Source organism: Canis lupus, chromosome 33 (assembly GCF_048164855.1).
Source record: "Canis lupus baileyi chromosome 33, mCanLup2.hap1, whole genome shotgun sequence".
Classification (NCBI taxonomy): Eukaryota; Metazoa; Chordata; class Mammalia; order Carnivora; family Canidae; genus Canis; species Canis lupus.
Genome location: NC_132870.1, coordinates 32,425,164 through 32,569,342, shown reverse-complemented (window position 1 = coordinate 32,569,342; position 144,179 = coordinate 32,425,164). Strand labels below are relative to the sequence as shown.

Sequence of the window (144,179 nt, the reverse complement as noted above, 5' to 3'; positions counted from 1 at the left end):
CTTTTTCTTAAAAGAAGAAAAAAATTACATATCAAGTATCTTAGGAGCCTAAGACAGAGTATATTGATCAATTATCTCTCCCCAAACATGACAGAATGAAGCTGAAGGTCATTTTCCCCTGACCTTCTCATTTTTGGAATCTAGGTTTTAATTTTAACTATACTACATAAAGACACTGGACTACTTTAGCTATTTCATGCTGCATCAGTATTTCCCAAAAACTTAAAAAAAAAAAAAAAAAAAAACTTTGTCCAGAAGATCAAGTTGTAAAATAATATATATAGTATCTGATATGTAATTCTTATATTAAATAATTGAGAGAACAGAAATATATCAAGTAAATGCAAACATGCATTCAGCTGTACAGTGACTTTTTAGATATATGCAAACTTAGGTATTATTTAGGCTCGTTATTAGAAGAATGATCAAAACAAAATCTAAGAAATAAACATTTTTTAAAATAATGTGGAAAGGACCCTATAAGCAGTTAAAATTTCAAACATTTTGTTAGTCTTTATTAAAAATACGTAGGTACACCTCTTAATGGTAAGATTTTTTTTTGTCCACTTCCCTCCTTTATCTTTAGGGCATGAAATATTACTTTATGCTGAATAGATGTTTGTTGAATAAATTAATCTTCACATAGCATATTTGCATGGAGATTAGAAGTTAAATACACTAATTTAACAATTATATTTATACTCACCAAAAGCCCTTTTTTAAAGTATTTTTCTTTCTAAATGTTCATTATATAATTAAAATTCACCCCTTTGGACTTCTATGCTTTCTCAAGTATACTTTTTCTCTTAATCATGGTTTAAGAAGGAAGAAAAATTAGATTTTAATTCATTCTGATTCAATCCAGAATTGAGTTGAATTATTAAAAAACAAGGAGAAAGATGTCTGAGAAACAGTGACACAGTTAAAATATACTGGGACTGGGGCCTAACATATTTCACCACTTGCAGGAAAACACTGTTATCCCTTTTGTCTTTTATTTCTAATTTGTTCAAAATCACTTGCAGGCAAATGGTGATACTGCAGTCAGAGGCTGTCAGTATTTTTTTTTCCCACTTGCCTGGATGAATCAGGTAGAATGGAATGACCAATAATTTCAGCAACCTATTTCTACATCCTATGCAAATTAATGCACCAATAGCTAAAAGAGTGCTTCCATAAGGTCAAATAAATGAAAACCTAAACAGAGGACACCAGTCCATTACTTGAATGTTGCAGCATTATGTCATTTATACAGCTTCTAACTGTGAGTCCTCTAAGTAGAGTATCTACTCTGCAAAATAACAATGACCTTTCTTGCAAATTTTTTCTAGTAATTCTTTTCATACATACTATGTCTTAGGTCAACAGGAGTATTCTAAATATAGAATCAGATTTCATAGGGAATTTATGAGTACATATATCCTATATAATTAATATGTTTGTCCTTAATGCTTATATAAATATACATACATGCATATTTGGCCAAATAGATACAAAAATGATTTTTTGCATAGGATGTGCTCTCTCTTACGTTGCAAGTACCAATAATTTCCCCTTCGTTTTTAGATGCATAAATATCACAAAAGACAAATTTAATGATGACTGCCACTACAATTCAGGGGGAAAAAATAGCTCAAGTGCAATTAAAAATGCATTGTCATAAAATTAAAGTCCTGTAACCCATAAGAATTTAAAGCCCTAACAATTTGTTTGCAACACAAAGTGCCATAAAAAAGTATACATTAATTTTTAGTTATGGCATTAAAAATGTACATAAGCAAAGGTTGCCCCTAAAATAACATTTCCTATACATAATAAAATTCAAATGTGGCAAAGACCTTGCTAAGTGTCAACCAATTTCACCGTCAGACTTTCAGAAATTCTGCAGCCCCTGGTATTCGAAATTTCTACATCACCCTGAAGAAAGACCATTCTGTTGGGTATCCTCTTCCCACCCAGTTTCGACCAACCACTTTCACTCTATTTCTAAACAGGCATCCAATTCTCTTTGGTAAAGAGGTTGCCTACTTGGAATCAGTGGATCATATTTTCACGCCCATGCACTACTCTGACCAGGCAGGGCAAGCGGACACTTGCATTTCTACCACGATAACCTAAAGCGGTAATGCTGTAGTTCAGGCAATGACAGCAGGAAACCAAAAAAAAAAAAAAAAAAAAGTCTTAGATACCAAATCACAGATCACAACCAGATGGAGTACTCCCTTGTTTTAATATTACCATACAAACAGAAAACAGGACTCACTCTAACAGTCAAAGCAATGTGCATCCCCCCCCTTGCAGTGTTGGGGAAAAAAACTGTCTTTGCACACGAGAGAGCAGGAACACATGTTTTCTCGTGCTGCACGTCTGATACAGGGTTGCAGTTGTCTGGTGTAGCTCTGTTTGAAAGTGAAGAGCTGGAGAGTAACATCCAGACACGGTTCCCTCCCTCCCAAGGGTGGGGAGTGGACGCCTGCGGCAGTCCCTGAGTCCCCCGCGGATCTGGATCTGGGGAGCATTTCCACCCTGAAGGCACGGCGGAGCCCTTCTAGTGTGTAGCTCCGCAGCAGATCATGTGACATTTGGGTGTGTGCCCCTGTGCGCGGTGGGGGGAGAGGATGAGTTTGCAGGGGTGTGTGTGTGTGTGTGTGTGTGTGTGTGTGCGCGCGCAGAAGTTACACGGCTGGTTTGGGACGACGTGTTTTTCTAGGAGTGTGTGTGTGTGTGTGTGTGTGTGTGTGTGTGTGTGTGTGCATGAAGTGGAACTAAGCAAAAAGAGATTCGGAGAACGGTCCTGGGCCGGGCGATGCGGCCAAGTGCGCCTATGTCAGCCCCGCCTCTCGGCGGCCTCCGCGCCGCGGCGAGGTCCCCGTCCCGGGGGGAGGCGAGGACAATGGGGGGCGCCCCTCCCGCACCTTGTGCACCCACCTGGCGAATCCGCGGCGGGTTCGGCGGGGTGCAGGCCCCGCCTTCCGGGGCCGGGGAGGTGGGAGAAGCCATCTTCCCGGCGCTGCGGGCTCCTTGCTCCTGTCACGCCCGGGTCCTGCGCGCCGCGCCCGCCGCGCCCGCCGCGCCCGCCGCCCCGCGGGGCCCGGGAGGCTCCGCAGCGCCGCGCCGCGCCGACGGGCTGCTCCGCCGCAGGGGGCCGGGCGCCGCCGCCCCCCGAGCTCGCCGGCCGAGTCCTGGCCGCAGCGCCTCGCGCCTTCCCGCGCCCACCTACCTCCCGGCGGGGGCACTCGGGGCCATGGCGGGCCGGGGGCGGCGCGACCCTGGCGGCGAGGCTGGGCGGACGGCGGCCGCTCCCGGAGCTCGGTGTGCGGGCGGCGGGGCTTATTCTAGCGGCGCGCGGAGAAAGGAGGCGGCTGCCCTCGCCGCGGCCGCGAGCGCCGGGAGAGCGATGAGCTCATGGACAGCTCCCAGAAATATGTCTATATGCACCACTGACTGCCGAGCTCGGGAGGTGGGTGGGGACAGGGAGGCTCCTGCGCGGCCCGGCCTCCCCCGGGAGGCCCCGGCCTGGAGGGCACGGCCAGCCCAGCCCTCCTCCGCCGCTCTCCGGCCCACCCGGCCCCTTCCATGCGCGCTCCTTCTCCCCCTCTCGTCGGGGTGGGCACGCGCTCACAGCTGGCCCCCGCCGCACGCATTCTTTGTTCTGCCAACCTTATCTCCACCTAGAAGCAGGAATTAATGCATGGATTTTTTAAAAGATTATTTATTATTTATTTATTTATTTATTATGAGAGACACAGGCAGAGGGAGAAGCAGGCTCCATGCAGGGAGCCCGACGTGGGACTCGATCCTGGGTGTCCAGGGTCACGCCCTGGGCTGAAGGCAGGCGCCAAACCGCTGAGCCACCCGGGGATTCCCCTAATTTATGGATTGAACGCGGGTGTGACATGCACTTCAATGTCAAATGTGGGCTGATGGAGTGCCTTAGGCAGTGTGTCATTTCCTATTTGGGCTTCTCCCCTCGCATCTTCATTCACTGTGAGAAAACCTCGTCCAGCTACCAGATGGGTAGTGAGGGCCCCATCCTCACTAAAGTGAAGACCACATCCTCAAGTGAAGCCCTGTGAATAACTTTTTTTTTTTTTAAGATTTTATTTATTTATTCATGAGAGACACACACACAGAGAAAGAGGCAGAGACACAGGCAGAGGCAGAAGGAGGCCCCATGCAGGGAGCCCGATGTGGGACTCCATCCCAGGACCTGGGATCACTCAAGGGCTGAGCCACCCAGGCGTCCCCCCTGTGAAGAGCTTAAAAGACAGGCCCAGGTTTTGCAGATCTCAGTATGTGCACAAACTTGTGGCAGGAGGAATGAATCCCACACAGGGCCCAGCTTTGTTTGCATTATTGTTTCTCAGGGATACAGCTGGAGCTATCATTGACTAAGCGCAAACCACTTTCCAAGACCTGATCGTTTTTTTTCCAATTATTGGCTCAGCTGCCCCATTGAAGTGAGCAATTATGAGCAATTATTTCCATTGAGGTGGAAATTACGGCTTTTTACAGATAAGGTGACCCTCAAGAGAATAATTGTTCCCTGTCTCATGCAGCAATTTCCTCTTTCTTATGGATCTAGATATAAACATACTCCTACCTTTAAAAAAACAAACATTAGGGAGTGCCTGGGTGGCTCAGTTGGTTGAGGATCCAGACTCTTGATTTCCGCTCAGGTCATGATCTCAGGGTGCTGGCCTTAAGCAGTGATAGGGACCAGCGCTCAGTGCAATTGGCTTGTCCCTCTCCCTCTGCTCCCCTCTCCCCCAACCATGCTCTCTAGCTCTCTCTAAAATAAATCAATAAAATCTTTAAAAAAGAAAATGTTACCACAGATACCCTTCCTTGCCCGCCCTCCCCAGCTAGTGTTGCAGTTCTCTACACCTGTATCAGCAAGATCTTCTACAAAGTTTCAATATCTCCTATCCTTCTCCTTATATTCTCCACTGAACTCAATCTGTCTCAATCCATCCAAGTATTCCTCCATTTATTCCACCAAACTTTATACTGACAAGGTTCCAATGATGTTCATGTTACCAAATCATTTCTCAAGCTTCATTTGGCTTGATCTCAAAACAACATATATATTTTAGAATTTATTTACTTATTCCTGAGAGACACAAAGACGTAGGCAGAGGGAGAAGCAAGCTTCCGAAGCAGGATTCGATCCCAGGACCCTGAGATCACACCCTGAGCTGAAGGCAGATGCTCAACCACTGAGCCACCCAGGTGCCCCTAGAATCTGTATTCTGATTCATATTTCCAAATGTTTATCTCTATCCTCAATTTCCCCTTTAAGTTCAAACTCCTATTGCCAACAGCCTCCTCCTCTACTGAGGTATCTAGGAGTTTCAAACTTACCATGGGCAAACTGAGCTCCTTGTTCTCTTCCCCTGCCAAATCAACTGCTCTGCTATAGCTTTACCCACCGTTCAGATGCTCAGGGCAAAAACCTTAGAGATAGTCTTAATTAAGTCCTTGCTTGCTCTCATGACCCACTTTTGATCTAACAGTAAATCCTGTTGGTTCTACATCCATACAGAATCCAACCACTTGGTTATTTCTACCACAGTCTTACTAGTTCAAGTCCCCATCATCTTTCACTTGCCTGATAGCAAAAATCTCTAATCAGTCTGAATTCTTCCACTCTTGCGCCTCACAGTTGGCTTGCAACAGAGCAGATAGCCCATTCTCAAAGACCTCCTATGTCTATTCATCTTACTCAGAGGAAAAGCAAAGACCTTTTGATATAAAATGAAGTCTGTGTAATCCAACCTCCCTTCCTGCCCACTACCTTTTTTCTACTTCCTGAGCATTCCTGGCATAGTCGGTTTCGGTCCTTTTGTACTTCAACCACTCCTCTCAGAAGATACCGGCAGACATCATTCCTGCACTTCCTTTAGGCCTCTGAGCCAATATCAGTTTATCCATGAGGAGGAGGTCTCCTTGGTGAATAGTGTCTCCCAAAATTTATCTAATGAGTCCGAGTCCCTGGTACCACAGATTGTAACCTTATTGGGAAATGGAGTGGTTACGGATATAATTTGTTAAGATAGGGTCATAGTGGGGGGATCCCCAATCCAATATGACTGGTGTGCTCATAAAAGGGGTAAGCTTGGATGCAGATACACACACAGGGAGAATGCCATGTGAACATGAAGGCAGAGATTAGAATGATGCATCTACAGATCAAGAAATGCCAAAGTGTGCCAGCAAACTACCAGAAGCTTGGAAAGTGGCATGAAATAGATTTTCCCTCATAGCCCTCAGAAGAACCTCCTCTGCTAACACTGACCTCAGACTTCCAGCCCCCAGAACTGGGAGAGGATAGATTTCCATTGTTTAAGCCACCCAGTTTGTGGTACTTTGTTACAGCATACAGCATCCCTAGAAAACTAATATGTCCTGTAAAATAATAACACTTTCATCTTTCTTCCTCTTCTCCTCAGTATATCCTTCCTGTACACGTGTCCCTAATACAGTTTATATATTTACTTGTTTATTGATGCTTATCTATTACTGGAAGGTAAGTTCCACGAATATAGGAATGTGGCCTTATTCACTATGTTGCTTTTTTTTTTAAGATTTTATTTATTTAGTCATGAAAGACAGAGAGAGAAGCAGAGAGAGAAGCAGGCTCCATGCAGGGAGCCTGATGCCGGACTCAATCCAGGGGCTCCAGGATCATGCCCTGGGCCCAAGGCAGATGCTCAACTGCTGAGCCACCCAGGCATCACCATTATTTTTTTTTAAGATTATGTTTATTTATTCATGAGGGACACAGAGAGAGAGGCAGAGACACAGGCAGAGGGAGAAGCAGATTCCATGCAGGGAGCCTGATGTGGGACTCGATCCTGGGACTCCAGGATCATGCCCTGGGCAGAAGGCAGGCACTAAACCGCCAAGCCACCCAGGGATCCCCTTCACCCATTTATTTAACAGAGAGAGCACAAGCACAAGGAGCAGCAGGCAGAGGAAGAGGGAGAAGCAGGTTCCCCCCTGAACAGGGAGCCTGATATGGGGCTTGATCCTGGAACGCCAGGATCATGACCCAAGCCAAAAGCAGATGCCCAATAGACCGAGCCACCCAGGTGCCCTTGTTCACTATTTTTTTTAAGATTTTATTTATTTATTAGAGAGAGAGAGAAAACAAGTGAGCACAAGAGAGGATGGGGGAAGGGTAGAGAGAAAGGTAGAAGCTTTGAATAGGGAACCTGATGCGGGACTCAATCCCAGGACCCCAAGATTATGACCTGAGCTGAAGGCAGTCGCTTAACAAAATGAGCCACCCAGGGGCCACTCACTACTTTTTAAAAAGATTTTATTTATTTATTTGAGAGACAGAGAGTGCTCAAGCCTGAGTAGGGGGAAGGATAGAGGGAGAGGGAACCAGACTCCCCACGGAGCAAGGAGCCAGATGTGGGGCTCTATCCCAGGACTTGATCCCAAGACCCTGATATCATGACCTGAGTCAAAGGCAGACATTTAACCGACTGAGCCACCCAGATGCCTCTCTTGTTCACTATTTTATTTTATTAAAGATTTTATTTATTTATTCATGAGAGACACACAGAGGCAGAGACATAGGCAGAGGGAGAAGCAGGCTTCCCATGGGGAGCCTGATGCAACACTTGACCCTGAGACCCCAGGATCAAGACCTGAGCCAAAGGCAGATGCTCAACTACTGAACCACCTGGGTGTCCCTAAGTTAACATTTCTATTCTAAGTTTTCTTATATGTGAAATGGAAGTAATAGTACTTAAATTACAGGGTCATTGTGATTATTAAATAGATATACAGAAACATTATAAACACACAATGAATGCACTCAATAAGATAGTTATTACTATTAACTTATGTAATGATATCTACCTAGAAAATAGGAGGCTGAGAATAAAAGTAATTAAAAAGGAAACCCTATATTTCAGAGAATAAAGGAAAATTTAGCAAGGCAAGTAAGTGTTATGTAATGCTGCTAAGACTCCCTGCTGTCCTATGTCATGACTGAGCACATCATAATCCAAAGCAGGGTTTTCGATATCTAGTGATTTGAAGTACCTATTTTATTTTTTTTATTCTTTTTTTAAGTACCTATTTTAAATTAACAAAAAAATGAACATATCAATAAATAACATTAAAGGTTTAAGTAGACAATAGATATGGATATATAGATAATATAATCTTATAAGTAGGATACTACTCCATTTTTCACTTTCATAAACCTTGGTGTCATTTGTCACTTGCTATAACAGTTAATAGTGTTTCAGGGAAGGGGTAAGTTGGGTGGTGTGGTCCATTAAGTGTCTCACTCTTGGTTTTGACTCAGGTCGTGATTTCAGGGTCATGAGATCGAGCCCTAAGACAGGTTCTGTACTCAGTGTTGGGTCTGCTTGGGATTCTCTCTCCTTTTCCCTCTGCCCCTCCTGCTAGCTCATGCTTGCTCTCTCAAATAAATAAATGAATCTTTTTAAAAAAGAAGAGTGCCTCAGGTAAGTGTTACCTAGCTTCAATGGGTTAAGAAAAGACATCATTCAGCCCTTAGAATATAAAGCATTCAAAATACAACACATGGGATCCCTGGGTGGCGCAGCGGTTTAGCGCCTGCCTTTGGCCCAGGGCGCGATCCTGGAGACCCGGGATCGAATCCCACATCGGGCTCCCGGTGCATGGAGCCTGCTTCTCCCTCTGCCTGTGTCTCTGCCTCTCTCTCTCTCTCTGTATGACTATCATAAATAAATAAAAATTTTAAAAAAAATACAACACATGCCTTTTCCCTTACCCATCCCATCTATCCATCCATATACTTTTTAAATAGTCAGAACCAGCTCCAACCTCTTCATTCCTAATCTACATAAAGTGTCTGACTGTCAGGGCACATGGGTGGCTCAGTTGGTTAAGCATCTGCCTTGGGCTCAGGTCATGATCCCGGAGTCGTGGGATCCAGCCCTGCGATTGGAGTTCCCATATGGAACTTCCACATATGGGAATGTATAATGGAGCTCTGCATTAGGCTCTCCGCTTAGCGAGCAATCTTCTCCTGATCCTCTCACCTCTTGTTCTGTCTCTCACTCTATCAAATAAATAAATATTTTTTTTTAAAGAGTCTCACTGTTAACTGAGTCACTCAAACTAGGAACTTTAGTGTCATGTCTCACATTCTGTAATCTTCACCAAACCCTGTGAATTCTAATATGGTAAAGTCCTGCTTCCTTTTCTCCATGTTCATGGCTTTAGTCCAGGTTAGTTCAGCTACACTTAGTGTATTGTTATCGTTTCTTAATAATGGCCCTTCAGAGCTTTTTCTATTCTGGAACATCCTGCATAATTCACTCAGAGTATCTTCCTTAAAAAAAAAAAAAACCTCCCATTTCAAAAGCCCTGATGGCTTTCCATTGCCCTCAGGATAAAATCTACAACCCTTTGCTTGGAAGTAAAAGCTCTTCTTAATATTAATATACGTTTCATGTATTCAGGAAGATGTTTCTAAAAATGATAGCTAGAAAAAAACATTTTTAAAGGAGAAGTGATATATTTTTCTATATAAAATTGTAAAACTTCATTATATTAAAACTCATTTTGTTATAGGTTATGAAGATACTTGAGTATATATTTGCATGTGAACAGAAAATAATTAAAAGCTAAGTGAAAAGGAAAAATATTTACACAATTTTTGTGGACAGAGGGAATTAATAACCTTGATATATAGACAAGACCAGTACCTTATCAAAGGGGAGGAGGACTTTTAGGAGAACTCACAAAAGAATAGTAATTTCCAATGAGCAGATGGAAAAAATGTTTAGTCTGATTAGAAAGAAAAGAAATGCAAATTCAAATGACAAATACTATTTTCACTTATAAATTGGCAGAGAAGAGAATTTTAAGCAATGAAAATCCTTCCAGAGCTTCAGAAAAAATACTCAGGCATTACTGATAGAAATGTAAATTGGTATGAATGTTCTGAAGGGTATCTTGTCAGTCTGTACAAAAAAAAAGCCATATGGGAGCCTGGGCAGCTCAGTCCATTAAGTGTTCAACTCTTGATTTCAGTTCAGTTCAGGTCATGGTCTCAGGGCCTTGGGATTAAGCCCCACGTCAGATTCTGTTCTTAGTGCAGAGTCTGCCTGTATCTCTCCCTCTGCTCCTCTCCCAGTGCTCTCTCTTTCTCTCTCAAATAAATAAGTAAATAAAATCTTTTTTAGAAGCCATAACAATATATATATAATTTTTGAGTTTGAAAATAATCAACATGAGCAAAACATGAGCAAAGATCTTTTTTATTGCAGCAGTCTTTATAATAGTGAAAACATAAAATAAATAATACCAACGACCTGGAAATCACCTAAATATTCTAAATGAGGGAATGGAGTATATACATTATGGAACTTCCACGTGTGGGAATGTATAATGGAATGCCATTCAGCCATTCAAATAATACTTTAGGCAAATGTTTCAGGTATAGTAGTTATCACAATAAAATCTCTTCAAGATATTAGTTGTTTTTCTTTAATGCCCTTCGTGATCTTTTCTGCAACTGGCCTTTTGAGCTTGTTTCCTTCTGCTCCTGACTCACTCTTTGTTCCTGCCACTTTCTTGTCCTTGGAAGCCAGCGTTGACTGTGCCTATGGCCCTCCACATGCTGGGCTCCATCTGTCCAGAATCTCCTCACCTTTATTCTTCACCTAACATCTGTGCACCTTGCAAGACCTAGATCAAGAGAAAGTCTTTCCTTACTCCCTTAGATAGAGTTTTGTTCTCAGTGCCCCCAGAGCAATTTTAGCTGGTTCTATTTTAATATTTTCCCATCTGTAATGTTTCTGTCTGCACAATTATCTCCCCAACCAGATTATGGGATCTCAAAAGTCAAGACTAGGCTGTATTTTTTTTTCTGAGTTTTCAGTGTCTAGCATAGTATTTCACATTTAGTAAGTGCTCTATAAAGGTTGTGATTTCAAGAAGCACAACTTGAAACAATATTGAATCATAATTTATAACTACAGCTAGCTGTTTGCTTTGAGTTTCCATCAAGCTGTGTGTGTGTGTGTGTGTGTGTGTGTGTGTGTGAGAAAGAGAGACAGAGAGAGAATGTGTGTATGTATAGGTAGGTTTGTGTGTTTGTGTAAATAATTGGGAGAGCATTTTATCAAACATGAAGCAAAGAAACATAACTAGATAGTTCTTAACTTACAATTCTCAGGGGTGCCTTGGTGGCAGTAGGTTAAGCAACCAACTCTTGATTTCAGCTCAGGTTATGATCTCGGGGTTGTGGGATCTAGCTGCTCATTGGGCTCTGCACTCGGTTGGGAGTCTGCTTGAGAGTTTCTCTCTCCCCCTCCCTCTGCCTTCCCCCCATGCTTGCTCTGTCTCAAGTAAATATTTGAGAGAGAGAGAGACAGAGCAGAGTGAGAGAGAGCATGAATGGGGGCAGGTGCGAGTGCAGGTGAGGAGGGGCGGAGGGAGAAGGAGTAGCACATTTCCAGATGAGCAGGGAGCCTGATTAGGATCATGACCTGAGTAGAAGGCAGACAGTTAACTGACTGAACCACCCAGGTGCCCCTAAGTAAATAAATCTTTAAAAAAAAATTTTTTTTCTAAGATTTTTTTATTTTTTTTATTTTTTTTTTATTTTTTTTTTAAATTTTTTATTTATGATAGTCACAGAGAGAGAGAGAGAGAGAGGTAGAGACACAGGCAGAGGGAGAAGCAGGCTCCATGCACCGGGAGCCTGACGTGGGATTCGATCCCGGGTCTCCAGGATCGCGCCCTGGGCCAAAGGCAGGCACTAAACCGCTGCGCCACCCAGGGATCCCTCTAAGATTTTTTTAAAAAATTATTTATTCATGAGAGACACAGAGAGAGAGAGGCAGCGGGAGAAGCAGGCTCTCTGCAAGAAGCCCAATGTGGGACTCGATCCCAGGACTCCAGGATCACACCCTGGGCCAAAGGCAGACACTTAACGGCTGAGCCACCTGGGCATCCCTAAAACAAACAAACAAAGAAACAAAAACCTTATAATTCTCAGAAAACAGTCGTCAACATTTCTCAAAGGTGTAGGCTTTGTCTTCTCAAAGACTTATCTCCTTTTATGGAGATACAGAAATTTAAGCATAAATTTGTAAAGTCTCATATTTTCTTAGATACATAAAACTACCCAAATAGTATTATATACATTATAAATATATTTAAAATCTGCATTAATTACTATTTCAATCAAGCTTCAGAAAACATAAGGCCTACAACTTCTCAAATGTCTAAATATCTACTGATCTCTATTCCAGAACAGAGACTCTTACCATCACTGGGAGAATATATAGATATTTGTACAGGTCCAAAAACTAAAGGTATGTATTTTAGTGTAACAAACTTAGCTTTAAGTATGGATTCTGTAACTTATAATCTGTAACATTAGATAAATCACCCCTTTAAACCTCATAAACTGTGTGTATGTGGTGGGAGTTGGGGATTTGGTTGGGATATAAATCATTTATTGTGTCTGGAAACTCAATGACTGCAAATGTTAGGTACTATTTTCTTCCTTAATCTGACATTCTCATATTTAGAATTACTCTTTTTTTTTTAAAGATTTTATTTATTCATGAGAGACAGAGACAGAGAGAAAGAGAGAGAGAGAGAGGCAGATACAATAGCAGTCTCCATGCAGGGAGCCCGACGTGGGACTTGATCCTGGGACTCCAGGATTATGCCCTGGGCTGAAGGCAGGTGCTAAACCGCTGAGCCAACCAGGGATCCCCCTAGAATTACTCTCCTAAAATTTTTGTTTTCATTTATTCATGAGAGACACAGAGACAGAGGCAGAGACATAGGCAGAGAGAGAGAGAGAAGAGGCTCCCTTTGGGGAGCCTGATATGGGACTCAATCTCAGGACCACAGGATCACGACCAGAGCTGAAGGCAGATGTTCAACCATGGAGCCACCCAGGAACCCCTAGAATTACTCATGTATTTGTAGGCTTTTACATGTGTCATATATTTTCTCTTCACAACTATTACGTGGAGTAGTAGGACAGTGTTATCCTTATATTACAAATAAGGAAAATGACATCCAGAGTTTAGATCTATGACCCAAGTGGCATCCTTACTACCGCTATTTTCAGAGCCCTTGTTGGACACTTGCTGCTGAATTATAGTACATTGGAGCTTTATTAAAATTCGCAGGTATTTTGGAGGAGAGAGGAGGAAATCCACGGGTTTTTTTCTGGTTCTGACTAAAAGCATTTTCTTTTCTTTTAACTCTGAGGCTTTATTTCCCTCTACCTGCTTTTCCCTATTTGCTAAAATAAACTGAAGACCACAAAGGACATGAAATGCATGCTTCAATTTGTAACCAGATTACATCACCTAAAATGCTGAATCAACTTCCTTGGAAGTTATGGGTCTCCACTAATGTGCCACTACTCGACCCCTTCTGATGTTTATCGAAGGCTCAATTCCAGAGGATCAAATTTATGTGATGGTACCATGTGAATGATAAGTAGCCAGAGCTTACAAATGTCAAGTATCAATGCCCTCAGCATATCACCTGGTCACAGTGTTTTAATTCATTTATAGGTGTTTTCTTCTCTAATTCCATGTGTAACTGGGATAAAAGGCTAAGGACTCATCTTATTCATATGAGAGGATAGTTTTAATATGGCATAATTGGTATTTTAGGCAGGATTGATAGTCTAAAGGCCTTAAACCTTACTCTCCACACTAAACTCTGAGATTAAAAAATGGCTATGTGTGTCAACTTTACTCAAAAAAGAAGAAAGAAAGAAAGAAAAAAAGAAAGAAAGAAAGAAAGAAAGAAAGAAAGAAAGAAAGAAAGAAAGAAAAGAAAAGAAAAGAAAAGAAAAGAAGAAAAGAAGAGAAAAGAAAAGAAGAGAAAAGAAAAGAAGAGAAAAGAAAGGAAAGAAAGAAAAGCAGAGTTGCTGAAGGGGAGGGGAGGGGAATGGGTTAAATGGGTGATGGGCATTAAGGAGAACACTTGTGATGAGCACTGGATGTTGTATGTAAGTGATGAATCACTAAATCCTACATATGAGGGGATCCCTGGGTGGCTCAGCAGTTTGGCACCTGCCTTCGGTTCAGGGCGTGATCTTGGAGTCCCGGGATGGAGTCCCGCATTGGGCTTCCTGCTTCTCCTCTACCTGTGTCTCTGTCTCTATCTGTGTCTCTCATGAATGAATAAATAAAATCTTTTAAACATGAATAAATAAATCCTACATATGGAACTAATATTACACTGTATGTTAACTAGCTGGAATTAAAAAAAAAAAAAAAAGCTTGTGGGGGTGCCTAGGTGGCTCCTTTGGTTAAGTGTCCCAACTATTGATTTCAGCTCAGGTCATGATCTCAGAGTGGTAAGATTGAGACCCTGGTAGGGCTCCGTGCTGAGCAGGTGCACTTGCTCTCTCTCTCAGAAAAAAAAAAATAAAAAGAAAAAATTTTTTAAATCTTTCTACAGCTTCCTGACAAAACTGAGAAGGGTAACAAATCTCTAAAGAAAATTGGGCCTATTCCCAAATAAACACATTAAATCAATATGTATAAGGTCCAGAGCAATCTTAAAAGTAATCAACTAAAAGAACAGGAGCTTCACCTACACAAAACAAATCAATAGATTGAAATTCAGATATACCAACCTACATAGACCTTGATCCAAATTCTATTTCATATTCAATATAGGCTGAATGTTAGGAAGCTGACATTGAAGACTTCACATTAGGACTCCTTTGTTTCTTTCCAATTTTATTTCCTATCTTTTCTTTACATAAACATTTTTTCAGCTGAATTGGTCTAATTCTTAACCCCTACAGAGGCACAGGGCTTGCTCAGTCAGTAGTAGAGCATGCAACTCTTGATCTCAGGGTCTTGAGTTAAAGCCCTGCATTGGGCATGGGGCCTGCCTAAAAAACAAACAAAACAAAACAAAAACTCCACATTTATTTCTGCCTACTAGCTAGAGTATTACTGGATTTCCCTGTATTTTGTAGTGACTTCATCCTTTGCTTATTTATTAGCACTTATTGTCTGTAGCAATCATGTAATTCTATGTGTATATAATACCTATAGTATAATACTTATAGTTATCTGTATTTTATGTATGTAGTCTATTTCCCAGTTGCTATGTCATTAACATCTTTAAGTCAGGGGTTATGTCATATACTCGCCTTTATTTCCAGAACTCAGCACACATTCTACACAGAATAGGCATGAAATAAATGATTGATACTGATATTTTGAAAAAGTCACCAGAAATGGAAAAATCCCTAGAAATGGGTATTTTTTTACACAAGAACTCTAAAAAAAAGGATTATTTTCTCATTTTTCAGTCATTCTCAGTTTCTTCAAAATAATAATATAGAGAGACAAGTTTTGAAGAACACATTGGTCTTCAGTTGACAACTTATACTGTATATATATTATTCATTATATTGCATTACATTCATATATTAAATAACAATATACCTTATTACTTGAAGTTATTCCAGATGTTTTGGACCCTTTACTTATTTATTTATCTTTCTTAAGATTTCATTTTTTTTCAGTTGAGCAGATGTTTATTGAGCACCTATTAAGTGCAAGGCACTGTGCTAGGTGCCATAGGAAATACAGAGTGAACACAGACGGTCCCTGCCCGTGAGGAGGGACCTCACAGTCTAGAAAAGATTTCATTTTTATTCATGAGAGACACAGAGGAAGCAAGAGGCTCCCTGCGAGAAGCCCGATACAGGATTTGATCCCAGGATTCTGGGACCATGACTTGAGCCAAAGGCAAACAGATGCTCAACCACTGAGCGACCCAGGCATTCCGGACCTTTATATTTATAAGCATATCCCAGTATTTTACAAAATTTTATTAAGATTCTAAATAATTATTAAGCAAGAATTTTTTTTTGTAAAATATTAGTTATAGAGGCAATGCGTGTTTGTAGTAAACAACATACAAACATGCAAAGTATATAAAGTGAAAAATAAGAGTCCTTTACTTCCCATTACTTTAGTCCCATGCCCCCCCCTCCCCCCCCCGCCGAAGTCAACTACCATAAATTGTTTCTTATTTTTCCTTCCTGGACTCTTAGCATACATGTCTGCAAAGATCTATTAAGTACATTTCAGGAAATATGCTATGCTACTTTACATGGTGGGGTTTTTTTCCCCTTTTTTCCCCCCACAAAGTGCTTTTTTTTCCTCTTTGCAATATAACACGTTTGCATATCAGTATATATAAATCTACTTAGTTTTTAAAATTTTAATATACTTGATACCCACAAACAACTTATGTAACAGATATATAATAATTAAAATAAAACATGATGAGATGAGCCTATATTGATATAATGAAACCATGAATTCTTGCCATTACTTTTCATTAAATTAAACTTTTTGAGATAATCACATGCAATCATAAATAATACAGCAAAACCCCTTGTCCAATTTGCCCAGTCACCTCCACAGTAACACTTAGCAAAGCTATAGATAGCACATCACAACCAGTATGGTGCATTGATGCAATCTGCCAATCTTATTCAGATTTCCTCAGTGTTGGTTTGTACCCATTTGTGTGTACGTGTATGTGGGCATGCATATGTTTATAGTAAGTTCTATACAATTAAAAAAAATTTTTTTAAAGATTTTATTTATTCATGAGAGACAGACAGAGAGAGAGAGATTGAGAGAGAGAGAGAGAGGCAGAGAGAGAGGGGAGCCCTACTGGGGGCTGAATCCTGGGACCACTGGATCCCAACCCGAGCCAAAGGCAGATGCTCAACCTCTGAGCCACCCAGGGGTCCCAAATTCTGTACAATTTTATCACCTATTAATTCAGATATCTGCCTATGCAGGCAAGATATTAAACTGTTCCCACACATAAGGATCCTTCATGCTAACCCATTTTATAAACAGTCCCTCCTTAACCCTTGCAACTACCAATCCATCCTCTATATCTACAATGTTGTCATTTAAAAAATGGTCTATAGGGGTGCTTGGGTGGCTCAGAGGGTTAAGCATCTGCCTTAGGCTCAGGTCCTGATCTCAGGGTCCTGGGATTGAGCACCACGTGGTGCTCCCTGCTCAGTGGGGAGCCTGCTACTCTCGCTCCCCCTGCTTGTGCTCTCTCTCTCTCACTCGCACTCTCTCTCAAATAAATAAAATCTTTAAAAATATATATATTGGGATCCCTGGGTGGCACAGCGGTTTAGCCCCTGCCCTTGGCCCAGGGCGTGATCCTGGAGACCCGGGATCGAATCCCACTTCGGGCTCCCGGTGCATGGAGCCTGCTTCTCCCTCTGCCTGTGTCTCTGTCTCTCTCTCTCTCTCTCTTTCTGTGTGACTATCATAAGTAAATAAAAATTAAAAAAAAATAAAAAAATATATATTATATAAATGGAATCATACAAAGTGTTGTCTTTTGAGATTGACTTAAAAATTTTTTTTTAAATTTATTTAGTAGGCTCCACACCCAGCATGAAGCCCAACGTGGGGCTTAAACTCACACCCTGAGATGAAGACCAGAGCTGAGAGCAAGAGTCAGATGCTTAACCTACTGAACCACTCAGGTGCCCCAGGATTGATTTTTCTTTTAATTTTAACTTTTATTTTAAAAAGATTTTATTTATTTATTCATGAAAGACACCGAAAGCGGCAGAGACACAGACAGAGGGAGAAGCAGGCTCCATGCCAGGAGCCCGACGTGGGACTGTATCCTGGACCCTGGGATCACGCTCCGAGCCAAAGGTAAACGTGCAACCACTGAGCCACCCAGGCATCCCTGACTTTTTTTTTTTTTTTAACTAGAACATTTACTGTGTGAATCTTTGTCATTGAAATGCTTAAGATGAACTGGATGTTCCAACAGCTGCCCTCTTGGTTTAGGTTTTGTTCCTTCACAAAATCCAGGCCTGAATCTGCAGAATACAATTTTTAGGTGCCTTATTCAACCTGTCCCAGTGCTATTTTGTCTTTTAGTCTTGGTACTCCTCCTCCTCCTGGCAGGATAGCCACATTTGCCAAAGGTCAACTTCTGAAGGTGGTAGGTCTTTGACCAGAGCAGCAGTACAACATGTGTATCTTACTGCAACACTTTCCAGATGATAACATCTTCATCATCTCGTTTCTGTAACTGAGATCAAGCTGTTGAGATACATTTATTGCTTAGAGAAATTCTCTGGAGATTCAATCAGGTTATTGCATGCATCAATAGTTCATTTCTTTTGATTGCAGTGTAGTAGTAAGTCTTAATACCATAAACAATGTGGTATTATCAAACACCACAGCATCTTCTATCACAACACATTTTAATAAATCAAATAAAAGCAACTCTAAAAGTCAAAGACCGTATTATAAAATTTACATAGGCCCACTGTGACTGCATGCTTTTTTTTTTTTTAAGATTTTATTTATTTATTCATGAGAAACACACACAGCAAGGCAGAGACATAGGCAGAGGCAGAAGCAGGCTCCCCATGAGGAGCCCAATGTAGGACTTGATCCCAGGACCCTGGGATCCTGGCCTGAGCCAAAGGAGACACTCAATCACTGAACTAGCCAGGGGTCCCTGTGACTGCATGTTTTATCATTTGGTCGACATGATACACTTTGACCTTAAGGGACAAAAACAGTAATCTTAGATTGAAAGAAATCTCCAGAAGGCTTCTGACCTTCTTCTCCACTGGAATATTTCTAGTTCATCCAGGGCAATATGCCTGGTACATGAAGAGCCCACGTGAAAATCAGCTGAGGAGGTCAAACAGGTGAAGTACTCTTTTATGGACTTGCTCTAGGGTTTGAAACAACTTCTGTTGAAAGACAGGAAGTATCACAGTGTATTAAGATACTATTACTCCTCACCCACTAAACAGATAATACTCACCATTCAGAGCAATTAGAAAACCGTAAAGTAAAAAAAAAAAAAAAAAAAGAGGAAAACTGTGAAGTAAAAGATACCTGAGGAAAACTGCAAATTGAGGATACATTTCACCTCACAATTGCTGAAACAGCTATAGAAAGTGTTTCTGAAAATGTGAAATAGTGGGTGACAAAACATGAGAGACTCCAAACTCTGGAAAATGAACAAGGGCAGTGGAAAGGGAGGCAGGGGGGGGATGGGGTAACTGAGTGACAGGCACTGAGGGGGGCACTCGACAGGATGAGCACTGGGTGTTATACTATATGTTGTTAAATCAAACTTCAATTAAAAAATACGTATTTTTAAAAATATTTTTATTTATTTATTTATTCATGAGAGACACACAGAGAGAGAGGCAGAGACACAGGTAGAGGGAGAAGCAGGCTCCATGCAGGGAGCCTGACATGGGACTCGATCCCCGATCTCCAGGATCACACCCTGGGCCGAAGGCAGGTGCTAAACCGGTGAGCCACCTGGGCTGCCCAAAAAATATGTATATTTTTAAAAAAATAAAATGAAAACCCCTTATTTCAAACCCTGCCAGTCCAATTCTAAATGCAAATAAGCCCAAAGCCGTTATGACCCACAAGGAGAAAAGTCCATGAGAAGTGAGCTCAGTGCCCTGGAGAAGCCAGAACCGGATGTGCATGCTGTAATTATAATGTTTATGGTGCCGGCCAGCTGTGGGACACCACTCTCGGCTGTTTCCCATGTGCTGGCAGCCAGTACTCATTGGTTTGTTTGTAAATAAACTTGATAGGAACTTAAAAAAAAAAAAAGAAAATGTGAAATAGTACTCTTTCAAAAAGCAGTTTTGTAGGGGCACCTGGGCGGCATAGTCAGTTAAGCATCAAACTCTTGGTTTTGGCTCAGGTCCTGATCTCAGGTTTGTGAGATTGAGCCCCATGCCCAGCCCTGCATGAGGTTCCATGATGGATGGGCAGGAGTCTGCGTAAGTTTCTTTCCTTTTCCCTGCCCTCCCCCCCCCCCACCTTTTTTGTTCTCTGTCTCGTTTATTTGAGAGAGAGGAGAGAGCACAAGCAGGGAGTAGAGAGAGGCAGAGGGAGAGGGAGAAGCGGACTCCTCGCTGAGCAGAGAACCTAATGCAAAGCTGGATCCCAGGACTCCAGGTCCATGACCCAAGCCCAAGGCAGATGCCTAACCAACTGAGCCACCCAGGCCCCCCACACCCTTTTGTTTAAGTGCTTTAAAAAAGACTTTTCTAAAAGAAGAAAGTAGATCAAAAACAATATTATAAAATATATAAGAATTTTTAAAAAAAAAAAAAAAAAAAGAATTTTTGCCATGTGATAGATTTTTCTTTCCTAATAGATATTGGTTCTTGTTGAGGTGATTAAGAAAATAAAAACAGAGGAAATCAAGTCAGATATAATTTTATATATGAGAGAATGTGGATTTGACACTTTATGTTTTTTTTTTATCAATTAAAACGTGATCTAAGAATCTGTAAATTGGAGCAGAATATTCACAGGCAACTAGGAAAATTTGAATAGCAAATTTCATAGTTTTGCAGATGGCACATAAATGTAACTGTCTAAAAATAGATCAGAGAGACAGGAAAGAAATAAAGACTAATTTACTTCAGTGCCAAAGCAATGTCTAGATCTGCAAACTAAACAATTATTTTCCTGTTTATGTTAAAAGTGCTTTATATGTTACTTAGCTTTTAAGATAAGTATCTCTATTTTTTTTTCAATTTGACATGCAAGCATAGTTTCAGTTGGTGTCCTTGAAATAATTTCTTCACTTCCATGCCTCTTTTTTTTTTTTTTTTTAAGTACAAAAGGGGATAAGGAGAAAAATAATACTGAAAGACCAGGATGAGGATAAAACATCCTTTATATAGGTCAACTATTCAGACCCAGCAAGCACCCCACACAGCAGGACCCAAACCAACTTCAGCTGCTTCTCTCAGTACAAACCACAGTGAAACCCAGAAATTCAGGGATTATCCTAATCTCCTTCTTCTCTTCTACCAATCTTCCCCACATCAGTTATTAAATTCTCTTCATACCAACTTCTTTTGTGACAGTCCCTTTCTCTTTCTTCCCAGTAGCCTCGATTTTAGTTTATTGCCTCTTTTTTTCCATTTTACTGCAGGGATTCTTGACTGCTCTCTCCCGCTCTGATCCTGTGAGTTCCTGTGATTTATCCTACAACGATCTTTCTGAAACAGAAGTCTAATCAGGTGGCACTTCTGCCTACACTCCTTCAAAGGCACTGCATAGGATTCAGGATAAAATCCAAGCCCATTAGTTTAATTGCACAAAGCTCCTCATGGCCTGGTCCCTGCCCGTGGCTATTGCAACATTGGCTACCATTTTCATAAGGTGCACACTGCACACAGCACCCCGAATATGTATCGCTCCTTTCCTGCATCTTGCCTTCAAACACCCTGCTCCCTAGGACTCAAATGCTCTTTCCCTATTTCTATAAAACAATGCTTCCTCAAGGTCCTTCTTCTGGATTTTGATATCCCCACCCACATTAATCTAATTTTAAATCCTGTTTTAGGGATCCCTGGGTGGCTCAGCGGTTTAGCTCCTGCCTTTGGCCCGGGGTATGATCCTGGAGACCCGGGATCGAGTCCCACGTCGGGCTCCCTGCGTGGAGCCTGCTTCTCCCTCTGCCTGTGTCTCTGCCTCTTTCTCTCTCTCTGTGTCTCTCATGAATAAATAAGTAAAATTGAAAAAATAAAATAAAATCCTGTTTTATGTTCTTATTTTACCCATGTTACTCTTCGATTCGTTTAACAGATACTTGTGTGCCTACTACATGCCAGGAATTACACAATACTGTCACTATGCCCTGATGATTTATGTGTCTCTCCTCCCTGCTCCAATGTAAATTCCCTGCATAGTGGATTCAATTTGAATGGTGTCTAGTGGATGGATGGAAGGATGGTTGGATGAACAGAGATTTTAAAGAATAGCTGACAGTGCTCTTTATAAGCACCAAAAGTCTTTTCGTATTAATCATTTTATGTAGAAAATGTTCTAGGGAAAAAAAAAGAAAAGAAAAATGTTCTAGGCTGTATTAATTTTATTCATTATTTATTTATTTATTTATTTATTTATTTATTTATTTGAGACACAGAAAGAGAGAGAGAGAGAGGCAGAGACATAGGCAGAGGGAGAAGCAGGGTCCTTGCAGGGAGCCGGATGTGGGACTCAATCGCCGATCCCAGGATCATGACCTGAGCCGAAGGCAGGTGCCCAACCGCTGAGCCACCCAGGTGTCCCAATGAAATCTTTAAAAAAAAAAAAAAAAAAAAACAATAGTCATGAACTCTAGAGTACTGGACTTTATGACAACTATTTTTATGCCTACTCAGAATACTTTCCTTACTTCAAGATTTTTTTGGTTCTGGATAGCAGTGGTCTTAATGTATCAAATTTTAGTACCATTTTAAAAACTAAGATCCACCAAAATAGAAATTAGTGTGTGAACATATACCTGTTTAAAAAATAGTAGTAAGATATAGTATTGTGGGCATGCCTGACTGGCTGCATGGGTAGAGCATACAAGAGGGTTGTGAGTTCAAGCCCCATGTTGGATGTGGAGTCTATTTTTTAAAAAAAGAAAATATAAATAAATAAAAGATATGATATTGTGAAAAGACAAATTGTAAAATTGATTTGATTTAAATATCTGGCACTGTCTATGATATTCCTCAGTATATGGTGAAATGAAAAGAGCATGAGCTTAAGAAAAGATGATCCAGGCCTAAATCCTTGGTCCCTTTGGGTAACCAGCTATTCTCCCTTTATTTCATTTTTTTTTTTAAGATTTTATTTATTTATTTATTCATGAGAAAGAGAGAGAGAGAGAGAGAAGCAGAGACACAGGCAGAGGGAGAAGCAGGCTCCATGCTGGGGGCCCGAGGAGGGACTCCATCCGGGGACTCCAGGATCAGGCCCTGGACCAAAAGCAGGCACTAAACCACTAAGCCACCCAGGGATCCCTCTTTATTCCCTAACCTGAAAAATGAAAACAAAAACACTCTTCTTACTGTGTTATGAATAGACTAAGATAATTTAAATAGTCAACAATGTATTTTTTTAAAGATTTTATTTATTCATTCATGAGAGACACACAGAGAGAGATTGAGAGAAAGAGACAGAGAGAGGCAGAGACACAGGCAGAGGGAGAAGCAGGCTCCACGCAGGGAGCCCGATGTGGGACTCCATCCTGGGTCTCCAGGATCAACACCTTGGGCCGAAGGCGGTGCCAAACCGCTGAGCCACCCGGGCTGCCCCAACAATAATGTATTGTACACTTAAAAATTTTTTAAGAGAGTAGCCATCATGTTAGGTGGACTCACCACAAGAAAATGAAAAAAATTTTTAAAGATGATAGTTTGAGGGACGCCTGGGTGGCTCAGCGGTTTAGCGCCTGCCTTCAGCCCAGGGAGTGGTCCTGGAGTCCTGGGATCGAGTCCCACGTCGGGCTCCCTGCATGGAGCCTGCTTCTCTCTCTCTGCCTGTGTCTCTGCCTCTCCGTGTGTCTCTCATGAATAAATAAAATCTTTAAAAAAAATAAATAAAGATAATAGTTTGAGAGCAACTGCTTATTGGGCATTTTCTCTTGCAGAAATGAACTCCTCCAAAATAAGATAGGCGTATATATATCAGTAATTACAGAAAGAAAACTAAAGCCTCACCAAAATGGTAAATCATCAATGTTTTATCAGGTAAATCTTGTAATCCCTTTTAAATTTATGCTATCAGTGCCTCTTTCAAACAATCTTGTAACCTCCACTAAGCTGATTACAGGTTACAGGTTACAGGCTTGCTCAGCCTACTGTCATGAGATCTCCCCTCCTTTACTCTATTTGATTGTCAACCAACTTTGTAGATCTTCCTCTAAGGGCTACCAGGCCATTTTTTGGAGAAGGTGTGTTTTTGTTTTGTTTTAACTCTGAGTTTGTGCTAAGCACTTTATATCCGTTAACTCATTAAATCTCATGAGACAAGTTTTTGGGTTTTTTTAATGTTATCCTTTTATTTTATTTTATTTTATTTGAGCTGTAACTGACAAATAACATTGTATTAATTTCAGGTGTACAACATAATGATTCAATACTTATATATATTGAAAATGATCACCACAATAGGTCCAGTCACCACACATAGTTACAAATTCTTTTCCTTGTAGTGAAAACTTTTTATGATTTACTCTCTTAGAAACTTTCAAATATACTAATACAGTATTATGAATTATATTTGCCATGCTGTACATTACATCCCCATGACTTACTTTTTAACTAGGAGTTTGTAGTTTTTGTTTTTTAAGATTTTACATATACATTTTGAAGGTTTTTTTTTTTTAAAGATTTTATTTATTTATTTGAGAGAGAGAGAGAGCACAGAGTAAGAGGGAGAAGCAGACTGCTGAGCAGAGAGCCTAAAGCGGGGCTTAATCCTAGGATCCTGAGAATATGACCTGAGCAGAAGGCAGATGCTTAACCAAATAAGCCACCCAGGTGCTCCCATTTTGAAGCTTAAAATATATAATACAAATTTGGAAGATTTTACAAGGTTGGACTCCCATGAGTGATAAGTATATAGTGATCTTTTCACCATATAAACAGTGTGCATTCATTTTTAAAATATTGCCAATTTGATAGGTGAAATATGACATATATTTTTAAAAGATTTTATTTATTTATTTCAGACAGAGAGCGAGCAAGCATGAGTGGTAGGAGGGTGAGAGGGAGAAGCCGACTCCTTAACAGAGAGCTTGTTGCAGGGCTCAATCCCAGGACCCTGGGATCATGACTTGAGCCGAAGGTAGATGCTTAACCAACTGAACCACCCAGGTGCCCTGTGAAATACTGCATATTGTTTTAATTTATTTTTTTGATAACTAATGAGGTTGAATTTATTCTTTCTTTTTTTTTTTTTTTTAATGATAGTCACACAGAGAGAGAGAGAGGCAGAGACACAGGCAGAGGGAGAAGCAGGCTCCATGCACCAGGAGCCCGATGTGGGATTCGATCCTGAGTCTCCAGGATCGCGCCCTGGGCCAAAGGCAGGCGCCAAACCACTGCGCCACCCAGGGATCCCTATTCTTTCATATCTTAATGGGCGCCTTTGCTTGGAAGAATACCCTAGAGATTGTTTTCCTCACCTCATATATACATATATGTCTTTGTGATAATAACGAAAGCTAGTATTTGCTGGACACATACTGTGTTTCAGGTATTATGCTAAGTAGTTTATAGACATTATTTGATTATTTTTCTTTTCAAATTTGTATTTAAAGTCTAGTTAGTTAACATATAGTGTATTATCGGTTTCAGGAGAATTTAGTGGCTCATATATAACATTCAATGCTTATCTTAACAAGTGCCCTCCTTTTTTTTTTTTTTTAAAGACTTTATTTATTCATGAGAGACACAGAGAGAGAGGCAGAGACACAGGTAGAGGCAAAGGGAGAAGCAGGCTCCATGCAGGGAGTCCGATGCAGGACTTGATCCTGGGACTCCAGAATCACGCCCTGGGGTGAAGGCAGATGCTTAAATGCTGAGCCACCCAAGTGTCCCTACAAGTGCCCTCCTTAATACCCATCACCAATTTAGCCCATTCCCCAACTTACCTCCCTCTATCAACCCTTAGTTTGTTCTCTATCGTTAAGAGTCTCTTATGGTTTGTTTCCCAATATTTCTCTTTCTCTTTTCCCCCTCTTTTAATATGTTCACCTGCTTTGTTTCTTAAATTCCACATATGAATGAAATCATATGGTATTTGTCTTTCTCTGAATTACTTATTTCATTTAGCATTATACTCTCTAGCTCTCTCCATGTCTTTGTAAATGGCAAGATTTCTTTCTTTTTTATGGATGAGTAATATACCTGTGTGTTTGTGTGTGTGTATACGACATCTTCTTTATTCATTCATCAATGGACACTTGGTTTCTTTCCATAGTTTGGCTATGGTTGATAATGCTGCTATAAACATCGGGGTGCATGTACCACTTTGAATCTATATTTTTGTATCTTTTGGATAAATACCTAGGTAGTACAATTGCTAAGTCATAGAATAGTTCTACTTTTGGTAGATACTATCTGATTTAATTTCTACCACGAAAAAAAAAAATAATTTCTACCACGAGCCTACTAGTTACCTGCTATGATTAGTCCCATTTTACAGACAAGAATACTGAAGTTTGGAAAAGTTAACTCCATTGGCCAAGATCACAAAGTCAGTGAAGAGTTGAATAATCTTTTCATTATTACAGTAATTCATATATGAATAAGGCTTATAATATTCAGTCCACCTAAATTGTCTGAAACAAATATATGGAGCATGCTCTGTGGAACCAGTGTTTCTAGGTAATTAAGACTGCAGCAAGGAGATTGAAATAAAATTTTAGGTCCCCAGGAGTCATATTTATAGAGACACAACCTCAGAAAAATATCAAGCAATGGCTACTACCATATTTCTTCTGTCATAATTTATATATAATTTTCAACATAGATTAATGTTTCTCTCTCTCTCTCTCTCTCTTTTTAAAGTAAGCTCTAGACCCAATTTTGGGCTTGAATTCATGACCCTGAGATCAAGAGTCACATACTCTACTGACTGAGCCAGCCAGGAACTACTCAAAATATTTTTAAAAATTCAATGAATCAAAATATTCCTAATTTGGTACACAGGTACATTATAGTATCTTATATACCAGATGTCTAGTAACTCTCATTGTACAGCTCTGCTTACCACATTATCTTATAGCACTAAGACATTTTGGAACTTTTCAGCTTTAAAAACTAAAAGAAGTAACGAACTTAAGGTATCCTTATTACAAATCTTTGAGATAATTCAGAGGGAAGAACTTATCATTAATCTTTTGACCATTAGTAATTTTGTGTTGTAGTTTTCAAAAAATTAATTTTGTATATAGCAGGGAAAAACTCAAGAACATCCCTTGCTTTAATGGAGCTTATATCTAGGAAGATGGAAGGGGAGACAGGTGTGGCAAATAAATATATACAATTTCAGATAGTTAAAGGGCCTGTGAAGAAAAAAAGGACAAAGTCACAGAAAATGACAGGAGAGAAATAGATGTGAATAGTGCTACTTTTAATAGAAAGATCTGGGAAGTCCCCTCTGACATGCTGACATTTGTGCAGGGACCTAAATGAAGTGATGGAGCAAGGCTTGTAGTTATTTTGGGAAAGAGCATTTCAGGCAGAGAGCGAAGCAGGTGCAAAGGACCTAGGGCAGGAGCAAAAAGCTAATGTAGCCAGAACGGACTGAAGAGAGGCAGCAGAGGAGGTTAGAGGGAAGTAGGGCAGGGCCAGGTGCTTGCAAAGGGCCTGACTAGCCACTTTTGATCATTTAGATTGTCATTGAAAATCATTGGAGGCTCAGAGCACAGGAGTTCTGCATTCTGAGTTACACTCTTACTGCTTGTTTGTAGACAGCAAGAATGAAGGTAGGCAGGCCAGCTAAGAAGTTACCGCATTTGCCCAGTTTTACAAGTTTGGTAGTTTAGACTAGAATGGTATCAGTGTCGGTTACAAAAAAGGTCAGCTTTGGGTTGTGTATAAAGAGAAGGCTGACAAAAGCTGAGAATGATCTGGATGTGAAATGTGGAAACAAGTTAGCAGTTAAAGTGGCCTAAATACACAGGGCTTCATCTTATTTCATTTATTCATTTGTTGATTCTTTTAAAGATTTATTTATCTCATATTTCTGCAAGCTGACAGAAAGCCAATAAATGTGCTGGATGCTGGAAAGGTGAGGAAAGAAAGCCTTTCTGTCTAACAGATTTTAAATTTTTTATTTATTTATTTATGATAGGCACACAGTGAGAGAGAGAGAGAGAGAGAGAGAGGCAGAGACAGAAGCAGGCTCCATGCACCGGGAGCCCGACGTGGGACTCGATCCCGGGTCTCCAGGATCGCGCCCTGGGCCAAAGGCAGGCGCCAAACCGCTGCGCCACCCAGGGATTCCCCCTAACAGATTTTATAAGCATATTTTTCAATACTTTTTTTCTTGATGATAAAACTAATATTTACTAAAGATATATCGTGAGGGAGAAGTAGCATGTATAATACTTGTCTAATACAAAGCATCTACATCCCAATTCCAATAACTATTCCCCTTACATCCTCTTCCAATTCTTCCTTATTATAAATAGCACTGAAGGGGATCCCTGGATGGCTCAGCAGTTTAGCGCCTGCCTTGGGCCCAGGGCGTGATCCTGGAGTCCCGGGATCGAGTCCCACATCAGGGTCCCTGCATGGAGCCTGCTTCTGCCTCTGCCTGTGTCTCTGCCTCTCTCTCTCTGTGTGTCTCTCATGAATAAATAAATAAAATAAATAGCCCTGAAGAATACATAACTAAGTAAATAATATAAATAATAGCATTTAAGTAGTGCTCCTTTTTTTTTTTTTGGATTGAAGTATTGGATCATAATTTAATTAATTAATTAATTAATTTAAGATTTTATTTTATTTTTTTATTTTTTTAAAGATGATATTTATTTATTCATGAGAGACACACACAGAGAGAGGCAGAGACACAGGCAGAAAGAGAAGCAGGCTCCATGCAGGGAGCCCGATGCGGGACTCGATCCAGGGACCCCAGGACCATGCTCCAAACCAAAGGGAGACGCTCAACCACTGAGCCACCAGGGCGTCCCTAAGATTTTATTTTTAAGTAATCTCTACACCCTATGTGGGACTCAAACTTAGAGCCCCAAGATTAAGAGTTGCATGTTCTGCTGACTGAGTCAGCCAGGTGCTCTCAAACGTTCATTATTTTGATCCAACTTTCCAAATTAAAATTATGATCTAAAGGGCATCTGGCTGGCTCAGTCAGTAAAGCATGTGACTCTTGATCTCAGGGGTCATTGAGTTCTAGCCCCATGTTGAGGGTAGAGATTACTAACAAAAAAATGAATGTTTTTTTCTAATACCTTGAAATTTATTTTAATTATGCCTCTCTATTCAATATCTGTATGATAAGACAAAAATGCAACTGAACTTGAGCATTGGGTGTTATATGCAACTGGTAAATTGTTGAACAGTATGCCTAAAACTAATAATGTACTATAAATTGGCAAATTGAATTTATTTTTTCTTAATTTAAAAGAATATTTTATTTATTTATTCATGAGAGACACAGAGAGAGGCAGAGACATAAGCATGCTCCATGCAGGAAGTCCGATGCGGGACTCGATTCTGGGATTCCGGGATCACACCCTGAGCCAAAGGCAGACGCTCAACCCCTGAGCCACCCAGTCATCCCTGCAAATTGAATTTAAATTTAAAGCTTTTTTTTTTTTTAATATTTTATTTATTTATTTAGGATAGTCACAGAGAGAGAGAGAGGCAGAGACACAGGCAGAGGGAGAAGCAGGCTCCATGCACCGGGAGCCCGACGTGGGATTCGATCCCGGGTCTCCAGGATCGCGCCCTGGGCCAAAGGCAGGCGCCAAACCGCTGCGCCACCCAGGGATCCCTGAATTTAAATTTAAAAAAAGAAAAAATTCCACAAGAACAGTCTTTCTCAAATTATTTGTTTGGGGCTCAATCCCAGCACCCTGGGATCATGACTTGAGCCGAAGGCAAATGCTTAACATGCTGAGCCAGTCAGGCTCCCCTATATCTTTCTTTTTTAAATGTATATGAAAAGATAATTATTTAAAAACTTTTATTACTATGGCTTTACTGTTATTTCATATCAAAAGCAATATACTTATTTTTAAAAATTTAGAAAGAGGACAGCCCCGGTGGCACAGCCGTTTAGCGTTGCCTGCAGCCCAGGGCGTGATCCTGGAGACCCAGGGTCGAGTCCCATGTCGGGCTCTCTGCATGGAGCCTGCTTCTCCCTCTGCCTGTGTCTCTGCCTCTCTCTCTCTAGTTGTGTCTCTATGAATAAATAAATAAAAAATCTTAAAAAAAATTTAGAAAGAACGAAAGAAGTAGGAAAAACAGCTTATTCATTATCCCATGACCAAGTCACTGTCATAGAGAATTCATAGATTTCCTTTCAGTTACTTGTTTAATACTTAGATTACTTTTATTTTTTTTTAAAAACTTATTTTTATTACTATAAATATGATTTTACATCGTGATTTATTCATTTGACATTTTCCTATACTAGTTTTCACAAGAATACTTTAAATGAAAATAATGTTCTGTGGAATTTATTATGGGTATCAATATGATTTGCATTTTACTATTTTTAAATAGTCATCCATCAGAGTTTATTAGATTAATCTATCAAGTCAAGTGTTGTTTTTGTCCTCCCTTAGCACCCCATGTCCATCCAACAGACTTCCAAAGAGTGGAGGTATACTTACAGAAGTCTCCATGCCAGATTTTCCTTAACTATTCACTCATTATTTTGAGTTTCCTTAATTCTATTTTGGTGCTACATTTGTCCTTACATAGGCTTTCCAATTTATTTGTTAGTTTTATACTTTTAATATTTTTGTAAGTTTTCATGTATATTTATGAATTGTCACTTAAAGAATATTATGAAACAGACAAGGAAAAAAAATACAAACACTGTAATCCAAGCAACAAGACTAACTCCTGGAATATACCATTCTACATCTTTAAAAAAATGTTTTTTTTTTAAGGATTTTATTTATTTGAGAGAGAGCAAGCACACAGAGTGAGAGCACAAGCAGGGGGAGGGGTAGAGGGAAAGGGAAAAGCAGGCTCTCCGCTGAGCAGGAAGCCTGACGTGGGGCTCAATCCCAGCACCCTGGGATCATGACTTGAGCCGAAGGCAAACACTTAACCTGCTGAGCTAGCCAGGCTCCCCTATATCTTTTTTTTTTTTTTTAATGTGTATGTATGTGTATTTGAGCCTTGCACTTCATCTGCACTTATCTGTGTTGTCATTAACAGTGAAGAAAAACCTAATTTTTCATCTTAGAAAAAAAATAAAAGCTGCATCCTTGGAATGAAATTTCATATTCTTGTGATGTTTTTCTCAAAGGGATTTAGGAAGCTTTATCTATTCAGATCAGGAAACAGGAAACACAAAGTGAGAGAAGGTTGATGCTGGTTGTAAAATAAAATGGAAATAATGAGTCAAGGTTGAAGAACAGGTTGAGAGGCCCTGGATCCTCAGCTGCTGCTGCTTCTCATCTTGCACCGGGCCTCCTGCCGAACACCAAGTGCCTGCCCTTGAGGAGACACACGTTATGACATGATAAGACTAAACTCTCGCTCTCCTGTGCTAACCCTACAATGCACATGCCCATGACATTCCAGCTGGCCCTAAATGATTTCTTAGGGCTTCTAGTGATTGACATTGCCTAGGGCACTTCCTTGTGTTTTGATAACATTGGTGCCTCAATAAAAGATAGAACTGTATTGCCACTGAAATACACAATTTAAATAGTTTAATTATGTTTAATGTTCCAGAGAATAATGAACATATATATGTGGATTGTATGCTTGATATATATCGATTCTACTTTGTAAAATAGATGTTCTATTTTCTCAGTACCCTTTCTTTCTTTCTTTCTTTCTTTCTTTCTTTCTTTCTTTTTTTATTCAAGAGAGACAGAGAGAGAGAGAGAGAGAGAGAGGCAAGAGGGAGAAGCAGGCTCCATGCAGGGAGCCTGACGTGGGACTCGATCCCGGGTCTCCAGAATCAGGCCCTGGGCTGAAGGCGGCATTAAACTGCTGAGCCACCCAGGCTACCCCCATCTGTGCTGATAAAACATGAACTTTACTGTCAGATAAATTTGAAATCTTTCTCCTGACTTTGCCACTTATTAGTTGTAAGAACTGCATTGAGGATTTTCCAAGCTTCAATTTCCATAGACAAAATGGAGCTAATAATATCTAACCAAAAATCTAAGTCTTTTTAAAAAAATATTTTACTTATTTATTCATGAGAGACACAGAGGGAGAGAGAGAGAGAGAGAGAGAGAGAGAGAGTCAGAGACACAGGCAGAGGGAGAAGCAGGCTCCATGCAGGGAGCCCGACGTGGGGACTCCATCCCAGATCCTGGGAATACACCCTGCATGGAAGGCAGGTGCTAAACCACTGAGCCACCCAGGGATCCCTAAAAATCTAAGTCTTAAATAAAATAATTTATTCAAAAAGACGAATATATGGCCAGGCAGATAGTTTCTTTTTCTTATTACAGCCAGAATGGTGTCTCATGTATGTGCTGCAACTGAGGGAAATAGATGAGCTCATGTAAACTTGAGTTCAAGTCTTTACTAGTAGAGGCATCTGAGAAATTTTGTAAGGGAGAGAGAAAGCTCTTTGGTCTTTCAATGCTGCAAAATGGTGCTCAACATTGCCATGTACTTATCCCACACTAAGGAGTCTACTTGGGTGCGTGTCAAAGAAAAGAAAGGGATTGGGAATTTGAAAGTGTGGCCAGTAGGACATGCAGGAGTTTTCTAGCATGTTGCCATAGGGTCTGCACTACTGAATTGACAGCAAAGTTACATAGGACTTTGCATTAGCCATCAGCTTCAGAGACTCTGGATATAAATCTGATTCAAGCAGAGAATTTAGAAAGAAAAGAGAAAAGACATAATTTCTCTGCCAGGTCCTAGAAAGAATTTAGGATTCAAAAGGAAAGAGCCATATACATGAATATGAATGAATATGAAGATCTAAGAGTTGGTCAGCAATCTTTAAAAATATTTTATTTATTTATTAGAGAGAGAATGAAAGTACAAGCTGGGGCGAGGGAAAAGCAGGCTCTTTGCCGAGCAGGGAGCCCCACATAGGGCTTGATCCAAGGACCCCAGGATCATGACCTGAGCTGAAAGGAGACACTTAACCGACTGAGCCACCCAGCTACCCCTCAGCATTTTTTTTTTAATGATGAGTTAGCAATAATGGGTTTCCCTTAATGATGGATTTACAGTAAGAATATTTCTGGAACAATGTAATCTGAAACTTTTTATTTCCTATTTTACCTCTTCTCGCTGAAAGAATAGTTTCATTCTCACACTACCAGCAAAATTCAGAGCACTGTATGGCTAATGGTGTCTGTAGACAGAGAAAGAGAGAAAATGAGGTATTTCATAAAGACACGCCCTGCCTAAAAATATCTTTCTATCTCTGAAATTTTTAATTTAATTTAATTTAATTTACTTTAATTTAATTTAATTTAATTCAATTTATTCGTGAGAGACCCAGAGAGAGGCAGAGACATAGGCAGAGGGAGAAGCAGGCTCCCTTTGGGCAGCCTCATGTGGGGCTCAATCCCCTGACCTGGGATCATTCCCTGAGCCGAAGGCAGATGTCCCTATCTCTGAAATTCTATTTCAGAATCTCCTTATTAAATGCTTATCATAGTGCCTGTGCATATTAGTTGTTCAATATATGTTGGTTATTTCTAATATCACTGTAATATACATATTACATATTGTCATTACTTTATCTCTACAATTTTGTAGTCCTAAAAGGGACAGTACTTTTTTTAAAAAAAAATTATTTTTTAAAGATTTATTTATTTATTTATTTATTTTTAAAGATTTTAATTTATTTATTCATGAGAGACACAGAGAGACAGGCAGAGACATAGGCAGAGGGAGAAGCAGGCTCCTCGCAGAGAGCCCCATGCAGGATTCTATCTGGGATCCTGGGATCACAACCTGAGCCAAAGGCAGGTGCCCAATCACTGAGCCACCCAGGCATCCCTAAGATGTTTTAGATCACATTCTTCCTCTTCTTCTTTTTACAAAGATTTTATTTAGGGACACCTGGGTGGCTCAGTGGTTGAGCATCTATCTGCCTTTGGCCCAGGTCATGATCCTGGAGTTCTGGGATCGAGTCCCATGTCAGGCTCCCTGCATGGAGCCTGCTTCTCCCTCTGCCTGTGTCTCTGTCTCTGTCTGTCTCTCTCTCTCTATCTGTGTCTCTCATGAATAAATAAATAAAATATTTAAAAAGAAGATTTTATTTATTTATTTGCCACAGAGAGAGAGAGTGCACAAGCTAGGAGAGCTACAGTGTGATCCCAGGAGCTGGAATCATGACCTGAGCTGAAGGCACTTAACTGAGCCCCACTGAGGAGCCTCTAGACCACATTATTCTGCTCAAAACCCTCCAGTGTTTCTCATCTCCCTCAGAATCAAAATATTTTTTTTTGCAGTGATCCCCAAGGCTCCATGTCATCCGACCCGCAGCATCATGCTTGGTCTCATCTCCTGTTACTCTCCCCCTCATTCATTCCACACCATCCAGGCTGGTCTTCTTGTCATAACTTAATATCTGAGGTACACTCCCACCTCAGGGTTTTTGTATTTGCTCTCCCTGAGCTTGAAAGCTTGCTTTCTCCTGTCTCACAATCTTTTAGGTCTCTGCTCAACTGTCATCTTCTCAGTGAGACCAACCCTGAGTGCCTTACTTAAAATTGCAATATCTGTATACATGCCACCCAGTCGAACTCCCTATCTCCTTTCCTGGCTTTATTTTTCTTTATAGTGTGTATCATAATCCTACATAGAATGTGCTTGTGTGTGCATATGTGTGTGTGTGTGTATATATATATATATATATATATATATATATATATATAATACTATATATAATATTTCTTGCTATTTCCCACCCCTAGAATTTAAGCTCAACCAGGGAAGATATATTATTTTATTGCTGATGCTTATCCCATAATAGCTATACAATAAATATTTGCTGAATGAAAAAATGAATCATATACATTGCCGTTTGTAATGGAAGATCTAGGAAATATTTTAAAGATTATTTTTTTAAGAGAGAGAGAGAACAAGAGAAAGCGAGAGAGAGTGAGACCACGTGAATGTGCATGGGGGAGGGCAGAGGGAGAAGCAGACTCCCCCCTGAGCAGGGAGACCACTGCAAGACTCAATCCCAGGACCCTGGGATCATGACCTGAGCAGAAGGCAGACACTTAACCACTGAGCCACCCAGGGTCCTAAGAATTTTTTTTTTTTTTTTTTTTTTTTTTAGATTTTATTTATTTATTAGAGAGAGAGAATGAGCAGTGGGGAGGGACAGAGGGGGAGAGAGCGAAGCCAACTCCCTGTTTAGTGGGAAGCCCAACCTGGGACTCAATCCCAGGACCTTGAGATCATGAGCCAAGCTGAAGGCAGATGCTTAACTGACTGATCCACCCAGGTGCCCCAGAAAATATTTTAATGAAAGTACAATCACGAAAGGCAGCAGGAGAATCAGATGGACATCACCCAAGGAGGTGAAGGACACAGAATGGGCAGCCCTTTTTTTTTCCCTAAGATTTTATTTTTAAGTATTTTCTACTTAAAATGTACACCCAATGTAGAGCTAAAACCCACAACCCCAAGATCAAGAGTCACATGTTCCACTGGCTGAGTCAGCCAGGAGCCCTGAGAATGGGGCAGTCTTAGAGTCTGAAGATAAATCTGTTTACTTGATCATTGGGCAGAAGGCTAACTCTCTGTAGTGGGCCAGAAATAAGACTGCATTAATCCTGCAATTGAGGGGGAGCCTGGGTGGCTCGGTCAGTTAAGCATCTGCCTTCAGCTCAGGCCATGATCCTGGGGTCCTGGGATCAAGTCTCCATGAGGCTCATGGAGTCCTCAGGTCAAGCTCCCTTCTCAGTGGGGAGCCTGCTTCTCCAGCTCCCTCTGTAGTAGCTTCCCCTGACTGTGCTCTCTCTCTGTCAAATAGATAGATAAATAGATAGAGAGATAGAGAGATAGAGAGATAGAGAGATAGAGAGATAGATAGATAGATAGATAGATAGATAGATAGATAAAAATTTCTGGCAATTGAGGAAAACCCAACCCTCATTTCAAAAATTTCACTGCTGTATTAAAACCCTTTTGTGGCCATTTCTCATTTATGTTATGAGATCCAAAAAAAGGGGAAAAAATTACTTCAAGGGCCTAGAAAGGAATGACTAACTAAATATAGCTACATTGTACTGTAAAAAATAAAGCCTGCCAAAATAAGTCTGCCAAAATAAAAGCCTGTCAACGAGGCACACATTACGGTGTTCCTGGTTTCAACTTTGAGGTAGGAAAGTTTAAGAAACTAAGGTTAACAATTCTGTATTTTGCATATAATAATCACAAATTTTAAAAGTATCTGGTATTTGGCTCATCCTTTCAAAGTGCAACCTGGATATTTAAAGGCAAGGACTACGTGACTCCAGGCAAAAATACACTGTATCACGTTGGAAGCTCCGTGTGCCTTCCCAGCTGCTGCAGAACATTTATCATGTGGTGACAGCATTCTCACTTCTGAGAGCGTGAGCAGCCTCAAACCAGTACCTTGGCCTCTGCTACAGTTTCTGTGTCTTCCTGAAATCAATTTTCAATAACCTTTTGAGAGCAGAACAACATAAGGGAGGTCTTAAGTCCCCTCCTACCTTTTCAAACCATTCCAAAGTTAAGTGTATCATCAGAAGAGGCAACAGTTCAATGATGGCAGTTTGGGGCCAGAGGTGTGGTAAAACCCAAACACTTCTTCAGGCCTGCACACAGTCTCACAATTTTGGGATTAAACATCAGCTTTGGATGCCAACTAAAGCAGAGTCATCTTGGGACGACTGGGTGGCTCAGCGGTTGAGCATCTGCCTTTGGCTCAGGGCCTTATCCAGGGTCTGGGGATTGAGTCCCGCATCAGGCTCCCCGCAGAGAGACTGCTTCTCCCTCTGCATGTGTCTGCCTTTCTCTCTCTCTGTATCTCTCATGAATAATCAATAAAAAAAATATATTTTTAAATAAGTGTGGTTCCTGGACAAGCAGCATCAGCATTACCTAGGAACAGGTTTAAGATGCAAATTGTCAGACCTATGCCATCAGAAACTTTGCAGGTAGAGAGTTTAACAAACCCCCCACACGATGCTGATGCCACCTTAAAGTTTGAGTACTACAAGATCTCAACCCTAGTGCAGTAATTCTCCAACATTTAATAAGTGCCAATCAACCTGCTGGTAGATAGATCATAACTGCCAATGCCCTGCACAGAATAGATTCTTCATCAGTTCTTGTGACTTGTGGAAGACAGGAAAGGAGGGATGGGAGAGCATTATCACATAAATTGAAGAAGCAGAACTACTCAACTTCCATCACTCTTTCTTACTTTTTGGCTTTTATTATACTCAAACTTACAGAACAAAAATTAATCTCTAATGCTATTTACATTGTATGAAATAAATGTACATAATATTTTACTGAGTTGAAATCAGTATATACATCCTATTTTGTGATTCAATTTTTATTTTTGTTTTATATTTTGTATATTTATGCTTTAGCTTTATCTATTAATTATTTGAGGCTATTCCTTTTTTTTCACTTGATTTATGTGCCACTTCCATGTATCAGTTTAATCCATATGCTTACTATTTTTATGCTTTACAATCTTTGTTTCCTTTTCAGTGGTTTACAAATGTTAAGCAATTAACTCTGACATTTATTTTTTTTTAAGATTTTATTTATTTATTCATGAGAGACAGAGACAGAGAGGCAGAGACACAGGTAGAGAGAGAAGCAGGCTCCATGCAGGAAGCGCCACGTGGGACTCGATCCCAGGTCTCCAGGATCACGCCCTGGGCTGAAGGTAGCGCTAAACTGCTGAGCAACACAGGCTGCCCCAACTCTGACATTTATGACAAGTAGTGGCAATAGCACTGAATCTCCTACAGAGGAGAGCAATTAGCTACCTAGTGCTAAATTCAGCTCAAATAACAAAGAAACAAAGAATTAGTCCCAGCTCCCTAGAGACAACAGTTACATGAAGTAATTTAAAGAACTTAACAAGGACCATAATAAGAAGCACCTCAGAGTTTCAGTGACTGGGGAATATGCAGGAAAAAAATGATCAGAATGGGTAGGCTCCCCAGATAAAGTTAAGTTTTGGACCAGCACTGAGAGGAAGTGATGGATACAGATTGGCAGAGATGGGGAAAGCATTCCAGGTTTAAAGGATGGCCTTTCCAAGGGCCACAGAGAGGAACTAGCAAGTCATGTGCTGGGTGCTATCTGCCAATTGACTTGGCTCAAAAAGAAGGTCATGTTAGGGAATTACAAAAGATGAGGTTGGGGAGCTGACAGCAAGCCCAGAATGCTAAGCTAAGAGATACAGTAACCAGTAAACAAGGAATCTTGATAGATTCACAAATGAGGCAGTGACGTGATAAAAAACACTTTTAAAAAAGGCTGACTTCCAAAATGACTATTGATATAGAAGTAATATCCATGAGTTATATTGTTGGCAATATAAGCCATTTAAAGCAAGAATTATTGTGAACAAGATATATAATAACATTTTGCACTACTAGGCCTTTCTCCTGTTGCATCCCTAATGTGCTTTCACAGTGCTCTGTCCTATTTCCTCCAGCATCACTGTGTAAAATAGCCTGTTGAAAATTTGTGCTGGAAAGAATAGCCTTTGACTGATACCCCGAGTTCTATCATACAAAAGTAGTTCAAGTTTTCTTGAACCAATCTCAACACTATATTTTTAAAAATATTTTATTTATTTATTTAAGAAACAGAGAGACAGCATGAGCAGGGAGGAGTGGGAGAGGGAGAAGGAGAAGCCGACTCCCCACTGAGCAGGAAGCCCAACATAGGGCTTGATCCCAGGACCCTGACCTGATCATGACCTGAGCCAAAGGCAGACCCTTAACCAACCGAGCCACACAGGTGCCCCTCAACACTGTATTTCTGAAATACATCTTTTTTTTAAAGATTTTATTTATTTATTTATTTATTTATTTATTTATTTATTTATTTATTTATTTATTTATGAGAGACACAGAGAGAGGCAGAGACACAGGCAGAGGGAGAAGCAGGTTCCCTGCAGGGAGCCCAACGTGAGACTTGATGCTAGGACTCCATAATCACACCCTGAGCCGAAGGCAGACGCTCAACCACTCAACCACTGAGCCACCCAGGCGCCCATGAAATACATTTCTGAAGCCCCTCCACCTGCATGGAGCTGTAAAGGCTACACTGTTTAAGCCTCATCAAACCAGTGCAGTCTTTGCTTGCTATGAGAGACATAGAGAGAGAGACAGAGACACAGGCAGAGGAAGAAGCAGGTTCCATGCAGGGAGCCCGATGTGGGACTCGATCCCAGGTCTCCAAAATCATGCCGCGGGCCGAAGGTGGTGCTAAACCGCTGAGCCACCCAGGAATCCCCCTTCTATGTGATTTCATAGATGCTGGCCTCACAAATTAAACCAATGGATAAAGATGTATCCATTAGTTAAAATATGATTTAAAGAATAACTGAAAAGAATTACACTATTGTGACATAAACTGCTCGGCAGTGCTTCAAGATGGACTAGCAGAGTGCAAGAAAATGTCACTAAATAGGAATCATTTGAAGTTAATAGGATATGTAAATGAATTTTATTTTATTTATTTTTTTGTAAATGAATTTTAATAAAAATAGCTTATTTAATAATTAAAATAAGCTTAGTCTATACTTTTGTCTTTACTTATTTAATATATTTATTTTTTTCACAGAGAGAAAGAGAATGCAAGTAGCTAGAATGGCAGGTAGAGGTAGAGGGAGAAGCAAACTCCCCACTGAGCAAGGAGCCTGACGAAGGGCTCCATCCCAGGACCCCAGGATTATGACCTGAGCGGAAGGCAGAGGCTTAACCAACAGAGCCACCCAGCACCCTTATCCTTTTTCTTTTTCTTTTTTTTTTTAAGAATTTATTTATTTATTTGAGTGCGAGAGAGAGCGAGAGTTAGCATAAGCTGGGGGAGAGGCAGATGAAGAAGCAGCAGACTCTCCACTGAGCAGGTAGCCAGATGCGGGGCTCGATTGGAGGACCCTGGGATCATGACCTGAGCCAAAGGCAGGTGCTTGACCAACTTTTATCTTTCTTAAGCGTAGACAACACAATGATTTATGTATACATTGTGAAATGATGATCACAATCAATCTAACACATCCATCATCTCACATAGTTACCAATTTTTAATTTTTCTTTCCTTTTTTGTGGTGAGAAAGCTTAAGATTTACTTTCATAGTACATTTCAAGTACACAATACAGTATTATTTTTTAAAAAAGATTTTATTTATTTTAAAAGAGAGAGAGAGAGAACACTCACATGAGTGCGGTAGAGGTGCAGAGGGAGAGGGAGAGTGAATCTCAAGCAGAATCTGCACTGAGCAGAGTGCCATTGGTGGCTCAATCTCATGATCCTGAGATCATAAACCTGAGCTGAAACCAAGAAGAGTCAAATGTTTAACTGACTGCGCCACTCAGGAGTTCCTACGATACACTATTATTAACTGTAGTCACCATGTGTACTTTAGATCCCCAGAACTTACTCTGTTATATCTGAAAGTTTATAGCCTTTGACTAACATCACCTCATTTCCACCATCCTCAGCCCCTTGCAACCATCATTCTAAGTTATAATTCTATGATTTTGACCTTTTTGAATTCCACATGTAAGTGAAATCATAGTGTTTCTGTGTCTGACTTATTTTACTTACTTAGTCACTAATGTCCTTCAGGATCATCAACATTGTAACAAATGGCAGGATTTCATTTTTTATGGCTTAATAATAATCCACTGCCTCCATATACCATTATTTTCTTTATGCATTCATCTGTCAATAGACACTTACATTGTTTTCATTTCTTGGTTAATGTGAATAATGTGAATAATGTTGCAAGGAACTTGGGAGCCCAAACATCTCTTCAGGATACTGATTTCATTTTTTTTTTTTTGTATATATACCTAGTAGCAGGATTGCTAGATCACATGGTAGTACTATTTTTAAGTTTTTGAGGAATCTCTATACCATTTTCCATAATGGATGTACCAATTTACATTCCCACCAACAGGTACAAGGGTTCCTGTTTTTTCATACCCTTACCAACACTTGGTATCTATTGTTCTATAGATAGCAGCCATGGTAACATGTGTGAGGTGATTTTACTGTGGTTGTGATTTTAATTTCCCTGGTAATTACTGATATTTAATATCTTTTTAGGTACCTGCATACAGTACCACCATCTGTATGTCTTTGAAAAAATGTCCATTTGGGTCCTCTGCCCATTCTTTTAATCAGATATATGTATATACATATTTGGCTACTAAATTATATGATTTCCTTAGATATGTGATTTACAAGTATTTTCTCATTACATATGTTGCTTTTCATTTTGTTGGTTGTTTCCTTTGCTGTATGAAAGTTTATTAATTTGACTTTTTTCGACTTCTTTTTGCCTTTGACGACTAAGCTTTTGGTGTCCAATCCCAAAAATCATTGCGAAGACAATAATCAAGGAGTGTTTTCTTTATGTCTTTTTCTAGGAGTTTTATAGTTCCAAGTTTTACATTTAGTGAAGCCTTTATTTATTTTAAAAAATGATTTTTATTTATTCATGAGAGAGAGAGAGAGAGAGAGAGAAGCAGAGACACAGGTAGAGGGAGAAGCAGGCTCCATGCAGGGAGCCCGATGTGGGACTAGATCCCGGGACCCCAGGATCACACCCTGGGCTGAAGGCAACGCTAAATCGCTGAGCCACCTGGGCTGCCTGCTTTATTTACTTTTTAAAGATTTTATTTATTTCTTCATGAGAGACACAGACTGGAAGAGAGAGGCAGAGACATAGGCAGAGGGAGAAGCAGGCTCCTTGTAGGGAGCCCTACACGGAACTCGATCCCAGATCCCGGGATCACGACCTGAACTGAAGGCAGGCACCCGACTGCTGAGCCACCCAGGCGTCCCAATAAATATTTTAAGAAGGAGAAATATTTAGCAGTTTCTTACTTAGGAATTCATGGACCACTTCCTTTGTACTCCACCACTTGCCTGTCATGAACACTTCTAGAAATTTTTAAGAAAAGATTTTAGAGAGAGAGAGAGAATGAGAGCACGAGTGGGAGGGCAGAGGGAGAAGAGATAATTTCAAGCCGACTCCATGCTGAGTGCAGAGCCTGATGCAGGTCCAAGCCCAGGGCCCTGAGATCATGACCTAGGCCAAAATCAAGAGTTGGTTACTCTACGGACTGTGCCACCAGGTGCCCCAACACTTCTAGGAATTTATCCAAAATGCACACATACCAAATGTCAAGTAATTATGAGTTGATTAATAAGTTATAGCAGGGGGCGCCTGCCTGGCTCAAGTCAGCAGAGTGACTCTTGATCTCAAGGTTGTTTGAGCCCCATGTTGGGTATAGAGATTTAAAAAAATTTTTTAAAAAAAGATTTTATTTATTTATGAGAGAGAGAGAGAGAGAGGCAGAGACACAGGGAGAGGAAGAAACATGCTCCACACAGGGAGCCTGATGTGGGACTCAACCGCGGGTCCCAAGGACGACATCCCAGGCTGAAGGCGGTGCTAAACCACTGAGACACCCGGGCTGCCCTGTAGAGATTTAAAAATAAAATAAATCTTACAAGCTATAGTAGGTACATAATGGTGTAACAAGTAGCTATTAAAAATAATGATGCTATTGTTGAAAGATGCACAACTGACCAATGACTACCATATGCCAAGCATATGCGAGATGGTACATAACATTACCATCTATAACCTGTAGTTTAAAAATCTGCCTTGGAGGGGCGCCTGGCTAGCTCAGTTGGAAGAACATGGGACTCTTGATCTTGGGGTTGTAAGTCTGAGCCCCATGCTGGGTGTAGAGGTTATTTAAAAATAAAATCTTAACAAAACAACAAGAAACCTGACTCAGAGAACATAATATCTATTGACAGAAAAATTTTTACTGTATACTATTTAGTAAACATGGGAAGTTAAGAAAGTGTAAGAACACATATACAATTTTGGTGACTTCCGTTTCTTTTTTGTTCTCATGTATTTTCTAGTTCTTTTTCTTAGTGAATTTGTGTTCTTTATGTAACTCAAAGATAAAAGAATTTTAAGAAAAAATGTTTATTTAAGTAGGCCCAATGCGGGGTTCAATCCCATGACTCTGAGATCAAGAGCTGAATGGAGACCAAGAGTTGGATGCCCAACTCAGCCATTCAGCTCCCCCCCCCAATTTTTTTTTTTTTTTTTTTTATAGTAGGCTCCACGCTCAACCTGGGGACTTTAGCTCACAACTCCAATGGGAAGCCTTGTTGGCTCATTCCGTGAAGCATCTGACTATAGGTCACAAGGTCATGAGTTTAAGCCCTATATAGGATGTAGAAATTACATAAATTTTAATTTAAAAAATATAAAAATTTGGCCTAGGCAGTTAAGCATCTGCCTTTGGCTCAGGTCACGATCCCAGAGTCCTGGGATCGAGTCCCACGTCAGCCTCCCTACTCAACAGGGGTCCTGTTTCTCAATCTATCTGCCTCTCTCCCTACTCATTCTCTCTCAAATAAGTAAAATCTTTAAAAAATAATTTTTTATAAGTAAATAATACAAAAATTTAAAGTTATTAGGGTGCCTGGCTGGCTCCATCAGTACAGCATGTAACTCAACCTCGGGGTCATGAGTTAAAGCTCCACCTTGGGCATGGAAGCTAAAAAAAAGTAGTAATTTATTATTATTTTTTAATTATTTATTTGAGAGAGACAGAGAGAAAAAGCATGACTGGGGAGGGGAGAGGGAGAAGTAGACTCCCCATAGAGCATGGAGCCTACACGGGGCTTAATCCCAGGACTCCAAAGACTCCATGACCTGACCTGAAGTCAGACACTTAACCAACTGAGCCATCCAGGCACCCCAATAGTTATTTTTAGTGCTCGTAGTAATTTAAAAATATATATTCATTCCTTTATTTAGTCTTTCTTCCTTACTCTTTATTAGACTTCCTGGCTTTTATTTTTTTTTCTTTTTATATCTAGTGACAGGGCAAATAGTTGGTTTCCTTAGTAATAGCAGCTAAAGCTCCCAAACATTCTTTTCTTTTTGTTTTTTTTCTATTACTTTCTTTTAAAACTGTTTGGATTTCCTGAGTAATAGATATGCATACTAATTATCAGTCTGATTTTATTTTAGGGAACTTGAAAAATCATGACTTTGAAAATGGCCTGATTCAAAGTTAAACCAACAATTTTAACAGTTCAACAATTTTAAGTGGGTCACCGATTACACCAAGAATTTTCAGGCCAAAAATGGTCTGTTGAAAATAACAATGTAATTAGAGTTCACGGGCCAATGTCTTATTGCACAGGTGTCAACAAGGGTTCTCAAATTAAATATGAGGATTATATTTGAAAGATTCTTTACTTCTTACTTATATTTAAAAAGATGAATAAAATTCATGTTTATTAAAATGTGCAAATAGGGCACCTGGGTGGCTTGATTGTTTTAACCATCTGACTCTTGATTTTGGTCATGATCTCAGGGTCCCAGGATGGGGCCCCCAAGTTGGGGCTCCATGCTCAGCACTCTGATTGTCCCTCTCCCTCTGCTCTCCAACTCCCCACTGCTCAAAGGTACTCTCCCAAATAAAATCTTAAAAACAAACAAAAACAAAACACAAGCAGGACACAAAGACCTAAAATAGTATATTTATTTCAGTTCTTCTTCACCAAAGTGATCAGTTATTGATTTCTTGTGTATTTAAAAAATTTTTTTAAAGATTTTAAAATTTGACAGAGAATAAGTAGGGGGAGGGGCAGAGGGAGAAGCAGATTCTTCACTGTGCACAGAGCCTGTCTCAGGGCTCCATCCCAGGAACCTGGGATCATGACCAGAGCCTAAAGGCAAGTGCTTAACCAACTGAGCCACCCAGGCACCCCTAAAATGTGTTTAATGAATGTAACAGCACACATTTGATACATGCTTTTTAAAATTAGACACATTAATATATGTACTCAGACGGGCTCGTCATCTATTATTAGTGACTTTTAACATTGTTCCTCCACTTCAATCTTAACCTTTGCAGAGCATTCACAACTGTATAAATGTATGCTGATGTAAAGAACTGGTTTCTTTTTGAGGATTTAGAAGTTTTCTTGGAAAGAGCAAACCAATGACACAATAGAACATTTAAACATTTGATTCTATTTATATAAAGTACAAAATCAGTTGAAAGTAACCTATGCTGTTAAGCCTTCTCCATTTGTGGAGGGAGGGTGACTGGAAGAGAGGCTCAGGGTGCTTATGTTTCTTCAGTTGGGGGTTTATCCAGGTGTTCCTTTTGTAAAATTTCATTGCGCTTTACAAACTTCAAAGCAGTTTTTTTGTTTTTTATTTTAGAACCATTCACCACTCTTTTTTTTTTTTTTAAAGATTTTATTTATTTATTCATAGACAGAGAGAGGCAGAGACACAGGCAGAGGGAGAGGGAGAAGCAGGCTCCATGCAGGGAGCCCGATGTGGGACTCAATCTCCAGGATCACACCCCAGGCTGCAGGCGGCACCAAACCACTGCGCCACCAGGGCTGCCCTTTTTTCTTTTTTAAAGATTATTTTAAAAAAAGCTCGAGGAGAGGGACAGAGGTAGAGGGAGAAGGATAAGCAGAATTCCCACTGTGCCCAGGGCTCGACACAGTGCTCAATCCCAGGACCCTGAGATCATGACCTGAGCCAGAGTCAGAAACTTAACCGACCAAGCCACCCAGGCACCCCCAGTTCTCTATTACATGTTTTACTACTTCAGGTGCTTTATGCAACATAAAATGCTTAGGTTACTTTTATTGAATTTTAGCTGTGCTTTTGCATATATAAATGACTAGATGACTAATATATAAACCTGGGCAAAAAAAAAAAAAATAAAATAAAATAAAAAAATAAATAAATAAATAAACCTGGGCAGCCTGTGTGGCTCAGTGGTTTAGTGCCTGCCTTCAGTCCAGGGTGTGATCCTGGAGTCCCGGGATTGAGTCCCACGTGGGGCTCCCTACATGGAGCCTGCTTCTCCCTCTGCCTGTGTCTCCGCCTCTCTCTCTGCGGCTCTCATGAGTAAATAAAATCTTTAAAAAACAAAAAACCCCCACATAAACCTATACTCCGAGACGACTGCTCTTTCATCACAGCTTCAATAGCAGTTATTTGGGGGAAACCCATGTCCTTGTATTTGGCCTCTGCTATTATCTGATTATAGTTTCTATAATTGTCAAACAATTTGTTGGACTTTTTCATGTAGAACTCCACCCCCAAATTAACACATATTAAAAAGCTTACAATAACTTTACACCACCAGCCCACCTCCTGAAAATCAACTCTCATTCTTCTTTTTTTTTTTTAAATCAACTGATGTGTTTGGTCACCTAGCCTAAAACCTCCTAGATAGCTTTGGCTCTTTCATTCCTACCATTTTTTTAAGATATCTGACAGAGAGAGAGAGAGAGAGAGAGAGAGGGAGAGAGAGAGAGGGAGGGAGGGAGAGAGGGTACACACAAGCAAGAGAGAGAGCAAGCATGCGCACACCCGCTGAGCAGGGAGCCAGATGTTGGGCTTGATCCCAGGAAGCTGAAGGCAGATGCTCAACAGACTGAAGTACCAAGGTACCCCTCCACCAACACTTTTATCTGATCAGTCACCAAGGATTGTCAGTTCTTCTGGTGACCCAGACCTGCATTCACAAAATGTTATTTTCACTGAACTCCCATTTCTTCAAGACTGAAGTATTTTAGTAGCTTTAACCTTGATTCACTGATACCTGTTTCTTCCTTTTTCCCTTCCAGTAGTCGACATATTGATGCTCGTTTTTTGAGACCTATACTTTATCTTTCCCTTGTTTATTTTTTTTTCTTTCCCTTGTTTAAAATCTATAGTTGCTACAGGGCAAATCCCTGAATATGACATTCAAAAAATTTCTATACCGATCCTTAGCAATCTTTCTCACTCTTTATCTTGTCCCATTTTCTTTTTACCAACTTTCTTCAGCTGGTAAGATTTTTTCACTGTCCCAAACACACCAGGCAAGTTCCTACTTTAGTATCTTTACATATGCTGTCTTTTAAATTCTAGTGATGTAAAAGAATTAGTAGGTTTGGTGGTAACAAAGGTCAGCTAACAACCTTTGCCTTCGTTAAGAACGAATTATCAAACCTGTAGTTTTAATGTATTAGAGTATCTACTTCTAATTGGTTAATGTAAGAATGCACCTGATTCAAGCTTGATCATCACTGTCTCCTAATCAGGGAACTGGAATTTTAAACTTAGTGTCCATGAGCCTAAAGAACAGTTGCTGAGTCAACTTACAGTAATTTGAAGTAGCCTCTCTAAAAACTCCTGTCAGGAAATCCATAGCTGCCTGGTCTCCTGTACTTCATGAGCTTTATTATTCATCTACTTCCTCAGATTTCACAAGTCTCCCACATATTTAATCTTTTCCTTTGCTTAATCTAGTGCAGTTAGTTTCTATTTCTTGCAACCAAAGAATAGTAAATAAGCAGGGCAAAGGCGCCTGACTGTCTCAGTTAGTAAAGCATGTGACTCTTGATCTCAGGGTCAGGAGTTTAAACTCCTATTGGGTGCACAGCCTCCTTAAAAAACGAGTAAATAATACAATTTCTCACTTGCTCTTAAGCTTTATTCTTTTTTCTGTTTATTTTTCTTCTCTGGCATACTTATTGTATAAATATGCTGCTGAGTCCCATACTGACCTATCCTTACTCCAATGGTGAAGTCAGTCAACAATCACTGTTTATTTCATGAACTGGGCAAGTATAGCACAGTACAAAAGCTCTCTGCTTATTTTTGAGTCTTGTGCATGCCTGAGAAGTAGCATGAGACCTACCGGGCTAAGTATGTGGGAGGAACAGGGATACCTATAAACCTGGAATAAACGAATGACTTGGAACAAACTGGGATGGTGGCCTACTCAGATAATATGACTGAGACAAATGGGTGCCCCTCCCACTTGGTATTGCATAAGCATCCAGAATGCTGATTCAACTTTAAGAAAAAGGGAGAAAACCCTAAATTGATTAAGAATTTTGTGGGATATGAGGCTTGAAATAGAGATTAACCTGAATTTTAAGAAAATAAAGTTGTATTTCTTGCACACCTTAATTTGTGGGCTATTTATATTGCAACAGAAATAATGGATTTTATAATACTTAAGTACTATAAGATACACATTATTATTTTAGGATATACATTATTATTTGACCATATCCACTGGGTTCAAAATCTAATCAGCTGAATAATGAATTTACTAGTTAAGCCAAGGATATCAAGATTAATTTTAATACATCCATCCAATTTTTGTATAAATCACTTTATTTAAAATACACACTAGGCAGGTATATGTTTGAATGGTTCTTTTTAAAAGTAATTCCAAGAAAAGTTCTTCAAGCATAGGGGGGAAAAAAACCCCTTAAATCATGATAATTTTTTTAAAGCTGTATGCCCAACATGGAGCTTAAAACTCACAACCCTCAGATCTAGAGTCACATGTTCAACCAATTGAGACAGCAAGGTACCCTTGACAATTTTTTTAAAAAAAGATTTATTTGAGAAAGAGAACATGAGTGCAAGAGGGAGAAACTCAAGCAGACTCTTGATACTGATGCAGGTGCTTGATCACATGACCCTGAGATTATGATCTGAGCCAAAATCAGATCTACACAATCAGAAGTTAACCAAACATATCAAATGGGCTCAAGACATAAAATAGCTTTTTGTTTTCCTGGCATCAGCTACATCTTTTGGAGAGCTATAAGCATTTTGATATTGTTATTCAAGAGGCACCTGAGTAGCTCAGTTGGTTAAGTGCCTCCTTTGGCTCACATCTTGGTTCTGGAGTCCTGGGATTCAGCCCAGTTGGGCTCCCTGTTCAGCAGGGAGTCTGCTTCTCCCTCTGCATCTGCTGCTGCCCACTCCTTGTGCTCTGTCAAATAATTAAAATCTTAAAAAAAAAAAAAAAAAGTGAACAAGACTGTATCCCTATTTCCACGAAACTTACCTTCTAGTGATTGTTGTTGCATCTCATGGTAGTGATGTACTGTAGTTTATATAACCATGCTTCTGTTGAACTTGTAGTTGTCTGCTCTTTCTTACTACTATGAGCAATGTGGCAGTTGTCACCCCAACAGTGAGGTAGCCAATCTCCTCAAATCCCTGGCTCCTGAAAGTAGTTTCCTGACTGTAAGTCTTTCCTAATGCATAGAAAGGGCACCAAATCAAAAGTGCACCCAATTTTGGACAAAGCTGATGGAACTGCATATAGTTTATAGCCTAAGGGAATAAACCCCATGGCTGTCCAGAGTACATTTTTGATATTCTGATATGGGATTAAGATGCCATTAATGAATAGGCCCTGTGGGTTCAGTTCTGAGAAGACCTTAAATACTCCAGGTCTGAAATTTTCCTGAATAAAATACACATTTTTGCTTATGGCTGATTTTTAGATTTTTTCCCTCCCCATGTTCACAGAATCTGGTATATGTTATTTTAGACAAAATAAAATGTTTAATTTCATTTATGAGAAACAAACTCAATACTTTTAAAGTTTAACATTTTAATTGGGAACAGTTCATATGGCCCATTTAGTGGAAGCTCAGGTAAGCAAAGTGCAAGAAACAGAATGAAATATCACACATATGTCTCTGTATAAATCAACATGAAAAGATATCCTAGACATTTGAAAAGCAAAGAGCAAATTACAAAATAAGTACAGTGAATCCAATGTCAAACATTTTTTTCTACTATATAGTATTATTTTTGCAAATATTGTTTTTGTAATATAAAAACAACAAAATTAATGATAATGTTGAAAACATTTACTAAATCACTTTGGGGTTGATTTGTGTAAGGTAATTTCAGCAAATAGAATTTTTAATGAAAAGCTGTGGTATACATGTACTTGTCTCAAGAAAGTCTTACAAGGAACAAAAGTATTTCTTCTAATTAACAGAGGTTTCAGAAAAACATTATTTATTACTATAAAATAAAATGTATTTCCTAAGAAAAGTTCAAGTAACCAGTGAAATCTTAAGAGGTGAAGCAAAATTGTTTTTCAATCATATTCAGAAAATCTAATATGTTTACTTGCTTGTTGAGTCTTCGCAAGTCTTATCTTTTCAGCTTTGGTGATTAACTATGGAGAAAGAAATTTAGAAATTAGAATATATTGGACACCTAAAACAAAAAGATAATTAAGAGTAAAAAAACTTCAAAACTATCAGTTTGAATACAATTTTTTTGGAAAGGTGGGGGTGCCTGGGTGGCTCAGTCATTTAAGTATCTATCTGCTTAGTCCAAATCAATTAGAGGGAGAACTATTTAGGTTTATGGTTTATTAAATATAATAGATATTAAATTAAATCTTTAGAATTACTAAAACACTCCCACTATAGTACCACATTACTAATATTTTTTCAATTAAAGATAGCCAATCCATGTTGGCAATTTTTAACCTTTTAGGAGGGTTTGGGACCCATTATTTGTTAGTTGTCTCATATTCCCTTGGGATTCAGTATTAATTACCAATATGAAAAAGAAAAAAAAAAAATTACCAATATGTTTCTTAAAGGATACTCAGTCCTTTGTAAATACATAATAAATGAGAATTCATTATTTGAATGAGACATTTTATTTTGGGCTGAGTGCTACACAAACGTTTGCTTACAAATTTGAAAATTAGAATATTCCAATTAAGGATTTGCTTTTAAGAGTACTTATTATTATTTATTATAGCCTTACATAAAGACTTTAAAAAATTTTTAAAAAAGACTTTACTTTTAATTAATCTATTCACTGAACATGGGGCTCGAAACTCATGACTGAGATCAAGAGTCACACAACACACTACACTGATTGAGCCAGTCACATGCCCCTTTAATATTTTTAAAGGCGGCAAATGAAATGTAGAAAGCAGACATCAATATTTCGATGTCAAAATATTCCAAAAGTTTTTTTTTTAAGATTTTATTTATTTATTCATGAGACACACAGACACACAGACACACACACAGAGAGAGAGAGAGAGAGAGAGAGAGAGAGAGAGGCAGAGGGAGAAGCAGGCTCCATGCAGGAAGCCTGACACGGGATTCGATCCTGGGTCTCCCGAATCACACCCTAGGCTGAAGGTGGCGCTAAACCACTGAGCCACTGGGGCTGCTGAAAAGATTTCTTGATGTAAAATTTTTAATTATATATCCTTGGAAGAAATAAAAATCTTATTCTCTTAAAAATACAGATTCTAATAAAGTATTCACTAGAGTTTCTTTGAGGTGTCTGGTGACTGTGGCTTTGGCAGGAAGTCACTTGATTTATTTTTTAGTTTCTTAAAATGTTTAGTAAAACATTAAAAGTTTACTCAAAATCTAGAGAGTGAGTCAGTCAACAGACTGGCTGGAAGAGTTAAAAATACATGTATTTAAAGAAAAAAAAATTCAAAAGTTGCCCAGGTTACCAAATGATCTGTTTATGACAGAAAACAATAATGGATGGCCACAGTGAGGACCACATTGACCAGCGTCATTTCAAAGGTCTTCGGACTTCAGCAAAGCCAGAATTAAGGCTTGCATCTATGGAAGTAAAGGTTTGGTTACTTTGGAAATGAAAATAGGGGTACCCTGTATTTGTTGTTTTCCTAGGAATTCACTTTAAGATTAAACTAAAAGCTTTTTCATCAGTGAGGTGAGTCAAAAATATAAATATTTATAACTGTTCACAAATTTTGTGAATTCTGTCTTTACTTGCTGAATATCCAAATACCAGTAATTTGTAGAGAAAAGACCATGGTGATAAAAAACATTTCAAATATGTTTTAAAAGCTAATGACAAATGAGAAAAGACAAACTCTGTCTCCAGTAGCTGTTATCTACTCTTACCAAGTGCTCAAAGTGATAGGGAAGACTACAAAGGCTTGGTGTAGCAAGAAGGAGACCCTTTCTGATAGAGATTTCCCTCATCTTACCAATCTTTTGTGGGAGGTCTTACCCACACTTGATTTAAAAAAAATTATTTATTTATTTATTCATGAGAGACACATATACACACACACACAAAGACAGAGACAGAGACACAGGCAGAGGGAGAAGCAGGCTCCCTGTGGGGAGCCCAATGTGGGACTGGATCCTAGGACTCCTGGATCACGCCCTGGGCTGAAGGCAGGTGCCAAACTGCTGAGCCACCCAGGGATTGCCGCCTCACACTTGATTTTTATATGTAAAAATACCAAAAATAGAAAATAACATTTTCCTTCACCTATTCCTCTTTTAATTCCGTATAAACTGAGGCTTAGGAAAATCCCCAGTCTCCTGCCTCATAAGGTGAAAATCAAAAACCAAGATTTATTATCAATGCTTTTCTTTATTCAATTACTGGCCAAGTAATACAATACTACCGTGGAAGGTTGAGGTGTCATATGAAAAAAGTGCCAATGTTATACTTTTGGCTGCTAATAACATTGAACTTCTGTTACTAAGGTACTTACTCCCAGTATTCTAACTGTAACAGCCTCTTTCCCGTCAAGGCTTCTGTACTTTTTGTTGCCTCTGCCTTGAAAGCTGTGCATTTTAAACTCTCCTGCTGGTGTGCTGACTTTCCTAATGTCACTTTCACAGAGTACTTCCCAGACAACCTCACTTGACTTAAAGCTATCTCATGATATCCTTTAATCTGATTTTTCTACATAGTACTTGTCATCACCTGACCTAAACTGTTCATCTATAAACTTCATGAAAACAGGGAATTTTGTTACTCATGGCTCTATGTCCAGTTCCTAGAACAGTGGTCAACACAAAGCACTCAGAAAATATTAATTTAATGATTATCAAAAAAGTAGACTGACATACTAATTACTGTCTTCTCTGAAAAGCCTGTATAATACCCACTTTGTGTGGCACCTTATGTTCATTTTGTGACAGGAGCCAACTATCACAGTTCCTAGGTCCAGCTAGGATCCTCTATTGTTTACAAATCATGCTAAGAGGGCAGCCCGGGTGGCTCAGTGGTTTAGCGCCACCTTCAGCCCAGGGCCTGATCCTGGAGACCCGGGCTAAAGTCCCAAGTCAGGCTCCCTGCATGGAGCCTGCTTCTCCCTCTGCCTTTGTCTCTGCCCCTCCCTCCCCCCAATGAATAAATAAATAAAATCTTAAAAAAAAAATCATGCTAAGAAAATGCTTGGTGGTGCAACAGATAAATGAGATCAGGAAAAAACGTTCCAACTCAATAATAGAGCTATGCATTGTGTTCCAAATGAATTTATAAAACTCCCTAGTCAGTGCTTACTTCCTTGCCTTAAATTTAGTTTACTGAGGTCAGCCCTTTCTGGAAACAAAATGCTTAATTCTTACTTTTAAAAACATATATAACTTACATGAAACTTCACATCAATCAGAAGGATAACTATTATTTACCAAAATGATTTCATTTTAGTTATGAGTTCCGGATCAACAATTTTTTAACATTTAAATAATCTCAGGCAGGCTTTAAAATGAACACCTCATAGACTTGAAAAAGTCTTTAGGGAGGAAGGTAGCCTTCCTACATCTCAGCAAATTAAGTCTGTACTCATGCAAACAGAATTAATAAAGATCAGTAGGAAATCTTCCCTCAATCTCAAATTCCAGTGAATCCTAAGCAATGCAAGGTTGATGAAAAAACACTTGATTTTTATTTGATAAAAACAAAAAAAAGAGAACTGTACAAATAGAACCCCGAAGCAATAAAAATAGGATACAGGAAGTGTGATTTTAAGTGCTAACCAATCATAGAAGAACATATAAGTTTTCAGATTTATATTTTATAACAGACACATTTTAAAATTTTAATAATAGTATTAGTTTTTATGTGCCCTAATTAGTCCTAAGCATGTACTAATCTTTACATGTAATTTGTTTTAATAGAACAAATGTGACAGCTCACAAGCAACAGTAAGCATGATAAATTATTGTTATTTAAAACAAAATTACTGAGAATCTTGCTTTAAGTTGTTTAATTTACGCTTGTTTGTTTCACCTGTTGAGTATTCTAGAGAAAAAGGAATAAAGCTTATCTTTGCTGTAGCAACTATTATGCATAAAGCCTCCCAATCTTATCTGGGGAGGCTCATATCTTTAAAAACTACACTCTTTAAATACATTGGGTTTTACCAATAAGACAATCTTTAAATAATCATTTACTACCAAACCACAAAACACAGCAGCTAGAAATCAATACTGATTAAATTGCCACAACTAGTTACAATAAAAGAATGGAAAACAAGAAAACTCTAAATTGTGTACCCTTACGGGGAAAATAATTCTAATTTCATAGATTTCATGTATGTTAAAATCCAGAAAAACAAATGTTCTGTCGCAATCTACTAAGTCTTTGTTGTGTCTGCATATTATTAACTTTCAGAAAATATTTATCTAAATGTTGAATTTAGGCTATAGAACAATAAGGACGACAACAAAAACCAAAAAATGAATTACCTTCTCAGTGCCTCTTTTCTTTTCACGAGGCTGATTAAGTTTGGCTTGCCTATCTACCAATATCTTCTGCCAATACCTCTGCTCATGGTCACCTTAAAAACAAAAACGATGATCACTGATACATATGAAGAAACATATTCAAGGCATTAATTTCATTTCAATAATAAAACTATAGTTGTCTGATGGCACTTAATACTACTTTTTGTATATTAGAATATGAAAAGAAAACTGGTTTCACTAGCCAAACTCAGAAAATCTAACAGAATCACCCCTAAACAAGAATTTAAAAAGATTATTTTGTGAATTTTTACCAGAAAGGATCTCCAGTTTCCAGCAGTATTTCTTTTTAATTTCTGTACATGCATTTATTACTGCTTGAGCATCTTCAGGAGTTTTAAATCTAGCATGGCACTCTGTGTCTCCTTCTAGCAAATCAACATAAACAACTTCTGAGATTGCTGCCAAAGTATCCTGCATTAGAATTCAGAAAAAATTGAAATAAATAATAAAAATGTTTCATGAGAATTCTAAATTATTCACATGGTTTTGTCAAAATGTAGTATACAAATAAGCCACATACAGTTTGAAACGAGTAACTTTCCTACATTAAACATTTCTTCTAAAATATACACAAATATATTCTTTTAAAGATTTATTTTTAAGTAATCTCTACACCAGACCTGGGGCTCAAACTCAAAACCCTGAGATCAAGAGTCATACACTCCATGGACTGAGCCAGCTAGGCACTCCTAAAACTACACAAATACTCTTAAAAATGGACTTGAACAAACTTGAACTCTATTTGTAACTCTTTTAATTAAGCACAATCCTAAAATATTAATTAGAATGGGAACACTGCACAAGGACAATAGATTTGTAGAACATAATGTACAAAAATTTCTCCCAACCCCCAAATCAAGAAGGTACCAAGGTGCTGTAGCTACAATAGTGAATAAAATTAAAAATTATCCACTCACAATGGATTGGTGGGCACAGTGTTTTCATTCACTTGTACAAAATCACTTATGACTTAAAATGTATGTAAAAGACATTCAGCTTTTTCAAACTCACGAATGGAAAAAACGTTTCTTGGGATTCTACAAAAATCCTAGGTTCTCGAGTAGATCTATGGGAATATCTCACTATAGCTCACATGTTCTGATGACAGGCTTAAACAATCTCCTCTGAACAAGTTGTGGTCACCCAGCAAGGAAAAGTTTAACCTATAATGCCTGCTGTGAGGGCAAATTAACAAGATTCCTGCATTCCTAATCATTTTTTCCCCAGCAAGTTCTGAGGTGTAAACAATGCAATTATGCAGGAATGTTAACATAATTCTTCATTCATCAACTTCCATTCAGAAAGCTAAAGAAATTACTCGAGATTCCCAACCTAAGAAAAGGTATTTTACTCAACTGGCTTCCTTTCATTTTGACCCAAATTTCAAGCCACAAGGAATTTAGGTTACTTTTAGCAGTTGGGTTTTTTTAAAGTCTGAAATACAGAAAAAACTGAGCAATACGTGAAAATATTATTTCATCATAAAATAAGGAAAGCTTATTAGATTTTAATAATGATTAAGCAGTAAAAATCTGTGAAGCCAAGGACTAAATTTTAACTCATCCCTACTTTTAGCATACTGCCTATCTCAAAATATACTTAATTCTTCCCATTTCTCTACATACTTAAGTACTAAATTTAGACATAAAGCAAACCATTAATTGATAGCAAGCTGATGAAATCTGAATGTTAAATGGTAGTATGAAGTTTTGTACTAAATTTAGACATAAAGCAAACCATTAATTGATAGCAAGCTGATGAAATCTGAATGTTAAATGGTAGTATTAAGTTTTATAATCGATTCGATTACTACAATCAAAAGATATTTATGATATATATACATTATAATGTTAGGCAAATCTCCTGAATTAAAAGCCTTCTTAAAATTACAAACTAACCTGGTAATCACAGGGGCAAGTCAGGCAGCACTAACTAAATGCCTTATCAATATTTAAGAATCGAAATTTACGTGTTAGTGATATTTTATAGACTAGAAGCAGGGTTTCAGGTAATGAGTGTTTACAAGATTTATGCAAGTTAAGAAACATGAATGATAGGAGTCTATGCAAAACCAAAACATGAATGTCAGTATAACAATTTTAAATATATTTGCCATACCATATGACATTTTACATAGGAATATGCCACTGAGAAAGAAATATTATTGTTTCGGTACAAAAGGCTGTTAGAGAAAATAAAATTGTAAATAAAAAATGATTGTAAAGTAGATGTTTGTAAACTGTAAAACTATTTGCACACCAATACAAAACTTTTGTGGCTTTTCACAAAAGATTTTAACAGTTTCTCATTTTTGTAACTATCCAACACAAACTGAAAATAACAAAAACATTTAAAATAAAATTTAACAAAAGCTCTTTTCTCCAAAAAAAATCTTGCATTTCTACCAGGAAAAAAATTTCAATTTCCAAAAGGATTAACATACAAAAAGTTTATATTAAGATAAAAAAATGCAATTGATCCCTTTTATATCAAAATAGTTCTAGTTCTGACTTTCTTTAAGTCACAAAATCGTTTAGGAATGTACTGAAAGCTAAGAGCTCTAATAAAAACACAAACTCTCTAGCTTGCTTCAAAAATCTACAACAGTAGATGATTAAAAGTTCAAAATAATTTCAGAGAACTCTAATGCTGATTAAAGTTTTGACAGAAAGTATTTTCTAAAACCCATTTTCTCTGAAAACAGATAAAGTCTAAATAAGGCATATTATAACAATATTTTACCACTTTTATTCTTTTAAGTTATAATGACCACAGTAAGCCTTCATCATTCAACTACACAACAACCATTAAGGGCACCTTGAAAAATAAGAAAAAAGTACAGTTCTATAAAAGGATGTTTAAACTGTACTCAAGTCTGATCTAGTGTACAATTTTAGACTTCAGATTTTGCTTCAAATCAAACACAATAATTATTGTGGAATCAAATCATACAAGTATTTTTCCACAGAGGAATAAATTCTAATTTGATTTGCTTGGTTTTCTATAATGCAAAACATTTTCATACAGGGAAATTTTAAAGAGGAAAGAGTTAACAACTACCCCTGACACACAAAAGCATTACCCTGACTTGTTTCCTGCCAGGTAGAGGCTCAGTGCTAATGATCTTCACAATCACGCCACTCACAAACTGTGGTCCCGCTGCATTAACCTTTTCCTGGGAACAACACTCTTCACTGTTTGCTGTTGATTTGAAAAGGAAAGGCCAGAAATAAGCCTCTTACACTTAATAAGTTAACATAGTAGGCCCATTTTAGAATAACAATGAAGACTTAAGCTGATTTAAATAATTAATTCAAACTTAATTTTAAATTAACTGTAAAATAATTTAGTAAGTTATGTTGCCTGTCCTGCTTATTGCAGATTACCATGAAATAAAATACCGTAACTTATACCACTCTAATTGCAAAGTGTCGTTAGAAAAACATTTGTAAAACCTTAAAAAAACAAACCCCGACCCTTTCCCTTAATCAAATAAAAAAGTACTGAACTTAATAGACACAAAATAAGTAAAAAGATTCTATAAACATGATTAAAATGTGAAAAAATTATACTTTCAACTTTTAAGAATTCAAAATAATATCTTAATATATTAGGATAAGTTACGGATGAGAAATTACAATTTTTGTTACTACAAAACTTGCTTAATTCATAAACTAGGCACTCATTACTAAATCTGATGAAGAATGAAAATTTAATTATGTAATGCTACAAAAACTATCATAGTGCTGTTTACTTTTTTCAGTTTTTATTTCAGATGTAGTAGGTACTCCATTTGTTTCCATTTTTGACTCTGATTTCATTTGGGATATCGTTTTTTTTAAGGAAGCCATGCTGGCCTTTTGCAGTGCTAAATACTCTTTTTTCAAATCCATCCATTCACTCCTGCAATGAAAAGAATGCACTTTTGAAATAGTGAACACAGATGAGCAAAAGTAAATATCTAAATACATACATTCAGTATCTTGTAAGCGCTCCTAACTTTTCCTTCTTTAAACACACACATTCAAATTACTTCTAGAGTTCTAAGCGATCCAGGAAATATGAAAAGGGAAGTTTCCCCTGACCTAACATTTAGATTAAATGTTTTAAATTTTGCAATTCAATTCTTGAGTATGTTTCAAATATTTTTATTTATGAAAATAAAAATTTTGAATTAATTAACTAGTGACAATTAGTCATCTCTGGGAGAATAATTGCAGATTATAATTTAAAGATTATTAGTTAAACTGCTTCCAATTTGGGAGATAACATCCTTTATTATTTACCCGAATCAAAAGGAATTTCTAAGAAGAAAAAAACACCCCATGGAAGCAATTTATTTATTTACATACATTTAACATGTAGATGTTTCTTCAAACAGCTAGAGGTCCTCCAGATAGAAACACAATGCCTCTCCAGGCTCCACAGGAGCACTCATTGTTACTCTAATCTATGCCATCAAACAAGCAGATAGGGGATTTTTTTTTTTTTTTTTTAAAGAGGAGGATATCTTGTGGTAATGGTCTTAGCTGTTATTATTGACATCTGTATACTTCAAAAAAAAAAAAAAAAGTATCCAGACCCACCCAGGATCGTACATTCCCTGAGAGCTGATACATTAGAATAACAAAAACCTCTTGTAATGATTCTCAGAGATAAAAAGGCAAAAGGAATTCAGCAGTTAAGAATAGTATAAATACAAGTGCCCGAAGTCCTTGCCTTTTAACCTTCAAGGGGAAGACAAAACGCTGGGAGAGTACTATTCAGGAAAATTAAGAAAATCTTTCTTCCCAAAGGTATGGAATTTTTTTTTCTTTTAACTTGCCTTCCACCCCTCAAGTGGATTGGACTCCCTTTAACTTTAACATGGAAGTACTTTCTTTGACTTTCAAAATAGTAAGTGCTTCCATGTTTTAGTAGAAGTGAACCCAAATTATTCCTCCGAATGTAATATGGCAAGTTTGTTAATTTTAGAGCCCCGAGGGATTCCCCTTTGCTTTAACATGGGGGTACCTGCTGTGTAAAACAAAAGTAAGTGCTTCCATGTTTCAGTGGAGGTGTCTCCAAGTGGACACGACTTAATTTCTAAGCTTACTTTACAGGTTAAAGAATCTTCACAATTTACGTTTTTCCAAGACTGGGCTCCCCACCACTTAAACGTGGATGTACTTGCTTTGAAACTCAAAAAGTAAGTGCTTCCATGTTTTAGTGATGGTAAGTCTTACTTTTACATTTTAGAAGTTTATAAATATTTAAGACTGCCTCACCGAACTACCTGTCTGGTATACTTACGCTGTATTTTTTTGAGTCTATAAGGAACGCCCTCTACTTTAACATGGAGGCACTTGCTGTGACATGATAAAAATAAGTGCTTCCATGTTTTAGTGTGGTGGTTTCTTTTTAATCCTCAGTCATCCTAAGCCCATAATTTATGCAGATCTTGGCTACATGCCATGACTGTTGCTAATATGCAACTCTGTTCAATACAAATTGGAATTGCACTTTAGCAATGGTGATGGAGGGTGTCCATCTACACCAGAACTCTATTGTCTACCTACTTTGAAAGGACTCTTAATGGTATAACTTCTTCTCCCATCTTGTGCCTCTCTTTGTGTTTTTTCTTATGCTTCCTTTTTGCTTTTAAAAGGGATCCATCTTTCACATCTCCAGTATCCTTTTCCTCTTCAGTAGAGACTTCTAAATCTTAAATGCCAGAAAGGAAAGACATAAGTTTAAGAAAACTTTGATTATACAAGCTCAAGATAAATGTTGTTGATACCTTTGTTTTCTTTGGAAACTTCTAAATCTTCTTTTTTAATGTCTTTCTGAGTCACTTTCTTTACTTTTGACCTGGGAGTTGGGGATTCTGCTTCTTCAGAAATACTTCTCTTTCTCTTTCCTGTTCTAACTATAGGTAGGCTGGATACTTCTTGTCTTTCCCGTTTTTTCTTTTTCTTTGAGGGCGGCTTTTGGGGTTCAGTTATTTCTACCTCTGATCCCTCAGACGTGGTCCTCGATCTTTTCATTTTAGCAACACTCTCCTTATCTGTGTCCGTATTTAACTCTTTGGTCTGGATACTGTCTTCCTTCTTCATTCGGCCTTTCTTCTTCTTCTTCTTTTTCTTTTCTTCTGTAACGATGCTATCATTAGTTTTCATTTTCCTTCAACTACATATGCTTAAGTATTAATATTGAATTAAATTACCTGATACTCTAAGGACAGGAATGGGCTTATTTTTTACTGTCTTAGGAAATACACCAGGTTTTCTTGGTGCTTCTTCTGGTGGGTTGTTGAGAAACTGAAAAATCAATAAATTAAAAACCAATTAAATTGTCACTAAAAGTACTCGCTAATTTTTTTGCTTTTCCTTTTAGGTTCTGGACCTACCTCAATAGCTTTTGCTGCTTGTTCTTTTGTTTCAAATTCCACAAAGGCAAATCCCTTTGGATCTCCAGTAGATTTATAATGTGGTATGCTTATATAAACAACATTGCCACATTTCCCAAATACTCTTTCAATCCAGCTGTGATTAACATTTTTGGGAAGTAATTCCTACAATAAATTAGAAGCAATAGTAAAGTCCTCAAGGTTAATAAATTTTTACAAGTCCTCAAGGTTAATAAATTTTTACTAGTAATATTAAAGTGTTTCTGTCAATTTTGTCTGTGATCACTATCTCTGAGCTTTTTTTTAAAATGGCTTACCACATACACTGTCCGTTCATCCTCATCCTTTGGTCGTTCCCCCAGGGGCTTTTTCCTCCGGATTCTGGTGCCTTCCAAGTCCAGCTTTTAAATGGGTACATGAGGTTAATAAACTAATAATTATGTGATAAAATAAATTGTGTAACAATTCTTACCTCTACAACAGAGGAGCTTTTTAGTGCTCTGGCTATTAATTTTCCATCTGTGGTCAATTTTTTCATTTTGTTGAAAGACACGAGAAGTGATATATCAACATCTAATAGAAATACAAAAGTTAATACATTACAGAATATAATAAAGTAACAAGCCAGGACTTCTGGATAAAATATTAATCACACTCCTAAACTAAGTTTTGGTTTTGGAGTAAATAAAATGCCTTTTATGCATAAAACCCGTAGGAATTAAACCTGTAAGCACATAAGAAAAACCCTGGACTTCTAGGCCCAAAGTAATGCTCAATTTGACCCTGATGTCAAGAGTCTACCTGAGTTGCCAGGAGCTCCACCACAAAAACTAGGATGTTATCAAAGTAACTGAAATCTTGGTCTGAATTTGTTGCATCCTACTAAGTCCTTTAAGGAAATTCGTGTCCTTTATGAGGGTTTTACGTGGGAAAATAAAAGTTGCTCCTGTATATAATATGTGGTGTACCATAATATATATACTACATTGTTACATTTGTTGTACAGTAAAATAAACCTACATCCGTCTCTGGACTTTTCTATTTGCTCTCGAAGAAATCTATCTTTGTGTAGATTTGCATCTCCAAACCAGAAGTCCACTTGCTTAGCAATATCTGCCAGCACTTGTTTAACTCGTGACCGTTTCTTTTTTTCTACTTCTTTTTTCTTTTCAGTGCATTCTTCCATTGCCTTTTCTTGATTTCCACCTTCAGTTTCCATTCCTGTTCATTGAAAAAAAGGTAAATTTATATAGGAAGACTTTCAGATAATTATTAGCCTTTAATTGTCCGAAAGCTTAAGAGACTGTCAGCTGGCAGAGGACAAACTTTGGGGTAACACCTAGCAATCAGTTAAGGAAATTTTCATTTGACCCATCTTCAGTCTCTTAATTGTCACTTTTCATTTTCCTTGTTTTACCTCTGAATCCTAGCTTTACTTTTTGATGCACTTTTACTGCAGGGCCAGATTATCTTCCTATATAGTATGTCTGTATTACACCAAACTACACTTTAACTTTTACACTTTTAATCCAAACTGTCAAAGTGTAAGATTAAGGGATTCAGACATTCTCCATCTCAAACTCCAAGTAAATAATTTATTCCTGATTATTTAAAAAAATTTTTTTTAAAGAACTTATTTTTCAGCAATTTATCCAAAATGTGGCTTGAGTTTACAACCCTCAGGTCAAGACTCCCACGCTCTACTGGCTGAGCCAGCCAGATGCCCCTTAACTGTTTTTCTGTTTAGAAGCGGAACTTAACTGGTAAGCTATAGAAGCGGGTTTTTCTTTTCCAAGGGACCTTTCCCATCCCAGTGTTAAAACCAATCAAGTGTCATTTAGTGCTGAGTAATCCCATTTTTCACCCAAATTCTCCCTTAAACCCATTCTGTCAGGCTTCTCTTTCCACCATTCTAGTGAATTGAAACCCGTGATCTCCATGGACTACTGGAACCCCTCAGGGGCATCTGCAGTTAAACTTCCTTGAAAACCTTTTCTTCATTTGGCTTCTAGGAGAGTTTTCTTAATCTCCTTTACTGGACCATCCTAGTTAGCTCTATCTTTACTTGCTATTCAGTCCTGGGTTTCCATCTTATCTCCACACATATCCTTTCTGAGGGTCTCTGGCTTTAAGCTTTTTAGCTCCATGCTGATGTTTCACAAATCTGTATTTTCTAGAGCTGACTTCTCCCATTTGCTGCCCCCCATTCCATCACTCAATTGCTCATTTGACATCTCCACTTATTTATCTTAAGAGTTTCTCTTATGTAGAATAACAAAAACCCAACTCAAACCTATTTTTTTGCCATGTATTCCCAACTCAGAAGACACTGATCACAACACTGCTGAGAGTAAAATTCTGAAATTCTTTTCCTAATATGCCACAACAAATCTAGGAGCATTTATGTTAGCTCTAACTTTATAAAATATATCCTAAATAAGAATACTTTCTATTTTCACAACCACCTGGTCCACACTATCATGTCTTGCCTACTCTCCTCCAAGAACACTGTAACTTGTGTTTGCTTCTACTCTTCCATTATCAATTCTCCAATCAATCATTATCTTCCATTTTCATCAATTACCATCAATTCTCCAGATAGTAACCAAAACAATCATTTAAATATGTAAATCAGAGCATGCCAATCTCTGGGACAAAATCCTCCAAAGGTTTATCATACTCGAAATCCAAAGCCCTTACTGTGGCCTGCCTGGCACTATTTGATCTGGCCTGGGGATATCTAACTACATTTCTTACAATTCTTTCCAACAGGCTCACTCCAACTATGACATACCATTCCTTAAACATGCTAAGGCCATTCCCACCCCAAGTCCTTTGCTCTTGCTGTTCTCTTCACCCTCCTCCCCACATCTGGAGGGATTACTTCACTGTTCATTCAGGTCTCTATAAATGTCACTTTCTCAAAGAGGCCTTTCACTCAATCTAAAAACATTTCTGTTCTGCCAATCCTAACCCTATCCATTCCATCTGCCACAATTTTGTATCCTTTAAAAAAAAGATTTTATTTATTTATAGATAGAGAATATGAGAGACAGCACAAGCAAGGGGGAAGCAGGGAGTCCCATTGATACGGGCAGGGGCCATCCCAGGACCCTGAGACCACAACCCAACCCAAAGGCAGCCACCCAGGCACCCTACCACTTTATTTCCTTGTATCCTCTTGTTGCTACCTGGAATTACAATTTTATTGTCTGTCTACCCCACTAGAATGCAAAAACTACAAAGGCAGAGACTTAAGCTTAATCACAATCCAACCATTTCTTAAATACTATATTTAAAAGGACCTCCTATTACAAAGTGTTTAGCATTTCAAGTTCTTTTGAAAGGGGGCAGGCTTAAAAAAAAAGGGTAGGATTATAAATAAAATACAAACAGAAGCTATAAATGATCAATACAGGAGGATTCAATGCTAACCTTCTCTTTTGCAAAAACTCCAAATTGTAAAGGACAGACTATCAGCTCTCCAATTCCTTTTGTCAGAACCACTATCTAAGGAAATAGTGGACAGAACTGTAGAAATGCAGAAAGTCCAAATTTTTCCCGAAACCAGATTTTCTCCATCACTCTCATCTCAGAGACCTTCCTTCATTCTCTTTTCTAAGGTTTACTTTCGTGACTTGAAAAACTAAGTTCTAAAACTCTTGCCTAGTGTGCCTAACATTTGTCTGTAATTTGTGATCTTAAGAAACATATCCTGTAGATAATCAAATATATTTTCATACATAAGAGAAAGATACAAGAAGTAACAAGATATGGTATAATTTCACTTCCCAATGCAATGGCTATGAAAATCAAGAAGTCACATAGCAGTACTTTCGTGAGTCTTGATCCTCTGAGTCTACCTTCTCACGTACTTGACAAAATGTAACATTATCGTTATTTTATCATTTACCAATCTGTCACCAAGTCCTACCGATTTAACTTCTGGAATGGTTTTTATTTCCCTCCAATATTTTCCACAAAGAGTATCACTACAATATGGGAACAATTTATAAACCGTTCTAGAAGTCATTCATCCTCCTCATAAGCTGTGTAACTTGTCTAAAACACAGATCTAATTTTTAATTTTAATGTTAAAACTTTTCAACATTAAAAATTCCTTAGTACCTTCTTAGAATATGTAAGTTTAAAAAATTGTTGATGAATCAGTGACATCAAATTGGCTTCTAAACAGGGGCTTTTACACAAACAATAAAGGTACTGTGTAACAATTCCAGTTACTTTAAATATTGTTTTAAATCCTCACAATCACAATTAGGTGGTTCCTTTCAAATTCTTTTTTACAGAGGCTTAAAAATTAAGTGAATTGGCCAAAATCAGCTGGGTAAACATGCTCAGTTAAGTGAACAAGCTCTGGTAAGTCTGACTCCCTTACACTGCCCACCTTTTAGTAGAACCTCTTACAGCCTGTCATGATACATTCTGTATTCTGACCCAGATATTCTTAACCTAAAGTCTATGGAATTTTGGGTGAGTTTCAAACATTCCTATGAATTCTGTGAAATTGATGAAAGATAAATTTTATTATTATTATTATTTTAGATTTTATGTATTTATTCATGAGAAACACAGAGAGAGGCAGAGGAAGAAGCAGACTCCCTGTGGGGAGACCGACCCGGGACTCATTCTGAGGAACCCGGTGTTACCACCTGAGCCAAAGGCAAACGCTCAACCGCTGAGCCACCCAGGTGCCCCAAAAGAGAAATTTTAAACAAAGGAATTTAAATATAAATTAACATAAAATGAATACGTATCAAATATTTTATTTTAGTGAAATTAATCAAGGAATTAGTTAAGTGTTAAAAAACTAGTTCAGGGGACACCTAGGTGGCTCAACGGTTCAGCATCTGCCTTCTGCCTTTGGCTCAGGGTGTGATCCAGGGTCTGGGGGTGGAGTCCCGCATTCGGCTCCCGGCAAGGAGCCTGCTCCCTCTGTCTCTTCCTCTCTCACCGTGTCTCTCATGAATAAATAAAATCTTAAAAAAACAAAACAAAACAAAAGAACTAGTTCTGGAGGGGACACTTGGCTGGCTCAGTCAGTAGAACACGCGACTCAATCCCGGGGTTGAGAGTTCAAGGCCCATATTGGGCATGGGGTCTACTTAAAATAGAGTAAATAAATAATAAATTTTAAAATATTCTATTAAAAAACTAGTTCAAAGGAGAATTAAAAGATCTAAGCAATCAGGAACACTGAAATGAATTTGTTAATAGATGCAAAACTGGTTAGGGCCATAACTACAAAATTGATTAACTACAAGACTTAAGTTCCATTATAATCGTTTCCTACAACTAACACAAATGTAAAATAGCTCAATGATAATGAAAGAGAGAACCTGGAAGAGCCAGCTAGAGAAGACATCCAGTATCTTTTTTCTTGGCCATTTCAAGGTGTTCCACAATTTCCCAGCAAAATCATACGTAAAATGTCTTGACGTGCATGCATCTTCCTAGGATGCTCATCCATAGCCTTTACCATTTTTAGAGGAAACGGTGTCAAAAACGTTAAGTCATTGTTCTACCATGGCTGACCATTCAACGGTACCAGAACACCGTGCCTGTTCTTTCAATTAGTCTTGTCTTTACTTGCCTTATAAACTCCTATTCAATTTTCAAGGCCCACGTTAAATGGCATCTTACTCTCTCCAGCTTTCCACCACCACGTCTCCCCTAATTTATTGCCTCCTCATCTATTTTCCCTCAAGCACATTTATTAACGCATTCAGTACACTCCACTGACATTTATAATTTGTTAGCTCCCTTCCGTAACTGGATTTTTCGATTCTCTGATGACAAAAACTAGAATCCCGAAAATAAGAAAGTGACTTAACTTTAAAAACTTAAGTGCTCACACTCGCTATCGTTTGGCCGCCAACGCTCACATCTACGAGGCCCGGCGATTTCACCTCTGGCTACGGCCCCCCGTCGACACCAGTCCTTTCCCAAGTACGCTGCCCAATACCGGGCGGGCCCCCGATCTCCTAAAGCCGGACGATATGCGCCCCCAATCTCCGAAAACTGGAACTACAAGGGCCGCTGAAGGACCTTTGCGCGTGCGCAGAGGAACAGGACGAGCAAACCGATGGGCTTGTGGGAGGGGACGAAGTGAAAGGGCCGACAGATGATAGAATGGAGCGCGTGACAAAGGACTTAGAAGACTTGAAGCCTCACTCAACCTGAGCGACACGATCTACAGTTTACTTCCAACTTACTCTGTCCAGTTCCCAAAATACTGGGCCGGTGATTTCGTCCTCCAACCTTTCCGTCTCCAGATCCTTATAGAGCTGGTTTCCGCGTCATAGGGTGGGCGACACGCTTCTCCCGTACGCCTCCGAAAAGGCGAGTGCGAGGACGGAGACGGCGCGCCCGGCGCTTGCGTCACGGGCGTGAGCTGGCGCAAGGGGCGGGGCGTCGGGTTACCCGGCTGGCCGAGGAGGCTCACAGACCACGAGAAGTTTTGATTGGCGGTTTGCAAACGTCGGTACTTGTGGGCGGGCTGAGTAGTGGGTCCTGATCCCGTGCGGTCCCGGGTTGATGACGTCACAGCCTTCCGCGGGAGAAATTCGAACGTGTGTTTTACGGACCGGTGAAGTCCTCTGCTTCTCTGGGAGTGAAGGTGGATAGGAAAGGGGATGTGAACGAGAGGCGGCGTCGCAATTTAGGGCAAAGTGTTGAGAGGCTCTATTGCGCCGGAAGCGAACCGTTGCTGGTGCTGTTTGGAACCAGGTGTGGGGAGTGACAGCCTTTCCAGCCTCTGCGTTGCACTTCCGGCATAAGTGTAAGGACCAGAGAGAGTTTTGCTCTTTGTGTTTATCTAGGCCTGACAGAGGGTCAAGTCTCACTGCCATTCGGTTACACAGAATCATGGTAATTATTATCTTGGCAATGAAATGTGGGCTTCTCTGGGTCATTTGGACTGAGCGACTTCTTAACAGGATACTGGGTTTGAGACTCTGGAACTTTTAAATCTGAACTATTTAGGGATTCTAAAGATCTTGCTTGTTCCAAAATAAAAAGACCAAAAACATCTCCTCGTACTTAAACATAAATAAGACTGGTTCATATTTTATGGAGAACACAGAATTTTATATATGAATGTATAAAGCAGCATAGGGACGTATGGGTAATGTCTTTGGGGAGGTAATGTGCACATCTGTGGTTATATAATTATTGCAAACATCTGAGGTATCCCTACCGCTTTTTAAACTTTGCACGTTGAACTTTTACCCGTTGGAGGTGGGTCAACATTTGACGTAGATGATTTTTAGAAAAAAAATTTTTCTTAAAGATTTTATTTATTTATTCATGAGAGACACACACAGAGAGAGAGAGAGAGAGAGAGGCAGAGAGAGACACGGGCAGAGGGAGAAGCAGGCTCCATGCAGGGAGCCCGACGCGGGACTGGATCCGGGATCACGCCCTGAGCGGGAGGCCGAGGTCTACTCAAGGGCTGAACCACTCAGGCGTCCCCAGATTTTTTCTTTTTTTCTTTTTTGTTTTTACTTTTCACTTAAATGCCATGTTGTTAGCTGATACCATTTCAACTATTTAACGGTAAACGGTATTTTAACTCCTTTGTTTTTTTTTTTTTACTCCTTTGAACGTAGGACTTAGGCCTCTTCTAAAGATTTTAGTATTTTATTTTTTAAAGATTTTATTTATTTATTCATGAGAGCACACAGAGAGAGAGGCAGAGATGCGGGCAGAGGGAGAAGCAAGCCCCTTGCATGGAGCCCAACGTGGGACTCGACCCCAGGTCTCCAGGATCACACCCCAGGATCACACACCGCTAAACCGCTGCGCCACCAGGGCTACCCTCCCTTATGCCTCCTATCAGCAACCAGAGCGATCTTTGTAAAACCCAAGTTAGATTATGTAATCTTATTCTTAAAACCCTACCATTTGCACTCCCTTTATAGAAAATTCAAACAACTTGGCATAGCATAGAAGGCCCTCTGACTCCTATTGCTCATTTTTTTCAATCTTCTCTCTCACTCACTATTCATTGTCTTAACTTGACCCCTTAATTGAACTGAATTCCTTGGTCATGCCTTGGTGTGTCTTTCACAGGACCTTATACATTGATTCCTTTTTGGAAATACATTCCTGGCATCTTCTTTTGGTTATGGTTATTTCAGTTTACAGCTTAGACATTACATTCTTAGGGGGAAGCCTTATTTGATTCCATAGACCCATTTGGGTGCCCCTCCTATGCTTATTTCTGTCATGTTTTATTGTAAATACTGTTTATCAACATGCTTTACTGAAAATGCCTTGATTAGGAATTGTATTTGTTCATTTTAGTACCTCAACCTAGGTGTCTGGCAAGTAGTAAATAAATATATGTAATTTATACATAATATGTATGTGGTATATGTATGAAGGGGGAATTGAATCCAGAATTGTAAATTATAGTTTTATTGAATCTCTCCTAGGTCTTTTAGCCCTGTGTTCTCAAACTTGAGCATGTATCACTAACACCTTCAGAGCATATTAAAACAAAGTATGGGTCCAACCTCAGACTTTCTGATTTAAAAGGTCAGGTGTAGAACCCAAGAACTTGAATTTCTAACTAGTTACCAGGTGGTCCTGATGCTATTGGTCCAGGAATCCTATCTTTGGAACCACTTCTTTAGAAAAATTTTTTTTTCTTTGGGATCTCTGTTTACTTCTTCAGTTCACCAACAGTAGATTTAGATTTCCAAATTTGCCCACAATAACAGTTTTATCCAGTAGCATAGGATAAATACAGTACTTGTTGCAATGATACTGAAAATAATGTTCCTCACACAGGAAATTTGTGTATTAGGTCCTTGGATACTGTGATGTATTGACTTAAAGACATAAAAGGAAAAATTCAAAACACAAGGGGGGCTGTCTTGTGGTGGCCGTAGCATTTCAGAAAATGGGAAGTTGAAGCTCTTTCCATAAGGAATTTAAATGTTGGGGGAAGAGGGATCATTTTCTGATGCATGTTAGGGCACTTGGAAAAGAGCTTTGCACACTGCTAATTATTTCATATATTTTACTTAGTTTTTCTCTTTACTTGGCAAATTCATTTTCCACAGGATGGGGTCACTTTTTTATTGTGTGCTTAGTATCAGATAATTTGATTACACCTGGGTTTCCCTTGGTAGTCACATAGTCTTAGAATTCTTATTCCTTTCTCATGTCAAGAGTTTATGGGGAAAAAAAAGAGTTTATGGGAAACAGTTGAATTTGATATTATTTTCATCAGAGTTGGATATTTCTTGTCTATTTTCATTTTAGATCATATAAATAATTGAATAACCACGACTATTTTCTGGACCAGACTGATTTATAATTTTAGAAGAAATAATGGAAAGCCAGGAATTTATTGTGAGTTGTATACCAGTTTTCACTATTTCCTTTATTTCTTTTTTTAATCCTCTATTTAAAAAAATTTTTTTTAAAGATTTTATTTATTCATGAGACAGAGAGAGAGAGAGAAAGGCAGAGACACAGGCAGAGGGAGAAGCAGGCTCCATACAGGGCTGACTCATTTCTGGGTCTCCAGGATCCTGCCCTGGGCTGAAGGTGGCGCTAAACCGCTGAGCCACCCAGGGATCCCCATACTCAAAATATTACCCCAGAGAATTTTGATTATGGAGCTTATATCTATTGATGTCTTTCATATGAGAAATTATAACAAATATAAAAAGTATTTGTTAATTCATTAAAAATAGCCTGTTATATTGAACATAAATCACTTTTTAAATGGAAATAGCTATATTTTCCAAAACAACAACAGAAAAAAACACACTGAAAAGAGTAGCATTGCTATACATTTTTTTGCAAATCCCCTTAGCATTTGATTTCATAGAACACAGCTAAATTCTTAGATCCACCCCTGCATTCAGTCTGAAATTGAATCTTGCAACATTGCACCTACATAACCCTGGGAGATGACTATGCATTCCCAAAGAAATGAAAGTAAAAAGACAAATAGCATCAAGAAAATAGTTTTGACCTTAAGACCCCTGAAAAAAGTCTTGGAAATCTCTAGGAGTCTCTGGACTACATTTTGAGTATAGATTATGACTATGTGTAACCCAACAGATTTTTTCCTTCCCACTGATGACCGAGAAGCCCCAAATTATTTTTTTTGTTTAGTTTTCAGTTTTCTCCTTAAATTTTATGTGTCCTTTCTACCCTGTTTTTTCTTTTACTACCGAGTTTTGTTTTTTGAAATTGATGTTTTGTTATTTATTTAATGTAAGCTCTATGTCCAACATGGAGCTTGAATGCACAAGCCTGAGTCAAGAGTTGTATGCTCTACCGGCTGAGCCAGTCAGGGGCCCTGATGTTTTGTTGTTATTGTTATGGTATCTTTTATTTCAATAAAAGATACCTAAATATTTTTTATATGTGGGGAAGGGTATAAGGATGTATAATATTTAATACATATAAATAGAAACCATTTCTTTTGTACTTTTGAAAATAAGGTACTGTATACTCATCAAAAGATGAAGAAGTCAAAAGTGTGGCAAGATGGAATTCTGAAGATCACTCACTTAGGAAACAAAGTAAGTACAAAGCAGTTGACTACAGTGAAAGCTAGATTTTTAAAAAGATAAAAAGAAAAAAAGAAAGCTAGATTCTTGCCTTTGATTGAATATTAAGAAGACCTTGTAGAGGATAAAATGTTGGATATGTCCGTAAGCTGGTACAATATGAAAACAGAAGTTACCACATTACGCTGATTAATTTGTGCATTTTAAAAGTTCAGTAAACATTATTTAATTTGCTTTTTGATTTTTAAAATTTGAATTAGATTTTCTATAAAACTTTTTAGTAATTTTGGCACATTTTTTTCTTTGCAGGCAATAAGAATTTAATGATACAAAAAAACCTATATTAAAATATATTTCTAACACCGTAATGCTCTCAGTGAAATGATATATGTAGAGTTGACACACCATTTTAGGAAACTTGCCAATTTCTAAAATTAGGTATAGAGTTCTTCTATTTTCCCTTTCCTTTTCTTTTTTCTTTTCTTTTCTTTTCTTTTCTTTTCTTTTCTTTTCTTTTCTTTTCTTTTCTTTCTTTTCCTTTCCTTTCTTTCTTCCTTCCTTCCTTCCTTCCTTTCCTTTCCTTTCCTTCCTTTCCTTCCTTCCTTTCCTTCCTTCCCTTCCTCCCTTCCTTCCTTCCTTCCTTCTTTCCTTCCTTCCTTCCTTCCTTTTCTTTCTTTCTTTCTTTCTTTCTTTCTTTCTTTCTTTCTTTCTTTTCTTTCTTTTCTTTCTTTTCTTTCTTTTCTTTCTTTTCTTTCTTTTCTTTCTTTCTTTCATGAGAGACACAGGCAGAGGAAAAGCAAGCTCCATGCAGGGAGCCTGACGAGGGACTCAATCCCCAGTCTCCAGGATCACACCCTGGGCTGAAGGCTGTGCTAAACCGCTGAGCCACCTGCTAAACTGCTGAGCCACCGGGCTGCCCTAGAGTTCTTCTATTTTCACATTTTCTCTGAATCATTTACTTTGATTATGATATGATCCTATCAGTCTTGAGAGAATTATTTACTGAGGTTGTCTTTTACTCTATTAGATATGGTTATCTCCTTTATGGGTTTCTTTTCTCATTCCAAGTGTCTCCATGTACTGAATTGTAATTTTTTTTTTACCAGTTCTCATAACCTTATGCAACATTCTTGGATCCTCTATTCTTCGCAACAATTCTGAGTTGGAGACTCAGAAAGAGCCAGTGTTTCAGTTTGGGTCAAAAGGCAGGAGAGCACTCCTGTCACAGCTCAGAGATAGGCAGGAATTTTCTCTTACTCAGTGCTTCTGTTCTCTTCAGTCCTTTTGCTGATTGGATGAGGCCCACCGAATTAGGGAAAGCAATCTGCTCTGTTTATTTTTATTGAGGTATAATTGACATTTAACATTCTATTAGGGATTCCTAGGTGGCTCAGTGGTTTAGCGCCTGCCTTTGGCCCAGGGTGTGATCCTGAAGTCCCAGGATCGAGTCCCACATCGGACTCCCTGCATAGAACCTGCTTCTCCCTCTGCCTGTGTCTCTCTCTCTCTCTTTCTCTGTCTCTCTCTGTCTCTCTCATGAATAAATAAATAAAAATCTTTTTTAAAAAACCATTATATTAGTTTCAGGTATAATGATTTGATATTTGTATATGTCACAAAATGATCGCAATAAGTGTAGTTACCATCTGTCAGCATACATAGTTAATAAGATTTTTTTCTTTTCTTTTTTTGTGTTGAGGACTTTTAAGATTTATTCTTAGCAACTTTTATTTTTATTTTTAAAAGATTTTATTTAACTGCTCTTTAGTCCTGATCTTCAGTTAAAGATCTCCCATATTCTTTTTTTGTAATTTAACTTTATTTAAATTCAATTATCATATAGTGTATTATTAGTTTCAGAGATAGAGTTCAGTGATTCATTAGTTACATGTAACTCCCAGTGCTTATTACATCATATGCCCTCCTTAATGCCCATCACCCAGTTACTCCATCCCTCCACCAACCTCCTCTCCAACAATCCTCAGTTTGTTTCCTATAGTTAAGAGGCTTGGGACATCTAGGTGACTCAGTCAGTTAAATGTTTGCCTTTGGCTAGGGTCATGATCCTGGGGTCTTGGGATCAAGCTCTGTGTTGGGCTCCCTGCTCAGTAGGGAGTCTGCTTCTCGGTCTTTCTCTGCTGCTCCTCCTGCTTGTGCTCTCTCTCTGTCTTTTTTTTTTTTCTCTCTTTCAAATAAATAAAATCTTAAAAAAACAAAGCAAAACAAAAAAAAACTCTTAGGGTTTGTCTCCTTTCTGATTTTGTCTTATTTTCCCCTCTTCCTCTACGATCCTCTCTTCATGTGATAATTGTCTTTCTCTGACTTACTCTATATTCTGTTCTTACTCCACTTATTATCTATCATTGTGAAGTTATAAGAGAAGCTTTACAATGTAGAGAGCCTACTTATTATTTGTAAATTAACATTTAATTGATTAAAACAAAATTAAATGAAAAACTAGTTTTGCTTTAAGCCTTCAATTTCAATTTACAAATCCTATTAACTTTAACTTTCAATGGGTTTAGTGTTCAGTCAACTTAGTTGTACAAGCTAGATACTTTTTTTATTTTATTTATTTGCGATAGAGTGCAGAGTAAGAGAGTGAGCAGAGCTGGGGAAGGGCAGAGGGAGAGGGAAAAGCAGGCTTCCCACTCAGTAGGGAGCCCTACTAGGGTAGATCCCAGGACGCTAGGATCATGACATGAGCTGAAGAGAGGTGCTTGACTGAGCCACCTAGGCGCCCCACTAGATACTTTTTTAAAAATGATTTTATCTTATTATTATTTTTTCTTTTGAGAGACAGAGCTCTTAAGTGTGAGTGGGCAGAGGGAGGAGAGAGAATCCCAAACAGGTTCCATGCCCAGTGCAGAGCCTGATGCTAGGCCCAGTCTCATGACCCTGAGATTATGACCCAAGCTGAAATAAAGAGTCAGGTGTTCAAACAACTGACCACCCAGTTGCTCTAGTTAGATACTTTTAATAATCTATTAACAAACATAAAAATTTTGAATATTTTAAATTTACAAATTTATTTGATTTTTAAAACATTTTCTTTATTTTTTTAAAGTATTTTTAAGTAATCACACCCAACATGAGGCTTGAACCCACAAACCTGAGATCAAGAGTTAGATGCTCCTATCAAGTTAGCCAGGAGCCCCACACCGCCACCGACTCTTTTTAAAAGTGATCTCTCTACATCCAAGGTGGGCTTAAACTCTAACTCCCAAGATCAAGCCTCACATACTGTATTGACTAAGCCAGCCAGCTGTCCCTGAGTTTCTTTAGCACTTTAGTTGTCCTAACAAACAACAGCCTCCCAATTAAATCCTTCTAGTGTATCTAAGAAATTAAACATAAACATAATTATTCTTAAAATACTGTAAGTTTTCTAATCCTGTTTGTAAACAGTAAAATTAATGTACCATTTTTCAATTAAAAAGTAACACCCAAAATTAATTTCTGAGTTACACATTTAGAGTCATTAAATGTGTAATTTGTCTAATCTGTTAGATGCATGTAAAATGTAAATTGAAGCATTATAAGTTTTTTTTGAGAAAGAGAGGGAGCAGGGATGGCGGATAGGGGTGGAGGGAGAAGGGGAGGCTCCACACCCAGCACAGAGTCTGATGTGGGGCTTGATCTGATGACCCTGAGATCATAATCTGAGCCAAAATCAAGAGTTGGACACTTAAACTGACGAAGGCACCCAGGTGCCCCTACTTTAAAATAAAAAATATTTTTTGAAAATTAAAATAACACAGAATGCTTTAAAATCATTGGTTGCATAATTACTAAAACCTATTCATGATCTTAATTCAAAACATTGCTATATTTGGTTTGAATTACTGCCTTATCACTGTCCATTTCAAATGTTTCAGGAGTTAAAAGGCACTTTCCCATAGGGGCCACCTGGCTGGCTCAGTCCAAAGAATGTGTGACTCTTGATTTCAGGGTCATGAGTTTGAGCCCCACGATGGGTTGAGGGATTACTTTAAAAATAAATAAACAAACTTTAAATAAAAATGTTACTGTCCCAAGTAAATTGGAGTCCTCATTCATATTTTTTCATCATTTGATTTGTCCTAATGAATCCATTCACTGTTGATGATATTCTATGTAATTTTCTTTCTTTCTTTCTTTCTTTCTCTTTCTTTCTTTCTTTCTTTCTTTCTTTCTTTCTTTCTTTCTTTCTTTCTTCCTTCCTTCCTTCCTTCCTTCCTTCCTTCCTTCCTTCCTTCCTTCCTTCCTTCCTTCTTTCTTTTCTTTTCTTTTCTTTTCTTTTCTTTTCTTTTCTTTTCTTTTCTTTTCTTTTCTTTTCTTTTCTTTTCTTTTCTTTCTTTCTTGATTTTATTTATTTATTCATGAGACACAGAGAGAGAGGCAGAGACACAGGCAGAGGGAGAAGCAGGTTCCATGCAGGGAGCCTGAGGTGGGACTTGATCCTGGATCTTCAGGATCAGGCTCAGGGCTGAAGGCGGCGCTAAACCACTGAGCCACCTGGCTGCCCTCTATGTAATTTTCTAAAAAACGTTTTTCCTATTTCATTGGGCCAACTCTTCAAAGTCTCACAGATTTTGTAATATTAAAAATCTCTGATTAGATTCTGCATATCCTTCCTGTCTTCGGTACAAATTTATAATATTGGGTCACACTAGTGTTGTAATCCAACTTTATCTTCAACTATAGCATGTATCTATTGAATGTCCATTTTATCCCTTGTATTGATAAGTCTTAGGAAAACAAGATAAATTCAAGTTAGTTGCAGGGATTTTCTGTGATCCATGAAAGTTAGTAATCTCACTGTATACTAAATAACACCCTTCTTCTCAAATCCAAGCCAGTGCTTATTCTCTTGCTAGTATTACCTTTACCTGTCCAAGTCTTTGCTGTCGGGGTTGATCATCTTCATTATTTGAGTCATCATTTAATAAACATATTTTGCTGGTAGGCAATGGGACAATTTAAATAAGACATACAAAGCCAATGTAGAAGACCAGTTAATGTCAAATGGACCTGAGTTTGAATCCTGGCTCTTCACTTATTAGATGTATAATCTTGACAAGTTATTTAGCTTCTCAAGGCCTATGGTCTCTTTAAGTTGTCTTGAGGATTAAATGAGAAAATGTATAAACCTCTTAACAAAGTGCTTGGCACATTGTAAGAATGCAGTAAATGGTAACATTATAGTTTTTGTCTTCAAGGAGCTTTTATCTAAGAACATAAGGATTATAATATGTATAGAGATATGGTTAGGGTTCTATAGAAGCGATATCAAAGTCTGGTTCAGAGGAGTCTTTCCAGATAAAGAGTATTTTTTGAGTATTTGTTTTTTGTTTTGTAAATAGAATTGATAGGTTGGAGGGACAGGAGCTAAAGTTGGTGTCACAGTTATAACAACATGGAGGCATGAAACGTAAACATTTGGGGAGCTAGAAGCCATTAAATACGCCTGGAATGAAGGGCTCGTATTGGGAAATAGTAGAATGTATGGCTTAAAGGGGTAGTCAGGAGTCATATCATGAGAGAATTTGTATAAGCTTTAGGAGCCAGTGAAGAATTATGACCAGAGAGTAGCATAATCATGTTTCTGTTTTAGAAAGATCACTCCGGCAGCAATGTCTAACATAACTATTAAGCTGTGTAGGATGAAAGTTTGAATTTAAGAAGACTGTAAGCTAAAGAATAACACAAAAATGATGGGGATCTGACCAAGTAGTCATTAGCAATGACAATGGAGAGAAAGGATGATTAGAGAGAAATTATGAAAATATTATAGAATCTTAAGTTCTTGGATATGGAAGATGTGAAGAATCCATAATTTTTAGGCTTTTGTATGGTGATTATGGTACTGAATAAGATATCTTGAAAAGAAAAAGCAAGTTAGGGGAAAAATGGTGATTTTTATTTTATTTATTTTTTATTTATTTATTTATTTATTTATTTATTTATTAAATTTTTATTTATTTATGATAGTCACAGAGAGAGAGAGAGAGAGAGAGAGAGAGAGAGAGGCAGAGACACAGGCAGAGGGAGAAGCAGGCTCCATGCACCGGGAGCCCGACGTGGGATTCGATCCAGGGTCTCCAGGATCGCGCCCTGGGCCAAAGGCAGGCGCCAAACCAATGCGCCACCCAGGGATCCCTAAATGGTGATTTTTAAAAAAGATTTATGTATATATAGGGAGAGAGAGAGAGAGAGAGAGAGAGCGCGCATACGCGCACATGTGCTTGCAGAAGCAGGGGGAGGGGCAGAGGGAGAGAAAATCTTAGGCAGACCTTGCACTGAGTGTGGAGCCCAATGTGGGACCAGATCCCATGACCCTGAGAGCATGACCTGAGCCGAAATCAAGAGTCAGATGCCTAACTGAATGAACCACCCAGACACCCCCAAAATTAAGACCTTTAGTTCCATTTTGAATGTAATGAATTTTTTTTAAAGATTTTATTTATTTATTCATTCATGAGAGACACAGAGAGAGGGTAGATACATAGGCAGAGGGAGAAGCAGGCTCCATGCAGGGAGCCCGATCTGGGACTCGATCCCAGAACTCCAGGATCACACCCTGAGCCGAAGGCAGATACTCAACCACTGAGCTACCCAGGCGTCACTTGAACATAATGAATTTGTAGTGTCATAGGACACATTTAAGTAATTGGCTCTAGAGACCTGGAACTCAGCAAAGTTCTGGACTACTAATACAGATTGGGAGTATATGGCATTTAGATGATATTTGAAGCTTCTGGAGGTGATTCATTCATTTATTTCTTTAACAGATATTTTGTAAGCACGAGTTACACACTGTTCTATGGGATGCAGAGGGAACAAAACACATGAATCTCTGACTTCATGGAAAAAGCAGGGAGGAGACAGGCCAGTAAACTAAATGAATATGTTTTCCTAGTCGTTTAGGCAAACAACTAGGAGTAGAGTGAGCAAGGATAAGAATGGAGATCAAGGGGATTATTTAGGCCTTATTGGTCATTGAAAGAACTTTTGTTCTTGTTCTTTGGGAGCTGTGGAGATACTGGAAGGATTTGAGCAGAAGCATGACATGCTCTGCTTTGTGTGGATGTTATTACTCAAGAATGGGGTATAGACAGGTGCCTGGGTGGCTTAGTTGGTTAAGCATCTGACTCTTGATCCTAGCTCAGGTCTTGATCCAGGGTGGCGAGTTCCATCCCTGTGTTGGACTCCTCCATACTGGGTGTGGAGCTTACTTAAGAAAAAAAAAAAAAGGATAGAGTATAGAATGTAAAGAATAGCAGAGAAAAGATAGAGCCTTTGTAAACACCAATCTTTCAAACAGCTGTATTGAGATATAATTCACATGCTCTTCTTTTTTTTTTTTTTTTTTAATTTTTTTTTATTTATTCATTCGAGAGAGAGAGAGAGAGAGAGGCAGAGGGAGAAGCAGAGGGAGAAGCAGGCTCCATGCACCGGGAGCCCGACGTGGGATTCGATCCCGGGTCTCTAGGATCGCGCCCCGGGCCAAAGGCAGGCGCTAAACCGCTGCGCCACCCAGGGATCCCCACATGCTCTTCAATTAACCCATTTAAAGTATTCAGTTCATTGTTTCTTAGTATATTTACAGGATTTTGCAACCATCATTACAATCTAATTTTAGAACATTTGTCACCCCAAAAAGAAATCTAATACCCACTAATGGTCACTACTTAGTACCCACCTCCCAGCCCTGAGCAATCACTAGTCTACTTACTGTCTCAATAGATTTGCCTGTTCTGGACATGAATGGGATTATATAATTGTGGCCTTTCATTGAATGACTTCTTTCATATAGCATGTTTTCAAGGTTCATTCATGTTGAAGCATGCTTCACTTTTTTTTTTTTGTTTTAAGATTTTATTTATTTATTCATGAGAGACACAGAGAGAGAGAGAGAGAGAGGCAGAGAGACACAGGCAGAGAGAGAAGCTCCATGCAGGGAGCCCGATGTGGGACTCGATCCCGGGTCTCCAGGATCATGCCCTGGGCTGCAGGTGGCTTTAAACCGCTGAGCCACCGGGGCTGCCCTTGAAGCATGCTTCAATACTTTATTCCTTTTATTGCTCAGTAATAGCCTATTGCATGGATATATCATATTTATCCATTCTTCAATTGATACACATTTGAGTTTCCACTTTTTGGCTGTTATGAGTAATGTTGCTGTGAATTTGTGTGCAATTTTTTGTGGAGACAGGTTTTCATTTCTCTATATATACTGAGTGGAGTGGAATTGCTATTTTTAACCTTTTAAGGAACTGCCAAACTATTCTCTAAGATGATGGAATCCGCAGTATATAAGGGGCTAGAGGAGAAATTTCTATTAAAAAAAAAATGGCTAAAGACACAAGGAGAAACCCAGAAAATTATAATTACCTTAGCTTCCTTTTTTTTCTTCCATTCAACTTGTAGAGAACTCTTTATATATTTACTGAAACCTTTTTCAGATATGTGATTTGTAAGTATTTTTCCCAGTTAGTAGCTTTCCTTTTTAAAGTTTTATTCCTTATACCTCATAAACAAGTCTCCTATCCCAATGCTGATGACTTACTTCAAGCATTGATCATCTCCCCAATCCTCCATGCCACACCATTACTGTAATTTGTTTACTCATCTTGCTTCCTGTTTTGCCCTATAATGCATTCCAATTCTGTTTTTTTCCCAGTTCCATTCCAAGATCCTCCTGGTAGAGATTAAGTTCATGAATTTCTTATGCATTTACTTTTGTTTTTTTGCACAGACTGAATAGTTGCTTAGGAAACATTTGAAGTAGATGCACTTTCTAATCCAGAACAAAGTGGGTATTTCTCTCATGATATGATTTACTTATATAAACAGTTTTGATTTGCTATTGAAGATGTTTAAGAAAAGCAGAATTATATTGTTTCTTTTTAACATTTATTTTGTTTTAATATAGGCAGTTTTATATGATGACAAAGGAGAATGTTTGGAGAGTATATTTCTTAAGTGCCTTGAGGTATTTTAATGTTTCTATTTTTAAGTTACTTAAATCTCTATATTTAAGTTAAAAAATCTCTTTACCTCCTTTATGAATATTGTTCAAGTCATGGTATCTAAATTCGATACGGTAAAACATAGACAATAAGACAGACTTTATTGTGTTGGTCTAAAAACTTGAAATAATTTATATAAAGTGCAATTTAGTAAGTTTTTTTAAAAGATTTTTAAAATTTATTGATTTCAGAGAGAGAGAGCTTGAGAGAGAGTGCAAGCAGGGGGAGGGGCAAAGGAAGAGGGAGAAGCAGGCTTCCCCACCGGATAGGACCGAACAGGGAACCTGATATGGTACTTGATCCCAGGACCCTGGTATCATGACCTGAGCTGATGACCTTTAAGAAGACCCTTAACCGACTGAGACACCCAGGCACCCTAGTATGATGATTCTAAAAGTGTTAAAATGCATATTCTTATTATTGTTATGTTGATTTTGGCCATGATGTTAAACCTTTTAAAATTTTATGTGACATTAATAGTGGTTGTGGTATTTTTGTATTTATCAAGAGGGTCTATGAAAAGTACCTGCTCAGTAGATGCTTAATTGGATATAACTACTGTTGTTATTACTTCATTTTAAATCATTTCATTAGAAAAGACTAAGCATATTATCTGTGATAATACACAGATTTTGTATATCACCACTAGGTTGATAATCTTATTTATTTTTTAAAAATTTTATTTATTAGAGAGCAAGCAAGTGTGTGTGCACAAGCAGGGGGGAGAGGCAGAGAGAGAGAAGCAGGCTCCCCACTGAGCAGGAAGCCTGGCCTGGGGATGGATCCCAGGGCTCTGGGATCATGACCTGAGCCAAAGGCAGCCGCTTAATTGACTGGGCCACCCAGATGCCCTGATGATCATTTTTATGCTTCAGTCAGAGACAATAGCGAGTGCTATATTTTGGGGGTTTTGTTAGTTTGTTTTGATTTTTCAAAAAAAAAATTGTTATTAAAGTAATGAAAATGCTTTTTTGAAATATGATTTAAGCAACTGTAATTTATAATAATATTTAATATGTGGTAATTATGAGCATGTAGTTGACATGAATTTATAAAAATGTATCATTGGTATTTGACAGCTCTAATTTTAAAAAGTACATTTAGTTGTATGGATTCTTAGTGCGCTCCTTGAGAGAGTGCATATTTGTCTTGCTTGGTGAGCTCCTTGAGAGAGGGCATATTTGTCTTTTTTTTGTACCTCCTGCAAAGGGTCTCACATATATAATATTGAATAAGCAAATTAGTGAAAATTTTTTTGCTATATTATTATCCTTTTTTTGTGCTTATTGATAGTTAACTGGTACATGAAAATAAATGAAGATTTAGTTATTGATTCATACATTGTAACAATTATTTATTGAATATTGTGTTTTGCTAGTGCTAATGACCTACTGGAACACATAATCAAATAATTAGATGTATGTGATTTTAAATTTATTTTCAAAAATTCTTTAAAATTTATTTAAAATTTAGGTGAAGCCTGGAGATGACTTAGAAGGTGATCGATACTTAATCACAGTTGAGGAGGTTAAAGTTGCTGGAAGCATTGCTATTAAACCGGATGTCATTAAAGAAACATCAGAGTTAAATCCAAGGAAATTTATATCCTCTGGGCGGTCCCTTGGATGTCAGCCTGCTGGTTTAAAAAGGAAGTTTACTGTAAGTTTCTCTGTTGAAAATAAGAAATCAATGTATATTTATATTCTTTCAAGAAGTACTGAATTTGAAATTATTGTACTCTATCATTAAAATGGTACTTCATAATGCAAGTTTAGGTAGACAGGAAGTAAACCCCAATTAGAAAAATCTTATTAGAAATGAGTGTTTACATTTTAATTTTACAAATTTTATATCTTTATTACTTTACCTTGCAAAACACACTCCCTTTCTTTTTTCTTTTTTTTAGCCAATTCACTTCATAGTTTCTTTCTAGATAATGGAAAAGCTAACAACTGTTTTAATATTTTTAGGGTTTTCAAGGACCACGTCAAGTGCCAAGGAAAATGGTTATTACAGAAAATGATGAATCAGCTGCATCACCTGAGGCTAAGAAACCTGGCCCTATTTTTTTTTCTCCCTTCTACAACACACCTCCTTTGTTTTCTACTGCTGGCAAGAAAGATACAAATAATATGCCACCAGACCCTGAGAACAGTGTCATTTACAAGAACAGAGAGAAAAATGGCTTATATTATTCTTCTGTTGTCTCTACTCCATCCTTTAAGAATAACCCAGAAATGCTATGTGAAGAAAATTATTTTTGCTCACCTGTCTATTCTGTAAATAAGCATTCAGATTCTTTACTATCCAATGAGGCCATAAAAAAAGATGGTTTGACATCTCACTGTTTAGGAGTTTCAGAAAACATCAGAAGCAAAGCACAGATATTAGCTCTTCTAAAGTCCAAATCAACTAGTATGGGTAAAGAACTAGATTCTGGGATTACAGAACATTTCCCTCAGATACAACTACAAGAAAGTGTAAACATTCCTTCTACACCAAAGTGCATAATTGAACAAGACAAGTGTGGTGAGGTGAAGAGCACAGACAATTTATACTACCAGCATCAATCGGAAAATACTATGAGCTATAAAAGCAGATGGGCCATGTATTTATCCTCACAGAGTTCACCTGTACGTTCTTCTACTGAAGATGGAAATAATATAGAAAGGAAACCCAAAACTCAGGGAGATAATGTAAATTTAAATTTGAAAGACCTTGTACAAAAAAGGATACAATTTTTTGAAACATGTGCTGAAAAGGGTAAAAACTATAATGAAGACAAGCCAGTAGGTGATAATGATCAATCTTGCGATCAGGAAGTAAAATTGGAAATTCCTTCATTCTGTAAAAGCAACAGCTTACCATTTACCTGTAGCAGTGTAGAGAATGATGGCTTATTATCAGAATCTGACATTCAAAAAAATAATAAAATACCTGTTAGTCAGGATGACCAGATGTGTCTAAAAGGATCAATTCTCATTAGAGAAAATGCTCAGAAGATAAATATATGTGGAACCCCAGAAAAGTATGACCAACCCATGTCGTCCCTGCCAGAATCTGAACATCTACAAATTGAGTCTTCTACAAGTAACAATTCTAGGATCTCTGATGACTTTACCAATATGCTTTCTAAAAGTAATACTGATAATGAAAATCTTAATAGTATTCCTGAACCAATGAGTAATGTAACACAGCCACTTGTGGAGGTGACTTTTAATCTGAACAATTTTGAAACCAGTGACTCTGAGGAGGAATCCCAAGAAAATAACAAAATTTCCCAGGATTCAGAGGGTTGGGTAAAGGAAACTCTGGTTAATGATGGCAGTTCAAGTGTTCAAAAGAGATGTGAAAATATAAGCTGTAAGAAAGTTGGCAGTGAACATTTGTCTCATTTAACATCTATGGAGGATAAGCCTACAGAGACATTTCCTAAAGAGACTCTGCTGTCACAGTTTTGTGATAAAGCGTGTATAGGTTTTGACACAGGACCTTGGAAAACTGGAAACAGAAAAGAAATAGAAGAGTATAATGACACATTAAGCAGTTTTGATTCATCTTTAGAGTGGACTGATGATGTATATGTAGATAATAATGAAGATGCTAATAAATCTATACAAAAAGTCAGAATTAACTATGATGTTGCTTCACTACTGAGTAAGTCTAAAGGTATAAGCTCAAATTTACATATTCCTCAGTTAAACATAGCCACTAATCAGATTCCTAAAAACAGCCTATTCTCGGAACAGTCTGGGCTTAAGCCTTTTATAATGGGAAATAAATTAGACAAAAATGATGAACAGGTTTTACTGTCAACTTCTAGCAGTGACATCAGTATCCAACAATTAAATGTTAATCAGAATCACTCTGAAGAACCTGTTGCTCTTGGTAAATCAAATACCCAAGTTTCCAATTCTTTGTTGTACCCTCTGGGAGAAAAGCATCCTATTTCCAAAGAAACAGAAGCGTGTATTCCTGAATCCGAAGATTTGGGAAGGATTAGAAGTTTAGACCATGACCATATTGAAGTAGAACCTGCTGGAGAAAGCAAACAACATTGGAATAGTCCTAGGAATCCTTCAGAACTCTCTGGATTAATAAATAACATTTCCCTTTTAAAGTCATTGTCTGAGCATAGTACAGCTTTAGAAGGCTTGGAAATATTGAAAAAGAAAAATACTACCTTTAAACAACAAGGAACTCTACAGACATATAATCCAGATAGTAATCCTGAAGGTTAGATTGACATGTTTGTTTTGGATTGTTCTTTATATATCTCAGAGGATGAAAAGTATTTGCTCTGGAAGCTACATTAAAGAATTACAGATTTTTTTTTTTTTTTTTTTTAAGAGAACGAGAGAGCAGGCGGAGGGGCAGAAGGAGGAGAGAGAATCTTAAACAGGCTCCACACCCAGTGCAGAGTTTGACAAGGGCTCAATCTCATGATCCTGAGATCATGATGTGCTGAAACCAAGCATCAGTTGTTTAACCAACTGAGCCACCCAGGCTATACTACACACCAAATGGCTTCCAAATTATTACACTATTATCACTACTAGCAAGTTTGTAAAGTTCACAAATCCTTTGATTTTCTTGTTTGGTTTTGCCATGTATCCTACTGAGAAGATAGAGTATTATGTTCAGAAGTTGCTTGGGTGGGGGCATCTGGGTGGCTTTGTTGATTGAGCATCCAACTCTTGGTTTTAGTTCAGATCATGATCTCAGGGTCCTAGGACTGAGCCCCACATCAGCTCTGTGCTGGGTAGGGAGTCTACTTGAGATTCTCTCCTCTCTCTCTGTCCCTCCCCTGCTCATGTGCATGCTTTCTCTCAAATAAATAAATCTTTTAAAAAAGTTACTTGGGTTATTTTCTTTAGTGTGATTATGTTATCATTTGATGTTAATATAGTTAAAGTTCACTGTTTATATTCAGTATGAGGACTTTTTTGCCCATCCTTGTTGATGTATGTAAAATATTAATCTAGTTCAGGAATCGAAGCTGTATAAAACCATAAACTCAGATCTCTTCCTTATGCCTTTCATCTTGTTTTTACCTACCTGTTATATGTAGCCAATATGTCATCTCTGTGTTTCTTTTTGCAAAAATAAATACCTCCATATTTACATTCTTATTCCCTAACTTTTCAACAAAAGATCGTATACTGTATATATTCTTTAGCACCTTCTTTTCACTTACTATGTCTTGGAGATTGCTTCCTATCAATTCAGAGGACATATCTTCATTTTATTGTTTACATCTGTGTAATATTTGTGGATAAACCATCATTTATGCAACCTGTCTCCAATACTTTGCTATTACAAATAATGTGATACTAAGTAACCGTGTGTGTGTGTTTGCACATTGAAGTGTATCTTCAGGGCAAATGTCTAGCAGTAGGGTTGCTTGGTAAATATGTGCCTTTATTGGATACCTCAAAATTCCCTCCATTTCTTACCCCTACCAGTAATGTGGGAGAGTGTTTGTTTCTTCAGTCTTGCCAAAAGTGTGTTACTAAGCTTTGGAATTTTTGCTAATATGATAGATAAGAAATGGCATTTCAGTGTATTTAAATTTGTATTTCTCTTACTACAAGTGAAATTTAACATATTTTCATATGTTTAAGCATCAGTTGTATATATTTTTCATGAACTGTCCTACCCTTTTTTCCAGATTTTTAATGGCTGTTGGTCTTTTTATTCTCATTGATTTTTAAGAGTTCTTTATATTTTAGAGATGCTAACCTCTTTATGATATGTATTGGGAAAATAATGAAACCAGAAATAACAGTTGACTAAAAATGAAGTTTTAACTAGATTGAGCTATGATTTTTTTTTTACAATAAAGTTTTTTTTTATTTAATCTCTACACCCAACATGAGGCTTGAACTCATTACCTTGAGATCAAGTGTTTCATGCTCCCCCACTGAGCCAGCCAGGCTCTTCTGAGTTTCATTTTTACAAATAATAACCACTTTAAAATTATAGTCTTCTTGAAGAAGATTATAGTCTTCTTGAAGAAGAGTATAGTCTTCTTAAAGAAATTGATATGATTGAATATGTATCTTTTTCGTTAAGAAAAAAAAAAAAAAATCCAGGGCAGCCCCAGTGGCTCAGCGGTTGAGCGCTGCCTTCAGCCCAGAGCCTGATCCTGGAGACCTGGGATCGAGTCCCATGTCCGGCTCCCTGCATGGAGCCTGCTTCTCCCTCTGCTTGTGTCTCTGCCTCTCTCCCTCCCCCCTCCCCCCTCCCCCCCTCATGTTTCTCATGAATAAATAAATAAACTCTTTTTAAAAAAATCCTATTTTTAAACAGATACTCAAGTAGGTAGTATGGTGTAGCCACCCTGTCCTCTTTTCCATTCTGCAGACTTGTCAATTCTCCTGTTGGCAGGAGACTCTCTGCCTGTTCTGACTTTTGTCTGAACACCTTTATTCCTGGCATAGCTAGTAGCTTTTTCTTGTATTCAGATCTCAAATGTTGCTTCTCATGAGAGATCTTTCTAATCATCCTTTCTAACATTATTTTCTATCATATCAACCTTTGTTATGAAGCTCTTTTGTATCATAATCTGAATTTATCTGGTTGTTTAAATTTTTTGTGGCCTTTTGTTAAAGAGACTACTATTTTCCCAGTGCCTGGTACAATGTACTTAGAAGATAGTTGATTTTTTTTTCCTCAAACCAGAGTCAAATGGGTTTAAGATAGATTTAAAAATAGCATTAAGTGCTTTTTTTCTTGTCTGTATTTGCATATAGCAGCAGTTTAATAGTCTTAGCTTTATTCCAACAGTTAATACTTCATTTTTAGCATATTTTAGTATAAGTTATTAACTGTTGGCTTGGTATTTATTTTTCAATTAGTTTGAAAAAAGAAAAGGAAACATTTCTACTATTGACTTAGAAAGTAACCAAAAAAGTATTTTTTCTTGAATTTTTATGAAATGTTTGACTACACATATACTATACAGATATACAGAATAGTGAGTGAATCCTGAAATATCCAGATTCAACAATTATCAAAACTACCCTATCTTCAAGCTTAAGTTGTATTCCTTGCTTTATAAAAGAGGATTTTTGGAAAGATGTTATTATTTGTAAGTAACTGCTATACCCAACATGGGATTCAAACCTATAACCCTGAGATCAAGAGTAAAAAACGCGGGCAGCCTGGGTGGCTCAGCAGTTTAGCACCTGCCTTCGGCCTAGGGCGTGATCCTGGAGGCCCCGGATCAAGTCCCATGTCGGGCTCCCTGCATGGAGCCTGCTCCTCCCTCTGCCTGTGTCTCTGCCTCTCTCTCTCTGTCTCTCTCTCTCTCTCTCTCTCATGAATAAATAAATAAAAATCTTAAAAAAAAAAAAAAGTCAAAAATGCTCCAATGACTGAGCTAGCCAGGTGCCCCTAGAGATGTTTTTTAAAAATTTAAAAACCTATACGTCTGAGGAATAAAATCATATTTTATTTATTCTAGCTAGGAAACGATCGACTGCAGAAGTTTTGCAAGCTTTACCAAAGTTGCCTCCTCTGAACCAGGATTCTCAACAGGTACATTTTTTCCTATATTTTATTTTGATATAGAATGTTCTGTTCATGTAATGAGATTACAATAATATAGAGAGTCCTGAGATATTTGGTTTCATGACCTGCCCCCTGTATCTCAGTAATTGTTTTCATTACATCCTTTGGGGGAAAAAAAAAAGCCTAGCAATTCCATTTATTAGATAGTAGTGAACAACTTACTAAGTATTATGTCCTGGTAATTTTGTAAGCTTTTTATTTTTTCCAATTTTATTGACAAAGTTGACATACAACATTGTACCAGTTTAAGATGTACAACATAATGATTTGATATATGTATATGGATTACTGTAAGCATTTTATTTTACTTTACTTTACTTTTTACTTTATTTTTTACTTTACTTTTTAAGTGGTCTCCTTGCCCAGGGCAGAACCTACTATGGGGCTTGAACTCAAAACACTGAGGTTAAGACCTGAGCTGAGATCAAGAGTCGGCATTTAACCAACTGAGTCACCCAGGCACACACTCCCTGACCCTGCCTTTTTTTTTTTTTTGTAAGTATGCTCTACTCCCAGTGCAGAGCCCCATGTAAGCATTTTATTTTTAAATACATGCAATAACTAATGGAATATATGCACTTGTTGGGTATTGCACAGCTTCCCAAGCTTTAGAATAGATTAGTTTTCTTGTTCACATTGATTTTCACATGGTAATTGATTTTTATCATAGCAGTTTCTGAAAACAGCTTTCAAAAGATATGCCATTGAAAGAAATGACATAAGATCTGAGGTTGAAACTGAACTACCTTGAGTTAGTTCATTCAATGATCAATAGATGTCAAGTGACACTTTATTTCCCTTAAATTAATTTTTATTTTTTTATTTTTATAATTTTTAAAGATTTTATTTATTTAGTTGAGAGAGAGAGAAACTACACAAGTGGAGGGAGGAGCAAAGGGAGAGAGAGAGAATCTTTTGTGTGGACTCTGCTGAGTGTGGAGTCCAGCATAGGCCTCAGTCTCACAACCATGAGATCACAACTTGAGCCAAAACCAAGAGTCAAATGCTCAACCAGCTGAGCCACCCAGGTACCCCTTCCCTTAAATTTAAAACATTTTGTGGAGACCCTGATGAGTTTACTCTGGCACCCCAAAGTACCTTGTTGAGCAGTTTAGGAACCATGGTAATACTATTAAAATTGTAGCACTAATTAGAATACACTGAAATTCCAGAATAAATCATTTAAATTAGTTTTTCTTCTTGGGGATGCTATTATCATATTTGGAGGGATATTCATTATATGGCACTGCTCTTTCTAGAAGACATGTTTGAAAGAAAAGAAAGTGAAACATTTCATTTACCCTTATTTTGTATCTTACTCTATTTTCCATATTACTGTTTTTTTTTTTTTTAATCTTGAGGGGTGTTTTCTTTTTTAAATACAGAAAAAAAGTGAAGAAAAATAAAACCTTGCCACTGATAATTATTACTGTTTCCAGCATTTTTTGGCCTATTTTAAAAAATATGGTTAGATTGATGTGTATAGATAGTTTTGTATCTTTTCCTCTTAATATATTATGTTTTTCTTGGGGTGCCTGGGTGGCTCAGTCAGTTAAGCGTCTGCCTTGGGCTCAGGTCATGATCTTGAGGTCCTGGGATCGAGCCCCACATCAGGTTCCCTGCTCTGCAGAGAGCCTGCTTCTCTCCCTTTTCCTCGGCTGGCCACTCCCCCTACTTGTTCTCACACACACTCTCTCTCTCTCAAATAAATAAATAAAATCTTTTCACACACTCTCTCTCTCTCAAATAAATAAATAAAATCTTTTCACACACTCTCTCTCTCTCAAATAAATAAATCTTCTCACACACTCTCTCTCAAATAAACAAAATCTTAAAATATATATATAATGTTTCTCACATTATTAAAAGACTTCTTAAATATCATTTATCTATTTATTTATTTATTTTTAGAGATTTTATTTATTTATTATTCATGAGAGACACAGAGAGAGGCAGAGACACAGGCAGAGGGAGACGCAGGCTCCATGCAGGGAACCTGACATGGGACTCGATCCCGGAACTCCAGGATCATGCCCTGTGCCGAAGGCAGGCGCTAAACCACTGAGCCTCCCAGGGATCCCCCTATCTTTTATTTATTTTATTTATTTATGTTTGTTTGTTTGTTTAGTTAACTTTTTAGCTGCTTGGTTTGTAAGTTTATTATTGTCTTTGTCTGAAAAATCTTAATAGAAATTGTGTTTTGGGTTATTAGCTCTCAGCAGTCTGCTCCTGAGCTCAAAGGAAGCTTGCCTTCCTTTTAGCTACCCAGTCTTTCTTCTTGAGCAAGGGTTATTTTGTAATGGCTCCACCTCTTTCTAACTTCTTTCTTAGGCTTCTTCTTCTTCTTCTTCTTTTTTTTTTTTTTTTTTAAGATTTGTTTATTTATTTATTCATGAGAGACACAGACAATCAGAGATACAGAGGGAGAAGCAGGCTGCCCACAGGGAGCCCAATGCAGGACTTGATCCTTGGACCTGGGATCACACCCTGAGCTGAAGGCAGATGCTCAATGTCTGAGCCACCCAGGGGTCCCCAGGCTGTTTCTCATAGCCTAGATTCTCTCATATAGCAGCATGAGCTTTCTTATACATCTCCATTTTGTCTGGAGTTATGCTCTTTATGTATTGAAAGAGTTGTTTCTTATAAGCATGTTCATATTCTCCCATTAGTAGCACATATAATCTGCAACATTCTGACTCATGATGTGCTTTCGATGCACTTCTGCATTGAATTCCTCGTTTTCTAAAATCATAACTAGGGGGGCAGCCCCGGTGGTGCAGCGGTTTGGTACTGCCTGCAGTCCAGGGTGTGATCCTGGAGACCCTGGATCGAGTCCCACATCAGGCTCTGTGTATGATGCCTGCTTCTCCCTCTGCCTGTGTCTCTGCCTCTCTGTTTCTATGAATAAATAAATAAATAAATAAAATCTTTAAAAAAAATCATAACTAGCGAATCATTTGGTACTGTGAGGGACAGACAAGCCTCCATTCACAGCTCCCTGGAGGGCCCAAAAAGCTTTATTTCCAAGAGTAGTTCTGGCAAGCCCTGCATCCAAATAGCAGGAGAAGGTACCAGTTGACCATCAGTTTTCCAGTCACCTCCACTTGGCCTTCATAGAACTCGGCAATGTCAAACCTATTGAGAACCTGTGGGCCAGTAGCCTGCAGGTACAATATGCTGCAGCGTGATTTGTCAGGGCAACCTTCACTCCATACTCTGGGAGCTCATGATGTAAGTTAAACAAACTATCATATCTCCTATATGGGCATAAGTAATCTGTCAAATCATATCTCTGTTGGTTACACAAACTATCATCCTGTATTAAGATGTGTTGTACCTATTTTTTCCTGAATTATCAAGTGTTTCCAAGCATAGTAAACAGCTTTGCCCTCTCATCATCTTCTGAATTTCACTTGGTATCTCTTAAAGTAAGCCTTATTCTTGACAACTTTAACAAACCCTATCCTGCAGAACAGAGACCACGTTGGCAGCTCACCACAGACCAGCAATTAAATATATCTTTTAAAGGTTACTTACCATCCCATCCTATGGATATCCTATGCTTTGGATAAGCAGTGCCCTATTTTGAACATTTAAGTTATTTCCAGCATTTTTCTAGGATAAATAAAAGTTTAGTAAATGTTTTTGCACATAAATTATTGTTCACATTTTAAGTTTTTTCCTTAGATTTGAGTCCCACAAGTGGAACTGATGACTTGAAAGGCTAAGAACAATTTTCTTGATTTATATTGTCAAAGCTAAAAATCTTACAGTATGAATATTTATTTTACTTCACATTCATCAGTACTAAGATATTTTCAATTTTGGGGCACCTGGGTGGTTTGGTTGGTTTGACATCCAACTCTTGATTTTGGCTCAGGTTGTGATCTCGGGATCTTGAGACCAAGATCAGCGTCAGGCTCAGTGCGCACTCTGAGGTCTGTTTGAGATTCTCTTTTCCTCTCCCCTTTCCCTCATTCTTGTGCTGTCTCTCAAATAAATCAATCTTTTAAAAGTATCTTCAATTCTTGCTGTCAGAATAGTGTTAAATTAACATTTTGTTTTTACTCATTTGATTATTAGTGATAGTGTTCTTTTATTTATGTCCAATAGAATTTATATTTTATTTTGTAACTTACTAGTACCTTTTAGTTATTCTTATATTAATATTCTGTTCCTAAGATTATAAAAGAAAATGAAGTTGAACCAAGTAAACCACTTCAGTCTTTGCAGGTAAGTTAATTTTTAAAATATAAAGTAGCCAGAAATTGAATTGTATGTATAGATGTGGCATATTGTCAGCTTTCAGTCTCATTTGTAATTAGTTACCCCTTTATACTTATTTAGATGGGCCTGCTGTCTTATATAAATGGTTAATAGGATTTGGTTAAATAACAAATCTTTTGTCACCAATAAGCTTGTAAACTTGCAAGCATTACTTAATCCAGGAATTGTCATTACATTTATAGCTGTACTTGCAACTCTGTTCCCTACAAGAGAACAAAACAATATTCGTATAGTGGTGACTCAATTATTTTTCATCCTTATATAATAAGATCAAATATATAAAATCATAATTAGCAACTGCCTTATTACAAATGATCACATTCTTAATTCTTTTTTTCACTTGAAAAAATAGGGCTTAAAGTCTTTCAAGGACAATTATCACAGAGTAAAACTGCAAATAAATACTATCAGTTTCCAGAAGGAGTTGCCGTTTAAAACAAATATCATATATATATATATATATATATTTTTTTTAAGATTTTATTTATTTATTCCTGAGAGACACAGAGATAGAGGGAGAGAGACAGAGACACAGGCAGAGGGAGAAGCAGGCTCCATGCAGGGAGCCCGACGTGGGACTCGATCCCAGGTCTCCAGGATCAGGCCCTGGGCTGAAGGCGGTGCTAAACTGCTGAGCCACCCAGGCTGCCCCAAATATCATATATTTTTAAAAAGCTGTTGTAATCTCACAGTACAGAAAAACGTTTTACGATCTTTTGCAAAAGTTTTTAATTTAAATCTTTAGCATTAATATAGGAGCATATTTGCATTTTTGTAATACCTTTCATACTACAACTTTCTAAATATCTCTTCATGTACATTAGTATAGAAAAAACTGAAAATTTAAAGTTAGGGTGCTCTTTGAGGATATATTTAATGGCACTGCTATTTTATTTCTGCTAATTTTATTTCTATAATTATACATTGTAAAGCAGAAGAAAAAATGTGCTAATTGATTTTTAAACTCATATTAAAAAAATAAACTCATTGTATTAGAAAATACTAATTCTAAAATATGAGTTGAATGTTTTCAAGAACTACTTAGTTGGCAGATGTGCTAATGTATTGGTTTTTTTTCTTTTTTTAAGATTTATTTATTTATTCATGAAAGACACAGAGAGAGAGGCAGAGACATAGGCAGAGGGAGAAGCACGCTCCTCGCAGGGAGCCTGGTATGGAACCCGATCCCAGATCCCAGGATCACATCCTGAGCTGAAGTCAGACGCTCAACTGCTGAGCCACCCAAGCATCCCTAATGTATTATGTTGTTAGTGGAAAGTAACCATTATTTGAAGAAATACACTACATTACCTCTTCTGTCTATTTAGGGAATTTTTTTCTCTATATTTTTTAAACATAAAAGTTTCTCAGTTAAATTCCGTTTGACTATCTAATTCATAGTAGAAATTATGGTTGTTGGGATCCCTGGGTGGTACAGCGGTTTGGCGCCTGCCTTTGGCCCAGGGTGCGATCCTGGAGACCCGGGATCGAGTCCCATGTCAGGCTCCCGGTTGCATGGAGCCTGCTTCTCCCTCTGCCTGTGTCTCTGCCTCTCTTTTTCTCTCTGTGACTATCATAAATAAATAAAAATTAAAAAAAAAAGAAATTATGGTTGTTTTATATAGTTACTTGGGGAACTAAAAATTACTAGTTGCTGTTGTCTATATCTTGTTTTTATAGTTGCTAGAAAATTATTCTTTTCTTTTTTTTCTTTTATTATTTTTAATGTAGCCTGATGTGGGACTCCATTCTGGAACTCTGGGATCATGCCCCGAGCCGAAGGCAGATGCTCAACCACTGAGCCACTCAGGCATCCTTAAAAGAAATAAATCTTTAAAAAAAAGTCATATGCTCTACTGACTAAGCCAGCGAGGCTGTCTGATTCATTCTTTAAATAAACAACACTGTTTACAATTTTTGCTTCTTGGGATCCCTGGGTGGCGCAGCGGTTTGGCGCCTGCCTTTGGCCCAGGGCGCGATCCTGGAGACCCAGGATCGAATCCCACGTCGGGCTCCCGGTGCATGGAGCCTGCTTCTCCCTCTGCCTGTGTCTCTGCCTCTCTCTCTCTGTGTGTGTGACTATCATAAATAAATAAAAAATTAAAAAAAAAAAAAAAAAGTTATCTTTTAAAAAAAAAAAACAATTTTTGCTTCTTTGGTTTCTTACTAATTTTTGAATGAAATAATCTGCCTTAAGTATTAGATTAGGTGGGTATTGGATATGCAACAATTTTTTCTAGTGTTAAAATACTCAATTTTAACTCAAATTCTAAAATTTTAGAATTAGGGGTGCCTGGGGTGGCTTAGTCAGTTAAACGCCTGCTTTCGGCTCAGGTCATTATCTTGGGGTCCTGGGATGGAGTCCCATGTTGATCTCCCTGCTCAACAGGGAGTCTGCTTGTCCCTTGTCTTCTGCTCCTCCCTCTCACTCATGTGCACACTTGCGCACATGTGCACATGTACTCTCAATAAAATCTCAAAAAAAAGATTCTTTCTCTCCCTTTCCCTCTGCCCCTCCCTATGGTGTGGGCGTGTTGTTTCCTCCCTCTCTCTAAAAACAAATTTTTTTAAAATTTTTATTTATTTATGATAGTCACACATACAGAGAGAGAGAGAGAGGCTAAAAACAAATTTTTTAAAAATTTTAGAATTAGAATTTTTTATTGCTGAGTTTTAAAATTAATTAGCATAGTACCTTATCTGCTGGAGAACTCCTTTGCCAGAGGTAGCTGTATGCATGTGTGTATGTATATATGTGTGTATATATACAGAAGCAAGATTGAAATGGCAAGTATATTTTCAAATGGCAAACTTTAAGTTTTGGGAATATTTTCCCATCAAACTGATGTTCTGCCTATAAAACTATTCTAGCTAACACACCTATTGATATTTTATTCTAGTTCTTTTCCTTTGGAGATAAAGAGACTGCTTTTCTAGATGTTATGCCTAAACAATCAGAGAGAAAAACCTGTGACCCTAAGGTAAAATTTGTGAACAACTTTGATTTTCTAATCAACTGTCTTTTCATACCACCATCAGTTTTCATAGGCAGAAGGTTAATGTGCATAATGAATTAATCTGGTTGTAGGAACAAGAAAAACTAACTGATTACTGCTACTCCTTGTTTGATCTTGAGCCCTTTCTCTTTACTAATGAACCAATAATGCATTATGCGTATATATAATGCATACCCTAGGGGTTGGACAGAAAGATAAAGTATAAATAATGAATGTTCTGTGGAGAACAAAATGAAGATCTTTATAGTCTAGAACATATTATAGTCTACTCTACTACTTCTACTTCTGTAGAAGTACATATAACCTAAGCTCTAATAGTGCCACCTACTCCAAATCAAAAATTTATAGAGAAAATAGCTGTAAATAGTTGGGTTTCATAAATACTGATTCTATTTAAAACCCAACAGACTTCTAGAAGAGATCTACAGAGAAGCATAGAAAACAAGGCATCTGCTTGTGGAGAATGTGTATTCCCCATAAAACAAATCAGAAATATACAGAGTCTAACAGTTGAGACTTTGTAAATTGAAATGTGTATGCTTTTAAAATTTAGAATATTTTCAACCAAAGTCTTGTATAAGAGACATTTTAGATTTGATTTTCCTTTCAAATATGTGATTTAGAATCTTCATTATTATTATTATTTTTGTTTAAAAAGATTTATTTATTAGAGAGAACGCCTACAGACAGAACAGCAGAGGGAGAGGGAGAAGCAGACTCTTTGCTGAGCAGGGAGCCTCATGCAGGGCTCGATCCCAGGGTCCTGGGATCATGACCTGAGCCGAAACCAGAGGCTTAACCTAGGTGCTGTAGAATCATCATTTTTAAATAACAGAATATTCAGATTATTTATTATTGTAATTTTGTTAATTTATTAGTTAGAAATAAATTTGTCCTTTATGTACATTCCTTTGGCTCTATTAGCAATCTTAATTTTCCACTTTCTGGGTAGAGTTTGTCACCCTGTGAGGAACAAAAATTTTAGAACCCTCAAGGGGGCAGCAGAGAAAGCCATTTGAAGCCTGAAAACTGATCAGGTCTCTAAGGGGCTAATAGTACTGCTCTAAGGTACATGCCTGTATTGGCATCATATTCTTGGGCCTTTGTTCTCAGAGCAATAGGATCAGATATTCTGGGAGGCAGAGAGCCCACCATCCCTCTTCTGTGAAGCCTGATAGTTTAAAAAATGCCTGAACAACGGAAAATGCTTCCTCTATTTCTTCCCTTACTTCCTATTATCATGTTTATCAACTGCTTCTTATATGCTACGCATGGTGTTAAAGGCACATGATACCCTGATGAAACAAAAAGGTCTTTTCCCTTAAGGATCTTACAGTATAGTTATGATATAGATGAGAAGAAACTTCATTGTAGTATAATGTGACAAGTCTATAATGGAAAGTTGTATAACGTACAGAGCAAGCATAGAGAAAAGAACAACTATATCTTTCTGGTTTAATTAGTCCATTATAACTATACTTCTTTTTTTTGTTTTAATTTTTATTTATTTGTGATAGTCACAGAGAGAGAGAGAGAATGAGGCAGAGACACAGGCAGAGGGAGAAGCAGGCTCCATGCACCGGGAGCCCGACGTGGGATTCGATCCCGGGTCTCCAGGATCGCGCCCTGGGCCAAAGGCAGGCGCCAAACCGCTGCGCCACCCAGGGATCCCTATAACTATACTTCTTATGTCATAATAAAAAAGTTCATATTTAATGTTGAACTTGAATTCAATTAAAGCAATAACTGAATTATGTTTTATAATTCACATGTGTTAGGATAATAGTTTTTCTGGTTTTCAGTATTAGTCACTTAGATTATTTACAGTAAGTAATATTTAATAGAAAGCTGAATTATGATTTATTTCATTACAGTGACTATATATTAATATGTATTTATTATAATACTAATTTTTAATAATTTACTTGTAGCCTGTTGAGTTTCAAGGGCACCAAGTGAAAGGATCTGCTACTAGTGCTGTAATGATGAGAGGACACAGCTCACAGCTAGAATGCGGTCAATTTCCAGATAGTATTGAGTATGAAAACTGCACAAGAGACACTTGTTTATTGACACCAAAATTGACCAGTGCTTGTATGCAGATTGATTTCCTGCAGGTAAAAATATCTTTTATAGTTGTCATTTTCTTTATGTCAATACTAAATTTTATGAAGAGATTATATTTAAATCTTTGAACAAACGTAAGTTATCCCTTCCCCTACTTCTTTAAGTATGAACGAAGCTTCTCTCTTTGCTACCAAATAGAGATCATTAAGAGAATGATATGCATATATTCAAAACTATGTCTGTTAAAGAGATTAAATTTTTTTCTTTTTTTAAGATTTTATTTATTTATTCATAAGAGACAGAGAGAGAGAGAGAAAGAGAGAGGCAGAGACACAGGCAGAGGGAGAAGCAGGCTCCATGCAGGGAGCCCGATGTGGGACTCGATCTGGGGACTCCAGGATCATGTCCTGGGCCGAAGGCATTCACTAAACTGCTGAGCCACCCAGGCGTCCCGATTTTTTTTCTTTTTTATTAACACATAATGCATGTACAAAATAAGTGCATAATTCAATAATTACCACAAAATGAACACACCCATATAACCTCAACTCTTAAGAAATAGAACATTAAAAAAAAAAAAAAGAAAGAAAGAAAGAAATAGAACATTACCAGTATTCCAGAAGTCACCTGGCACCCTTTGAACTGCTACGCTTTTCTGTTCCCTCTGAAGATAACTATTATCTTGACTTATAATACCATGTTAGTTTTGCTTTTATTTTAAGATTTTATTTGAGAGTGAGCAAGTGGGAGAGAGGCAGAGAGAGAGCACAAGCAGGCACATGAGCAGTGGGGGAGGGAGAAGCAGACTCCCCCCTGAGCAGGAGCCCAGTGCAGGGTTTGATCCCAGGACTTTGGGATCATGACCTGAGCTGAAGGTAGACAACCAACTGAGCCACCAGGCACCCCTTAGTTTAGCTCTTAAAACTTGATGTGAATAGAGTAATATAACAATGTATTTGTTATGTCTGGTTCTTTTTGTTCAACATAGCACTTTTGAAATTCATCCATGTTGTTGCTTGTGGTTGTAGTTTATTCATACTCATTGCTGGTATACTAGTCCATTGTATGAATGCACTCCACAGTTTATCCATTCTTCAGTTGTTTGCATGTGGGGCCTATTACTGATTATGCTGATATGGATTTTCATGTGCTATCATAAATATATGTACACGCGTGAACATTTTTCTGTCAGTTATACTACATTGGGGTGGGATTGTTGAGTCACGAGATGTGCATATCTTTCTTTTAGTAGTATATAATGCCAAACTGCTTCCCAAAACTGGTTATAGTTTATATTTCTATCAGAAGTGTGTAAGAGTCCCCATCACTCTATATCTTCATTAACACTTAGTGCTGACAGTTTTTTATTTGAATTTTAGTTATTCTGGTAGATATATAGTGGTATTTCTTTGTGGTTTTAGTTTGCACAAACTAAATGAGATTGGGACCTTTTTGTATGCTTATTGGCCTTTTTTGTATGTTCTTTGATGAAATGTTTATTTAGGTTTCTCCTTCAGTTTTTTTTTTTTTTTTTTAAGATTTATTTATTTATTTTAGAGAGATAAAGAGAGTGATCATGGGGGGAGGGTTAGGGAGAAGGAGAGAAGCAGACTCCTGCTGAGCATGGAGGAACCCAATGCAGGTCTTGATTTCAGGCTGCTAAGATCATGACCTGAGCCAAAATCAAGAGTCACACACTTGGGCAGCCCCACTGGCTTAGCGGTTTAGTGCTGCCTTCAGCCTGAGGCGTGATCCTGGAGCCCTGTGATCGAGTCCCATGTCGGGCTCCCTGCATGGAGCCTGCTTCTCCCTCTGCTTGTGTCTCTGCCTCTCTCTCTCTCTCTCTCTCTCTCTCTCTGTGTCTCTCATGAATAAATAAATCTTAAAAAAAGAAAAAGAGTCACACGCTTAATCAGCTGAGCCATTCAGTGCCCCCCTTCCTCAGTTTTTCCTTGATGTGTTTATCTTTTTAAAATTTTTGGAATTCTTCATATAGTGAATATATACTCATTGTTATTTGTATACTTTGTAAATATCTTCTGCTAATTTAAACAAGTGATTATATGAACAGAATGACTAACTTGCATATAGTTTGTTTCACTTGCATAGCAGTGCCAGCTATGTTATAACTATGGCCTGTGTTACAGAGATGTAAAAAATGTCATCAGTGTTAGGGTGCATCCGTTGTTTCAGTGATATTAAGATATAAAAAATGTGAATTATAAGAATTGATGAAATATAATGTACTCTGCTTTACCTGAATAGAGTTGGCTTCATAACATATTGCTTCTGTTCTTCTGTGTCTCAAGTTATAATCATGAACTGTGTATGTGTGTGTGTGTGTGTGTGTATTTATAGGAGGTAGATAAAGATACAGATATGTACACATACACTTTTTCTTTTTACTGAATAAACTGAGAAATGGATCTCTGTTTTTCTAGTTCCCAGATGAAAGAAACATTCCAAAAGAAGATATTAGCTTTAATATTGAAGACAATTTTCAAGTGAGAGCTGAGTCAAATAAGGACTCAATTGAAAATGACTGTAAGTAATTTCTAAGTAAAATATAACTTAAAAGGCTACTTGACATTGTACAAACTGTTGTGTAAAAATCTGAGCTTTTTTTTTTCTTCACAGTGATTTTGGATTTCTCTCCTAAAAATTCAGAACATTTCTATCATTATTTGGATTCTAGTTTTAAATCAGCAGAGAAGACTTCATGGGAAGCAAATAAGGTATGATGTAAAGACAGTTTTAATAGTTGAGAGTAAAAAATCTTGGTAATCTTGGGATGCCTGGGTGGCTCAGTCACTTAAGCAGCCAACTCTTGATTTTGGCTCAGGTCATGATCTCAGGGTCCTGGGATTGCGCCCCGCATCAGGCTCCTCACCAGCAGGGAGTCTGCTAAAGGTTCTCTCTCTTCTCTCCCTCTGCCCCTCCCCCTGCTCGTGCATGCTTCCTCTTTCTCTCTCTCAAATAAATAAATCAGTCTTTAAAAACAAATCTTGGTAATCTTAGAAGAAATAAATCCAGCAAAAACTAAAAAGATAAAAATCTTCAGATGATTATTTTAACATGATCAAGAAAGTTTATCAATAACCAACCAATATTATTTTAGTGATTAAATAGCAGCATAATTTCTATTAGAATAAATAACAAAATGTGGATGGCTGCTATTTTATTATTCAAAGATGTTTTGAATTTTCTAATATGACATGCTATGAGAAACATACACAATTAGAGAGGAAGAAATAGCATTAAAAGAAGCAGGAAAAAAAAGAAAAGAAAAAAAAGAATCAGAAAAAAACGAGAAGTTTAAGAAGAATTTTGTAAGGGAGCTAAAGACAAGGTAAACTTGGAATATTAAATGCCTTCCTTTTTTATTATTTTATTATTATTATTTTATTATTATTATTATTTTATTAAATGCCTTCCTAAACCAGTTAGAAAACATAATAGAAAACGCGTCCCAACAATAGTAACAAATGATACACAATGCCTAGACATAGACTTAATTGAAAATGTGTGGAACATGTGTGAAATAGACTATGAAATTGTACTGTGAAATATAAAATTTGTGAATAAATAGCAGTTCAACAATACCGAATGCCCTGTATAGGTCAGAACCATAAGACTGAGTATAGAGTGATGGACAAAACAGGTATGATCCGGTCTTTTTTTTTTTTTTTTTTTTTTAGAGATTTTACTATCTATTTATTTAGAGCAAGCAAGTAGGGGAAGGAACAGAGCAGAGGGAAAGAACCTCAAGCCTTGCTGAGTACAAAGGCAGATGTGGGACTCGAACTCATGACCCTGAGATTATGACCTGAGCTGAAATTAAGAGTTGAATGATCAACAGACCGAGCCATCCAGGTGCTGTGATCTCTGTCTTTACAGGCCAAGGAAAAAGAGGTTGAGTGGGAGACATGTTAATCAAGAGAACAAGCAAACAAATTAATGGAGATAATTGCATTCTAAGAAAGCTGTCAAAGTACTCTAAAATTATAGGGAAAAATCTACTTTATGCATAATTAGGAAGGCTTCTCCAGCTATGGCAGCAATGAGGGGAAGAACATACCTTGCAATGAAATGGCAAGTGTAAATACCATGAGATTGGAAAAAGTTGAGAGGCTTGAGAAAGTGGAAGAAAGCCAAAGTAGTGGGATTATAGTGAGTGAAAAGGAGTGGTAATTAGAGATTGAAAAAGTGAGCAGGTCTTGCAGGTGAGGTTAAGAATTTTGATAATATTCTATGTTCCACTGGGAAATCCATGAAGGGTTTTCAGCAGAAAATCACCTGACAATATACATTTTTAAAAGGTTTGCTGGCTCTGTGGAAGATGGATTTGGTGGGCACTGCTGGTGGAAACCAGTTAAGAGGAGTCTTGAATGATAAATACTTGAAGGTGGGGATTGTGGCAGTGAAAGGAGTTAGAAACATGGATGTTTCTGGATTGAATGTAGAGAGTGGTTAAGGGAAAGGGAGAAGAAAGATTCTTGGCTGTCTGACTTAACAGTTGTGGGGACTCAGGTGGTCTTCACTGGGTGGAATAAGGTGGAGGAGTTTATTAGTCTGCTGGGATTGCCATAACAAAATATCATGGGATGAGTCTCTTAAACAACAGAAATTTATTTTGTCATAGTTCTGGAGGCTAGAAGTCCAAGATCAAGGCTTTGGTTAATTTGGTTTCTGATGAGGACTCTCTTCATGTTGACTAACTTCTCATTATGTCCTGACAAGGCTTTTCCTTGGTGTGTACACATGTAGAGAAAGAGAGTAAGTGAATGTAAGCTCTCTTTTTATAAGGACACTAATTCTGTTGGATTAGGGCCCCACTCTTATGATGATCTCATTTATCATTTATACTTTGTTACCTCTTAGAGGCCCTATCTCAAAATAAAGTTATATTGGGGGTTAGGACTTCAACATATGAATTTGGGGGGGGGGGGGCACAGTTCAGTCCACAGCAGGGAGGAGCTCATTTGATGAATATACAGACAGATAAGGAATGCCTATGAGTCAGGCAAGTAGAGATGTAAAGTTAGAAGTCGGGTACATGGGTCTGGATCAGAGAAGTTTGGGTGGTCATTTGCACACAGCCAAGTTTAAAGTACTGAGAATGGAGGGGTTCATTTCAAGAGTGTGTACAGAAGTGAGAATGTGTTATATCCCATTCTCAGGAATTGGGAGGTGAAGAGGGTTAGTTATGTCAATTATTGTTGTAAAATGAAAGAAACGTGTTCATTTGGCAACTTGGAGGTCATTGGTGACTTTGGCAAGAGCAGTTCCAGTGAAATAGTGAGGGTAGAAACCTGTTTAGAGTGTATTAAATAGTAAATGAGAGGTGAAAAATAGTGACTGTAAATATGGAAAATATGGAAGACTTAAAAAGATTAGCATATCAGTCACTCATTCCTCAAATATTTTTTTGAGCAACTACTCTATGTGTTACCCTGTTGTACATGCTAGAGGTAGGCCTGTGAATAAAACAGGCAAAGATCTACTCTCCTAGAACTTGCATTCTGCTGAAAGGAAACAGATAATAAGCAAGTATGTAGTACCTCAGAGGGTTTTAAGTGCTATGGAGAACCTTAAAGCTGTATAAAGGGGACAGAGTTCTATTTTATAGGTACAATAGGGCTTCTAATCAAATGACACTGGAGTAAAGATCTGGAAGGAGAGAGAAAAGGAGGGAAAGCATGCACATGTCACGCAGATATCTGGAGGAAGAGCATTCCAGGCACAAGGGATGGCAAGTATAAAGATTTTGAGGCAGAGGAATGCTGGCCAATTTGTAGAACAGAAAGGGGATAGCCCTCTGGAATGAATGAATGAATGAAAGAGAGAGAGAGAGAGTAGTAAGAAGTGAGATCAAAGAGGAAGTGAGGGGCCTGATGTTATAAGGCAGCTGCCTCCGACAGCCTTCTTATACTTTGAGAGAGTTTGGGAACCATTAGAGTTTTAATGAAAGGAGTGAAATGATTGAACTTATGTTTAAAAAGAACTCTGGCTAGTTTGTAGAGCATGCACTGCATGAACAAGGTGTGGTAGTAAGTACCAGCTACTTTTGTCGAAAGTGCAATACAGGGCAGCCCGGGTGGCTCAGCGGTTTAGCGCCGCCTTCAGCCCAGGGCCTGATCCTGGAGACCTGGAATCAAGTCCCACATCGGGCTCCCTGCATGGAGCCTGCTTTTCCTCTGCCTGTGTCTCTGCCTCTCTCTCTCTCTCTCTCTCTCTCTCTCTCTCTCTTTCTCTCTCTTTCTCTGTGTGTCTCTCATGAATAAGTAAATAAAATCTTAAAAAAAAAAAAAAAAGAAAGTGCAATACAATCAAGACTGCCTCGGTTTTGAATGCCAACCCAGCTAATAAGCTGGGTGAATTTAAACAAGTTTAATTGCTTACCTACTCTTCTCAATTTTCTCAGTGGTAAAATAAGGAAAATGGGAGTACCGATCTCATATGGTTGTGGTAAGGATCAAATAAGTTAAAAATATAAGGTGCTTAGGTTAGTTCCTGGTACATAGTAGGAGTTTGTTAATACAGTAAGACTATTACTATGGTGGTGATTCAATGTAATTTCTCATTGGTTTGTTTGTTTCTTCTACTAGACTGAATTCCTTGAGTGTGGGAATCATGAGTATTCATCTTCACATCCTTATTTCCTAGCACAGCACCTAGAACCAAATAGCTAATCAAGAAAGTGTTTTAAAATTTATATATAAATCTTTTAAAAGATTTTATTTATTTATTTGACAGAGAGAAAGAGAGAACAAGCAGGGGGAGTGGCAGAGGGGCAGGCTACCCACTGAGCAGGGCCTCATCCTGCATTATGACCTGAGCCAAAGGCAGATGCTTAACCCACCAAGCCACCCAGGCACCCCTGTATATAAATTTTATACTTATTGTAATTTACTAAAAAAACAAAACAAAAAAACCCAGATACATTCTAACAAGTTTAAATCATTCAGAAGTATGTAAGGTTACAAGAACTCTTTCCTCTTAATTCCATCTTCATTAGAAACCAACCATTCTTAACAGTTTGGTATGCATTCTTCCAAACTTTAATTATTTTTATTCTATTGTTATGCAAATATATTAAATGTGATCATCATATTAAGCTGATTAATTTCTGCAAGCAGCGAAAAAATTAAATACTTTTATAAGAATAGCATAATGAGTAACATGATTATTCAGGTCTAAAATATATCAAAAAAGTTTACTACATTTGGGAGCAATGTTTTGCAGTTTAAGTCAACTATAGATAAACCCTAGAGCTGTGGACATAAGAAAAACCTGTTCATTTCTTGAGTCTGCAGGAAGTTTTACCTTCACAGCTCCAAACATGAGGTTTAAGTTAGTCTTAAGCCCCATAGACTGGAAATTCATCCTCAGAACCGAATCCCCTTAACCCAGATCTATCTAAATCAGAATTTGACCCATTTCAAATAAATCCAATAGTTTTTATGTTCTGTATTTTACTTTTTATTATTTTTATTGATTTTAGTGAGTTTATTTTATCCTGCCTCTTTGGGAAGAATCTTTGCCCTAGTATAGCTTTATATAATGTGCTCGAAAGCATTATTTTTATAATGTAGATTACGAGAATTAATTCAAACAATAGGAAAAAAAAGTAATAACATTTTGGTCAATAGTTTTGTTTTTTCTTTCTGAATAGGTAACATCACCAGAACAGAAGATCTCTACATTAAACCCTGATTCTACTTTTTCTTTGAACTCACGAGATGAAGACTTTGTGCTAGAATTCTCTGAGGAGTCCCTGAAAGAAAGAACTTTACCTGGTGACCTTTACTTCCTCAACTTAGCTACTGTCATAGTGCTGTGATATCTGTGTAAAATTAAGCTTTTTATATGAGAAATTGTTACTAAACTAAAAATATCTTAGAATCAGATTTAATGTCATACCTCTCAAGCCTTCCCACACCCTGTTTCTATTTCAGATGGCTCTTACTTCCAAATACAACATTCCCTTCTAAGTCGCAGATTGCTTCTTTCTTTTGTCCGTATCTCATCATGGACCTCTGAAAGTGTCTTCTGTCATTACAGTTCTTTTCACAGCTCTAACTCCAGAGCCAGGTCCTTCTATTGCCCTCTTCCCTCCCAGGGGAGTGGTTCATTGTGAATGTCTCATCTACACCATTGGTTGACTTTGGTCTAAAGTTTCCCCTCTTTTTGCTCTGGGATTGTGGCAATATCAGGGTGATCTTCAACTCCTGCTTTCACAGTTGCATTCTCAGGTCTCTGTGTTTTCAAACATTTTGACTCTTCCCTATGACTAATTTCCTGCTTTTTAATAAGTACAATACATTCTGTAGGATTCTTTCCACTAACTTTTCTTTTCCTTTCTCCTTTCTTAAAATTTCACCTATGGATCTTCCCCTGATTATTTTGAAAAAGGAAATAAAATCTGATTTTTTTTAAGGCAAGTTGGTACTTTTTCATATACATAGCTACTGGTTTTTAGAGCCTAGGTGATGACTAATACATTTTTTATTGAATCAACTCTTTTTTCTTTTTTTCAGTTATCAAAAAATCCAGTTCTTTGGAGAATAAGAACTTTCAAAGGCTTCCATTAGTAAGTAGAACCCGAGTTCCACTAACTACTTTGCCACCTGCTGATTCAGATTCTTGTTCATACGTGATCAACTGTGACAGGCAAGAATATTCTGGTTCCTCCCCCATATTCAACTTATGTGAAGAATCAGGAGTTCTTTCATTTAGCTTGGGGCTTGAGGACCAATGTGAAACTTCCTTCTGTAAAGAATCTAGAGAAGTGATTCCACAGGACGTTTTGCTTCTCAATAATATACCTACTCAAAGCAAGTGGCTGAAATATCAGAACATACCCCAGTGCAACTTGACTACTCCAGACAGAGTTGATAAGAAAGTAACAGATGGTTTCTCTGGTAAAGTTATTTCTGGGACACATTTAAGTGATATACGTGAAAGACAGAGTGGTGCTGTGAATGAAAGCTCTTTAGACTCTATATATTTGCAAATGATAAAAGGCATGCTCTATCAACAGCAGCAGGATTTTAGCTGTCAGGATTTGGTTTTCAGAAAGAAAGCACTCTCATTGAATTTAAAGCTGACTTCCCAGACTGAAAAAATTCAAAACACGTTAAGAGAGTCTGCTGCCTGCTACATCTACAGTGTAACAGGAGATTTACAGGTGAGGAAATGTACCAGTGTATTTTGGTGCATTTTTCCCAATAGTTATTTCAACAAAAGAATTACCAAAATCATACAGGAGCAATGATTTTACTCTTGGAGCTGATGGCTTTTTTTCCCCCTTTTTTGAGTTTTCCAAAACTCTAGGTACAGTCATATCTTCTTTGACTTAAAATCTTCCCTAGTAGTTGTGAGCATTAAATGAAATTATGTATTTGAAAGTGTCTGGTGCAGTATCTGGCACATAGTACGTACTTAATAAGTTATAGCTCCAATTGTTTCCACTTTACTACTACTATTAACTGTGATTGTTCTCATTTTTCACTATCAGCTCAGTTTTGCCAATCAGATCATTGTTAAGGTAAAGTTACATCTTATTATGCGTTGGTTGTGCAGCTGTAATTGTAACCAGAACTTGAAATATATAATGTTGTTCTTATCAGCTGAGATTTTCCTAGCAAAAACTAAAAATTTATTAAGGGACAGATTAAAAACATTTAATCTTGTTTATATGATTTAAAGTGCCAACCATAGCCATTCTTGCTATATTCAATGTCTCATTTATTTTTTTTTGAAAAATTTTATTTATTTGGGAGAGAGAGAGAGAGAGAGTGATCAAGAGAGCACAAGCAGGAGGAGCGGCAGAGAGAGAGGGAGAAGCAGACTCCCCACTGAGCAGGGAGCCTAATGTGGCTCAATCCCAGGACCTGAGACCATGACCTGAGCTGAAAGGCAGACACTTAACCAACTGAGCCACCCAGGTGCCTCTCAATGACTCATATAAAATTAGCAAATGACTTTTAAGAATTCTGAAAATTAAAAGACAAATGTGTTAAACATATCTATAGAACATAATTTACTCATTAGTAAACAGTATTTTTCTGGGTGTGCCTAGATGTGTCAGTTGGTTAAGCATCTGCCTTTGGATCAGGTCATGATCCCAGGGTCCTGGGATTGAGCCCTGTGGTGGGCTTCCTGCCCAGTGGGAAGTATGCTTCTTCCTCACCCTCTGCCTACTGCTCACCCTTCTTGTGCTCTCTGTCTAATAAATATATAACATCTTTAAAAAAAATCAAAAAATAAAAACACAGAAAACAGTATTTTTCTGGAGTTGTTATAATAACTTGAATTACTCCATTTCAGGAGATAAATGCCTCTGAGCTATGCTTCCCAAGTGGGCAGAAAATAAAATCTGCTTATCTTCCCCAAAGGCAGATTCATATACCAGCTGTTTTTCAGTCTCCTGCTCATTATAAGCAGATTTTTACATCTTGTCTCATAGGTATGATTGTTATCTATTTTATTATGATTGGTTGCTGCTTGATATAAGTAGTATAGCCTTGAGAAAGCATATCTTATATTGTGAATTTTCATATTAAATTCTCTACTTGAGATTTGTTATTTTCTATATGTTTCTTCCAGTTTTCAACTGTAACTTGTATTCTAATTTCAGATCAAATTGAATTTTGTAAGTGGAAAATGACAGTATTATCTTTTTCAAGTTATAAATTTTCATGTTTTTAAAACTAAAAGTGTTACAAATGGTTAAGAAATTTTAAGCATGATGCATAATTAATTTTGATCTTTTTGCCTTTAAAAAATAGATATTAGCTTTAGGTTATAGATTACTCTCTTAAAAGGCTATTTTCAAATGTAGCTAACAAACAGGACACATGATACAAACACAGTTATTTTGTATTTAATTTTCATCTGTACTTTTTTTTTCTTTTTTCATAGAACACTTAAATATATTGTTGTTTGGGTTGGCACAGAGGTTGCACAAAGCTCTTTCAAAAGTTGACATATCATTTTACACATCATTAAAGGGAGAGAAACTAAAAAATGTAGAAAGGAATGTACCATCCTGCCATCATCATCAACCTGCAAAACTTGTCATGGTTAAAAAGGAAGGTCCAAATAAGGTACTGTTCTCTCTTCCTTGCTTGTTGTCCCACCAGTACTTGCAAAAAGTTTAGGTACCTATTACTTTATGACAAGCTTAGTTAAAGAGCAAGTCTTGATTAGGAGTCTTCTACCTGGGGTGTTGTGACTAACATACAGTAAACTCCCAGGAAATCTGTGTTCTAGGATACACAAGTGTGAGTTAAGATCATCCTTCAAATTGCTTAGGAACTCATTGCATAGTGGTGGATGGGGAAAAAAACATAAAAGGTAATTTTATATAGTACTGTAATTGATGTAGTAGGAGGGGTATGCCCAAGTTATAGTTAGAGCACTGAGAAGGGAATATGTCCCAACCTAAAGTTTTAGAGAATGCAGAGGTGAGCCTGAAAGAAGTGAAAGTTGAAGTAGTCTGCTATGTGATACCCAGTATGAATAACAGATAAGGCCTGAGGAATATAAGAGCATAGTGATTTAATTTACATTGCTGACAATGTATTATTATGAAGAAGTCAAGTTAGTAAAATGTTTATGTATTGTATATGTGAATTTATTTTAATTTTTTAAAGAGAGTTTTTATTTATTTATTCAGGAGAAACACACACAGAGAGAGAGAGATAGGCAGAGACACAGGCAGAGGGAGAAGAAGGCTCCATGGAGGGAGCCCGATGAGGGACCTGATCCTGGGACTCCAAGATCACGCCCTGGGCTGAAGGCAGACACCAAACTGCTGAGCCACCCAGGGATACCTGTGTATGTGAATTTAGATGTAAATTTAGTTGTCTAAAGCAAGAATTTATAAATAATATAACCATAGAATGAAATATAGAACCATCAAAAGTCTTTTTTTCTTTTTAAGATAATTTGATGACATTGTTGTCAGTGTACAGTATGTTGTACTGTAAAGGTTAGGTTACGGAGTAGAAAACACATCATAATCTGAGTTTCATTTAAAACAACAACAACAACAACAACAACAACAACAAAAACAGGGATGCCTGAGTGGCTCAGTGGTTAAGCGTTTGCCTTCAGCCCAGTGCATGATCCTGGAGTCCCAGGATCGAGTCCCACATCAAGCTCCCTGCATGGAGCCTGCTTCTCCCTCTGCCTATGTCTCTGCCTCTCTCTCTGTGTGTCTCTCATGAATAAATAAAAATAAAATCTTAAAAAGAAAAAACAGTAGAAGTGTATGTATCCTCATGTGCATATGCACACACTTATGTGAGTGACAAGCCGAAAAGAAATGCACAAGATATTTCTTGTAGTTGTTTCTGGGTAGCTTTCTGGTTTTCTATAGTGAATGTTTTAAATTAGAAAACAACAAATTTTATTTTTCAAATAAACTTATATTCTCAAAATAATTTTTTGATAAAGAGAAAGTAAATGGTTTACTTTAATGGTTTTAAACTTTAATGTGTTGTTTAAAGTTAATAAAAAGATTAACTTGTATAATGAATAATTTATTGGAATATATTAATGCCTAACAACTTTTTATATAAGTCTTGACAGACATAATAAAAAAACAATAAAATATAAAATTTTTCTTATTAAATTGTAAATGTTTTTCCTTTTAGGGTCGTCTTTTTTATACCTGTGATGGACCCAAAGCTGACCGATGTAAATTTTTCAAGTGGCTTGAAGAAGTGACCCCAGGATATTTGACACAAGAAGAGTCTCTACCTAGCATAGTTTTAAATGATATAAAGAGTATTGGCTTATACTTAAGAAGTCAAAATATACCCCTCTTTGAGGAATGTCAGCTTTTGGTGAGGTATGTTTCTTAGTACCAAATAATGAGTGTAGTTATGTCAGAAAATAACCTCATATGATTGTCATCAGGTTTTGATTAAAGGTTTATTTATTTGGGAGGGAGAGAGTGAGTGTAGGGTGAGGCAGAGGGAAAGGAAGAAAGAATCTTAAGCATACTCCCTGCTGAGTGTGGAACCAAATGTGGGGCTAGACCCCATGACCCTGAGATCAGGACCTGAGCTAAAATCAAGAGTAAGATGCTTAACTGACTGAGCCACCCAAGTACCCCAGTTGTCATCAGTTTATTTATTTTATTTATATATATAAATGTATTTTTTAAGATTTTATTTATTCATGAAAGACACAGAGAGAGAGGCAGAGACATAGGCAGAGAGAGAAGCAGGCTCCCTGAGGAAAGCCTGATGGGGAACTCCATCCTGGTAGCCAGGATCACGCCCTGAGCCAAAGGCAGACACTCAACCACTGAGCCACCCAGATATCCCATCATCAGTTTTAAAAAAGAGATTGAGATAGGAAAAATATCTAAAAGTATCTAAAACCTCAATTTTTCTAACTATAAGATAGGAATAATTTTTTTTTTTTTTTAAGATTTTAGTTACTTATTCATGAGAGACACAGAGAGAGGCAGAGACATAGGCAGAGGGAGAAGCAGGCTCCCCAGGGTCCCGACCTGAGCCAAAGGCAGATGCTCAACCACTGAGCCACCCAGGCATCCTGGGAGTAATTTTCTAAAGCTATTTTGTTCCCCTCTAAACATCAAGCAGTGTCAGCAATATCAAGATGACTCTCAGGCATGGAATTTTTTTAATACTTTTATGTATGATCACAATCTTAAGGGAAACCCTGTTGAACAAACCACAATAGTTTTTTATCAGTGTAGGATAATAGTGGTAATTCACAAGAACTAGATAGTTTTATAGGGTAATAGAATGCTACATTAGGTAGCATGTCTTATAAAGGTGGAATTATCCAAAATGTAGCTATAATAAACATTTGCGTTTTAGTAATATCTATGGGGAGTTTATACATGCTACACTCTTCTAAGCACTTTACATGTATAATTTCATTTAATCATCATAATCTATAAAATATGGAACTAAAGGGGATAATTTATTTTAGAGTCTTTGAAACTGAGGTACTCTATTGTATACTTTTTAGGTACTTTTCCTATCTCAATCTCTTTTAAAACTAATGATAATTCTGTGATGGTTACTATTATCTATGACACAGCATTTTTAAAAATTTGTGTTACATGTATAAAGTATATAAACATACACTCACCATGGTTCTTTCCTTTTAATATTGTGTTTTAAAAATAAAAAAAATATTTGGGGATCCCTTGGTAGCTCAGTAGTTTGGCGCCTGCCTTCGGCCCAGGGCGTGATCCTGAAGTCCTGGGATTGAGTCCCACATCAGGCTTCCTGCATGGAGCCTGCTTCTCCCTCTGCCTGTGTCTCTGCCTCTCTCTGTGTCTCTCATGAATAAATAAATAAAATCTTTAAAAAAAAAAAAAGATTTGTACCTTCAAACTTCCACTTTCAAAGTCCTGGGATTGTAATATGGTAACTGTAGTTAATAATACTATATCATACATATAAAAGTTGCTAAAAGAGCAAATCTTAAAAGTGCTCATCTTGGGCACCTGGGTGGCTCAGTTGGTTAAGCAGTCAGCTCTTGATTTTGGATCATGTCCTGATCTCAGGGTCATGGGATTGAGCCCCACATTTGGCGGGGAGTCTGCTTGAACTCCTCTTTCCCTGTCTATCCCTCCCCCCTACTCAAATACATAAATCTTTAAAACAAAAAAGTACTTATCACAAGGATGGCAGTTTGTAATTCTTGTGGTGATGGATATTAACTAGACTTACTGTGGTGATCATTTTATAATATATGTATATATTGAACCATTTTATTGTACACCTGAAACTACTATAGTATTGTATGACAGTTATATCTCAGCAAAAAATGTGCACCTTAATATTTATTTATTTTTATTTTTATTTTTTTCTTTTTTTCACCTTAATATTTAAATTCATTTTTATTTTTTACTCATTTTTCAGGAAAGGATTTGATTTTCAAAGAAAACAGTATGGCAAACTGAAGAAGTTTAATGCTGTAAATCCTGAATTTTATAGTGAACCTAAAAGCAAACTTTATCTTAAGCTGAGTCGGAGGGAAAGTTCTTCAACTTACAGCAAAAGTAAGTTGATCATGTTGGCAACTTGAGTTGACTTGAGTCTAGCCTTGTATCTCAGTTTTTTAACAGCTCTGTAAATTCTTTAAAGAGGTTTTATAAAGTACTGCTTAATAGTAGCATATATTGTGAATTATTGTATAATAAATTGGATCATTTCCAAAAAGCATGTTTTAAAATTTTAGTTTTTTAAAGACTTTACTAAAGGCTCCCAAATCTATTTAATTTTGTTTAAAAAAACATAGATTACTATGTTAATTCAGTTGTATCTAACTTAATATGAAAAATAAACTGAAAATGTGATTTTTATTGGTACTTCTGTTACTGTCTGCACAATTAGACAACACTGGACTATAAGATTTGTATATTTGGAAGTAAAATCCTTAAAAGAATTTTTTCTAAGGAGCTTAGATGCACTAAATGGGATTCATCATTGTCTTTGGTTCTTATCATTGGTCCTCACATTGCTTGCTTTAATTGCTTTAATTATTTAATTATTTAAAATCTGAATCTACGAACCAAAGCAAAATCTAGTACCTTTATAGCTACCTAGGTTTAATATAAAGTAACCGCACCAACTCATCTGGCTGTCTCTCCTAACCTAAAGTAATTATCATTTTCATCCCTGTGTTCATCAGCATCTTTCTTCTCTTTGTTTATAGGTTTATGTAAATGAATTTGACCTTTTTTTTTGACTTCTTCAAAGTTTATTAAGGTTTTCTTAATGACATAGTACATAAGGAAATGTTCAGTCCATTTGGAGGGGTTTTTTTCTTTTTTTTTTTTAAAGAGTGCAGATTTGGCACTTTATTTTTTAAAAGATTTTATTTGTTTATTTATTTAAGAAAGAGAGAGAGAGATGGAGAGAGAGCATGAGTTGGGAGAGAGGCACATGGAAAGGGGAGGCAGACTCCCTGCTAAGCAGGGAGCCTGATGCAGGGCTCCATCCCAGAACCCTGGGATCATGACTTGAGCTGAAAGCAAACACTTAACCCACTGAACCATGCAGGCACCCTTATTATTTTTGGATTGTATACATTGAGATTATTTTATTTATTTTTAAAATTTTATTTATTTATTCATGAGAGCCACACAGAGGCAGAGACACAGACAGAGGGAGAAGCAGGCTCCCCGCAGGGAGACCGATGCGGGACTCGATCCCAGAACCCCAGGATCATGCCCTGAGCTGAAGGCAGACGCTCATCCGCTGAGCCACTCAGGTGCCCCTGAGGTTATTTTATTAGGTGCATTTTAAATTTATATTTTAAATTGCTATTATCTTCTTGGTAAATTGAAACTTTTATTATGTAAAGGATCTCTTCATTTCTAATAATACTTTTTTCTTGAAATCCAGTTATTAATGTAGCTATGTGAGCTTTATTTTGCCAAATATTTGTTCAATACATCTTCTTATCTTTTTGTTCCACCTTTGTATGTTCCTACATTATAGTTGTGTCATTAGCATATGTCTGAATTTTTAAAATTTGACTTGTAAATGGAATAAGTCCAATGGTTAAATTAATTATAATAATTGATATGCTTGGGTGTATTTCTACAATCTTAAGTTATATACATCTTGGGTGTATTTCTATAATCTTAAGTTATCCCACTTTATCTGCTCTTTTTAATCCTTTCTTGCTTTTAAAAAAAATTGATGCTTAAAATCATACAGTTCAGGGATGTCTGGGTGGCTCAGTGATTGAACATCTGCCTTAATCCCGGAGTCCCAGGATCAAGCCCTACATTGGGCTCCCTGAATGGAGCCTGCTTCTCCCTCTGCCTGTGTCTCTGTCTCTCTCTCTGTGTCTCTCATGAATAAATCAATAAAATCTTAAAAAAAAAAAATCTTACAGTTCAGTAAGAACTTTAAAGCACTGTCTTCACTTGTTTCTTCCTTTTTTTTTTTTTAAAGAGCTTGTTTCTTCATCTTTACTTTTTCTTTCTTGTTTTTTTTTTAAAGATTTTATTTATTTATTCATGAGAGACCCAGAGAAAGGCAGAGAAAGGCTAAGGGAGAAGCAGTCTCCCTTCAGGGAGCCCAATGTGGGACTCCATCCCATCCTGGGATTCTAACATGCCCAAGGTTGAGCCAAAGGCAGATGCTCAACCACTGAATCACCCAGGTGTCCTTGTCATTACGTTTTCTTTCACTTTTCCCTCCCCTACATCTTGTTGATATTGTCTAGAATAGTGCTGCTGGGTGTTATACTATATATTGGCAAATTGAATTTAAATTTTTAAAAATTAAAAAAAATAGACTAGTGCTACTCAAAGTATTATCAGCACACTGGCTTTGGTATTCTAGTCCACAAACTGTTACTGGTTCCCAAAGAGAGGTGAGGAGCTGCCCCAGAGTATAAATCCATTATGTTAATAAACAGACTAGTTTAGTTGTGTTTCTCTTTGTTTTGTTTGTGGTAAGACTATCTGAATGAAGGAAACATGATGTTGATTTGTTAATTGCATTCTAGCACAAACTTCATGTTGCAGACCAATAACAAAACTATGTAAAACAGACTACTTTGAATAGCACTAATCTAAACTCCTAAATTTTAGGTTAGTATGGATTTTAAGCTCTTTTCATTTAATACTTTTGATCTGCAGAAGCAGCAATTTATATGTTTTAACCACATATTAATATGCTTGGTAATGCCCTTACTGTTGAAAAATCTGATGGCATTATGATCCTTACTCCTTTATATTGTTATTTGCTCTTTCTGGCTGGCAGCTTTAGAATTTTAATTTTCTCTCTGACTTTTATATTTCCCTATAATGTGTCTAAATATGGGTCTTAAAAAGTTTTTTCTCCTCTTGGGCACATTATAGGCCTTTTAAATCTAAAGTCCTCTATCTCCAAACTCATCCAGTACATGCAATAAATACGTATAGCTTTTTGTATGTCAGTTGTACCTCCATAAAGTGGTTTTTTTAAAAAATTCTGAAGTCTTTTATGGTTTCTCTTTTTTTTAATTCTGGGAAATTGATTGCCATGATTTCTTCAAATAATATTCACTTTATTTTTCCCTCTCTAGGACTTTTATTATTACAATATTAGCATCTCTGACTCTCTTAGCATTTCTTTTATATTGTCTGGGCTTTTGTCCTTCTTCCTTCTTCAAAATAGCCTCAATATGGTCTTCTAAATTGCTTAGTTATTCCTCAAAAGTATCCATTCTGCTATTTATCCCATCAATTATAACTTTATTTCAACTACTATATTTTTTCAATCTGGTATTTTTGTTCATTTCTTTTCATTATTTTCTTGTTCTTATTTTGCATTGCTACTATCATCTCTTACCCCATGTAAGAAAATCTCTTTCCAGGCTAAACTTAAATTATTTGCCCATCTGTTCTGGCATTTCCTTTTCTGTAGGGCTCTGTAATCCAGTAAGTTTTTCTTTGGAGCCTTTGTTCTCCTTAAATGTCTAATTATTTTGGCCCGTAAACTAATTTCCCCCTGGTGATATCAGCTGTTCTTTCTGGCAATGCATATAGGTGAAGGCTGACCCCAGTCTGGTCAGTTCCAATGAAGTCAGAGAGTTGAGTTCAGTCCCAGATCTGCCATTTACTGGCCTTGTATCTATGGATAACTTATTTAAACTTCTTTGGGCCTCAGACCTCCTTCATCAATAAAATGGTGATAATAGCTCCTATTTGACATTTAAAATGTCTATTGACCCAGCATATAATATAGGTTACTGTATGAAGGTTTTTTCTTCTTGGTTGTTGTTGTTGTTTTTTAATTTTATTTTTGAGTCATCTCAGCACCCAGCATGGGTGATCTTACAACCCTGAGATCAAGAGTCATATGCTTCGGGATGCCTGAGTGGCTCAGCGGTTGAGCATCTGCCTTTGACTCAGGGCGTGATCCTCGGATCCAGGATCGAGTCCCACATTGGGCTTCTCCAGGGAGCCTGCTTCTCCCTCTGCCTGTGTCTCTGCCTCTCTCTCCCTCTGTCTCTCATGAATAAGTAAAATCTTAAAAAAAAAAAAAAAAAAGAGTCATATGCTCTACTGAGCCAGCCAAGTGGGTTAGTGTGTTTTATTAAAAAACAAAACAAAACAGTATTCCCACAGATACATGACTTGCCTGCTAATGGATTCTGATCAATTTACCTATCCCTAGTGGCAGTAGTTATGTGTGTTGCCGCCCCATTTCTCTAGCTCAAAGTCCTCCTGGTAGTCTTTGTTTTAGCCAAAGCCTAACTTACCTTCAAGACAAATCCTAGAGTCAACTGCTCCAAGAATGATAGGATTATTCCATCATCCATTAATTAATGTCTCAGCTGACCTTTTATACCCACAATTCCTCCTTGTCCCCTTGGTTGGTGAGTTTGGGGTTATCCCGGGAATCTGCTGGGAAAACCCTTTCTCCTCCATTCCCAGAATTTCTTTCAATCATCTGTAAAGGATTAGGAGTTTATTTATTAAAATCCCTGACCTAAAACAACTTTGAAAATTAACTGACAAATCACGAGTTTTAGCTGCATCAGAAAAGATGATTTACTGCGCTATATTCCCATCTTTGAAAGTCCAATGCATATCAGTATGTTTAAGGTTCTGAAAAATCTTAGATTAAGGTTATTTGCTTAACACAGCACTTTCCAAATGTATTTAGCCACAGAAAGTTAGATGTTGTGTTGCTTTATTTACATTGTTTTTAGTATAATTGTCAAATGACTTTAAAAACATAAAAGTAATTGCATTAAAACATGGAAATAAAATGTATTCATGTCTTAGTTTGGGTGGAATCTGGTAGATGATAAATAATTTTGTGTTTTGAGAAAATATATGACTGAGCATGTAAGAAATCCAAAGTAGTTTTGAATTGAGCATAGTTCTGAGTTCTTTAAAAAATGTTTGTCTTTTCAGATGATCTTTGGGTGGTTTCAAAAACATTGGACTTTGAATTGGATACTTTTATTGCGTGTAGTGCTTTCTTTGGACCATCATCTATCAATGAGGTGGAGCTACTACCTTTGAAAGGTTATTTCCCCTCTAACTGGCCCACTAACAGTAAGTATTACCATGCCCATATTAATTATATTGAAGAATGGTAGATATAAGATACATTGTGAGCAAGAATGCTAACTTTGTGTGGGATTATTTGATTAAAACCAACAAAAAAACAACTACCTCCCGGCACCTGCATGGCTCATTTGGTTAAGTGTCTGACTTTTGATCTTGACTCAGGCCATGATTTCAGTGTTGTGAGATCCAGCAAGGCTCCATACTGGGCCTGAAGCCTGCTTAAGATTCTCTCTCTCCTTCTCCCTTTATTTCTCCCCCTGCCTTCCTCCCTGGCTCATGCGCTCTCTCTCAAAAAAAAAAAAAAAAAAAAAGCATCCATCTCTACTTCCTATTATTGTATACAATGAGTTCCTGAAAATATATATAAAAGTTGAAGATGGGACGCCTGGGTGGCTCAGTGGTTGAGCGTCTGCCTTTGGCTCAGGGCGTGATCCTGGAGTCCCGGGATCGAGTACCGCGTCGGGCTCCCTGCATGGAGCCTGCTTCTCCCTCTGCCTGTGTCTCTGCCTCCTGTTCTGTGTCTCTCATGAATAAATAAATAAAATCTTAAAAAAAAATAAAATAAAATAAAAGTTGAAGATATAAATATTTCTGCAGTTCAAGTCTCAGAGGGCTAACAATATAATAAAATCTTGAACCCACACTTAAATATTTTGTTAAAGTTGATTCTTTTTTAAAGATCCATCCACTTATTATTTGAGAGAGAGAGAGAGAGGCAGGGAAGAGGTATAGGAAAAGGGAGAGAGATTCTCAAGCAGACTCCCCGCTGAGCATAGAGCTGGATATGGGGCTCAATCTCATAGACCACAGACCTGAGCTAAAACTAAGAGTCGGCACTTAACCTATTGTGTCACTCAGATGGTCCCTAAAGTTGATTTTTATATACCTGATTTTTAAAAATATAAACATTAAAAGTATAAATAAGAATTTTCTCAAATAATATCTTACATCAAGTTCTGATTCTCTTGGTTTTTAAATTCTTTCGGTTTGTTAATCTAATAAAGTCCATTTCGTAAACACATCATTTATTTTCACATTGAGAAAGTCTTACAGATTTTGCAGGGATTTTGCCAGCAGTGGAACAGGAGGATATGATTTTTATGTTCAGAAATTTTTAGTAAGATAGTAGGCTACCAGCCTTATTATTATTTTTTAATAAAGGATCTTTTAGTAGGTTGAATCTCTATCCAGTTCTAAGAATCTATAGCTTTCTATATACATCCTGATCTCTGGAATAATTCCTGATGGTTGAATTTGGCCTATAGCAAATTGGAGACACAACATTTAATGATTCATTTCAAATATTTCATATACATTTTTAACTTTTGATTTTTTTCAAGAACTGAAAAAACTAGTCAACTAGCTTGAGTCCAGTCAAGTCTAATTACTTAAACATTTGTTAATTTGTCACTTTTGTATTCATATTTTCACATTTGTTGCAGTTGTTTCACTATGTCAGCATTCTAACTTTACACTTTCCACATATTCCTTATAAAATAACTGAAGAAATCAAAGAAAATGTTCAAAAATTACACAAATACTACTGTACAACACAAGATGGTATGGTAATTAGTTGGAACTGTCAAGCAGTGTCCCCGTATACTAATTCAGAACAGTTGTTCTTGCTCATTAGTTGTATAGAAGTCCAAATTTGATTTAAGTTGTGCAGTTTATGGATACCCATATAAAAAGTATGAATAACCAGGTATTATAGTAGTTATTGGATAAAAGGACCTCCACATGTACTTAAGGGTTTATTTTATGTCATGTGATTAATTCAGTAGCTGAGCTCTGAGTTACATGAACATTTTTGGAGTGGAGGGGTTGAGGTAGAGGAAGAGAGAATCCTAAGCTAGCTGCATACTCATCATAGCGCCTGACAGGGGCTCGATCCCATAACAATCTGAGCTGAAATCAAGAGTCAGATGCTTAACCAACTATGCTAGCCAACTGAACATTTTTAATAGTTTTTTTTTAATACATTTTTTTCTCATTAAATGTTCATTTTCTGCATTCTCTCTACAGTAGTGGTACATGCATTGTTGGTTTGTAATGCTAGCACTGAGCTGACAACTTTGAAAAACATTCAGGACTACTTTAATCCAGCTACTCTACCTCTAACACAGTACTTGTTAACAATGTAAGTCATTATTTACCTTTGGGTCATTGGTATTCCAATATGTGACTAAATGTAAATATGAAAATGTAATTGAAGTACATTACATAATTTTGCCAATATTATTATTATTATTGACCATGAGATTAATGTTTGTCAGTAGTTAAAAATAAAAGGATGTTACTGCAAATTATTTTCCGTTTGTCAAGGAATAATATTTTCAGGATCTTTTGAGTGTTGATTTTTTTATTCATTTGTATTTTTATGCCACATATTATTTAATATCTAAAAGAATCCTTTTATAGGTTGAATTCAGTATGTATATTGATACTAACTTTATTCTTGACATAACCTATAACTTTACTTTTGATATTTCAAGTACCATACCCCTTTTTAAAATATTGCAAATGATATTCTTTTTTTTTCTTTTAAGATTATTTATTTATTTATTCATGAGAGACTCAGAGAGAGAAGCAGAGACATAGGCAGAGGGAGAAGCAGGCTGCATGCAGGGAGGCCGATGTGGGACTCGATCCTGGGACTCCAGGATCTTGCCCTGAGCCGAAGGCAGATACTCAACCACAGAGCCACCCAGGCATCCCTGCAAATGATATTGTATTAAATTCACTAAAATGGTAGAAAAACTCTAGTTTCTAATTTGAAATTTTATGATCTATCTTGTGGTGTTTCATTTTTCTCACCATAATGAAGTTCCAGGTAAAAAATAAAAATCCTTGTGATTCCATTATTATTATCTATGTTACTTAATCTTTGAAATGAATTCATTCTTTATAGAAATAAAACCAGGGATCCCTGGGTGGCGCAGCAGTTTGGCGCCTGCCTTTGGCCCAGGGCGTGATCCTGGAGACCCGGGATCGAATCCCACGTCGGGCTCCCGGTGCATGGGGCCTGCTTCTCCCTCTGCCTGTGTCTCTGCCCCTCTCTCTCTCTCTCTCTCTCTCTGTGACTATCATAAATAAATAAAAATTAAAAAAAAAAAAAGAAATAAAACCACTTTGTTTATTGTAGTATTACGTGAAATAGAGGCTATGTTAATGACCTGAGTCAGCCTTTTATAGTAGAACATGGGCTTTAAAGTCAGTACACCACTTAACTATCTGTGTGCTTTTAGGGAAAAGTTTATTTCTGTATCTCTATTTGGGGTGGTTATTTCCTAGTCTTGTTTTTAAAATTACATCAAATAATACGTAAAATGTTTAGCATAGGCCTGCACATGGTTGGTAGTCAACAAATGTTAGTTCTCTTCTCTTTCCCCATCCTTCAAATTGGAGCATATATCCATTTGTGCCTTTAAAAAAGTGTTCTCTGTGATATGTGTAAAATGAAAGTTAAATTATGAATAAGTTTACTTACTACTTCAAAAACCGTTTCGTTTATTTTTTCTTTTCTTTCTTTCTTCCTTTTTTTTTTTTTTTTTTTTGCTGCCTTTTTACTAGGTCTTCATCAACTATAGTTAGCAACAAGAGAGTCAATAAGAGAAAATTTATCCCACCAGCCTTCTCAAATATCAATACAAAATTTGAACTTCTCAGCCTAGAAGCCACATTACAGTTAGCTAGTGAATTAATTCAGGCACACAACTTAAATAAGGATCAAGCTACAGCTTTAATTCAGATAGCTCAAATGATGGCATCACATGAAAATGCTGAAGAAGTGAAGAAAGTACAAACCCATACCCTCCCTATCACAATCATACATGGTAAGAAGTAAGAAAAATAATAGTTTTAGCAACTATACTGTTATATAAGCTTTTGTAATTTACTTTGCTTGTAATTTTCCTCGTCAGACAATATTCCAGAATAGCTCTACATAGATTATTTTGAATCTGAACATGCTTTAATTAACTGTTAGATGAGAGCAGAACTGACGATTCTCAAGGAGAGAATAGGCTGCACATGCCTGATGAATGAGTAACATTATACACACATTATTCACAGTGTATCTGGATGGGATTTAGATATCTACATGTTGCACTATCAGAGTAAACTTCACCTCTAAGCAGCAAAGCCTTTTATTACTTTCTAGTCCACTCACTCTTTCATCCTCCCACAGCAGCTATTCCAAACCTTCATTTTCATAACCTCTCCTGGCCCCCGCCCCACTCTCTCTGAAATTCATCTTGCTCTAAAATAGGAAATGGAGTTTATAACAGAAACACCTCTCAATATCCTACCCTCTGGGGGATCCCTGGGTGGCTCAGCAGTTCAGCACCTGCCTTTGGCCCAGGGCATGATCCTGGAGTCCCGGGATCAAGTCCCGCATTGGGCTTCTAGCATGGAGCCTGCTCCTACCCCTGCCTGTGTCTCTGCCTCTCTCTCTCTCTCTCTCTCTCTCATGTCTATCATGAATAAATAAAATCTAAAAAAAATAAATAAATAAAATATCCTGCCCTCCTCCAATTTACCTAAGTTTGAACCTATTTTTAACATCTTTTGGTTCTGTTCCAGTAAAGGAGCTTTACTCTCCCCTCTTGGAGCTGATAATTCTGTGTGGATTCTCTCACCTTCTCAACTCATGTCCTCTCACAGACCTCCACTCCAGAGCCGTTTTGTACTGCTTTGAGGATTTACATCACATATACCCTGTCGACCAAGTTAGATATCTGGGAGTCATATTTGATTATTCTTTCTTCCTAGATGAATGACCTTAATCCTCCTCCTACTCTCTGTTTATCTTTCTTCATCAGGTCAGTCACTGAGATATTTTCCTTTTAGTTTCTACTTTTCTTTCATACCAGTTTTCTCCTCTCCAGATCAATAGCATCCCCTCAATCCAAGCCTTCATCATACCTTCATATAACCTACTAATGAGAGGGTGGGCTCTACAGCTAGAATCCTGGATTTATATCCTGCCTCTTTCATTTTACTAGCTGTATGATCTTGGGCAGATTACTTACCTCTTTAATTTCCTGCCTTAAAACATGGAATTGATAATATCTATCTCTTAGGACTGGGGGGATTAAATGAGTTAACTAGCTGGTAAAGGCTTAGAATGGTGCCTGGCACGTGGGAGGCACTCAGGAAAGTTAGCATGTATTATTGTTATGGTTATCTCATATTTCTTCCTAGGTGACCTACCTTTAGTATTACCTTTCTTAATGTTTTCACTCAAGTAGTTTTTATAAAATACAGTCTGCCTAAGTAAATTCTATTGTTTAAAATCCTTCAGTGACTTTCCCTGGCCTGCAAGACAAAAGTTAAACTTTTTAGCCATACCGTGGAGAACTCTTATGATTTATCCTCTTGCTTATCTTGTCAGCCTTGTCTCTTGCCTATTTGCTATATGCTGTATAGAAATAGTTAACCTCTACATGCTTTATCATGCCTTTGCCTAGAATGATCCTTTCTTTAAGCAGTCTGGATATGTTATGCTGGAAGACTTAATTCTGCTACTACTTATTTTTAGGAAACATTCCCATCTCCATCAAAGCAGAAAGAAACATTCTTTTTTTTTTTATATCATAACAGTGTTACTTACATATTATTTTATCATTGTTCCTTTACTTTGTCTATTTTCCTAAGTAGACTAGGATCTCATTAAATTTGGAAGTCATTGGTTATCTATCTACTTATCTCCTGTGCTAAGCATGTAGTGGTCACTCAGTGAATGTTTTTGAATAAATTTATTTAAATGGAGAGAGGAAGGCAGATGGATGAAATGTTTCTTGTGCTTTCATAAATTTATATTGCCTTTATTTTCCCCCCTTCCTTCAAAATAATTAGGTGTTTTTGGAGCAGGAAAGAGTTATTTGTTGGCAGTGGTGATTTTGTTTTTTGTACAGCTATTTGAAAAGAGTGAAGTTCTCACAGTTGGAAATGTAAGACCTTGGAAACTTCTCATTTCTTCTTCCACTAATGTAGCTGTGGACAGAGTACTTCTTGGGTAGGTATGGCTAGTGTGTTTAAGTAGTTAATATTTTATTATTTTATTTTAATTTAAAAAAAATTTTATTTAAGTAATCTCTACCTGCCACATGAGGCTTGAACTCAGGACCCCCAGATCAAGAGTCACATGCTCCTCTGACTGAGCCAACCAGTGCCCCTGAGTAGCTAATATTTTAAGTTATTGTTGAGAGAGGCAATCCATCTTGGTCCCTGAGTGTTCATGCACATTTTTGTCGGTGTCTCAAAAATGTAAGACCTTTGTTTCTGAATTAAGAGCCAGCATCCATGAAACCGTGGTAAACTAACTCATTAGGTTGTAATAGGATAAAATCAAATACCAAACCTGACAATTTTGGCACAAGGATAGGATGCTCACTTAAAAATTAAGTTCAGTGAAGAACACGTAGGGCTAAAAGTATATTGTTGAGGGACTCAATCTGCTTTGGGATACTGAGCATCCCAGTAGGGTTTCAGTAGGATCCAAGGCCCAGACCACTATTAGCCAGGACATTTCTCAGTGTTTGCAGCAAGCACCTTGATTGACCAGGTCCAGGACAAAGAACAGCTTGCTTACTGATTTATAAAAGTACTGGCTCTCCAAGTTTGGTATTCCTTTTCTACGGCTCAACACCTTGCATGTGCAGGGATCTATCTGGACTCTCTGGTCTTTCCATTGGACTTGGGCACCAAGGGAATTGGGATCCATATTTGGGGATGCTTATACTGCTTCCTGTGCCATGAATAAAAATCCTTTGACTCAAGAACCTTGGAAGTAGGCTAAAACTACAGAGCCAAATTATGGGTTATTCTCTTATATACCTGTCTGTAGGAACATATAACAATAAAATAGCTGATCAGTTTAGTCAGATTAAGTTTTTTATTTCAATAAGAAGGATCTAAGGAAGGCAATCACAGTCTGTCCTACAGGTGTAAAATTTTTGTGATTGTGTAAAATTTTATTAAAATGCAAAGAAAGGGGCACCTGTGTGGCTCAGTCAGTTAAGCAGTTAAGTGTCTGACTCTTAGTTTCTGCACAGGTCAGGATCTCAGGATCATGAGATCAAGCCCTGCTTTGGGCTCTACCTTCAATGCAGTCAGCTTGTTCTTCTCCCTCTCCCTCTGCCCCCTCCCTACTTGCACACCCTCCCTCTAAAATAAAATATATTTTGCAAAATTGTCCTTCAGAAAGGATCTGCCAGTGTACACTCTTCTAAGTAATCTAAAACAGAAGCTGAAGATATTTATTAAGACAATGAGGAGTTACTTGGGGGCTAAACAGGAAAAAGCTTTAGATTGCTTAGCTTGAGATGAAATTTTAACTGCATCCTGTTAGAAAAGAGAAATCATAAAGTTAGATCAAAGAAGGAAGGTAAGTATTGAATACTTAAACATTTAGGAAAGATTCTTCAGTGTTTAAGTTTCTGATAAGGACCTGAGAAATATAGATCTATAATCCATATTTAGTCTGCATATAGGCTAGACTCACGCATTTCTTCACATTAAAATAACACTTAGCAGTGTATTTGGACAATATATTCTGACTGTAATGGACAGGATGGAACAAAGAGTTTCTTGAGAAGAAATGAAATGTACTTTTTTTTTTTTTTTTAAGATTTTATTTATATTAGAGCGTATGAGAGGGTGAGGGAGGAACAAAGGGGACAAGCAAACTTCACGCTAAGTGCAGAGCCTGAGCTGGGGCTGGATCTCAAGACCCTGAGATCATGACCTGAGCCAAAATCAAGAAGATACCTAACTGAACCACCCAGGTTCCCCCAGACATGCTTTTTACCCTATTTTAGTGGTATGATGAGGATATTGCATCCTCTGTTACCATAGAATTAACATAAAATTGCATTGAAAAAAATGTAATCTATGTTTTCAGACTAAAAAAGTAGCTGAGTGTTCTCTAAGATGAGGACTATGAAATATGCAGAAGTTAAAATCTATCCATGTATTGACCTTAAGTAAACTACTTTAAAATAATTTTGGAAAACTATATGTGGATAGTTTATTTAGTTTTCTAGTCTTTAATTTCCCATTTGAGGTGACAGAAGGTGTTGTAGAGGACTGGATGTTCATTGAGCTCCCTATTCTGTTCCTAGCATAGAGCCAGAGCTGTAAGATACAGGAGAGGGAAGGTGGGTGAAAGTTGCTTCTTCACAAAGTCCTAATTGAGGGTGATGTATGTAGAAAAATGATCATAGCCTTTGGAGGTAGACAGACTTGCCTAGGTTGAATCATGGCTGACCCTACTTATTAGTTTTGTCCTCAGCAAAATACTTCACTTTTGGAGTCCTCATTCTAAGATAAAATACTACCATGCAGAGCTTTAATGAGTATTAAATGAGATAATGTATGTAAAGATGAGGTATGCATTCCTAATAAATCCTGATGCTAAGTATATGATAGCTATTGTTTTCCATACTATTATGTCATTAGAGACAATTTTATTTGTCATAAATGCTAACATTGATGTCTTATAAACATTTAATGAACCTTCAATACAATTAAAAATTCCCTATAAAATACATTATATATAAAGAGGTTTTTTACTTACATTGCATCTACTGAGTTTAAGCATATCAGATTGAATTCTATAACTATAAAATATACCATTAAACAAAATTAATTTTAATAACATAAATATTAGATGAAACTTTGCTTTATATTCTTTGAAATGATCAGAATCTATTTTACCTTGTTTTCTTTAAAGGCTTCTCAGTCTTGGTTTTGAAAAGTTCGTCAGAGTTGGGAGTGTCAGGAAGATTGCCAAGCCAATTTTACCTTATAGGTAAGAACACTGAATTCCAAAAGTCACAGCGCTCAAAGAAGTATAATAATTTTATATAATTTTAAATTTAGTATTTTTAAAAAGATTTTATTTATTTATTCATGAGAGACAGAGTCAGAGACGTAGGCAGAGAGAGAAGCAGGCTTCTTGGAGGGAGCCCAGTGTGGGACTCGATCCCAGATTCCAGGATCACTCCCTGAGCTGAAGGCAGACACTCAACCACTGAGCCACTGAGGTGTCCTTTAAACTTAGTCTATGAAGAAGAGTGGAGAAGGTTTTATCTTTTTTTTTTTTTTTTTTCGGTTAGCTGAGAAAATCTTTATTTTACTTTTTTACAATGTTGTGAAAATGGGATCAAGAGGGGTATTCTTTTATGTAATTATTTTTTTAGTTTGCATGCTGGCTCAGAAAATGAAAATGAACAACTAAAAGAACTACATGGACTAATGAAAGAAGACTTGACTCCTCTGGAAAGGGTCTATGTCAGAAAAAGTATTGAGCAGCATAAACTGGGGACCAATAAAACCCTGCTGAAGCAGGTAGGTTTGTTTCTTAATTTTATATATACTATTCAGAATTCCTTTATTCCTGCTGATGGAAAATATTTCCTTTAAATAAAATAAATGACTGTGATAGCTTAGATTAAAATAAGGTGTGTGTATGTCTATCCAGTGCATGTTTTATCTTATCAAAGAACATTCTTCAAATTTGTGAACAGATCTAACTCACCAGGTCTGAATTACCTTTCTCCTTTTCCATATTTGTATCTTTTTAAACACTTAAAGAGGAAAGAGAAGAGGTAGGAATAGATTATCTGGCAACTTAAAAGAAACCTGTTTTTTTTTTTTTTTTTTTTTTTTTTTTTAAAGGTGAAATGGGGAGGGAAAAGAAGGTCTGACCCTGGGCAAAATACCCAAGTGAGATTTGTCTTTAATGCTTTCCTAGCAAGCCAAGCCTTCCAGGGTCTGTCTATATCTGAGAATCTAGGAGGCTGAGATACTTGCTTCTAAGTATGGGCCAAGACTGAACACACAGGATCCCAAGCTATAACAAGTAGCATCATCCCCTTTATCAGCTTCTGATTCAGGGCAGCTCCCTTCAGATGGTAGCTGATGAGAAAGAGTTAATGAGTAGCTTCCTCCAGTGAAAGGAGAGCATAAGGAAAAGAAAGAGGAAGGGAGGAAAAGAAGATTGTTGACTTCTTAGACCATGTGGACATTAGTTACTTTCTGCAAAAGATTGGAAAAATCAACATACGTGGGTCCGCATATTTCTTAGCTATTTCAGAAATAATGCTGCTTAACAAAATCTCAATAAGACAACAAACTTACGACTCTAGAGGTCAATTGACATGGCCCCACTGGAGGCTATAGTTCAGGTCTCTTATTCTGAGAACAACAGTTGCCTATGGCATGATGGCTTTCTCTTGATACATGGCAGAAGTGCAAAAAGGCAGGATGGATCACAAAATACATTTAAAGCTTTTGTACATATCGTGTCTGCTGATACTCAGTTTGCTACAACAGGGTCTTATGGCCAAGCCTAACATTAGTAGGACAGGGAAATATACTCCACCTACTTCTCTAGTGGGAAACACTGCAAAGTTACATGACAAAGGGTATGGATGTATAATACTGTCACAGGGAGGGAGGGAGAAATTGGAAATAACAACCAATCTACAAGTTTTGGTTACAGAAGTCCTTGAAAGGCTTCAGACTAGCTTTCTATTTTGAGTTATAGAAGTAACTCTATTTCCTTCTCCCCAACTAAATCCAGAAGGGCTTGGTTTGTGTTCAGTTAATGCAAATTATTTACCATTTTACTCATCCAACATAATATTGATTTGTAAGAATAATTGTTAATGATTTTTTGATAATTTTCTGATCGTACTTTTTTTCTGGTATATAAAATTTTTTTTGTATATTTTTTTATTGGAGTTCGATTTGCTAACATATAACACCCAGTGCTCATCCCATCCAATGCCCCCCTCAGTGCTGTCACCCAATGATTTTTTGATAATTTTAAGTGAAAGCCCAGATAGCATAATCTGATATCAGCTCACTGATGTTATCTGTTCACAAATGAAAACTCTTATTTATTTATTTTTAAAGATTTATTTATTTATTTTAAAGAGAGAGAGAGAGAGAGTTCATGCTCATGAACACATGTGCGCATGAGGGGAGGGATGGAGGGTGGGAATCTTCAAGCAGGCTCCCTGCAGAGCTCTGAGCTAGATGCGGGGCTCCATCTCACAACCTATGAGATCATGACCCATGAGATCATAACCTGAGCTGAAACCAGTAGTCAGGTGTTCAACTGAGCCACCCAGGAGCCCCACATGAAACTCTTTTATTTTTTTAAAAAAGATTTTATTTATTTAATCATGAGAGACACACACACACAGAGAGAGAGAGAGAGAGAGAGAGAGAGAAAGGCGAGAGGCAGAGACACAGGCAGAGGGAGAAGCAGGTTCCATGCAGGGAGCCTGAGGTGGGACTCGATCCCGAGTCTCCAGGATCAGGCCCTGGGCTGAAGGCGGTGCTAAACCGCTGAGCCACCCGGGCTTCCCATGAAACTCTTTTAAAGGGAACATATTGGTTGGGGATCCCTGGGTGGCGCAGCGGTTTAGCACCTGCCTTTGGCCCAGGGCGTGATCCTGGAGACCTGGGATCGAGTCCCACGTCGGGCTCCCGGTGCATGGAGCCTGCTTCTCTCTCTCTCTCTCTCTCTCTCTATGTGTGACTTTCATAAATAAATAAATTAATTAATTAAAAGGGAACATATTGGGCAGCCCTGGTGGCTCAGCGGTTTATCGCCACCTGGAGCCCAGGGCGTGATCCTGGAGACCCTGGATCGAGTCCGACGTCAGGCTCTATGTATGATGCCTGCTTCTTCCTCTGCCTGTGTCTCTGCCTCTCTCTATGAATAAATAAATAAAATCTTAAAAAAAATAAAATAAAGGGAACATATTAAAAAAAGTTTTGTCTAACAAATTTCTAAGGTCCAATTAGGCATTCAGAGCTAACACTTTTCTAAAGTGATATGTCTTTACAATAAAATTAAATTTTAAAAATGCCTCATAGTTAATTACTATTTCCTAGATCAATAATAAAATCTCTTCAGTGGGTAGAATCTTAGTACAATATAATGACAAAAGAAAAAAATCAAAACATTTTAAAGAAAACTTAGTTCTTTAGGCTTTTGTGTTAGAAATTTCTTTTAAAAAAAAATTGCTTCCTGGTTCACAACTTTCAGGGTCTCATTCTTAGGTTGTCTTTATCAGATACAGTTCCTGGCAATTAAATAATGAATGATGTTTGAGAGTGGCACTATGAGCAATGTACAACATTGCTACGATGGTATCTTCTGCTGGATCATTTTAAAAGAGCTGAATATTTAAAAACTGTGGAATTTCTATATAAATGAGGCTTTGGGATTTTTTTTTTTTTTAACAAAAAGAAAACCTGACAGAGGGCTATTGTATATGACGAATGTTATTATTATTTTTTAACGAATGTTATTTATTATTAAATAAAGTATGGTATAATATTTATTATTTCACAGGATATGTGGAGGCAGTATTAATTCATAAAGCATATTTGTGTCAGTCACATTTACTGACAAAAAATATCAGTTTGTGTGGACTACCCTTGCTACCAGAAAGTGGAACTATATTTCAGATTGTTAGGAGAGAAAATTATATATGCATGTGTGTGTGTGTAGCTATTAGACTATTAGGGCAATTGACTACATCTAATTAGAAAGTTCAGTGATTTTCCTCTTGTTTATATTTAGTTCAAGAGGCTAAATATTAGCTTTTTTATCAGGCTTTTTGTCTTGAGAATAATGGTATTCTGTTTTAATATTTGAGAATTATTAAATTCAAATATACTTATAGGCCACAAGTACACTTTAATTTACTGTAGTTTAGAAATAGTTAGCCACCTTTATTTTCTTAGATAAGTAAAAAATCCTAGTGTGCTGAAGGTTAAGCAGAGTACAGTTCATTAGCATGTTCGGAGCTCCTTGTGGAGAACTTTGGCCTGTGTTGATACTAATGCATGTTGTATTTATTCAGCTTCCTCTAGAAGGATAAAATACGTATGTCATCCTTAATATTTTAAAAAATCTTTGGTATTGTAATACCTTCCTTGTAATATCAAAACGTGCCTTCTATTTGTTCTTATTAAGGGGGTTGTGGCTTAAGTAGCCTATGTTCTGTGATATCCATTTCCTATGTGGAAATAATAAAAATGTGGAGATAAAGTGACCTGTGATTTTTGATTGCCGATAAGTAAATAGGACAGCTCATTTCTTATTTTAGCCTTAAAAGTTCTTTGATAAATACATTATCTTATTTTCTAAGAAAGTTGTTGATTAATAATAATATTCTTGTTGTAATAAAGGTACGAGTAGTTGGAGTTACCTGTGCAGCTTGCCCATTCCCATGTATGAATGATCTTAAATTTCCTGTAGTTGTGTTGGATGAGTGTAGTCAAATAACTGAACCGGCCTCTCTCCTTCCTATTGCAAGGTAACTTAAAAAATTTATTTTCCAGAAAACACTTAGCTGTCATAATTATTTCAAATAAATTTGTGCTTCAAACTCTTACCAAACTTTTATGAAAATTCTTAGCAATTTAGGTACAAAGCTGATTTTTTTAAAAGAATGCAGAGGAAAATTTAGGGGGGTGGTTAATGTGTCAAAATTTTGTTAGATCACAGTTTAGATACTTGGATCGCATAATTCTTTTTTTTTAGTTTTAATTTTAATTTCAATGAATTAACATACATTGTTACATTATTTAACACTTATTTAACCCTTCCCCCCCCCCCTACCAACCTCCCCTCTGGTAACAATCAGTTCTCTATAATTAAAAGTTTATTTCTTGATTTGTCTCTGTCTCTCTTGTTTTTTCCCTTTACTTGTTTATTTTATTTCTTAAATTCCACATACGATTGAAATCATATAATTGTCTTTCTCTGACTGATTGCTTAGCATTATATCCTCTAGATCCTGTATATCATTGCAAATCGCAAGATATCATTCTTTTTTATGCCTGAATGATATTCCATTACACACACACACACACACACACACACCATTTCTTTACCCGTTCATCAATCGATGGACACTTGGGCAGCTTCCATATCTTGGCTATTATAAATAATGCTGCTATAAACATAAGGGTGCATTGTCCCTTTGAATTATTGTTTTTGTATTCTTTGGGTAAATACCAGTAGTGCAATTGGTAGATCGTAGGATAGTTCTGCTTTTAATTTTTTGAGGAACCTTCATACTGTTTTCCACAACGGCTGTACTAGTTTGCACTCCCATCAACAGTGCATGAGCTCCTTTTTTCCCGCATCCTCACCAATACCCATTGTTTCTTATGTTGTTGATTTAAGCCATTCTAACAGCTATAAAGTAGCATCTTGTTGTAGTTTTGATTTATATTTCCCTGATGATAGATCACATGATTTTTTAAAAAGATTTATTTATTTATTTAAGAGAGACAGAAAACATGAGTTGGGGGAGGGGAGGGAGAGAAAGAGAGAACCTCACGCATACTCCCATTGAGGATGGAGCCCGATGCAGGGCTTTATCCCAGGACCCTGATATCATAACCTGAGCTGAAATCAAGAGTTGGAAGCTTAACTGACTGAGCCACCCAGGTGCCCCAGTTCACATAATTTTTAAAGCCTTGATAGGTCTAGTGCTCTAGGACCTTGCAGATTTCTCTACTTGATTAAAGGTTCTACTTTAGTCCTACTTTGAGAATATAAGCCAACTGAAGAAGATTCTTCAGTTGCTTACTTTGATAAAATTCCAGTGTTTAGGTTCTGAAAATAATATTTATATTATGAAAAGATATAAAATATATAAAGAAAAATAAGTTGAAAATGTATCTACTAAAATTTAGAAGACTATGACATCTAAGCTGTATCAGCTAATTGAAACATTATGCTTGTAAAGCATCTCTAATTGAGGGATCCTAAAGGTGGCAGAAATAGTGCTAGACTAGGACTCAGTAGGCCTGACTTTTAGTCCTTGCTCTATCCCCAATTAATGAGGGTACAGGGTACCAACTCTCATGATTTGCCCGGGACTTGGGAGGTCCTGCATAATGGGAATTTTAGTGTAAACGGGGACAGTCCTGGGCAAACCAGGATGAGTTGGTCACCCTTCTCAGGAGCCAGGAATAGAGGAACAGTAAGGCTTTGCATGGAGGATAGTGGAGTATTACTTGTGGAGCACCTACTGTATACTAAACACATTATATATTTCACTAAGTCCCTAAAACAGTTTTGCAAGGTATTAACACATCCAGGTTACCAGTAAGAATACTGAAGCTTGGAAAAGTAGAATAACTTGTCTTGTCCATAGAATATAATAAAGCTGAGATTTGGATATAGGTTTTTCTACAAACATTTTCCCACAATATCCTACCTCTATTTAGAAAGACATTTAGCCCCAGGAGACTAATTTTTACTTCATCTCTAAGACAAGAGCTTAAGCCAAATAACTTCTAAGAAAACCTCTGAGTTTATAGAATTTAAGAGTTCTTGTTTCTCAAAATGTGTTCTGCAAAATGCTAATTCCATGCAGAGGCAGGGGGACATTTAGCAAGTTTTATGTGGAAAAAAAGTTGTAAAGGACTTTTTACTGAATAACTTCAAATCCCTTTAATACATTTGTTAACATTATTAAGCATTGTTAGTGTCCAGAACTCTTTTTTTTTTTTTAAGATTTTTAATTTTTAAGTAAGCTTTACACCCAGGTGGGGCTCAAATTCATAACCCTGAAATTAAGAATTGCATGCTCTGCTGACTGAGCCAGCCAGGCACCCCATTTCCCAGAACTCTTTGTGGTATGCAAGTCCTTTGAAATATAGGTTAGAAAATAGTGCAACAAGGGGCACTTGGTGGCAGAGTTGGTTAAGCCTCTGACTCTTGGTTTAGGCTCAGAGTTGTGATCTCAGGGTCATGAGATCAAGCTTGTTCAAGCTCCATCAAGCCTGGTTGGGCTCTGGGCTCAGTGAAGAGTCTGCTTATGTTTCTCTCACCCTCTCCCTCTGTCCCACCACCCCCACCCCTGCTCTCTCTCTCTCTCAATAAATAATTAAATCTTTATTTTTAAAAAAGATTTTATTTATTTATTTGACAGAGAAAGAGTGAGAAAGAGCACAAGCAAGGAGAGAGACAGAGGCAGAGGAATAAGCAGACTCCGCTGAGCAGGGAGCCCAACTCCGGGCTCCATCTCAGGATCCTGGGATCATGATCTGAGCTGAAGGCAGATGCTTAACTGACTGAGCCACCCAGGCACCCCAAATAAATAAATCTTTAAAAAAAAGAAAATAGTGCAATAAATGATGTTGATGCGTGCTTTTTGTTATTGTTGCTTAGATTAACTCTTGGAATTCTGTTTTTAGGTTTGAGTGTGAAAAGCTGATTCTTGTTGGAGATCCTAAACAGCTTTCTCCTACTATTCAGGGTTCTGATGCAGCCCATGAAAATGGATTGGAACAAACTCTTTTTGATCGGCTTTGCTTAATGGTACTACTGCTTAATTCAATACATAATCATCATTTATTGATTATACACTGTATAGATTGATAGAAAATTAAAATATTAGAACTACTCCATGCCCTAAAATAATTTTAACTGGAATTGTTTAGAAAGTACTCCTCTTTTTTTTTTTTTTTTTTAAGATTTTATTTATTCATGAGAGACACACACACAGAGAGGCAGAGACACAGGCAGAGGGAGAAGCAGGCTCCATGCAGGGAGCCTGATGTGGGACTCGATCCTGGGTCTCTAGGATCACACCCCGGGCTGATGGCAGCACTAAACTGCTAAGCCACCAGGGCTGCCCCAGAAAGTACCCCTCTTAAAGATTAGTAGAACTCTGTAAGTTAAGTGCCCTTTTATAAAATGAATCTTTTCCCTATGTACTTTAGCAGTGGGTAATAAATACATTGCTTTTGCTCTAAAATTTTTAAAAATTCTATAATGTCTCTATTATCCATGTCCCCTATTGTAGAGCTGTTGTAGAGTGCTGCTACATATTTAAAAGAATCTTTTAAATTAATTATTAATATATTTTTAGGGATCCCTGGGTGGCGCAGCGGTTTAGCGCCTGCCTTTGGCCCAGGGCGCGATCCTGGAGATCTGGGATCAAATCCCACGTTGGGCTCCCAGTGCATGGAGCCTGCTTCTCCCTCTGCCTGTGTCTCTGCCTCTCTCTCTCTCTCACTGTGTGCCTATCATAAATAAATAAAAATTAAAAAAAATATTTAAAAAATATATATTTTAAAGATTTTATTTATTTATTCATGAGAGACACAGGAGAGAGAGAGAGAGAGAGAGAGAGACAGGCAAGGGAGAAGCAGGCTCCATGCAGGGAGCCCGATGTGGGACTCGATCCCTGGTCTCCAGGATCACGCCCTGGGCTGAAGGTGGTGCTAAACCTCTGAGCCACCAGGGCTGCCCTAAAAAAATATATTTTTAGATTGAAGTGACATTCACATAACATAAAATTAACTACTTTAAAGTGAATAAGTCAGTGGCATTTAGTACATTCACAGTACTATGTAACAATGATCTCTCTCTAGTTTCAAAACATTTTATTATCCTAAAATAAAACCCCATACCCATTTAGCAGTTACTCTTCATTCACTCCTTCCTCCAGCCCCTGGAACCACCAGTCTGTTTTCAGTCTGTATAGATTTATCTATTCAGGAGATTTTATATCATATAGTCTCACAACTTTCATATCATACAACTTGGAATCTGTACAATATGTGACCTTTTGTGCCTGGCTTCTGTCACTTAGTACAGTGTTTCTGAGGTTCATCCACAATGTAGCATATGTCAGTAATATATTACATTTTTTAAAAAGTACATTCACAATGTAGTGCAATCATCACCCTATTCATTTCTAGAACATTTTCCATTATTCCAACAGAAACTTTGCACCCATTGTTTAATGCCCTTCTTTCTTGAACTGATAACCTCTATTTTACTTTCTGCCTCTATGCATTTGCCTGCTCTAGGTATTTAATATAAATAGAATCCTACAATATTTGTCCTTTTGTGTTTGGCTTATTTACTTGGCATAAGTTCATTCAGGGTTCATCCATGTTGTAGTTGTAGTATGTGTCAGAATTTCATTCCTTGTTAAGGCCAAATAATATTCCATTGTGTATAATACCACATTTTATTTATCCAGTCATCCATGGATGGATATTTAGGTTATCTTTCAGCTATTGTGAATAATTGTGCTATAAACATTGGTATACAAATACCTGTTTGTGCTACAACTAGATCATATAGTAATTTAATGTTTTTTTTTTATCCATTCTCAGTTTTTTGTTTTTTTCCATTCTCAGTTTAGTTTTTAAGTTTTTATTCAAATTCAATTGGTTAAAATTCAGGTGTACAATTTAGTAATTCATTTCTTTCATATAACACTGGGTGCTTCTCACAAGTGCCCTCCTTAATCTCTATTACCTGTTTAACCCATCCCCCTACACACTTCCCCTCTAGTAGCCATCAGTTTGTTCTCTGTAGTTGAGAGTCTGTTTCTTGGTTTGCTTCTCTCTTTTTTCCCTTTGCTCATTTGTTTTGTTTCTTAACTTTCACATAGTGAAATCATGTTATTTGTCTCTTCAGACTGACTTATTTTACTTAGCATTATACTCTCTAGCTCTATTCATGTCATTGCAAATGGCAAGATTTCATTTTTTCTTATGGCTGAATAATATTCTGCTGTATTATATATACCACTTCTTGATCCGTTCATCAGTCAGTGGATACTTGGGCTGTTTCCATAATTTGGTAACATCGGGGTGCATGTATGCCTTTGAATTAGTGTTTATGTATTGGGGGTAAATATTCACAAGTGCAAATACCCTGGATGATAGGGTATTTCTATTTTTAACTTTCTGAGGAACCTCCATATGATTTTTCAGGGTGGCTGCACCAGTTTGCATTCCCACTAACAGTGCACGAGTATTCTCCTTTCTCCACATGCTTAATTTTATGTTTAACCACCAAACTGTTTTCCATATCAGCTCCACGATTTACGTTCCCAAAAGCAATTTCCCTACAAAATGTTCCAATTTCTCTACATCTTCACCAGTATTTGTTTTTTTGTTTTATGTTTCTTGGGTTTTTTAAATAATAATTCTCATTGGGTGTGAAGTAGGTATCTCATTGTGGTTTCCCTAATGACTAATGACACTGAGCATTTTTTCATGCACTTATCTTCGGAAAAATGCTTATTCAAGTTTGAATTGGGATGTTTGTTTTTTTGATGTTGAGTTTTATGTATTCTTTATATATCCTGGATATTAAATCCTTATCAGATACATTGTTTGCAAATATTTTCTTCCATTCTTAGGTAGTTTTTTGTTCTCTTGACAATATCTTTTTTTTTTTTTTTTTTTTGAGTGAGAGAGAACACATGAGCAAGTAGGGGGGTTGGTAGAGGGAGAGAGAGAGAGAGACTCTTTCTTTTTTTTTTTTTAAGATTTTATTTATTTATTCATGAGAGGCACACAGAGAGGGAGGCAAAGACACAGGCAGAGGGAGAAGCAGGCTCCATGTAGGGAGCCTGATGCAGGACTCGATCCTGGGGCTCCAGGATCACTCCCTGAGCCACCCAGGTGTCCAGAGAGATAGACTCTTAGGTACACTCTAGGCCAGTACAGAGTCTTCCATGGGGTGTAGTCACCACACTAAGATCATAACCTGAGCCAAAATCAAGAGTTGAACACTTAACCAACTGAGCCACCCAGGCACCCCTTGACAGTATCATTAGACACACACAAGTTTGTAATTTTGATGAAGTCCAATTTATCTATTTTTTTTCTTGTGTTGCTTGTGATTTTGGTGTCGTAGAGATGAAATTGTTGCCTAGTCCAGTGTCATACAGATTTCCCCCAATGTTTTCTTTTAAGAGTTTTATGATTTTGGCTCTTACAGTTAATTCTTTGATCCATTTTGAGTTAGTTTTTGTATATGGTATAAGGTACAGTCCAACTTTTTTATTTTCAATGTAGAAATGGTGCTGTTTTTCCCAGCACCATTTGTTGAAAAACTGTCCTTTACCCATTGAATGGTTTTTGGCATGCTTGTCAAAAATCAGTTGACTATGTGTGAGTTTATTTCTGGGCCCTCTATTCTATTCCATTGGTCTATATGATTAAATTTTATGGCTGAATAATACTTCATTGTATGTATATACCTCAATTTTCTTAGCTATGTAATATAACTGTTGTTTTGATGCAATAATCTAAATCAAGCTATTTTGATAAGAAGATTAAAATATTAGAACCAAAAGGATTATAGAATATCTGTTGCCAAAAGAAAAATTTTATCATTGTTGCTAGTTTATTTATTATTAATTATTTATTTATTTTTCATTGTTGATAGTTTAAGTTGCATTTAAGGGGTTATTTTGCTGTTTCAACTTTTTTTTTTTTTTTTTTTTTACTCTTTGCAATTCAGTTTGGGAAGTTTTTTGTTTTGTTTTTTTAAAGATTTTATTTATTCATGAGAGACACACAGAGAGAGGCAGAGACATAGGCAGAGGGAGAAGCAGACTCCATGCAGGGAGAGCCCAATGTGGGACTCCATCCTGGGACTCCAGGATCACGCCCTGAGCCAAAGGCAGATGCTCAACCACTGAGCCATCCAGGCATCCCTGTTTCCACTTTCAGTAATCTGTACTTTCTTAGCAGAGGTAGAAAAACTGAAATGAAACTAGAAATGATTAAATCTCAAATAAATATTTCGTCACCCATAAGAGATATTTTTTCCTAAAAGATCCTCTCACAAGAGATTTTAGACAGATTGATTTCTTTGCTCTAAAAGGTAGAGATATTAGCGTTCTTGTGCTTTCCCTTCCTTTCTTATCCCTTCCATGTTCCTATGTTTTAGTTAAATCATTATTCTTTTCGTTTTACAATCATAATTTGTACAATTATTTAGAATCAGTTCTGTTTTTAAAAAATTCACTACATCTTTTCACCTGGGTGCCTTGGACTTCATCATCAGTTTTCTGTTTGTTTTTAATAATGGCTCATAGATGCCTACTTTCCTGAGTTCTTTTTGTTTCAAAATGTCTATTGCCTTTAAATGTAAATCGCCCTTTGACTTGTTGAATTGTTGCTATTACTGTGAATTTTAGGGCCAGCCTGATTATTTTCCCCTTGTAACAATTTTTTCTACCTGGATGCAAGAACTCTTTATAACCTTGAAGTTGATAAAATTCATTACTGTATATCTCAGTGTGGAGCTTTCTGTAACTAATTCTATCATATAAGTTCTCTCAAAATGGAGATTCTTTTCTTTCTTTGTTTCATGAAAGGTTTTCGTTCCACCTGTTGAATTCTCGATCAGTAGCTTAGTCTGTGCAGCATGCTATAACAAAATGCCATATACTGGGTGGCTTAACCAACAGACATTTATTTCTCACAGTTCTAGAGGCTGGGAAGGCCAGTGTCAAGGTACCTTCAGATTTGCTTCCTGATAAGAACTCTCTTGGCTGTATCGTCACATGGTGGAGAGAAAACTCTGGCCTCTTCCTCTTCTTATAATGAGAATAATCTTTCATGAAGACCCCATCCTCATGATCTCATCTAAACTTACTTACCTTCCAAAGGTCTCACCTCCAAATACCATCACTTTGAGGTTTAGGGCTGCAACATAGGAATTGAAGTGGGGGACACATTCATTCTAAAACAGGTCTCCCAGTTATTCTTATATTGGGTGTCTTTATTTGTCTTCCATTTATGTTACTTTGGTTTCATCTTTATTATCTGTGAAGCTATTCTACTATGTCTTTTCCCCTTACATTGAGTTTGAAGTTGCATTGAGTTTTGAATTTGGTTATAGTGAGTTTTTATGAAGAAATCCTATTTGTTCTTTGCTGCTCTTAGTTTGTTCAGTTTTTAATAATACTAGAAAATTACTTTGTTTCTTTAGGATTAAAATTTCCTTTTTAATCTTCTTATCTTTTTCATCTGACCTCTGAGATTTTATTTCATTCAGTTATATTCTGATTATATTCTAAAGCTTGAATACTTGAAAATTTTCTTGCTTCTTGGTTATATAGTTTGTCTAGGCTGGGTTCTATACATATTGTTTTCATTGTCTTCCTTTATTTCATTAATTTGGGTAGAGAAGCTATAGTATGTTTGCATAGTTGCCATTACTGTTTGATTTCTTGATGTTAATGCTTGGGTAGCTCCCTCAGATTTGTATTCTATATTCTCTATTTTCTTAGGATCCTGAAAATATGGTGGTAGTGGAGTATTGTAGGGATGGGATTGGAATAGAACTAAATTAAGAATATGTGCTGTCTTTTTTAGCTTACATGCACTCTCTCATTTCTAAGGTTTTGTTGTATATCCTGTACCAGGATTAACTCCACACGGTTGGAGATATTGTCCCTTTCCCAGATGAGGAATATTCCTGGATTTCAGGTGTCCTCTCAGTTTGATGTTTACTTTGAATTTTGAATTTTGATCTTTTCCCAGGCTAACAATATGTGGTAGGATCCTCTCTCATGATGCTGGGCTACAGCTCCCAGTCAGTCACATGATCATTAAAATAAACAACTCATACACTTATAACCATTCTGCACCCATATAACCATTCTGTTTTTCACTTTCAGTACAGTAGTAAGTAAGTCGCTTGAAATATTCAACACTTTATTATAAATTAGGCATTGTGTTAGATGATTTAGCCCAATTGTATGCTAATGTAAGTATCCTGAGCATGTTTAAGGTAGGCTAGGCTAAGCTATGGTGTTCCATGGGGTAGATGTATTAAATGCATTTCGACTTTTGATAATTTCAACTTATGGGTTTTTCAGGTTGTTATCCCATCATAAGTCAAGGAAGATCTGTATTGCATTTCTCCCTTCCACTTAAAATTTTCTTTCTTGATGACAAGTACTTTTTAAAGTTTATGGCATTGGGTTGGCTATAAACCTTTATCTGTTGCTTGGCTGCTAATTTTTTTCTTTGTTGTTTTTAGTACTTTGTTATCTTCGTTCCTTTAGATATTAGAGAATAGATTCTGCAAGGCAGTTTTATTCTACCTTCTTCAGAAGTTTCCCCTTACACTGAGTTTAAAGTTGATTTGAGTTTTGAGTTGAGTGGTACTCAATTTTGTGAAGACTCAATCTTTCAATTGTCTTGAGATTTTAATTGTAACTGAATTGCACAGCTTTCTACCTCTTCCATGTCAGTGTTAAGATTCTTTTGAGCCAGATCTTTCCAGTGGCTTTTTAAAAACCTTAATTTAAAAAATTATTTAGATTCTTAAAACTTCTTTTTAAAAGATTTATTTATTTTTTCATGAGAGACACAGAGAGAGAGAGGCAGAGATACAGGCAAAGGGAGAAGCAGGCTCTCTATAGGGAGCCTGATGCGGGACTTGATCTTGGATCCCAGGATCATGCCCTGAGCCCAAGACAGATGCTCAGCCGCTGAGCCACCCAGGCATCCCAGAACGTTTTTGAATGGGTAACATAGTCACGTGATTCAGAATTTGTGAAGAGGACCCAAAAGGTAGAGTGAAGACTTTCACTGCTATCCCCCAACAACTCAGTTTCTCTCCTCCAAAGCAACTGTCACCTTTTTCTTGTATCCTTCTAGTGATAATTTACGCCAATGTAAGCAAATACATAAAATATTTCCCTCTTTTTTTTTATTTTCCCTCTTTTAATGAATGCTAGCATACTGTGCATGCTGTTATATTAAAAAGATTGTTTTTTTTTACTGTTTTTCTCCCATAAAAAATACCTCATCTATGTGATCATTAATCCTGCCTTTTACTATGTGTTATCATTATTAGAGTACCTTGATGTTATTCGAAATGTTCAAACAGGGCCATGGAAGATTTTTCAAAGAAATAACATGCTCTAGAAGAGTCCTAAAATAGATGAAGTATGGATTTTATGGTGCACTAACAAAATTGGAAACTTCTCTGAAGATTCGAAATGAAAGATGGCTTGTGCCCATGGAGCAAAATTAAGAAATGAGTTATCAACAACACTTTCTTTTTTTTTTTTTTTTTTAAGATTCCTTTTCAATTTAGTGTCAGTCCAACTCTGCATAGGTTATGAAACCTAGGTTATGTTAGGTGCCAAACTTATTAGATAATAAATTGAAGATTTGACATGTTTTATATTTTATAATTTTGTGGTATAATAATAGTTTACCATAAAACTATTTTAAGTAATTAAAAAATTTATTTATAGTCTATTTCATCATGGTTGTAATTCATTTTCTACGAGTGCAATGTGGTGATACTTTTAAATTTTAAAACGTTATTTTTTTTTCCCTGCAGAAAAAAATGCTTCAATTTTTTTTACTTTTCTGCATTTAAATTTCTTAGGGCCATAAGCCAGTTCTGTTGAGAACCCAGTACCGTTGTCACCCTGCAATCAGTGCTATCTCTAATGATCTGTTTTATGAAGGAAACCTTGTGGATGGCATTTCTGAAACACAGAGGGGCCCTTTATTGGAATGGCTCCCAACACTATGTTTCTATAACATTAAAGGACCTGAACAGGTAAATGACATTAATGTTAATGAGAGTCAACATGGTTGAGTTTCCTGCTTTAATTTTACTATTGCTGTTTATATGGTTTTCGTGGTCTTTCCATAGCCTTTCTGGGAAATACAATTTAGGATCTGTTTCTTATTCCAGATTGAAAGAGATAACAGCTTTCATAATGTGGCAGAAGCTGCTTTTACACTCAAGCTGATTCAATCACTGATTGCGAGTGGGATAGCGGGCTCTATGATTGGGGTGATAACATTATACAAATCCCAGATGTACAAGGTTTGTATTACATAGTATGGTACTTATATATTAAATACTATAATTTTATGTTAAATAATTTTTGATATTACATTTGTTGTAGTGGTTTGGTTTGGTGCTTAAAAACTTTTGGGAATATAGTTAACATATTTTTTAAAATTCAGAGTTTTGTCTGTCTGGCTTTTTTTCTGTATAATTAAATGTAAACCTAACAAGGTTTAATTAAATTCAGTTTACAGCTGTTGGGGCGAAAATGCAAATAAACACATTAGAGGGAAGAAGATACAGTGTGTGCTTTGTGTTTTGGGACAGATGGGATTCAATCTTTGTTTTCCAAAATGTTCTTTCATTATGATTTCATTTTACTAATCAAAGATAGATACCAGATATTAATGTACACATAAGCCAATTACTCCTAGCTACTTTTTGCTTTTTTAAAAAATATTTTTCATCTTATTAGTTTGTCAGCTCTGAATTAGCATATCCAGATAAATTCCCCAGCAATAGATAAATCATCAATTTGATTTTGTTTCCTAATTTATATTTTCCCCTAGTTATTTATGTATCATTTTAGAAACTTTCTACCAAATCTGTGCGAATCATAAAAAAAGAAAATGAAAATTACCCATTACCAGTTAAATAAAAATGGTTGCTGTGAATAGGTTCAGGGCTGAAGTTCTTCATGTTCCCTCCCCTGTATGATCTCTTCCTTCTTTCCTCCATAGCTTTGTCATTTACTCAGTGCCGTGGACTTTGACAATCCTGATATTAAAGCTGTGCAGGTATCCACAGTAGATGCTTTTCAGGGAGCTGAAAAGGAGATCATTATTCTGTCCTGTGTAAGGACAAGACAAGTAGGATTTATTGATTCAGAAAAAAGAATGAATGTTGCACTGACCAGAGGAAGGAGGCATTTATTGATCGTGGGAAATTTAGCCTGTTTGCGGAAAAATCGACTCTGGGGACGTGTAATCCAACACTGTGAAGGTAAAATAAAAATATGTTTTATACAAGCATTTTGATTTAAAACTGACTTTTGATGGGCACCTGGGTGGCTGAGTCAGTTATGCATATGACTTCAGTTCAGGTCATGATCTCAGGATCCTGGGATTGAGCCTCATATTGAGCTCTGCCCAGTGGGGAGTCCGCTTGTCCCTCTCCTTCTGCCCCTCACCCCCACTCATATTCTTTCTCAAATAAATGAATAAAATCTTTAAAAAACAAAACAAAACAACTGACTTTTGAGTTAGCACTTGGAGTGGTTCAGGTGGGAACAGCCCTGGATTTGCCACTGTGAGAAATGACTGAAATAGTAGGGGACCACTATGAAATATTGTCTTATGTTTTATATCTTTTAAAGGAAGGAGAGATGGATTACAACATGCAAGCCAGTGTGAACCACAGCTGAACCATCTTCTTAAAGAGTATTTTGAAAAACGAGCAGAAGAAAAGCAGAAAAAAAGTGAAAAAGATAAATCTAAAGATAAATCACATTCACAAAAAGATATGGTATAGATAATTTGTATTTATATAAATTCAAATTCATTTTATACTCTATATTTTTTATTAGCCTAAAACTTTGTTATTAAAAAACTTTATAATATTTAAATATAATTAAATAGCCACATATAAAAGATTTGCTCTTCAAAAAAATGCACTTGCTTATATTTAGATAGGCAGATGTTGAAGGTAATATAAAATCCTACTAATAAAAATACATTTTTTTCTAAAAATTATGGTTTCTGTTTGCTAAAGGAATAAATTTTACAAAAGGCATGGAAAAACCTTCCTGCTAAAGGAATAAATTTTACAAAAGGCATGGAAAAACCTTCCTGGAGAATACCAGTGTTACTTCAAAAATAAATATCTAAAAATTCATCTATTAGAACATGGCTACAGAGTTGTATTAATATACTACTTTCTAAAGTATATAGCTCTATTAGAATCTTTTAAAAATAAATATATATAGGGATGCCTGGGTGGCTCAGCAGTTGAGCATCTTGCCTTTGGCTCAGGGCATGATCCCAGGATCTGGGATCAAGTCCCACATCAGGCTCCTTGCTGGAAGCCTGCTTCTCCCTCTGCTTCTCTGTGTCTCTCGTGAGTAAGTAGATAAAATCTTAAATATATATATTATATATATTTAATATATTGTAACAAATATATTAATAAATATATAGATATTTATATATTTATAAATATATAAATATATTTATATATGATAATAAATATATATAAATAGATATATTTATATATACTTTTATATATTTTATATATATATATAATGTCCTGTTATTTTATAAATGAACACATT

General features: G+C 37.3%; 2 protein-coding genes and 1 pseudogene across 17 annotated transcripts; 1 reads left to right on the top strand and 2 right to left on the bottom strand.

The window, feature by feature from the left end:
• Positions 1 to 49,234: 49,234 nt before the first annotated feature.
• On the bottom strand, positions 49,235 to 67,070 carry LARP7 (La ribonucleoprotein 7, transcriptional regulator). 6 transcript variants are annotated; one of them, XM_072810417.1, is made up of 13 exons: positions 66,839 to 67,070; positions 61,626 to 61,826; positions 61,078 to 61,178; positions 60,923 to 61,006; positions 60,606 to 60,770; positions 60,423 to 60,516; positions 59,997 to 60,347; positions 59,776 to 59,920; positions 57,972 to 58,120; positions 57,300 to 57,418; positions 54,469 to 54,628; positions 54,158 to 54,249; positions 49,235 to 49,830 (listed from the first exon to the last, which is right to left on the bottom strand). In XM_072810417.1, the coding sequence occupies exons 2-13, from the start codon at positions 61,822 to 61,824 to the stop codon at positions 49,750 to 49,752; spliced, it is 1,740 nt and encodes a 579-aa protein (XP_072666518.1). In that variant the 5' UTR covers positions 61,825 to 61,826; positions 66,839 to 67,070; the 3' UTR covers positions 49,235 to 49,749. The 6 variants fall into 6 exon arrangements, with proteins under 6 accessions (XP_072666518.1, XP_072666521.1, XP_072666522.1 ...); XM_072810420.1 differs by having other exon boundaries at positions 59,997 to 60,344; XM_072810421.1 differs by lacking the exon at positions 66,839 to 67,070 and adding an exon at positions 66,458 to 66,665 and having other exon boundaries at positions 59,997 to 60,344.
• ZGRF1 (zinc finger GRF-type containing 1) lies at positions 66,730 to 143,955 on the top strand. Of its 11 annotated transcripts, XM_072810395.1 has the most exons (31): positions 66,744 to 67,493; positions 69,897 to 69,986; positions 71,093 to 71,173; positions 80,079 to 80,138; positions 81,649 to 81,834; positions 82,146 to 84,411; positions 87,644 to 87,717; positions 91,933 to 91,983; positions 94,938 to 95,018; positions 96,986 to 97,171; positions 99,563 to 99,665; positions 99,759 to 99,856; positions 104,797 to 104,920; positions 105,662 to 105,714; positions 106,642 to 106,671; positions 107,454 to 107,592; positions 108,048 to 108,232; positions 109,787 to 109,983; positions 112,043 to 112,182; positions 117,049 to 117,192; positions 119,233 to 119,347; positions 120,781 to 121,043; positions 123,067 to 123,226; positions 125,945 to 126,022; positions 126,414 to 126,561; positions 130,429 to 130,556; positions 133,456 to 133,579; positions 141,437 to 141,613; positions 141,752 to 141,886; positions 142,591 to 142,852; positions 143,226 to 143,952. In XM_072810395.1, the coding sequence occupies exons 2-31, from the start codon at positions 69,966 to 69,968 to the stop codon at positions 143,378 to 143,380; spliced, it is 5,964 nt and encodes a 1,987-aa protein (XP_072666496.1). In that variant the 5' UTR covers positions 66,744 to 67,493; positions 69,897 to 69,965; the 3' UTR covers positions 143,381 to 143,952. The 11 variants fall into 11 exon arrangements, with proteins under 11 accessions (XP_072666501.1, XP_072666499.1, XP_072666498.1 ...); XM_072810390.1 differs by lacking the exon at positions 106,642 to 106,671 and having other exon boundaries at positions 66,741 to 67,404; positions 105,662 to 106,311; positions 143,226 to 143,953; XM_072810389.1 differs by lacking the exon at positions 106,642 to 106,671 and having other exon boundaries at positions 66,741 to 67,493; positions 105,662 to 106,311; positions 143,226 to 143,953.
• Positions 90,704 to 91,295, bottom strand: LOC140623536 (large ribosomal subunit protein uL18-like; annotated as a pseudogene).
• Positions 143,956 to 144,179: the final 224 nt, after the last annotated feature.

What these genes read in the sequence shown, in the direction of transcription:
- LARP7 (XM_072810417.1), bottom strand. Translation starts at nt 61,824, where the DNA reads ATGGAAACTGAAGGTGGAAATCAAGAAAAGGCAATGGAAGAATGCACT. An exon ending in TGAAATAAAAACTGAAAAAA is followed by an intron (nt 57,419 to 57,971) that starts GTAAACAGCACT and finishes TCAAATCAACAG; the next exon opens with CAAACAGTGAAGAGTGTTGT. An exon ending in AGAAAAGAGGCACTGAGAAG is followed by an intron (nt 49,831 to 54,157) that starts GTAATTCATTTT and finishes CTTTCTCCATAG; the next exon opens with TTAATCACCAAAGCTGAAAA.
- ZGRF1 (XM_072810390.1), top strand. Translation starts at nt 69,966, where the DNA reads ATGGAAAGCCAGGAATTTATT. An exon ending in CTTCATGGGAAGCAAATAAG is followed by an intron (nt 99,857 to 104,796) that starts GTATGATGTAAA and finishes CTTTCTGAATAG; the next exon opens with GTAACATCACCAGAACAGAA. An exon ending in TCTCTCCTTCCTATTGCAAG is followed by an intron (nt 130,557 to 133,455) that starts GTAACTTAAAAA and finishes TTCTGTTTTTAG; the next exon opens with GTTTGAGTGTGAAAAGCTGA.